This window comes from Podarcis bocagei (genome assembly GCF_964188305.1).
Source record: "Podarcis bocagei genome assembly, chromosome: 13".
Lineage (NCBI taxonomy): Eukaryota > Metazoa > Chordata > Lepidosauria > Squamata > Lacertidae > Podarcis > Podarcis bocagei.
The window spans coordinates 3,671,676-3,787,381 of NC_138138.1; the positions used below are offsets into that span (position 1 = coordinate 3,671,676).

At 42.4% G+C, this 115,706-nt stretch overlaps 1 protein-coding gene and 1 long non-coding RNA gene across 12 annotated transcripts; one reads left to right on the forward strand and one right to left on the reverse strand.

Moving 5' to 3' along the window:
* Positions 1-4,120: 4,120 nt before the first annotated feature.
* Positions 4,121-10,915, forward strand: LOC308572502. Its single transcript, XR_014001777.1, has 2 exons — positions 4,121-5,838; positions 7,900-10,915. It is a non-coding gene; the product is annotated as an uncharacterized lncRNA (long non-coding RNA).
* PTPN3 (protein tyrosine phosphatase non-receptor type 3) lies at positions 9,825-105,597 on the reverse strand. 11 transcript variants are annotated; one of them, XM_081168498.1, is made up of 27 exons: positions 105,417-105,597; positions 56,539-56,687; positions 52,944-53,051; positions 52,815-52,857; positions 50,260-50,338; positions 48,712-48,756; positions 47,403-47,455; positions 43,482-43,602; positions 42,422-42,509; positions 41,407-41,495; positions 37,168-37,231; positions 34,116-34,285; positions 31,571-31,705; positions 30,716-30,892; positions 26,779-26,805; positions 26,006-26,180; positions 25,398-25,475; positions 23,619-23,675; positions 22,994-23,150; positions 21,807-21,970; positions 20,730-20,820; positions 17,716-17,777; positions 17,231-17,377; positions 16,631-16,759; positions 14,524-14,669; positions 12,279-12,414; positions 9,825-11,642 (listed from the first exon to the last, which is right to left on the reverse strand). In XM_081168498.1, the coding sequence occupies exons 1-27, from the start codon at positions 105,463-105,465 to the stop codon at positions 11,565-11,567; spliced, it is 2,817 nt and encodes a 938-aa protein (XP_081024624.1). In that variant the 5' UTR covers positions 105,466-105,597; the 3' UTR covers positions 9,825-11,564. The 11 variants fall into 11 exon arrangements, with proteins under 11 accessions (XP_081024624.1, XP_081024623.1, XP_081024620.1 ...); XM_081168497.1 differs by having other exon boundaries at positions 26,779-26,802; positions 56,533-56,687; positions 105,417-105,596; XM_081168494.1 differs by having other exon boundaries at positions 56,533-56,687; positions 105,417-105,595.
* Positions 105,598-115,706: the final 10,109 nt, after the last annotated feature.

Below are 115,706 nucleotides of genomic sequence, written 5' to 3' on the forward strand. Positions count from 1 at the left end.
AGGGTAAAGAACAGCTTCTATCCTGGGCTGTTAGGCTGCTGAATGAAAAGATAACAACAGGGCAACTGACTTTCGGGTTTGGTGGATGTGCGTCAGTAAACAAGGGGAATTAAGACGAAGAGAGCTGAGTGGGGGGTGCTCGTGTAATCTCACTGTATACAAGTTGTACAAGTGACAATAAAGTATTTCAATTTCAATAAGCCTTAGGTTGCCGACCCCTGATTTAGTCAATGAAGAGGTTAAAACCATAGAGTAAGCTGTTCTATGCCATTATTCCCCACCTTGTGAGGAAATGGGTCACCAGTTTTTGTTATATATCTCTCTCCATGTGGATTTCAGTACGTAAGGCGGTATGAGCTGGTCTCTCCAGATACATGGCTTTAACTAACCTCTTTTGTTTCAGAACAGAACTGAGTCTGAAACTAGTCCCCCCCCCCCCTATACCAGTAGTTTAGAAACTTTTACCATTTGTCACTGAGCAACATTTGGACTGCTTGTTCATTTTTTCTGAATACTGTATGGAAAAGCACATGAATCTGACCTTTTAAGAGTTTTGTAGGTAAACCATATTATGACCTACCAAGCATGTGGTCTATCTCTGTGCTAGGGAAGTGGGATAGTTTGGAAAGAATTTTTAAAAGAGGACATTTGGGGACTCACTGGAAGGTCACATGTTAAAGGTTTTACAGCCTATATTTCAATACTTTCCTTTGCTGCATGTTTTGCAACGTTACCAAAGTGTGCTTGGCTCAAACTTGGGGCTTTGCTTCCAGGATTCCAACAGAGCAAACATATGGTGGGAAGAGCACTAATAAATCCTAGCAAATGCATATTCATACCAACTTCCAGGGGTGAAACTAGGCTTTATTTCACCCAGGTCAAAGACCCAGTTTGGCACCCCCTCCATGTGCATTTGCATACATACACACAAGCTGGGAGCCTCAATGGCGCCCCTCTAGAGGCTTCACCCAGGGAAAAAGTCCAACTACCCCTCCCCCACATAGCTACAGTTCTGCCGACTTCTCTTACATCACAAGAGGCATGCTTCCCTCAACATCCCTCTTCTACCCTGCACCCCAGAACTCACTCTCTAAGTTGGTCTTTAACAACTCTCCATTTTTCCTTTTCTTGTCCATGATGTTTCAAGTATCTACGCAATTCAACTTAATTTGCTTTAAGACTTTCATTGTGTGAGCCTTATTCTCACTGTGCTTCAAGGCTTCTTGAACCTAGGCTACCATTTCTGAGGGCATCACTACTTTACAACTTTAGACTGGTTTGAGACCAGATTAGTTCCTAGTTTTTACCCCCAAATAAGGGACGCGGGTGGCATTGTGGTCTAAACCACTGAGCCTTGAGCTTGCCAATCAAAAGGTTGGCGGTTCGAATCCCCGTGACGGGGTGAGCTCCCGTTGCTCGGTCCCAGCTCCTGCCAACCTAACAGTTCAAAAGCACGTCAAAGTGCAAGTAGATTGATAGGTACCTCTCCAGCGGGAAGGTAAACAGTGTTTCCGTGCGCTGCTCTGGTGTCAATGTTCCGTTGCCCCAGAAGCGGCTTAGTCATGCTGGCCACGTGACCTGGAAAAACTCTGCGGAGCAGACAAATGCTGGCTCTCTTAGCCTGTAAAGCAAGATGAGCACCACAACCCCAGAGTTGTTTGCGACTGGACTTAACTGTCAGGGGTCCCTTTACTTTTACCTACCCCCAAATAAATGTCCAAAGTGTAACTTAGTGAAGGTACTGAGGATTCATTGTCATGGGGGCACAGTTTTTATATTACAAACAAATTTAAAGACTAATATATATTTGTCAACCATGGTTTAACAGGATAAACATGTTTACACCTGTATAAGAGGCATGCTTTCATCATGTCACCCCAAATCAAGTCATGGAAAATATAGATTGTGAAGATATTGAATTTACACTGTTATAGATTTCCAACTCCATCACAGAACTATAGTTTGGTGGCAGAAATGATCAATGATGTAAAGCAGGGCACAAGCTGCAGCTGAGTTAAATTTCAACCACAAACCTTTACAAATGAACGGCTTTCTCCAGGATCTGAAATTTGGTGCTTGTGACCTTTTGCATCATTTCAAATTTACAATGCATTTATCAGTGGGTTGCTTGTGTATTCATGATTCAGTATTCAGCTTATGTAACCTATTTATATAACATGGTAGGATTTGCTAGGTGAATGGAATTTTAACTGAAGCTGTGGTGTGAATTAAGTATATGTAAGGTACTAAAATTAAATCTAAGATCCCAGTTCAGATACTTGCTTGGGCCAATAGGAAAAGATAAAGGCAAGAATTTGGCCATGCTTGGAACATGGCATCTCTTTTTTAAAAACCCCCCACACAATAACATCGACAACAAAGGAAGACACTCATATAAATCAGGTACATGAATGTGTATAGAAAACTTAGGGAAACTCGGACTCTTAAAAGACTTCTATGATACTGTTTGTTTGTGTGATGCACCTGGATCTATAGACGATGTTCAGGGTAAACCAAGACAAGTGAAGCAGAATCACATTTCATAAAATTCACTGAAAACGTTCCACTATTTATCAACCAAAGGCCATCTGGGTATGTTTTTTAGAACTCTCCCAAAAGGTCTGTAGAGGGAGAGAACTCCACATTATGAGCACTGCGAGCCCCACCTGTCCACCCTCGCTGCTGGAATCTGGCATACAGACGTCAGCAGGAAAACATTGCAGTCCCTGGCGACGCTATGCTGCTGAACTCAAAGTCAACGGATGACAAAGGGACATCACAAGAAGACTCCGTCATGGAAATGGTGGACTAGACAGTTTAAGCAAAACTGATTCTATTCACTTCAATCTAAAAGGCTTCTCTCCTATTGTAGGTGAGAAATTAGTGTAGTTAGAAAAATAGTACTCACCTATAGCTGCAGTTGAGGTTTGGACATACTATTCTTATTAGGGATATGCTTGGTTAATCAAATTGCAAGTGTTTAACTGACGGCAAAGCTGCCCCTGTTTAATTGGACAGCTCTGCTTTTCAAAACCATCAGTAAAATACAAATGTTCAATTCAGAGTGCCTCTAGACAGTCACTATTTTGCAGGTGTTCATGTGCACACTGTAAATTTAGGTTGTGGAATTTTAAAAAGCTGACTGTTGCCCTACTACAACAAATCTCACTTTAAAAAAGAATCAGTCTTTTTGCAGTTTAAAAGGGATAGGGAAATGCATTGAAAAATAGGGTATGAATGAATGAATGATAAATGGGAAGACACAAACACCCCATAAACAAATTAGGATTGAAGCACAACTGTTGAAGGTGTCTGCCAAAGGGCCCTACATATAAGATTGTGCTCCATAGTCAGTTTAGAAGTATGCCGTCTTATTTTCTGGTTGCTGTTGTTTGATATTGTTTAGTTTTCTTTGTTGAACAGGGCTGAAGCTAAATCCTAACTTTCAAACAAACAAAAAAAGATGCATTGCAGAGCAGGAAACTTATTCAGACATGCTTATACTTAGGTCCTTAGAACAGTGTGTTTTTCTTCCTTGGTGTTGACTTCAATGCTCATTTCTGCCAATCCATACTCCATAAGAACTCCACATTGACTGCAGATGTGTGTCTGTATTATTTCCCCTGCTTTCAGAGATACATTGGATAGGTGACTGTACAGTTTCATTAAAAAAGGTTATAGCCTTACCTTTTCAAGGAAGATACATTATGTTGGCTCATTGAAAGGAGTGGGCATTTTCTACCAACCAGCTAGTTAAGGGGCTACAATAGCAGAGGCTGGGATTTAAGGGCCATCAGCCTCAGACAGGCTTCCCAGGGCTTGTCTACACTTTGCCTTTCCCGCACCTAAGAAGCATGGTTCTGAGTGGCCTTCCGCTTCTCCTGTGCTTTCTAGGCAGGGGTCTGAGCAGTTTTCCATTTGCACCCCCCACTTTCCCCAGAAAACCCACTCTTTACAACTGAATCAGAACGGAAAACCTTGGACTCAGCTACATTAGTCAAAAAACCAGTGTTTTAATGCATTATAAACATGCAACATATGACGCTGTAGAGCACAAAACTTTTCTATGTGATTTTAAATAGTTTTTTTTTTATTTTGTTAAAACAATTTCATGCCTCCAGGCATTCACACAGGACCTTCACCACCTTCACTGGTTCTGATCTGGAGAGGCAGAGCTGGGCATCATCCGCATACTGATGAACACCCAGCCCAAACCCCCTGACAATCTCTCCCAGAAGAGGGAGATGTTCATGTAGATGTTAAAAAGCATGGGGGAGAGGATGGAACCCTGAGGCACCCCACAAGTGAGAGCCCAGGGGTCTGAACACTCATCCCCCAACACCACTTTCTGAACACGGCCCAGAAGGAAGGAGCGGAACGACTGTATAACAGTGCCCCCAGCTCCTCTACAGTCCAGAAGGGTGTTATGGTCGATGGTGTCAAAAGCCGCTGAGAGATCCAGCAGAACTAGGAAACAGCTCTCACCTTTCTCCCTAGCCCACCGGAGATCATCAACCAGCGTGACCAAGGCACTTTCAGTCCCATGATGAGGCCTGAATCCTGATTGGAAGGGATCCAAATGGTCCGCATCCTCCAGGCATGCCTGGAGTTGTTTAGCAACCACCTGCTCAATCACCTTGCTCAAGAATGAAAGATTTGAGACTGGGCGATAGTTGGCCAGATCTGAAGATGTTTTTTTAAGAAGCGGTTTAATAACCGCCTCTTTCAGCGGGTCTGGGAAGGCTCCCTCACAGAGAAGCATTCACCACCCCACAAAGCCCATCGCCCAGCCCTTCCCAGCTAGCTTTTGTAAGCCAGGATGGGCAAGGATCAAGGAGAGAGGTGGCTGGTTTCACTTGTCCAAGCAGCCTGTCCACATCCTCGGAGGTAACAGATTGGAATTGACTTGTTGCAATTCAGGGCTCAGGATTCTATTGCACATGTGTGAACAATGCATTTTTAAAAAAGGTGCCACCACCCATTTCACCTAAAAGCAAAAACAGAGGCAGGGGTTGTCAGGGAGAAAAGCCATTTTAATGTATTCTACTGGAGGGAATTTCTGCATTTTTATGCTTTTTCTTTTTTGCTTTTGACCCTGCCCATCAATGGAATGTGGCCCTCCAGAGGTTTACCATATCTGAATCTGTTCCTGGGGCCAAAAAAGGTTCCCCAGGAACTAATTACAAACAAGCAAACCTGTTTCTTTCCCTCTAACTCTTTCTCTGCACATCCAAGGATACTACGCAAGAATGCTTACTTGCAGACCAAGGCTATATCTGAAAACAGAATAGATGAGCAGGAGTGTGGACTGAGTGAGCAGACGTTTCCAGAAGCAGGGGCTGATCCTAGGCAAAATAATATTTCTCTCCATGAAATTGAAAGCAAATGTCTATGATGCTTGATTGAAGGTGATAAATGCTGACAATATATGGCGTGCTTAAGTTTGATATTAGAAATTAGTTATTCCCCTAGGTTGGTGGTGGTAGTGGTAATACACCTATACTGCAACTGAAAACGTAAAATGGATTATTTTATTTTAAATAATGGATTTTTCATTATACCACTGCTACTTAGCGTTTTCAAGCCTCATTTCCCAATGCAGTTGAGAGTGCATTGTGTGATGGATCCCTTTTCATTAGAGATGCTAATTATCAAGTTTCTATGTTGACACTTCTGACATATCGGAGATAAGCACTCAGCATATTTGTTATGCAAGGAGATTTTGTACTATATCTATGCCTCTCATCACCACATGGCAATGGAAGCATTTAATTATGTCTCTGAAACGCAGGGAAGGGGAGGGGGAGAGGATTTGGTCATTGGGGATGTTTCCTGCAGGTTGATGGTAGCAAAATTATTTCCAAAGTGGACTGCAGGTTGAAGATTGGAACCCGAGATCCTTCTTTGAGGACTGCAGTTTCATAACATGACGGAAGCCAGCCGTCACAAATGGTGCACAGCATAGAAAACACACAGAGACACATGTTCCGAAGCACATTTAGCAATAATGTGGGACTCCAGGCATTGAAATTAGTCCTGTCATACTGTTTCAAAAACGTTTAGTTGAACAATCACCCATGCTTTAATCAATTGATGAAAATGAAAAGCTTGAGAAAGATGTCATTTGAGCTACTGAGGGAAGCATACAAACTTATAATTTAAAAACGAATGCTATTGCTCCTTTTAGAAGGAAACTCGGTTAGCAATATTTTCATTCTCTGTTCCCCATGGAATAGGCACACTGGCTCAGAAAGTAAACAAGCTCCCCTCTTACTAGCAGCCCCATCAATTAAAACTTTTCCTTTGTCATCATGATCCCTAAAACTTGAACCCAACACTGCCCAAAGGAAGACCCAGATGAGGAACAGATACAGGTTTCTCCTCTCAGGAGATGCCTTCAGCACCTCCTCCCAGGCTGTAGACAAAAGCAGGGAAGTGGACTGGCTGTGTGAACCAAGCATGACAATCCAGCAATCTTGAGTAAATTTCCACTGATTTCTAATCTGAGTAACCAGCAAACGTCACACTGATCAGGCTGTTGAACCTTTGCTAGAACAAAAGTTGCAATAGTTGTTCCTATCTGTACTCAAATTAGAGACCAAAAGCAGTACCGTATTTTTTGCTCTATAAGACTCACTTTTTCCCTCCCAAAAAGTAAGGGGAAATGTGTGTGTGTCTTATGGAGTGAATACAGGCTGCACAGCTATCCCAGAAACCAGAACAGCAAGAGGGATTGCTGTGCAGCGATCCCTCTCGCTGTTCTGGCTTCTGAGATTCATAATATTTTTTCTTATTTTCCTCCTCCAAAAACTAGGTGCCTCTTATGGTCTGGTGCGTCTTATAGAGCGGTACGGTATTTTGATGGTGCTACCTGAAAATTATCAAATTCATTGAAAACTTGTAAGCTGCTGTGCTTGAAATATTTCTGTGAAAAAGCTTATCCAATGGGAACACCCATCTTTTATCCTAGGATTCATTAAATGCATGATTTAGGATTTATAGAAGAAAATACTTTTATCCTAGGATAAAGATGGGTATGGGTTAGGGTTATAGGGTTAGTGTTGGAGTTGGTTAGGGATTGGGCTAGGGTTAGGGTGAGGTTTAGGGTTAGAAGTAGGGGTTAGGGTTGAGGTTAATGTTAGGTTTAGGGCTGGGGTTAAGATTAGGTTTACAGTAAATGTTTGGGTTATAGGATTAGGGTTATGGTGAGGGTGAGGTTTAGGATTAGGGTAAAGGTTAGGGTTATGTTAGGGTTAGGGCTGGGGTTCAGATTATGTTTAGGTTTAGAGTTGGATTAGGGTTAGGGCTAGTGTTGGAGTTGGGGTTAGGGATGCAGTTAAAGTTAGGGTTAAGGTTGGGGTCAATGTTAGTGTTAGGGCTGGGGTTAAATTTAGGGTTAGGGTTGGATTAGGGTTATAAGATTAGGGTTTAGGGTTTGGGTTAATGTTAGGGTTAGGGTTGGAGTTAGGGTTAGGGTTAGGGTTAGAGCTGGAGTTAGGGTAAAGGCTAGGGTTAGGGTTAGGATACAGTTAAGGTTAGGGTTAGGGTTAGGGTTAAGGGTTAGGTTAATGTTAGGGTTAGGTTTATGTCAGGGTTAGGGCTGGAGTTAAGATTAGGGTTAGGGCTAGGGTTGGAGTTGGGGTTAGGGATGCAGTTAAAGTTAGGGTTAAGGTTGGGGTCAATGTTAGTGTTAGGGCTGGGGTTAAGTTTAGGGTTAGGGCTGGATTAGGGTTATAAGATTAGGGTTTAGGGTTTGGGTTAATGTTAGGGTTGGAGTTAGGGTTAGAGCTGGAGTTAGGGTAAAGGTTAGGGTTAGGATACAGTTAAGGTTAGGGTTAGGGTTAAGGGTTAGGTTAATCTTAGGGTTAGGGCTGGAGTTAAGATTAGGGTTAGGGCTAGGATTGGAGTTAGGGATAGGGTTATGGTCAATGTTAGCACAGGAAGCAAAGATTTCCAATAAAGAAGTGCAAACACATGTAATAATCAGTAATACACTGCTGTAATCCAGTTTTCCATAAGTTCACCATAGAGATAAATAGCCAAACATGTGTAATGCTGTATGAGCTTTTGCAAATATGTAGGAGGAGGAAGGTTGCTTGCATTCATTCTGACCTGGATCTCACATTAAATACAGGGTCGCTTCTGGTTGATGCCACAGCTCATCTTGGCAAGTTTTTGACGTATAGTTTTCAGTTTGAATAGCCTGAGGACAGAGTATCCTTGGGGATATAAACAAGTGTGCTTGACCCATACTTATACTAGCTGATTGAAGCTGATTTTTAACTTGGCCTTGTAAGTCCTCATAGTTTCTTAGATTGGATTTTCTTTAAATAAAAACTAACAAAAGAACCTGCCATGTGGCTTGCCTGGGTAGAAGAGGTAATTAGTTCCTTGTTGCTGGAAGGTTTAATTCTGTCTGTATTGCAGGTGATTGTGACAAGGTCCTTGTTAAAGAAACCCCCCTTAGATGCTGCCAATTTCACCAATTAGTAAGCAGTTTAAAACATACAAATCTTGGATAAACTATTGCAACATATGGTGACCTTGCAAGTCCACAGTTGTTATTTGGCTCCCAGTTTATTTCCAGGCTCTGTGCAAGTTGCTGGTTCTTCAATTTAAAGCCCTAAATGGATTGGGACCTGTGTATCTAAATAGCTGTCTTCTTTCCACAGGCAAAGGATTGGGCCTATTCATTAAAGGTAAAGGGACCCCTGACCATTAGGTTCAGTCGTAACCGACTCTGGGGTTGCAGCGCTCATCTTGGTTTATTGGCCAAGGGAGCCGGCGTTTGTCCGCAGACAGCTTCTGGGTCATGTGGCCAGCATAACTAAGCTTCTTCTGGCGAACCAGAGCAGCACACAGAAACGCCGTTTACCTTCCCACTGGAGTGGTACCTATTTATCTACTTGCACTTTGACGTGCTTTCGAACTGCTAGGTTTGCAGGAGCAGGGACCGAGCAACGGGAGCTCACCCCGTCATGGGGATTCAAACCGCTGACCTTCTGATCGGCAAATCCTAGGCTCTGTGGTTTAACCAACAGCGCCACCCGTGTCCCTTGGGCCTACTCATTAGGAGTGTCCAAATTATGGCATTTGCTGACCTGGGAGAGATTTGTCTAGCTACCTCTTTGAGCATGCTCAGAGGGCAGATGGTCATTTGCTCGGGATTCCAATTGTTGTGATTTGCTGTTTAATTTTCATGCTGTTGTCTCACAATTGCTTTTCAATACGGCTTTATGACACTTGGCTATAAACTGCTCTGAGGACCTAATTCAAGTGCAAGACACACAACAGAAATATTTTTATGAATGAGCAAGCAGGGGGTTTGCAGTACCCTAAGGTATAACTCGCCAATAAAAAAATGTACCTTGAAAACAAGGAATACTCCAGATGGAGAAGTCAAAGCTTTCTGGCTTCTAGAATATTTGTATGATTTTCTATGCTATTAACTGATCATTCATATTCAATTTGAAATGACCATGTGAGATAATCAGAATGAATTTAAACTTGTTAGTCAACTCATTTTGGGTATGAATCTGCATGTATGATGAAGATGATCACCTCAGAAGCTGAGAACCCAATGAGGGTCACCGTATCACATTCACTGTGAAACCTTTTGATTCCAGACTGAAAAAAGGGGAGAAGAAAAAGAACCTCTTGGGAAAACTACAACAATACATTTGTAATTCAATTCTGGACTGCTACATTTGTAATTAAAGAGAAAAAAATAGGTTTTAATATAAACATATACACAATGTTTCTCAAATTTCTAGATGATTTTTCTCAGAACCAGCCTTTATATACATAATTTTAGTCCATGATGATATATTCCATATGTTCTTTTAATTTAATTTATACACTTATTGACAAAGACAAATTCTTAAATACCATACAGTGATGGTTTATTCCAATTCTCTCCCTTGAAATGAAACTGAGACCAGTGTACCTTAAAGCAAATTACCAAAATACAACTCATTCATACTTTACATACATTGTGATACATCCAGGTTTTTTCAACATTTCACTCACAATACATAACAAAATCAATTCATATAATACCTTTGTAGAGCAATTGCTGCTCCTAAGCCACTCACGCCATTGCTGATTCTCATGCTGTCATCATACAAATGTTCGTATCCACACACAGAAACCTCAAATGCTATATGTGTAATAAATTAATTAAGGCTGCAGCCCTAAACACACTCACTAGGGAGTAAGTGCCTTTGAAGACAGCGGAACTTCTGAGCTAGCATGCACAGGGTTGCATTATAAGCTTCTTACACTTTTCAAGCCATGGCTCTTCTTTGTGGACAAGTCTATAGATTTTTCAGCATTCTAGATAAATAGATTTTGTTTGTTTTTTGTAGTATTCTTGCTGCTGCATGGCAGCCTGTTTTTCCTTGTATATCCACACGTAGGCCAAATTTCATAGATACTTCAAAATGCAAGTGATCCCGCAACTGAGGAGGGGTACTTATAGATCCATCCACAAGATCTGACCAAGCCATATGATATATGCATCCATGTGTTACTTGAGGGCTGAACACAATGGGATGGCTTAGCAATAGCAATGATGTTGCTAAAGCAATGGAAGACTGGGCCCATGATTAGGGTAGAACAAAGTTTCCTCTGATGGACAATGAACCAAGTGTATTAGCATCTGAAGATCTATGCCCTTTACCTTTTAGCAGCAACAGTCTATTTGTGTCAGCAGTAGATAGTCTTCCAGCACCTGATTAACATGTTTACACAAACAGTAAAAGATACTTTGCTATCTGTATCTGAAGAACAACAGATTTTGAAACAGAGGAGCAGATCAAACAAACTGAATTTAAAAAGCACCACCCATTTCAGAACAAACATGTGGAAGAAATAACAAGATAAAGAGCAATACAGACACAAGGAGCACATAAAAACAGCCAGTGGAAGACAAATTGTATCCTCTTTCACATACAGTTGCCTCACTGCCTTTTCTGCATAGCACACGATCTCTGCCTGCTTTAAATATGCTTATCAGTGATGCAGATAGATTTACAGAGGTTACAGTGCCATTGCTCCAGCCCTTGGTATTTCATTTCATAAATATGCCTGAGCAAAGTAATATTGCCAACGTTAACTGGTATTGGGATGATTCAGTCCAATTTTGTGGGAGTTGTGGAATACTCAACTCTTAGGCGATGAAGGCACTTGGCTCTTCAAATAATTGGGTTGCTTTTCCATTGATATTGCTAGTTGGCCTTTTTCAGTTCACAATGGAGAGCACTGGAATCTTCTAATGAAAAATGTTTTAAGGCAATAAAAGGTGCATACAGCGAGTACATCAAGATTTTCTTTTCTTGTTTTCTGTGTGCGTACATTCCACATCACATGCCTTTACAAACTTACCTGATTCATATGTAGATTACATGGTTCAGTAATTTCCTACAGAATTTTAAAGTGCCACGGTACAAACTTGCTTTCTCTTCCCCAAAGCCTTGGCGAGCTCTGCCATAATCTATCACCACAAACCACTTGGGCTTGACATGTGTCTTTAGAAAGATGAACTCCATTTCTTCACATTTATGCTAACTGGAATCCAGTGGGTGTACTAGTCCTTCTTTATAAACATGAAGAATAGCTTCACAGACAAATTTGTACTGACTCTGCATAACACACACACAATAAAAAAAGGAAAAGGTTAAAAATAACCTAAGTTAGATTTCATTTATATAATATCAGTACAATGGTCAGCTACAATGCCATCATTTTCATACACTGAAGTTAACACCAGCATTGCCTTTAAGACCAAGATGGATGGCATGTGCAGGGGGCAGGGAGAGATCAGCATTAGGTTCTTCAGGTGATTTAAATCCATCTCTGAAGAGCTGAGATAGGCAGCAGAGACAGGAAACGGAGATAAACCAGCAGAATAGAGAAGGAGGCACAAGTCAAAATGTGTTTATCTAAGCCAAATGAAATCTATAGTGCACAGGAAACCACTGTTTCAATTCAGGCCTCAGTGAATACAACAGGATTTCTTGAATAGTTCTAATTCATGCTGGAATCTCCCTCTGAAAGTATTTTGTTGAAGCATGGCAACTTTAAAGGCAATTAAGTGTTCTTCAGTAGAGACAGAATCACTATGTGCAAGGGATGCTTAAGCAATGAACTTCCTGCATCAGCTTGAGGGCAGGACTAGATGACCACTGAGGACCCTTCAAACATTACTATTATATGATTTCAATATATTGAAACTGGGTCAAACACATTGAAAATAGGCTCCTGTACTTTTTACTTACTGATGTTTGCACCATCATAGCACGATGGTCTCGCATCTTTCGTACAATATCCAGTGGATAAACAGGTTGGCTTTTTTCAATTAAGCACAGAGCTGTTTCCATAGCAACCAATACTCCAGTCCGGCCTATTCCAGCACTGCAAGAGGTAAGAAACAAGACTGCATTTTTTTAAAGCAACTACAACCAAAGCATATGTGTTGTCCTGAATTCATATTAAAATTATGGCTTTTTAAAAAATACTGAAAATCTCTTGAAAATATTAGGAATGCTGAATACAACAAAACACTTAAAAATCACTTCAGCAACATGTTCTTTGCAAATTTGTAAGAAAAACATTTCACAGAAAAATGGAGAAAACAAGTAAGTTTTAGTAATCAATGGTTAAATATGTAATTTAATCTAATTTAAGCTAGGAGTTTTGCTCCCCCCTCCCTGAAGTAACAGGATATCACAAAGAAAAATTCAATGGTCATAGCTGCCCTATTGGGAGAGGGGGCAAAAGGAGTTATCTCCTCACAGTTAAGAGACTGAGAGCAGGCCAGAAGATGATACGCTCCTCCCTTACCCAAGGCAAACTTCCTCCACCCACCATAACAGTGGCTAAAGGATACACTGGCATCAAAATCAATGATAGCTAAAAATAATCAGGTACACTGCTTAACCAGAAGTTCCAGCCAGCTTCAAATCCTGGTTTCAAATAATTATAAACAGCAAACTTAGACAACCATGATTAAAATCATATTGGCACATATATTTAAGCATGGTTTAGAAAAGCAAGAATATGCTCTATGCAACCATAGAAGAGACTGTGCATCTTGCAAATGAGATGCCTGTGAGTGCACAATAAGGAATTGTGTGCTGCCACACCGAAGAGCAGCCCTGCTGGATCAGAGCAAGGGTCAATACAGTCCAGCATACTGTTTCTCACAGAGGCCCACCAGATACCTCTGAGAAGCCCACATGAGGGACATCAAGGCAATAACGCACTTGGTATTCAGTGGCCTCTGAAACTGGAGGTTCCATAGAATCAGAGTTGCCCAGAACCATGGAGGTAATCGAGTCCAGCCTCCTGCAATGGAGAGTGACAGATGGCAGTCCAACCTCTGCTAAAACATCTCAAAGAGGTGGCAAAGCAAAGGCCACCTCTTAGGCAAGCAGACTGTTCTACTGTTAGATAGCTCTTATAGTTAGTAAGTTTCTCCTAACATTCAGCCAAATATGCTTCCCAGCACTTTCCATTCACAGGTTCTAGGCCTGTCTTGTGGAACAGTTTGTGCCATCTTCTGCATAACAACCCCTCAGATATCATGTCCCTCCTCCATCTTCTCTTATCCAGGCTAAACATATCCAGCTCTTTCAACTATTAATTATAGGACTTAGTTTTCAGACTTCTTGCCATCTCCATCACCTTCCTCCAGGCACACTATTGTTTGTTGATGCCCATCTTAAAATGTGGTGCCCCAAATTGGTCACAGTACTCCAGATGTGGTCTAAACAGCACAGAATAGAGTGGAACTGTCACTTTTCCTTCTGGGTTGCCACCACTTTTAACTTCATAATATAGCTACATTACTGGTACGTATCTTCTGTGAATTTTTCTACTCTACTCTTAAAGCTAGTTAAGCTAGTGACCATCACCACATCTTATGGCACAGAATTCTATGAATCAACTAATTGCCAGGTGAAGAAGTACCTCCTTTTGTCTGTCCTGAATATTCTGCCAATCTGTTTCATTGCATGACCCCAAGTTGTAATATGAGAGAGGAATAAATTAATAAGTCTTTGAATGACTACTAGACATGGTGATTACATGGAATCTTCAGGTTTAGAGATAATATGCCATTGAGTGCCAGCTACTGAGTTGTGTCTTCATGCCTTGTTTGTGGGCCACCACTAGTAAACAGATGCTGAACTAGAAGGACCCTTTATCTGATCCAGTAGGATTCCTATAAGTTCTATTTTTAAAAAAGGAAACAATAACAATAAACCCCACCCCACATAAAATCACGCAACCAAGTTGCATTTACAACCAGTCACATTTAAGCTATGTTTTCTGTCTTTTGGGAAAGTCCACTGAAAGGAATAAACACTTCAAATACATTTGAACAGTCCCTAAGCAGCCTGAAGCAGCAAGAGCAGTTTTGATTCAATATCAGCTATAACACATTCAATATTCATAAAGCAGACTCAAGAACTATCACAAACTATTATGCCAAATGGTTATATGCACAATTATTTACTGCACCTGCAGTGAACAAGAACTGGCGCATTTCCCACTCTCTTTGATCTCATGTAGGTCACAAATTCCAAAAAGTCTGTGGAATCGTCAGGGACACCATGATCAGGCCAAGCCACATACTGGAGATGAGTGACTGTGTGTTCTTCCTCTGTCTGAAATAAATTAACATTTTCACTATAAAGGACTACAGACATTACTGTAAAAACAGCCTTAACTGAAAATTATGTAATGGGAAAATATCAAACAAACCATTTGCATTTAGATAGCTCAACAATAAATATTGTTGATTTGTGGTCAAAACCAGTACATCATTTATTTATTTATTAGCTGAATCTCTTTCCCCACCCCCTTATCTCCGGAATGGTATTTTCTGTTGTCTCTCTCAGTAGACCCTGACAATGTACAGTAAACCTACTAGAAATTAGTTACATTCTCATCTGAATGTTTTCTGTACTCCATAGACCAATCAAATATGTGAAACTGTGCTATAGCTATTTCTCATAAAAGCTCAATTATACATTCAACATAGCAAACTGTTTGTATTTCCATTTTTATGAAGGCAAAATACTGTCACATACAGAGAATCCTAACTCACAGCCACCTGTAACACACGGGGTTCCCTGGGGACTCCCTCTCAAGGCACTTTGTCGCTTTATGGCTGGGATGCCACCTGGTGGGAAGAAAGCTGCTTCAGCTAAATAACAGCTTAGGTGTTGGAAAGAGCTTGGAGGTCAGCAGTTTGAAGCAGACTGCAGCAGAAGGGAAACATTAAACCCACCTCTCTATGCACCTAACCTCTCTGCAGCCATTTTTAAAAAACATGTGAGTTCAACACAGTAACACATATAATGTAATCTATAGTTTGGTCCAAAGCGGGTGCTTCCATTTTGCAAAAAACTCTGCCAGCTCTGTCACAGTATACCAGACACAAAATGTAGGCGGGGTCTGTTTAATGAACAAGAGATGCAAAAACAAGCAATCAGCTCCAAACCAAATTTGCCATATACCAGTTATGCTGCCATAGCCAAGTCTACATGTGGCTATATTTTGCCAAAGTCTGCATGAATACTCAAAGCTCAAGAAGTCAGTGGCCCTAGCCAAAGTGAAACAAACAACAGCTGGATAGGTAAAGCTGCATCAAACAATATGGACAGGGACAAGAAAGGGTCCCAGTGGTTTCCATGCAGCTTCCTATGCTTTGTTCTTCTGCATTTACTGTTCATTCATCATAGGATGCTGTATTTGAAGTGTAATAAGAAGAGCCCGGCTAGATCAGGCCAAGAACCCATCTACTCCAACATGCTGTTCTCACAACTGTCATCCACATACAGTATTCCAAATATGGTTGCACCATAGATTTGCATAGTAATATTATTCTATTGGCAGTTTTTTGTTATTTTCCAAATTACCCCTAAAACAGAATTGATGTTTTTCACAGCCTCTTCACACTTGGGTCATTTGAGCTATCCACCACAACTGCAAGGCTTCATTCCTTCTCAGTCATCACTAGGATCTGTTTGTGATAGTTGTGAAACTAGGATTTTTGGTCCAATGCTTATCACTTTGCAATTGTTTACATTACACTGCATTACCATTCAGGTGTGTAGGATTCTCTCTCCTCATTCTGTGCAGCAAAATAAGGAACTGAGTGCTGTACCACTGTACTGCACATAGATTTAGTATTCATTTAGCAATCACTTATTCATATAGAAATGGGAGTTCTAAGTTTTGGCATGTACATGCAAACTTGTATATGTATTCTCACGCATGTAAGCATGCACATGCATTGGTGACGAAGAAAGCATCCAAGCTCTATATTGAATCTCATACCACATACAGCTAAGAGCTGTTTGAATGGGCCCTTACTAATGAATAAAGACAAAATAAGTAACAGTACAAGCACTTATACCTGAGTTGCTTCTTAATAATAATAATAATAATAAACAACAACCAGAAGGTTAGCTTTGTAGGTACATATTCCAGTAAGGCTGACCAATGGACCAAGCGCAGCAGCATTTAGATCAGACGAAAAGCACAACATGTACATAACCATGTGTGAAGTTTTAATATGTATTTTTTCTTGTAGCAAACTGAAAAAGTAAAAATCACTTACTTCAATATTTGTAATAACCATTTCTCTAAACACGTAAGCAATGGTACAATCTTCAGATCGACACTTGACACGAAAGTTGCCATAATCAAGAACGTCTGGAGGATCAGGCCAATAAGGATGACATTTGGTCTAACACAAAAGAAAAACTCATCCTGTCACATTTATATCTTCTATGGAAACACATCTTAGAGGGTTGCTCAAGCAATGCTAATAATCAACATAGAACATACCATGTACTACTTGACATGACAAAAGACCCAGGGGTCCAGGCCAAAGAGTTAGCAGAAGCAATCCCCAAAATGTCTCCAGCCGCCGCCACAGCAGCTGGAGTTAGTTTATGTTCTAGCAGGCCAGAGTATATAAAGCTTTCATCTTTAGCCTTTCAGTTGCTGGAAACAAAATAGCTCTATGGTTCCTGAACCTTGATATGCTAAAAAATTTCACAAGCCACAACTTATTGTCCACCTGCTAAGTTACACTGAAGAAAAAGGAAAGAGGGCCTAGTTCCAATGTGCCAAGCAGACCACCAAACCACATCTCAATTCACATACAAACCTCCACCCCCAGGAATGGCTTGATAATCAGGAAAACTGTACCTACCCGCCCTCGTTCTGTGAGGGTTGTTAGCATGATAATCAGTGATAATCTGTGATCCCAAACTGCTTGCCAGAAATGAACACAGGTGTGTGGAAGAGGCCCTTGAGTGGCTATGTATTTGTTCACAATGCCTGCAGGAGGAATTTCCAGCTACGAGAAGAAAGAAAGCTGTAAATAAGGTTGATTCTTACTAGTAAGAATCTGAAGTAATAGCAAAGGCAAGTGGATAATAAATAACAACAACAACAACTATTAATATTTCTAGTCATCCTCAAATACAACATCAACCCGCACGATTAGGTCACTAAATCAAAATTGAACAAGAAATTGTACAAGAAATTGATAATTCTGATAATTTTGATACTTTTAGTTCTGTAGACCCATTGAAATTAATGGACCTAAGTTAGTCCTGTCCATTAATTTTAATAGGTCCACTAGTATGGAAACAACTCGTTGTAATTATTTCAAGACCTATCTGTGTTACTTACGTTAACATAATTTGCATTTATGTAATCATCATTTCCTTGTAATATTACTCGAGTGATATCATCTAGCAAGAGGAAAAAAAGTAATTAGGTTATATAAATTAGTATCACTTTTCACAGAGATGGGGAATCAATTAGCTGCACAATATGGTCTGCAAACACAGTATTTTGAAAACTTAAGTAAATGAACTATGACCAAATAGGACACGAAAGAATAGAATGTGCCAGATTCAAATGAATCCTGAATCGAATCTTGAGCAGAAGTGGTTGCTTCAGAAAGATCTTGGGCTTTCAAACCAAAGTGGGGTCACTCCAAAGGTTCCCAGATAAAAACAGGAATCTCTGAAGTGAGAAAACAGTGCAGGCAGTGGGTCTGCCAAAAGCGAAAAATTATCCTCAAGTGAATGCCATATAAGCAAATGTCAAAATGGGGGGGGGGGCTCCTTTTTTTGCTGAGTGTTTTATAGCTTCTAATCAGAGGGAATGATTTTATCAGGAATCTCAAATCACAGTGTTCCGAAGCAGTGATGCTAAAGTAATAGATCACCTTCTGCTCTGTTCTGTGCTAGTTCTGCTGCTGCTGCTTACTTGAAACAGTCCTGTCAAGTCAGTTTACACTTCATTTCTGTGACTTTTAGTGCTAACTCAGCAGAGCCAAGTCTGAAGGTGAGTCCCCCACCCCTTCATCTTAACGCCTTAGCTCCTGCATTTATACTTCTGACAGGTTTCTTAGGAGCACTTCTATGATTTTTACAATGTTCATAAAATGGATGGCAACAGAATATGGGAGATTAACTCCACCAAAACTACAAACGTTTGGCAGTGTTCATCCCCTCAAACATACAAATTTCATTCAATTCAGTCAAAAATTTAAAAAACTTATATGCTGTTAAAAATAATAATCAAAGTTTAAAGTGCCCAGCACAACCCCTCCTGAACCTATCCTACTGGAATTTAGCAGAATAAAAGAGGGTCTGCCCGAGGGCCTATTATGCCTCCAAATTCCATCTAATTCTGTCAAAAATGGGGAGAAAGAAGTGAATGGGAAGACATGAAGTTTCGTTCCCCCAAGCCTCTAAATTTGTCTGAGCCAAATCAGGTTGTTTTCTGAAGCAATACTACAAAACACAGCACTGTCTAGGGGAGGCTTTCTCAACATCAAGTTCCTAGATGTTGTTGAGACAACCACTCCCTGATCCTTGACTGCTGTCCCTCCTGGCAAATGATGAGAGTTGTAGCCTAACAACATCTGGTCCAGGTCAAAGGGGAACAGGGAGGAAACAACACTTTCCTCCTTTTGAAACCCTTCTGATTTCCATCCCCTGCTGTGCTATATGGTTCTAAAAAGCCCTGGTTCAAGATAGGCTTACCACACAAACATTATTATGGTCCAAAGACCCGCAAAAACAATTTCAAGAGCAATTTCAAAAGCAAAGTACAGCAAACATATGGAAAAGACATTACTAGACAGTCACTGTGTTTTATCCAAGACATGTTGATTTCTAATTCTAACTACCTGTGAGAGAAATTTTGCCATGACTAAAATTCCTTATCATCAAAGAGATACTTGAGATAAAAGATATCAGAGTTTCCTGGTAAATTTACCAATAAGGGCTTAATTAATTGGTTCTTGGCTTGCTTATACAGCCCACATATAGTAAGATACGTTTCATGCAACCAACAGCCTGAGAACATAAACAGAGTTTTCTGGTAAGTTATAGTGGTTAGCTTAGGACTTCAGATGACTCAAACTACAGTCCTCTCTTGTTAAACTTTGAGTGGAGCACAGGAGCAGTTTGAAGCAGATGGGATATGGTCAACAAGCACTCAGGTGACATCAATCTCTCTTTCTCCACATACCTATAGCACAGATTCAGGGACTATTATGGTACTGTGCATGACCTGATGATTAACTGTTTACTGGAGCTTTGTAGTGTTATGCACTGTGCCTCAGTGGCTTTCCCTTACTCCTGATTCTCCTGCCTTCTTCCCATATGCTCTCAAAACACTCATTGCGTGCAAATGAAAAGAGGCCAACTAAAAGATCAGGCCAACATGCTGCCGGCTGTTCTTTTACGAGCAGCAGGGATTGGTCATCCATTTGCACTAGCGGTCTCCTCTTGCACCTTGTTGTTTCTTTGTTGGTAGGGAGTGGTTGGCAGGTGGGGACAATGAATCCTGCTGGGATGCTACTGGGCAGGGCTAGCCTGTCAACTAAATTAATTAAGGGATGGATTGGTCACATGGGTTGTCAAAAGGAGTGGTGGGTCAAAGAGGGATGGTTATCTTAGGTGTGCCTATTAGAATACTAGGGGTGGGCTCACCCCTTTCAAGACCAGGTTTGTACTCTGGGTTTGAACCACGGTCCTCTAGCATGCAAGACTTAAGTTGTTTTATGAGACCAGGGTTTCACCTTCAGTCCCTGTGCTCCTAACATTGATTGCTATGAGGGAAAGGCCAATGCCCCACAATATGTCAAGACACCTGTCTGCTGCTGTGGTTGAGCAGTTTGGGAACTGCTCTGTATAGGCTGCAAGTTTTCTAGATGTCCAGAGATCAGTGGGGGTTTCCAGCCTTCTGTCTGGTGGGGCTCAGACTCCAATTTCTGCTTTCAAACCCCATATCCTATGGGCTGGAGGGTACTGGTGTCAGTGTATGCATGTGACTGCTTTTGTTGCAGTTTCTGTATGGTAAAAGGGCATTTCTCTCTGTGAATGGGTCTTGAACCACTGTTCCACGAGCCTTGTGTATACTCTGTGCAAGCTCCCTGTGTAGGGAGATATTTGATCTACTAGTGGAGCTGTCATGGATCTTTAGATATGGCATGAGGTAAGTTCAGGATTAGTTGCCCCATTTATGTACAACAAATGTACTTTTACTTACCCTGAATATGTAGAAATCACCTTATTTCGGGGCAGTCCTGACTCACTTTTAGGCTGATAGGCATGGAATTACTGTTAAATATTACAAGTTAAATATTAAAGGAAATAAAAGGCAAAATATAATTTAATACTCACATGGCAGAACATCTTTGTACCGATTTTTGTCCATGTTTTGAGGTAGCTTTGCACAAGTAATAGCTAATCCTGGCTTTTTTCTATAAAGTTGCTGAAAGAAAATAAAAGCTCTTCACTGAATAATTAAATAAGGATCAAGTTGAATCTAGGCAGTGCAGGACCTCCATACACACTGCCGAGACTTGCTTGAATTATAACAAATATAAAATAATTCCCCACAAATGAACAACTGGCAGTTCCCAATCCCTGTGGCAGCTTGACTGGCACTGGAATGTGCGGTGGTCTTGTATTTGCTCCATATCTCTGGCCAGATCATATGACAAGTGAGTTGGGGGCTTATTTTATTTTGAGGCCTTGTTGCAAAGTGTTAACAAGTTAATGACAATACAGGATCAGGCATTTGCAGAAGAGAGTTACAGGGCAGGAAGGCATTCTTAATTCTTGGCTTGCCTATCAAGTCAGAGGAAAGCTGACTAAATACCCCTCAAATTTTGATGCTAGTTCTTAACAGGATTACAGATTAACAAAAATTGTAAGAAGATAAACTTACTCTTTTGACAGCTGCGTGTCATTTAAATACACTGTTAAATAAAATCTAATTAGGGCATTATGATATCAACATTGCACTTCTAAAACTGCCAATTAAAAGACTGCATTTAGGTTTTAATTTTGTGGTGAAACACAAGGGTTGTGTAGGCCTATCCAAGCAGCAATTATTAAAACATTACATTTTCCTGCTTTTATATTTTTAGAAACTTGCACTTCAGTATAGTTAAAACATGGTCACTGTGAGAATAGAATGCTGGACTAAGTGGGCCTTTGGCCTGATCCAGCCGGGCTCTTTTATGTTTTTAAAGTCATGACTTACAATGCTGCTTTGGCCAGCACCTGAATGAACCCTTAGCTTCTGGAACACCAAGTGCTCCATTTCTGGGCCAATGCTGTCAACAAGTCAACGGTCACAAAGAAGAGAAAGTTAGAAGGAGGAGAGTAGCCAAGGGAATAGTGGCTTTATTTGCATCTGTTTAGGAAGGGACACATTCAAACCAAGGGTCTGACACTGTGATGGTTGCTTACTTCAAACTGAATTAGGACAGTTCCACTTTCCAGTCCTTTCTTTAGTTGCTCCATTGATTCTTCTAAAGTCTCACCATACTCAGAACAGTTGGGAATAATTGTTTCCAGAAAACCAGATCCATCAGCTTCATCTTCCAACTTGTTCTCAACAAATGGTCTAAGAACTAAAAAGACACAGGCAAATCCAGATCTTTGACATTCTTCAAACAGTAATGTCTAGGTATTTTAAAGAAAATGTATATGAAAAAGGACAGATTTGTAAAAGCTGCTTTGCTAATTGTTGCTCTTTAACAGTTCCAAAGAAGAAGAAGAAGAGGAGTTTGGATTTGATATCCCGTCTTTCACTCCCCTTCAGGAGTCTCAAAGCGGCTAACATTCTCCTTTCCCTTCCTCCCCCACAACAAACACTCTGTGAGGTGAGTGGGGCTGAGAGACTTCACAGAAGTGTGACTGGCCCAAGGTCACCCAGCAGCTGCATGTGGAGGAGCGGAGACTCGAACCCGGTTCCCCAGATTACAAGACTACCGCTCTTAACCACTACACCACACTGGCAAATATCCTAAGGCAGGTGAATATTAGCAGGGAGGGGGATGCAATTCAATCTCTTTCTGTGTCTCAGCAACTATTTTTTTCTTTGGCAAATTGCTGAAATACTGCTCTCATGAGGGGGAAAACAATTTTAACTCCAGTGGCTTATCTCAAAACCTTGATTTGAAACCATGCTGAGATGAGTTTGCAAAGATTGGGTCTACAGGCAAGGCCAATTTGGATATCACAACAAACCATGATTACAGAAAAATCTTGATATAATGGCATGATGGGGGGTATCTTGGAATCTCAAGTCTCTGGTGCCTGGATCCAGACCAGTAGAGTTCTGAAATTCAAAGATGGAAGGGAGGGATCAAAACACTTCCTTCCCTTCCATGCCAGAAGGAGTGTCGAGCTCAAAATACTAATTGCCCTAGGAGTGGAGAGCTGAAGGGAGGCTATACCCCCCCCCCGAAGACCAGCTTTAGTTAACTGTGAGATTCCAATGTTTCAAGTGACTCTTTGTAGAAATTTAAAGAAGAACTCAAAATAAAATAGCTTCTAGTGTAGAGACAATAATCCTGATCAGTTATGCTCCAAGCAGCAGGATCCCACCACAATCCCACTCTTCAATAGCAATACATCACATAAATACTTACCTTTCCGCCTGATCAGAAGTACAAGCTCACGTGTATGTGACTCTCTGCTGGCTTTTATAAACATCACTACTTGGTCATGTGTGTGCTCAGATATGTCCCGGCCATTGATTAATACTATCTGATCACCTTCAAGCAATTTTGGAATGCATTTATCAGACTGCCATAAGACAAAAGAAAATGAAGTCACCATTTTCAAACCTTTCAGTCTAAGAAACAAATTGGATATTAACTTCAGTGTGAAGGATTTGACTGAATCTCTAATTAGCAATGCTATTCTTTATCTTGATGAAGTATTATCTGCATTAGGAAACCATGGAAAATTTATTTGTTCAATATATTTGGAAAATTTTTCCATCAGCAATGTCTGACACTATTCAGTTCAGATTGAGAATGAAGCTGTTCAAATAATCCAGGGGCCCACATCCTGATTTTATGCATTTCTATTGAGATAATGTCCAAGTTTTCTTCCCACTCTCTTATTCTGCTAACAATGAGCAGCAGCAGCAGTTATAGTCAAAGTAGTAGTAGATTTCTATACTCTGCCTTTTTCCCTGATAGGGACTCAAGGAGGCTTATAGATAAAATACAATACAAAAATGAAGGAAGTTCAAAAGTTTATACTTACAGGGGAACCTGGAATGATTCTGGACACAACTAGAGGTATCTTCTGATCAATGCCCCCCTAAAACATGGTGCCAAAGTATTTTTATTTATTATATTTATATCCAGCTACTCCTCTCAGAGCACCCCAGGATGGCAAGCAACAGTGACAAAACAATACAATCTTTAAAACATTTAAAATACATCTGAATAGTTAAAGTATTAATATACTTAGGCTGAAATCCTATGCTCTGGGGAAAACTTCTATTAAACACAATGGGGTTTTCTATTGATTGGACATGTAATAAGCCGGCATTGTAACTGTGCAATACATGATTTATCTAGAACAGTTTTCAAACTGTGATGGGGCATTCCAGAAGTTTATGTGTCAGATAAGCTTAACTTAAAACAAAGCTTGTCCAATATAGCAATATATTACGATATCTGAAACACAGAACTTTATAGGGTGGGCATGAAGGTCTGGCATGTGGATGGCCAAAGGAGCAGCCATGGAGATCTGCAGGAGGGGGGGTTGGAGATGGGGCTTGGGAGAGAAGGAGCAGGTAGTCTTGGATGTTGTGCAGGTGGGTGGTGGAGGAGATGGGGCATACGGAAGAAGCAGCAGGCATTCTTGGATGTTGCATCAGCCTAGAGAGAAAGGGAACTCCGCAGCTATCACAAGATGCTGAGATCAAAACTGTTCTGTCTTCAGCTGAGACAAACCACTGTGAAGCAGCCAGAACAGGGAGAGGGAACACCGCTGTTATCGCAAGGCTGGACACAGTTATTGCAAGGTGCTGGGGCTGAATCTGTTCTGTCCTCAGCTGAGACTTATTGCAAGGTGCCGAGGCTGAAACTGTTCTGCCTTTGGCTGAGACAAACCACCCACAGGGACAGGACTGCTCAAATTGCTCACAACTATACTGCCCTCTTGTGTTTTGAATGATATATTGTCAGGTCAAATTTAATGAACCAGTTATCGTGATGCATTGAACGATATAGCGATAAATTGCACATAGCTGTAAGATTTAATATTTAAAACAGCATTCTGGGTGGGTTGGGGGTTTCAGCATGGTTACCTGTTAAAAACACATAATGAAAATCCTCCAATAGGTTTACTAGAAAATGCTTAGTAATGAACTAGGTCTCATGACCAAATGTTTACATTTGATCTAATTTCTTTACAATCTGTGCAAAGATAGTTTTACTCCAGGAAATTTACTAGCATAACTTGGGCAGATGACAAATGATACGAACATAACGTTATTCCAAATCACTGTGTAGGGGCAAATGTACTGTTAAAACAATGCAAAATCTTTGACTAAAAGAGAATCAATATCTTAATCAGGGTCAATAATGACTTACACTCAAAGCAAAACTTGAGGCAAATTTCAGAGTTTCTGTTCTAAACAAAACATGCATAGAATTTTACCCAAAAGGTGAGAATAGATAGATTTGTCGGGATTTGCTCACTCCCAATATCCACTTGTAATTTGAAGACCCTTGCATTCCCATTTATATCTAGTGCACAAAGCTCTTTCATAATTAGCATCCACATGACAACACTAATAACTAGCTGAGGGCAATAAAATTTGGTTTATTCAGGGAGAAGATAGGAAGGAAGAACTATCAATACTCCATTAAACCAATCAGTATTTTGACAGCACAGCAGCATAATACTTTATCACATACTGGGGAAAGCATATTTAAAAAGATACAAGCAACATTTCCCAATGGTTCCCCTGCAATGCTCACTCCCAAGTTATATTTAATTATCAATATTGCTTTACTAGTGCCTTCTTACCTTCAGGTTAAATCCAAATTTTCCATCTTCATCTGGCAAAATGCGTATCAAAAGCAAGTCTCCATCAATAACTTCATTCTGGAAGACAAGGAAAAGAGGCTTTTTATCTGTGAAACATGTTAAGTACTACCTTAGTTGGATGACTTGGATAATCTTCAATTTACCTATCATGAGAAATTTTTCCAAACTGGGCATCCCCTCCACATAGATTTGTCCATTTCAAAGGAGCTATCTAGCCAAAGGCTAAAACTCTATGATAAGGCTAATTTCGCCCCTCTCTCTTAAAAAAATAATAATCCACAAGCAAACAAGGCAATTGACAAGTCAACACAAATGTACAAACGGAGTATAAATACAACCATCAGTGTAATGGAACATACAATTCACATCCAGAAACCCTCCAACTTCTCAATACATATTTACAAATTTATTTTTAAAAGCTTAGTGTACAGATACACACCTCTTCTACAAAATGACCAGGATGGGAGACTGGAATTGATGTATGAAATAAATGTCTGCTTCTCAACTGAAAAGGTATCCTGTTCTGTCTCACCTACACTGCTGTTTAAGCTTATCAGGAAGTGCCAGTTTCATCTTGTTTATCATACCTTATCAAAGTAGTACTGATTGGAGTCATCCATTAAAAGTCCTTTTGAAACATTTTCATTTGTTTCTAAAGACTGTTTATCTTTTCCATTCAAAGGATAAGACCCTGAAAGGTTGCCAACTCCATTGAGAGTCTGGGACAAAACATTCTGTGTTGAATTATTTTCCAATATGTTCCTTCATTAAAAAAACAAAACAAGTTAAACATTAGTAGCCAGACCTCACTATTTAGTGTAAGCCAACAATTTTTATGCAAAATGATTTCTTCTTCTGAATATAAGGATTTCTTTTTGACAAGTCAGTTGTGGATTTTTTTCAGGATTTCAAATTTTTCATTTACTTTAACTCACTATATTCCAGCCCCACACTTTAAGATACAAGAAGAACATAATAAATATTCACATTTTCACTAGCAATATCAGCTCAAGGCTCAGAAAGTTTTTCTGGTGCAGCAAAAATTAATATGTTAATAAAATATTTTATACACACACGTGCTCACATGTAACACTAAGTCAGACTTAAACTATGGTTTACCAGGGAGCAGCTGAAATTGCACCCACCCCCTCCTCCCTTTCCTGTCTTGGAGGTGTGAGCATCAAACAGCAATAGCAAGCCAATAATAAACCATGGCTTATTTTGAGAGAAACAAATCAGCAACACTAGTTTATGAATGAATAAGTAATACATGTTATTATGTTTTCTGGGATTTAACTTGATTAGAATATCTTAAAATTTCAGCTACAAGAGGAATTTGTGACACTGTTGGAAAACTCACTTTGGTGATTCCTGTTCTGATGATCTGCTGAAGAAAACACACACAAGCAAAGGATATTTAAACAAAATGTTTTATAACAAAGATTTTAAGCAGTAGAGAAATGGTGTATTCAAAAACTAAGTATCAAAAGCTCATCAGTTTGATTTTATGCAGAAAGCAAAACTTGACAAGACTCTTTCTTCTATGAGACTAAAAATTATTCAGGCATTCACATGCAAATTCAAAACACGTATACAGTGGTACCTCGGGTTAAGTACTTAATTCGTTCCAGAGGTCTGTACTTAACCTGAAACTGTTCTTAACCTGAAGCACCACTTTAGCTAATGGGGCCTCCTGCTGCTGCCGCGCCGCTGGAGCACGATTTCTGTTCTTATCCTCAAGCAAAGTTCTTAACCTGAAGCACTATTTCTGGGTTAGCGGAGTCTGTAATCTGAAGCGTATGTAACCCGAGGTACCACTGTAGAACAAACTGCACTGGTACTCTACAAAATCATTTAAGCGACACTCATTTGTCTCTCTAGAGTCACTGTTTCAAAATCTAGGCGAATTACATGTTCCATTTTAAAAATTGTAACTGTTCCAGAAAACATATACAGTACATACTTAAAAGGATGCAAGGAAAATACAGTGGTACCCCGCAAGACGAACGCCTCGCGAGACGAAAAACTCGCAAAACGAAAGGTTTTTTCGTTTTCGAGTTGCCTCGCAAGACGAATTTCCCTATGGGCTTGCTTCGCAAAACGAAGCTTGCCCCGGGGACAGCGGGTCTTCTCTTTTGAAGCAAGGGGCGGCGGGGAGAAGCGATCTTCTCCCCGCAGCCCCAGGTCCGGGGACAGCGGGAAGCGCTTCCCGCTGCCCCCGGACCTCTTTTGAAGCAAGGGGCTGCGGGGAGATCGCTTCTCCCCACCGCCCCATGCTTCAAAAGAGGTCCGGGGGCAGCGGCAAGCACTTCCCGCTGCCCCCGGACCTCTTTTGAAGCAAGGGGCTGCGGGGAGATCGCTTCTCCCGGTGCTCCGAAGCGGGGCGGGGGAGTGGGAACACCTTCCCCCACCGCCGCGCTTCGGAACGGTGCTCCGAAGCGGGGCGGGGGGGTGGGAACACCTTCCCCCACCGCCCGGCTTCGGAACGGTGCTCCGAAGCGGGGCGGGGGGGTGAGAACACCTTCCCCCACCGCCCCGCTTCGGAACGGTGCTCCGAAGCGGGGCGGGGGAACACCTTCCCCCACCGCCCAGCTTCGGAACGGTGCTCCGAAGCGGGGCGGGGGGGTGGGAACACCTTCCCCCACCGCCCGGCTTCGGAACGGTGCTCCGAAGCGGGGCGGGGGGGTGGGAACACCTTCCCCCACCGCCCAGCTTCGGAACGGTGCTCCGAAGCGGGGCAAGGGGGTGGGAGCACCTTCCCCCACCGCCCGGCTTCGGAACGGTGCTCCGAAGCGGGGCGGGGGGTGGGAACACCTTCCCCCACCGCCCGGCTTCGGAACGGTGCTCCGAAGCGGGGCGGGGGGCGGGAACACCTTCTGAAGGCTGGCGGGGGGCAAAAGTCTTTGTCCCCCCTGCCTGCCTTCCCAGGGGCTTTTAAATCGCCCCGGACAGCGGAGAAGTCCTCCGCTGTCCCGGGGCGATTTTAAAATGCCGCCCGCCAGCATTTTAAGATTGCCCGGACAGCGGAGAAGTCCTCCGCTGTCCCGGGGTTTTTTAAAATGCTGGGGGTGGGAAGAAAAGTCCTTATCCCCCCCCCCCAGCCTTCAGAAGAGGTCCGGGGACAGACTGTCCCCGGACCTGGTCTGAAGGCGGTTTCCCTAGGAACGCATTAATTGATTTTCAATGCATTCCTATGGGAAACCGTGCATCGCAAGACGAAAAACTCGCAAGACGAAGAGACTTGCGGAACGAATTAATTTCGTCTTGCGAGGCACCACTGTAACTAATTTATCAAAATTCACTCATACAGTGTTCTTATGCCCTTGAACAAATGAAGAAAATATTCTGTTCACTCACACTGCCATCTGGGTCTATTAGTTTCATGAACCCCAAAGGCTGATTTGGATGTGAACAACAGATAGAAAAAGCAGAAATGGGAATGACATATGCCTTCTGTTTCCCGTGCTTGTTTATATAATAGGGGTATGAACTGGGCCCAAGATTTCCATCATTCCCTGAGTTCCAACCCCAACCACCATTTGATAGATGTTCCATGCAATATTTGGATCCTATGAATCCTCAAATATCTTTATACAAAAATTTATTTTAAGTATAAGATTTAACTTTCTATGGTACAGATTTTGCATTTTTAAACTAAGAACATGCAGCTTATATGCTACTTAAGTCATTGAGCATTTCACTGCATGCATAGCATATATGTGAATGCAAAAAAGCAAAGAAACCAACAGTACAGTAGGGTGGAACTGCTTTGTGGTGTTTCCGGTGCTATTTAGATGGTAATTTCCAGAGCGCGATGCTTGGGGAGTGCTCTTTGGTCCCATGGAATCTTCAGTGTGTGTTTCCTCAGAGTTCGATTTTAACCCCTGTGCTGTTTAACATCTACAGTGGTACCTCTGGATATGCACACCTGTGGTTGCGTATCCTTCAGGATGCGAACGCGGCAAACCCAGAAGTATTTTTGCAGGTTTCACCGAGCGTGCATGTGCAAAAGTGCCCTACTGCACCACGCGCATGCACAGAAGAGGCACCTCCAGTTGTGAATTCCTCAGGATCCGACTGGAGCTCTGGAACGGATCCCGTGCGCAACCGGAAGTACCACTGTACATGAAATCGCTGAGTGGGGTTATCCGGAGGTTTGGAGTACGTTGTCACACTGATGACACATAGCTCTAAGTCTCCTTTACATCTGCAGGTGAGGCAGTGGATGTGCTGGACCACTGTCTTGCTTGGATGAGTAAGGGACTGGATGGGAGCCAACAAACTGTAGCTCACTCCACGTAAGACTGTTAGTGGATGGTTCCCGAGAGCAGATGAAGGGGAGGCTGCTTGCTCTTGAAGGAGCTACACTCCCTCTGAAGGAGCAGGTACTTCTTGGGGCTACCTCTGGATCTTTTGCTGTCTCTTGAGGCTCAGGTGGCCTCAGTGCCTTCCATCAACTTCGACTGGTGGCCCAGCTGCACCCTTAACTGGACAAGAATAGCCTCTGTTTATGCTGTGGTATCCTCCAGGTTTGATTACTGCAAAGTGTTACACATAAGGAAGCCAATGGAGATGGTTCAGAAACTTCAGCTGGTGCAGAAATCAGAGACCAGGTTGCTCACTGTGGCAATGTGGTTTGAGCATATTACACCAATTCTGGACTGACTGCACTGATTGCCAATCAGTTTCCATGCCCAATTCAAAGCACTAGGTTTGACCTATAAAGCCTTAAATGGCTCAGGACAACAATATCTCAAGGACCGCCTCTCCCCATATGAATCAACCCAGACCCTGTTATCATCTGAGGCCCTTTCTTTGAGTGTCTCCTCAATGAGATGCCTGGCAACATGAAACCTTTTCTGCGGTGGCTCCACTTGTGGAATGCTCTCTGTAGGGAGGCTCGCCTGGCGTCAATGTTCCCCTTCAACCAGGCCTTCGGCTGATTGACATCCTATCCTTTTAAATGTGTTTGTGAGGATATTGGTTTATTTTGTGCTTGTTCCTGGTTTTTTGTGTGTATTTTTTTAATCTTCTATTTTTATGCTGTGAACCATCCTGAGTCCTTCAGATGAAGGGCAGTATACAGATTTAATAAATAAAAACAAATGCATTAGTGATGTCTCCAATTAGGAATTTGGTACTTCTGACTAAATACTCAGGGTTATGGTATCAGTCTTCGTTACTAGCATTATTCTTTTCTACTGAAATATTTAATATGAAATACCTTCTTAATTTTGTTGTTTACCAATTATCAGGGCAGAGTAGCACTGAAATCACTGTTTGTAGAGGTTATTTACCTTCTCCATGGGCTGCGACTCTGGGACAACTCTGAATCACTATCCTTGGAAGCTGGGGAAACTTTATAGGTGTAAAACACATCTTCTGTTTCAGTTATATAGGAAATCTCGTTTGCAAGGTTATCTACAGATGAGTGTCGTGGTTTACGAATCTCATGACGTAATCTAGGACTTCGCCTTAAAAGAGGTAGGATTCAGAAGTTAGTTGTGATAGGATCTTTCTTAAACTTTTTTAAAATATGAGAAGCTTAATATATTATAACACACACTCAGAGGTTACAATTATTTTATCACTTGTTTAATATTTTTAAATTCAAAGCCCATTTATTCCAAGTAGACATGAGCTATAACATGCAGAACGGACCACAGACAAAACCTATATAGAAGAAAGGTGTTTACTCATTAATAAATGCTATTGTGTTCAATGAGGCTTACACTCAGATTAGCATAAACAGAATTGCAATCTAAGCACTATTTTCTACTTTTAAGTAGAAAAACAGAATGTGAAATTCTGTTTAACTTCAAGCAAGTATCACAACTACTTAGGATAGGCTCCTCCTTCTAGAGTCAGGAAGTCAGTCTTTATAGTTTAGAATTGTGGGAGAAAGAACCCCTCCACTACTTCCTCACATATTGACGCTGTTGAATCAAAAGCCATATCCGACAACCAAGCACTGAGTATTGGAAATAATTGCAGTAACATTTTGAAATACACCAGTAGCTATTTTGAATCTTTATTATTCATCTTTAAGAGAGATCTTAATCACATCAAAAATAAATTTTGACATAAATAAAACTTTGCCTTGTGCTCATGTCCCTTCCCATTTTATGGAAGATAAAAAAGATAATTCTTACCAGTTTGGGGTAACTGGAGGAGACCGAGAAGGAAGACTTTTGGTCTCTAAGTGTTCAGCTGACAAAGATCTCCTCATAGCTGCATTCCAAATCATACCACCTATTACTTTTTTGCAGTAATGATTGTTAGAAGATCTGAAATAAAACAACATACTTTGGACAAAGTACTTTGTGCATAATAAATCTTTATTTTAGGTGCAGAAAGAGGAAATTCTTACTGGAAATTCATGTTCTCTAAACTCCCAGAGGACATTTTAATTCTTCAGGAAGCTCTCTGCCCTTAGCTCACTGAGCAGAGCCAATGACTTGTATTGCCTCCTCCACAGAGAAGGATGCCTCTGCCCTCCCAGATCAGACTGGAAAAACAGAAAGATCCCTTCCACTTAAAACTATATCTCTATAAAAAATTAATGAAATCATTAGAAATCAGCACTGCCACAGAAACATCCAGCAGCAGAACTTTGATGATGCTTTGTGGAAGCAAGCAGAGCTGTATTTAACCAAACAATTAAGCAGATTGCCTCTAGCTCAGGGTCGGCAACCTAAGGCCCATGGGCCAGAAGCGGCCCACAGAGGCCGTTTAACCAGCCCACAAGCCGCACCCGAACCAAGCCGCCTGCTTGGCGAGTCCCCATGCACTGCGCTAAACAGTCACAGCGTGGTGCAGCAACTCTCTTCCACGGCTCAGAAAATCGCTTCTGCGCATGTCTGCAGATGCCGGAAATTGCATCTGCGGTGCTGGAAATCGCTTCTGTGCAGGTGCGATTTCTGGCACCATGGACATGCGCAGACACGATTTCCGGTGTTACACTGTGCCGGTCTGGCCCACGGAGGATCTCCGTAGGAGTGATCCGGCCCATGCCTGGTAAGCCTTGCCGATGTCCCAACTGGCCTTTCAAATCCTGATGAAGGACTCAGGAAAATGTACTTTGTTAAGAGGTGCCCTGCAGAAACACCCCTTTAGTTCTTTTGGATATTGACAGACTTTGTACTTTTCCTTCCAGCTTGTTCTCCATGAGCAGCAGCATGCAACATGTCTTGGATAGATTGACTGGAAACAGCCTGGATGTAAAGTAACCTGTCAATGTCTGCCAACTCTCCCTTCAAAAGCTAATCCTCCTCCGTGATCAGACTCCAGAGAAGTTTGTGACCTGGCTTGTGGTAGCTGGGAAACAATATTATTTATACTAAAGACAATTCTCACCAGCACCAGAACTAGGAATCGCTACTGTAGTGGCCAAACTGAGGTTTATAACAAGGAAAACTACCAACTCCGCAGCTTCTGGGAAACCGAGTAAAGAGAGAAAAGAAGAAAAATCTAGTTCACACTCTGAAGAGCAACGCATTAAACAGAAGTTCTTTAGAATGCTGCTGCTGTGGAAGTCAAAAAGTTGCCAGAGAGAAAGTGGGAGCTAGACCCCTTTACTGCATGCACTCAGAAGGAGGACAGGCTTCCCTTAAAAATGCTAATCTTTCTGTCAAAAGTTCTGATTGCAGCTCTACAAGAGAACAGAACCTGTAATGTGGAACTGCACAGAGAACATGAAGAACATCAAGTTTCATTAAACTAGTTGTCGGACACATGCCAAATATAGTCCAGGCTAGCCCTTGCTGTGTTCCACACTGGCAACAGATAGGTAGCCGCAGTGGCGTAGCGTGGGGGGTGCCGGGGGGCAGGCCGCACCGGGCGCAACATCGGGGGGGGGCGCTCGCTGCCTCTGGAGTCGCTGAAGAGCCTCGGGCGCAGGCTGTAGCAGAGCCGCATGTCTCGCGGAACCGACGAGCTGTGCGCGCGTCCGGGCTGAAGGCGCCCGGCAGGCAGCGGCTCTAAGCGCTCGCCACGGAGGACGCGCCAGGCAGCCCCTTCTCACAGCCCCGCCTCCGCCGCTGCTGCTGCAGCTGCTGGGCCGTTGCATTTTCCTCGCCTCTCTGCCCCCCTCCTCCCCCGGGCAAGTGGCGTCGTTTGGGCGGCAGCGCCAGCGGCAACTTGCAGGTTAGGGGTTAGGGGGGCGCAAATTACATGCCTTGCCCCGGGTTAGGGGGCGCAAATTACTTGCGTTGCCCCGGGTGCTGACAACTCACGCTACGCCGCTGGGTAGCCGTGTTGGTCTGCCATAGTCAAAATAAAAAAAAATTCCTTCCTGTAGCACCTTAAAGACCAACTAAGTTAGTTCTTGGTATAAGCTTTCGTGTGCATGCACACTTCTTCATGCACACGAAGTGTGCATGCACACGAAAGCTTATACCAAGAACTAACGTAGTTGGTCTTTAAGGTGCTACAGGAAGGAATTTTTTTTTAAATCCACACTGGCAGTTATTTTAAAGTTCATTTCTTTGTTTCCTTAGAATTGACCCATTCCAATTTTAACAGACTCCCCTGGCTTCCCTGTGGGACAATTTCCAGGTTTCTAGTGATGTGTTGGGAAGTCAACCAGAAATTTACAAAATCAGCCTTAAATTATTCACAAAACTGTTTAAGTATTATATATGTAAACGGGTTTCAGAATTACATTCAGAAGTTTTCTGTTTAGGAGCTCATACTCACTTGGTTGGTGTTCTAGAACTCGTGGTCCAATAATGGGAAAGTAACTTCTCATGGGGTAGCATCTTCTTTGCCTGGAAAAATGTGTGAAGCTCCACACAAGATTTCCACAGGTTTTTGCATGCTCGGTAGTTTAGCATATTGAAGGCAACTATGTGTTCCCTGGATTCATTCTGTAACAATAAAATATGTATCAGAATTATTCTAATCAATAATTAGAATATGTATAAAGTATTGCGGTAAGAGGTTACCACAGGACAGACCACAGAAGTTAGGCTATCCCTGCCCAGATAGGGGCACAGCTGGGCCACCAGCTGAAGCTGACAGAAGTCACCTGTGCCACTGAGGCCACCTGAGCTTCAGAAATACCCCCAAGCTACATACCCACTCCTTCAAAGGGAGTATACCTCCATCAAGAGCAGACACCCTCCCAGCCACTCAGTCTAGAGAAGCAAACACTATCTTATCTGGACTGAGCTTCAGTTTGTTGGCTCTCATCCCTTGGCCTTGTGAGCTTACTGGAGCAGCTGGTTAGCCTCTGATGAAGTTACACAAAGTTTGGGCGTTCCTGGGGACTACTGTCTTACAAGAATTTTATATACAAGGCAAGACCAATTTGTAAATGTTAACACTGAAACGGAAATATATGATGTATTTTCAGCTTTGACTTAAAGTAGAATTTACAGATGCAAATACAGATGTATGGTTACATGTTCCCAGTGCTTAGCTGTACTGGGTAATAGCTGCTTTCCACATGTACAGACTGTAGTTCCAAATAAGCTGTACTACAAGTGTTGCAATTCTAACTTTTGCTGCAAGATGGCCTCATAATACTGTTTGCTTGCAACAGAAAAACAATTCTGCCAACATATATCTGTGGTAACAGTGTCAATATTGTCAGATTTGTACAAGCTTTTGTATATACATATACAAAATGTATATATTTCAATAGGTTCCAAATATTCTCCCAGCTCTCCCCTTCCCCTTTCCATGGATTGCCCTGAGTGCTTTATAATGATTTGAGGTAGAGGGCCAGAAAAATTGGACAGAGGAAAATGGTAGCAAACTCTTCTGAACAATTATAGCTTGGTCTGCCAAAGGAAGTACTGAAATAAAATGAACGTGGACAGACTGAATAAAACTGCAGAAATTATAAGTTTATTTTTTTGTAAATAAAGGAAGAGTTATTGAACCCATCAGCCAATGAGACAGCAAACAATGCTTAAGGTTAACATTCTTCACTATGAAGAAATCTGATCCATCCGCCACTTTGTAGGACATGCCATATTGGCTTTAATTTAAAGCTGCTTTTGTAACGCTTTTCTACAAAGCAGAAATCTGCAGCATGATCTCCAGTAGACACCAGACACTTACTTGTAAAAGAAAATATGTATTTGGCTACAAATCTCTAGGGACATCAGCAGAGAATTTGTATGGATCAGATTTAGAAATAACCCGCATGAAAAATTTCTGAAGTGTTTACTGCTATATTCCACATGCTTACACTCTAAGGGCGTCTCCAGATATTCTTTTCATTGCACATCCTTAATGATGTGTGCTCCTGATGCTATGGGGGCAGCTATACGTAATTCCACTTTATATAAATATGTGTTGGGGGCAGTGTTTCATACTGCTTCATTTCCAATCAATGCATATCCTGCAACAGCCTGCTGAAATAGCATAACTTTTCATGCCACAAATATATGGGGGAGTGAGGGGTCCTGGCCGGCTTTTGTTATGCTATAGGCCCCTATGGCTCTTCAGAACAGCAATACTGCAGTAGCATTAGGGAAGCATTGGACAACCACCATTAAAGCAGAACAAATCAGCTATCAATGAACTATTATTATGTCAATAATGTTAACACTGTCTGGCCACCAAGCTTAGGGAGTCAGGAAACTTATTTGGCTTAAGTCGGTACAAAAATGGTCAAAGGCCTGGAAACGATGCCTTATGAGGAACGGTTAAGGGAGCTGGGCATGTTTAGCCTGGAGAAGAGGAGATAGCCATGTTCCAATATATAAAAGGATGTCACATAGAGGAGGGAGAAAGGTTGTTTTCTGCTGCTCCAGAGAAGCGGACACGGAGCAATGGATCCAAACTACAAGAAAGAAGATTCCACCTAAACATTAGGAAGAACTTCCTGACAGTAAGAGCTGTTTGACAGTGGAATTTGCTGCCAAGGAGTGTGGTGGAGTCTCCTTCTTTGGAGGTCTGTAAGCAGAGGCTTGACAACCATATGTCAGGAGTGCTCTGATGGTGTTTCCTGCTTGGCAGGGGGTTGGACTCGATGGCCCTTGTGGTCTCTTCCAACTCTATGATTCTATGATTCTATGAAAAATCAAACCAGAGCCTTCCAACCAAATTCTGCAAGTCCACTCTGCCCTCTAGGCTTCAGGCAATTACACTATACAGAAGCAGTTAACCATGAAGTCCAAAACACTGCAATTAGCGACCCAGGATTTCCAGAAAAGAGCACACCAAATTTAAGTGAGGTATTTTATTTACAGTGCATAAAAATACAAGTCAGAATAAAACAACAAACCTAGCTGATCTAGCCTGCAAGGTACATGGCCCCACACAACAGGAACAAGCAGCACAGTGTGAAGCATAGAATAAAGGAATAACCCAAGAAACTGGCCCAACAACTGACCCAGAGATTCCCAGCTAATTAGAAGCTCTGATAGCTAGAACCTTGAATTCATGTGTTCCCACAGAGGCACAGTTGCTGTTAATTAAGCAGACCACCATGCTGACTTGATCAAATTAATGATCAGATCTTATTACATCTTTTCTTTGAATGAAAAAACAGGTGCAGGGCATAGGGTAGGAAGAAAATCTCTGATCAAGTATTCCGTCCAAACATCAATCACCTCTACAGCAATTAGCTTCACATATCATCAATGTATTATGAAATATACACTATAAAAAGGATCTCTGTACACCTTGTTTTCCAACTCATAGACATGGCCTTTAATTCATTGCTTCATCTTGTGGCAAGATTGGAGGTTAATTGTAAAAAAGTCTAGGGGTGGGGTGGCTGGGAGATACTCACATGTTTCTGTCGCTGCTGGATAAAGAACTTCTTTCGTTTAAACGAAATTTTTATTATGTTCACCCTGAAAAGGAAAAAGTTATACTATATCATACTCTAAAAACACAACACAATCAAAACAAACATTGATAGAAAATACAGGTACAATAACGCACATCAGACTCAATGCTTGGATTGTAAATTAAGTTAACTTAGAAGGTTCACATAAGGGAAGTTTCCTTTCTCCCCTTCCCTCTCAAGCCTTTCTGGAGAATCGAGAGGCCCTCCTGAACCATGTGGGATGTTGCTGGGGAAGGGGAAATTACCTCCACCCCAGTCAGCAGCCCCACACCTTGTCACACTATTCAGAAGGGCTCCATTATATCTGAAACAGGAACTAAAATCTAAGTAACTACCGTATTTTTTGCCCTATAGGACGCACTTTTTCCCCTCCAAAAATGAAGGGGAAATGTGTGTGCGTCCTATGGGGCGAATGCAGGCTTTCGCTGAAGCCTGGAGGGCGAGAGGGCTTGCGGAGAGCTGCCTCTATCCCGAAGCCTGGGGCGCGCTGAGCAGTCACACCCCGGGCTTTGGGTAGCTCTGTGCAAGCCGCGGGAGCCCTCCCACAGCTTGCGGAGAGCTGCCTCTATCCCGAAGCCGGGGGCACGCTGAGCAGTCGCGCCCCGGGCTTCAGGTAGCTCTCTGCAAGCCGTGGGAGGGCTCCCACGGCTTGCAGAGAGCAGCCTGTTCTGGGGGCTTCCCCCGCCCCAACCCCGCGCCTGGGGGGGAGAAATAAGTTTTTTTCTTTATTTCCCCCCAAAAAAACTAGGTGTGCCCTATGGGGCGGTGCACCCTATGGGGCGAAAAATACGGTAGCTATAATTAACTAAAACATTCTCATTTCTCAGAAAATCATTATCACTACCATAAGCTTGAAGCAAAATTTGAAATGAAAGGGAGAGGCTACATTCAAAAGTGCTTTCCTGTGCAATCCACTCAACCAATATCCTTACAATTTGTAGGTAAGCAATAAAAATGTTAGTTACTTTCAAATTTTGCATGGAAATAAAATAGAGGTAATTACACACTAAAGGTATTGGGTGCAGTCCGCAATTTCACAACACAAACAATTGTTTCTAGGAAACAGGATTGGATCGGATTGCACAATTCCTGACAAGACTCCTACGGTCTGCTCTAACAAGCCTCATCCATCAAAACCAGCTGACAATACTGTCAAGCAAGCTTGGACTACATGCCCATCAAAAGACAGACCTGAGTCTAGGAACAACCATTCTTTGCATTCCTCAATCTAAAAGGTTGCTGTGCACATCCATGGGTTACAGGTGTGGCACATTCCATTATAATGGGCTGTCCACAGAAGTACTAACAAGCTTCCTATTGCAATCAGTATGAATGCCTGAGGAATTTGGTATTTGTGAATTCCAATGCAAACTGACCTGTTCTGCACGCTGTAGATGACATGCAGATTAAAACGTAATTATACTTTGGATTTTGCACTTCTCTGAATTTTGTGGCACAATTTTATTTTGTGATAATAACTTTTTTAAAATCACAGATTAATGGGAAAGAATTGGTTTATGAATGAACACAGAGAAAATTGACATGGAAAATAAACATGATTATGTACCCCACTGGGACGCGGATGGCGCTGTGGTCTAAACCACAGAGCCTAGGGCTTATAGAATCATAGAATCATAGATTGGAAGAGACCACAAGGGCCATCGAGTCCAACCCCCTGCCAAGCAGGAAACACCATCAGAGCACTCCTGACATATGGTTGTCAAGCCTCTGCTTAAAGACCTCCAAAGGAGGAGACTCCACCACACTCCTTGGCAGCAAATTCCACTGTCAAACAGCTCTTACTGTCAGGAAGTTCTTCCTAATGTTTAGGTGGAATCTTCTTTCTTGTAGTTTAGATCCATTGCTCCGTGTCCGCTTCTCTGGAGCAGCAGAAAACAACCTTGCTCCCTCCTCTATGTGACATCCTTTTATATATTTGAACATGGCTACCATATCACCCCTTAACCTCCTCTTCTCCAGGCTAAACATGCCCAGCTCCCTTAGCCGTTCCTCATAAGGCATCGTTTCCAGGCCTTTGACCATTTTGGTTGCCCTCCTCTGGACACGTTCCAGTTTGTCAGTGTCCTTCTTGAACTGTGGTGCCCAGAACTGGACACAGTACTCCAGGTGAGGTCTGACCAGAGCAGAATACAGTGGCACTATTACTTCCCTTGATCTAGATGCTATACTCCTATTGATGCAGCCCAGAATTGCATTGGCTTTTTTAGCTGCCGCGTCACACTGTTGGCTCATGTCAAGTTTGTGGTCAACCAAGACTCCTAGATCCTTTTCACATGTACTGCTCTCAAGCCAGGTGTCACCCATCTTGTATTTGTGACTCTCATGTGGCTTGCTGATCAGAAGGTCGGTGGTTTGATTCCCCGCGATGGGGTGAGTTCCCATTGCTCGGTCCCTGCTTCTGCCAACCTAGCAGTTTGAAAGCACGTCAAAGTGCAAGTAGTTTACCTTCCTGCTCCGGCAGGAAACAGCGTTTCCATGCGCTGCTCTGGTTTGCCAAAAGCAGCTTAGTTATGCTGGCCACATGACCCGGAAGCTGTACGCCAGCTCCCTCGGCCAATAAAGTGAGATGAGTGCCGCAACCCCCGAGTCGTCCGTGATTGGACCTAACGGTCAGGGGTCCCTTTACCCTTTATGTACCCCAGCAATCGTGATTTTTTCTGTTCTTGCAACTGGTAAGGCTTTTTATTTATTTTATTATTTGATTTCAAAATTAATAATTTCAGTCCAACGTAGGGCCTGTATGTTAGCCCGATTGAATATTTCCCCCTCAACTTTTATCAAGGGCAGATATTTAAACATTTTATTTACAGCTGATTTGATGTTTCGTTTTTTAATGTCCCTTAATCTGGTTTGAATATTGTGATATATATATTGCTCACTTGAATTATACAAGAGTTTCAAGTCAATAACATTAGATCTAACACAAGAACTATTTGCTCCAGAGGTATCAAAGTGGATGTATCTTCTCCAAATTGATTTGGGGTTTTGCAGAACACCTTCAAGGTTTAATGTGAGTCAGCAATTACTTGGGGTCTGGTTCAGAAATTATCTCCCTGCTGTCAAAATAAATGTATCTGGGGAAAAACGAAAGCAAGCCTTAAGTTCTAACACTGATTTTGTTTCTCAGAGTCACCAAGTTTCAATGTTCAAACAACACTGGATTCCCAGTTCAGTTGGTCACTGCTGTCTGTGGGGACAAGAACGATGGAGAAGCAGCTGAGATCAAAAACCCATCTCCTGATTTCTCTCTAGGTATAATAGGGGGAAATCTATAACCTGAACAAAAGTATTAAGTAATAATGATATTAAAGAGAATGCCTGAGCATTTGCAGAGCAGCTCAGCTCAGAAACAAACAATAGGAAGGGGCATAGCTCAGTGGCAAACAACAACCTTTGCATGCACAAGATCCTAAACACACGACAGTAGAATATCCAACTAAAAATTATTTCAGATAGTGAGGCTGATAAAGATGTCACAGTAGAAAATAAATGAGACTAGATAGACCAGTGATGTGACTCAGTAAGAAGCAACTTCACATGTAACCATGGATCAGTTCCACACACCAAGCATTAGAGGGCTGGATTTCTAAATAGACTTCAATCTCAACACCTTCCATCTTCAGTAGTGTTCTTTATGGGTATTGTCAGGGAACTGACATCGGAGCTAGAGGCGGAGGGAAGGCTCTCAAATGATGCTGGAGAAGGGCCCAGCAGGGAGAGAGGCAGCTCCGTAGATGGGGAAGCAAATCAGCGCAACACCAGGGATAGAGAGGGGCTGATGGGGGAATCGGTGAGAGGGCTCCAGGACTCTTCACCGGACACCAGCGGGGAGAGCACGGGTCCTCCGCTACCCATGCCCACCCTGCGCAGAAGACTTCCGCGCAGAGAGAGTAGGAGGAGACTGGGTGTCAAACAACTTTTATGTTGGAAAAGATTTAAGAAACGCCCACTGACAGATTCTGCTAGCGACTGAGGCAGCCACGAAGTGAAGGGCTGCCCAGACTGAAAGGTTTAGCAAGGCAACAAAGCCGGGAGAGGCGGCAACTTACGCATGAGCAACCCATACACATTACAGGTATTATTTAAAAATGAGAGATTTGTTATTTTCATGTTCAGTCTTAAAACTTTATACACCCACCCACACCCCAAGTATCTTACCAAGGATAGAAGCTTGTGCAAATGAGTTTCCTATATACAGCAATACCTCCTGAAGCAATTCCAATCATAAGATCAAGATTATGAAGATCCTAAAAGTAAGAACCACAGGAAAAACTGGTAAATTAAAGCACTAAGAATCCTATTCTACAAATGGATACATTGAAGTGTGACTCTGAATTTCTCTCTGTGTGATGGGGGATAAAGAACTGGATGTCTTACATAAAAAGGAGCTGACCAATTTCTGTATTTGGGAGAAACAACCCAGACTTGCTTAATTAAAACACACAAATACCAGATATGCCAGAGTTTTTGCATGCCGTTATTACTGTGAGTATAGTAGCTTAGATGTCAGTGGGTGCTGATTGTGATGCCATTTACTGGAGTTGAAATCCAAAGAAATGGATGACTATGTCTGCATATGGAAGGAAAGTTAAAGTTGGTGTTTCCTCAAACAGGAATTCTTCACCACATAGCAACCCCAAATTTAAAACTGAAAGGACTTTCAAAAACAGTTGGCAATATGGTGAGGACTGGGAGGGTGTGTTTCCCCAGAAACATGCATACATACACACACATCACAAAAATCCTGCTGAGCACCCAATTCCAAGGCAGCCCATACTATGCAAGTAAACATTTCAGTCTAAAACTGTAGCTTAACTGAAGCTTTCTATAGAAGCAACTGACTTATGCCACCGAGAATGCTTCTTACAATGTCAATTATAAATAAAAAAGGCAGAAGAATATATTAAAATCTCAGCTGAGAATTGGCAATATTGGAAGTTTTTCTCAAATCCATATTTTAACATGGTTAAAAGTAAAGGACAACAAGTCCTGCTTAAGAAACTAAGTTATAAAGGTGTATAAGAAATATAAGTTTTTTATGCTTAGCTGCTTTAGGTGCAAAAAAGAGCGTTTTCCTCTAACAGCTATTTTAATATTAAGGTATGTATGATTTTTTTAAAAAATAAGTTTAAGTACAAGTTGCTCTAAATATAAAAAAGAACTGTAAACATACTCTACCACTGTGTAATTCTACTCCATAGAATTCAAGTGTTCTTGCTATATTAATGTAGCAGGACTCTGCTTCTGACTGACTGAGGCCCCTAGGGGAAAAAACCAATAAGGTATTAAAGGCAACAAAATCCTAATTGGAAAGTAATTTATGTATAACAGAAACTTTAAGTACCATTATGAAAATAAATTCAAGGTACACATTCAAAGAAAAATATGAACTCTTTTTCCACCTTTCAATCATCGGGTAATCTCATGATGGATTCACCTACAGTCATTATGCAGAAATACATCTACAGTTTAAGTTTCTTTTACTGGGGGCAGATCGATGTACCTCCAAAAATCAAAGGATTTGTTTACCATATAATGAAACTGAGTGTTAGTATTGTCATACAATGAGATGTACTCCTATTTTGAAGCAGAAATAAGAGTAGTAAATTAGCAGCCAAAACTTTTAGGAAAACAACAAATTTCCAGAATTTTTGGTACCTATTCTCTCCGGTGTGTAAGTAGAACCAATGTCACTTAATAGTCATCAGTTCACCCAGCACATCTGGGTATCTCATGCATACAGGTTTGGGACTGCCAAATTTCTAAAAAATATAAAAATCCCCACATTTGGAACCATTTTTATTAATGTGTCTTACAGTCCAAGAACTAATATATCTTTGCCAATTACTGGGAGCCTACAGTATGAAGTCTGAATATACAATATGCTGTGAATTAATAATTTGAATCACATTTAAATTCTATACTTCATGCAAATTATCCATTTATGTATGTATCACAATACAGTGGTACCTCGGGTTAAGAACTTAATTCGTTCTGGAGGTCTGTTCTTAACCTGAAACTGTTCTTAATCTGAAACACCACTTTAGCTAATGGGGCCTACTGCTGCTGCTGCTGCTGCTGCTGCTGCTGCCGCTGCGCTGCACGATTTCTGTTCTCATCCTGAAGCAAAGTTCTTAACCCGAGGTAATATTTCTGGGTTAGTGGAGTCTGTAACCTGAAGCGTATGTAACCCAAGGTACCACTGTATATATTACTATTTCAGAAAACAATACCTGTGCTGTTCATGCAGCGATTCAACTTTGGTTGTGAAATCTTGATTTTGCTCTGGAATAAAGCAATACTCTGAAAGGTATCCTGGAAGATGGGTGGAACCATTGTAGTCTCCAAGCTGAGCTTTTTTGGGGTAGGTGGGTGTGTGGCGGGATGAGAAATAAAAGAACACACATGATAATTGTTTTCTTAATGCAAATGCAAAGGTGCTTAACAAAATCTTACTCTACACAAATGGCACAATGAATAATGTCACGTAACTCCTACAGAAGTTCCTAATATTGCTCCACTTTCTTACATTGAGATATGTAAGAAAAAACAGATAGGAATAGCATGCCAACGCAATACTTGGTTCAAGATGAGTAAGGGTCAGAGACAGGAAGTATACCTAAAATCAAAGGTAATGAACAGTCCTAAATATAAACAAAGAGCAGTGATTTTATGGATTGGCAGACACCCATTTCTAAGTAAGAGTCATAGATTTAACAGTTTAGGCCATTTATTATGTTACCTAGTTTAATAAAATGTTAATTTTCACTATTTCATAAAATCAGCCTTTTCAATGTATATTTTATATAAAAATGCTTGATACCTTTGATGATAAAGCAGCATGCAAATTATGTTAAACTGAATTTAAATTAACTGAATTTAAAAGTTGCATTTAAAATTGAACTCAAAAGAGCCCTATCATTAGGAATTAAAAACCTAGTTCAATCTGCTGGTGGTCCCAGATTTCCACAGAATATCCAGTTGTTTATAGTAATCCTCTATGTCACAGATCTGTAAAGTTACCACCATGAAACGATCAAACCAGTTGAGATCCCACTCATATTTAGAATTGGAGGTTCCTTCTGGCTTTAAAACCAGTAGAGAATTATTCTGCTTTGATTGTCAAATGCAGGAAGTATCATGTTTTAAGACAACTGGAACAAGCAGAGAGAAAATTATGGAGCCAAAACACGTGAAACTGAGAAGAGGACATTCTGTATTCCCCCTGCCCTTTGAAAAAAGAAGGTACAGTAAGCCCACAACATATTTGGGGGTTATGTTCCAGGGATGATGCCTGAAACCATAATCACATACAGTGGTACCTCGGGTTACATACACTTCAGGTTACATACGCTTCAGGTTACAGACTCTGCTAACCCAGAAATAGTGCTTCAAGTTAAGAACTTTGCTTCAGGATGAGAACAGAAATCGGGCGGTGGCGGCGTGGCGGCAGCAGGAGGCCCCATTAGCTAAAGTGGTACCTCAGGTTAAGAACAGTTTCAGGTTAAGAACGGACCTCCGGAACGAATTAAGTACTTAACCCGAGGTACCACTGTATTAGTTAAAACACATTCATAAATGAATGTATGTATGTTTCCTGAAAATCAATAAAAATTTAATTTGCAAAAAACAACAAAAAACACACACACATTGGCTCCATAGTCTTTTTTCCTGGACTTAGCTGCCCCCTTTTTAATTTTTTTAAAACTTCTCAAGAGCATAAAGTTGAATACACACAAGTTAAATCTGTGTAAGTTGAGGGCTTACTGTACTGTATTTCAAGTGTGGCCTTATATTTAAATATTAAATATTATACTCTTATATTTAAATATTCTCATATGAACTGAACTATGCTCTGAACTGGTTGTGAACCTTTAGAGGCCTCAACTGGAACCAAACTGGAATAACCTCAGTTGCAACTGAAACTAAACTGAACTATTTTCTGTTTTCCATCCTGTCAGTCATATTCCATCTTTCTGCACTCCCATCTCCACCCTGCAGAAGTTCTTAGAGGCAGCACAACACTGATAGAGGTGGCAACTACTATGATTTGTCAATCCAGACAACACAGAAATTGTCCTGAGCAGCAACTCCAACTGTTCCAAACAACTAAAGGTCCACAACATTATGTGAATAGGCATTCATAACCTCTCTGAAATAGGAACTGTTAACTCTTGATAAAGTCTCTACATAGCTAGCTTTCTGAATCAATGGCAACTACTGTAACTTTAAAAACGGAACCAAGGCTGTACAGTATAAACATTTACTTGGCTAATAATGTTCCTTGTATATACTGTTAGTGCAGAGACTGCTGAAATTTGATAGCAGGTCAAATGGATCATGCTAACAAGTTTAGACACAACGTTGAATAGTTAAACATTAACTTGAATAAAGTTTGCTTGACATTAACACTTTCCAAGCAAGGTAAATGGAAAATCTCCCACATACCATTTTTTAATTTTGGAGTCAACACTGGCACCAGCTGGTTAGCTCAGCTGGTTAGAGTGTGGTGCTGCAACACAAAGGTTGCAGGTTCGATCCCCATATGGGGCAGTTTCATATTCCTGCAATGCAGGGTCCCTTCCAGCCCTACAATTCTATGAATCTTGTGCAGAGGACTGCACTCTAGGTGACCTTGAGAAAAACCACTCTCTCTCTCTCTCTCTCTCAGCCTCTATGCTAAAACCATCAAACTTTTATTACTGATAAGCAAATTTGAATGACATTGACTATGCAGGTGGTGGGGCCTAATTAAACCCACCAGGCCTCTGAGATGGGACAGACAAGCCTTTTTGGACTAAGCATGCTCACCTTTCCCAATACTGACATTGTATATGACAACAGTTGCAGGAAAGTGTGCTCCCTATTCTTCCTTCACAGCCCAAAAATTGTGGTGGCGGCATTTTTTTTGGATATCTTATTAATAACACCTTTTTCTGTCACCCTGCACAATAAGTGAAGCAAGTGTTAGAAACAATTGAACCAAGGAACTTCCTTGGGTGAGCTACAAGGGACCTCATGCAGGCTGTATATTTTATCTATCTTATAGCAAGATGTTGGTGAAGAAATGATTCAAGAGAGGTTGCATTGCAAATCAGGCATAACTTTGTTTCCATAATTTTAAAGTTATATTACCAACATATAACCAGAGATGATAGGCACCAGGCATTTCCTGAATACAACAGGACGTGAAATCAACTATAGCCCATGTCCATTAAAGTTTCATGATATCTTTCTTCACAAGACACATGTTTAAAATCCTTCAAATGTGTTATATTAAGCTAAATACTGCTCAAAGAGCAGTCTTATGGCACCTCAGAGATGGAAAGAATTATTGTTGTGAAAACTCATGGACCAGAGACCCATTTCATGTGAATGTGAAAATCTAAAAACTGCAAACAATGAACCAAATAGGAATGAAATGTAAGATGTGCAGTTTCTGACAATTCTATGTAAGTTTAAAGATATACAAGATAAGCAGAATGACCATTCACAACAGTAGTAATAGGTGGTAACACAATTTCCCTATTTATGTAGAGGAAACCACTGGATTATATCCAACTACAACTTTGACTTACAGAAAGAAAGCCTATGTCCACAAAACAGGGCACCTGAGTATTACTGATCCCCCACTCCCAGTGCAAATTTCAATATCCTTCAAAAATCTGCTCCTGAGAGTTAAAGGACTCTACAAAGCTGAATGGACATGGCAGAAGGCTGTAGTAGAAGGAAAGACAAAAATTGGGTGTCCCACATTGCATAAACTGATCATTTTCCACTAATGCAAAGCTGCCATCACTGGATGCATCCCACTGTCTTGAATAAATAATTTTAATTTTAATTATTGAAGAACTATAACTTTCAGATCAGCAGTAACATCTCCAAGGAAGCTGTATTTTTCCTTCACTCCCCCCTCTTCTTTTTTTGCTAGATATTTTCTCACTATCATTTGTATAAACACAATATTACTTAGATAGCAGAAATGCTTTACCACCAAACCTGATCTGTTCAGGGAGAACTCCATTCTCAGACAAGCTTTGTAATATTTTCCAAGAATAAGAGCTAAAGATTCCAAAGACTGGAGTACAGACCAATAGGGACCAAAGAAATAGTGAAATAGGACCAATATTTTACTAATATACATCACAACTTACACTGAACTGCATATGATGCAAGTACCACAACTGAATTAACAGGGCATAACAACCTGAAAGGAAAAATTGAAATATGTTGATAACATTCTGTCTGAACTATAGGTAAATGTCACAGCTCAAACATTATATGCCAATATATTTAGAATGCACTTACACATCCACCAAACATCACAAAATATCTATGGCAATTATTGTAATTTGTTATTAAAACTATGGTTTCTAACTTTAAAACTATTACCCCTTCATCAGATCAAGGTGTTTTCATATACAAAAGCAATTTTATTCATTTTGTTTTTCTCCCATATTTCATGCCTAAAGCACCTTTCAGGCAGCTGAGAGAGACAATACTGTGTGAATGCATCCTCAATCTTTACAGCATACCTACCTGGAACACCAGCACATTATAGTGACACATTTCACAACAACAACCTTAAAAATAGGTAATTATGTTTCACATTTGTTTTGGAAATCAAGAACAAATTTACACTTCTTAAAAACTGGGTAAAGCTATCCAACATATTGAAAATGAAAATTATGAACAGTCAGATGTACCAGTGAAACAGATCTGCTATTGTTTTACTGTCAACATACTAGAAATATTGAATAAAAGTTAACTTATGTTGTAGCTTCATAGGTCCACAAAAGACAACTCTCCCACACGCTGTGCCTATCAAGCAAAGTTATTTTACATGAGTAACAGTGCCCTTTGAAGAATGCTTACTTAGGAGAAAATTTGCAATGGGTTAATGAACTTTATATAGTGCCCCCTTTAGCAACTCAGTTATAAGTCTTGTATTGTGAGGAGAATCAGAACTTACAGGGTTAAACAGTTCTGTGTGTCCTCCCTACCTACTGAGGTGTGGGCTTATTCACACAGGGGAATGTTTTTTGTTCTTTGTGTGTGAGTTACTTTCCTTTTCCGCTGACAAACTGGGAGGATGTCTGCTCAATCTCCCGGATGATTTATTTTTGCTATGCTGTACATAAATTACAGCTTCTTTAGATTAGGAAGAAGCTGGCGTGTGGACTGTTACTTATTGCACCTACACAAGGCACACACCGCTGCTGCAAAACTCTGCTTGGAGCCAAGGAGAAGTCCAAAGGCTCAGAGGCACAGGGAAGTGTGCTGGACGCAAATCTAACTCAATATGTATACCTTATGAAACTCAATTCCTACAGAAGCTTAAAGACACTAAATTTTTTGAAATTCTTCCTCTTAACACAATGGAGAAGGTTTTTTTTGTTTTCCTTTTAACCTGGAGTGTTTCAACAGCTAACCAGTCAAACTACTTTAATAAAGATTTCTTACCTTCCTTCCAAAATGTCAGCCTTCAATTGCAGAAAGAATAAATGTCTAAAAAACAAATTGAAAATAGTTCTTACATCTGACTAATCAAGCCTCTTGTGAATCTGTGTAATTTAAACATATATTTCCTAATTTACTTTGACACCCTATAAATATAGAGACAATTAAGATGATTATACACATAAATTAGTTCAACATCTGAGCATGTCCGTGAACTGTGACAATGCCTCCTGGTGGCATGGATTGTGGGTGGAAAGATAAGTGTATGTAGATACCTTGCTTTTTGTGTCTAGAATGTAGTCTACAGTACAAAAAACAGGAGTCAAATCTGTTGTTTACCCACTTTTGCCTCTGGCACTTCCCATCCTGGGCATATGGCCCTGGGAAGGTTGCCCATGACGAAATGTGGCCCTGAAACTAAAAAAAAGTTCCCTGATCTTAAAACACTAAAAATAACTAAGCTTATACTTCACAAATCCATAATTCTGTGTGGATCTATTTACCTCCAACAAATATTATTAATGCTCCACTAGAGCACATTCTCCTGAAGACAGGAGTGCCTGGCGTGCTCTGGTCCATGGGGTCACGAAGAGTCGGACATGACTAAACGACTAAACAACAGCAACAAAGAGCACATTTTATCATGCTAGAATGCTCACAATTTATATCCCCTATTGATAATAATAAACAATATATTCTTATACATTTTTGGAGCACTCTGCACTTCATGGTGCCATTGCAGTTAGATGGATACAGTGGTGCCCCGCAAGATGAATGCCTCGCAAGACGGAAAACCCGCTAGACGAAAGGGTTTTCCGTTTTGGAGGTGCTTCGCAAAACGAATTTCCCATGGGCTTGCTTCGCAAGACGAAAATGTCTTGCGAGTTCCTGCGGGTTTTTTTTCCTTCCCCCCCTTTTTCCCAAGCCGCTAAGCCGCTTATCAGCTGATCCTAAGCCGCTAAGCCGCTTAACAGCTGATCTGCTAAGCCGCTTATCAGCTGATCCGCTAAGCCGCTAATAGCGCTAATCCGCTAAGCCGCTAATGGGCTTGCTTCGCAAGACGAAAAAACCGCAAGACGAAGAGACTCGCGGAACGGATTCTTTTCGTCTTGTGAGGCACCACTGTATTGCTAAGGGGGCGTATTATTCCAGCATCCCTTAACTATCTAATCTTACAGGTTCTGCTAAAACCATTTTGTGGTTGGAGCGGAAGCAGCATTTTCCTACATTTGTGAGAAGGATTAATTATTACCTAAATTGAAAACCTAACTCCTGCAACATTTAAAACTAAGAAAAGGCATGCTGAATATAAACAGCTCTTGTCTAAGTTGACACCGGATGACCAATACACACAGCATTTTGCTATTGTCGTATTTATCTACTGGTGCATATTCTGAGGTTTTTTAACAACCAACTTTAAATTTACAATTATATCATACAGGTGTTTATGTGCCAACCATAGATAAAAGACTGTAAACCTGGTGTTTTACTGAAAATACTAGGATATGTGAGATGTCAGCAGTTCTTAAAACATAACCACAGAACTTTTACCTGGTTTGCTCCTGCTGCAGTGTGTTTGGATCAGGTATAAAAAACCTTACTCGAAAATGCAGGCTACAAGGGAAACCACCTAGAATATTTTACAAAATTAAAATCAGTGTACATGATTTCTTCATCTATATTTAGATTAATAAAAATATCATATACAATGCCATGAAATTACCTTCTAAAACAAACTTAAACAAAAAGTCAATATGTCATTTATGTAAAACCTCAGTTCACAGGAACACTTCAATAAAAATGTTAATGTAATTTGATTTTTAAAACCCCCCGAAGAATTAGCTCCAGATTTAGTCATACTTAAGAGCAGACTCACTGAAATCAATGGGATCTAAGATAGTCATAAGTGCCAATAGCTTCAATCTGCATACTCTAACTACACAAATAGTACATTTTCTGGATTAACTCAAATAATTGTTCTTTCTAGAATAGAGTATAAATTGATTTTGAAGTTTAAAGGTCAAGAAATAATAATATGGAATGTAATTAAGTGCAAGATGTACCGTATTTTTTGCACCATAACACTCACTTTTTTCCTCCTAGAAAGTAAGGGGAAATGTCTGTGCGTGTTATGGAGGGAATGCCTACGGGTGGCATGCCTACGGGTTTTCCTCCTCTAAAAACTACGTGCGTGTTATGGACGGGTGCGTGTTATAGAGCGAAAAATACGGTAATTACAAAAGAAAATTTGGTATAAAAACGATGAGAATTTAAGTATATTGTATAAGATCATAAAAATAAAACAAAAATTAAGCAGAAGTAATAAATATTTAAAGAACCGGAAAGGGAAGCTGAGGGAAGTCATGGGGAATTTTTATTTTTTGTTTATATGACAAATGTCACATTGTGTTATTTGATTGAATAGTAAATTGTAAAATCCAATTAATTTTATAGCAAGGGCTCTGAGACGTATTTTGTTTTTATTAAATAACCAATAAAACTTATTTTTTTAAAATATATCAGATGACATTGTAACATAAGAGGGTACAATTTTAACTATTCTCACGAATGTGTGAGTTATTTCAGGCTCAAAGAGATCTTAAATCTGTACAATTATTATTATTATTTTGTAAAAAAAATTACTTCAAAATCAATTAATTTTATAACCACAAAAACACGCTCCTTATTTTTAAAAAATAACTACGTGGTTAGTCCATTCTACAACAAAATTATGATACACCTGTTAGTTGTGGTTTGCACACTATGGCTTATCAAACCTACAGGGAATAAAATGACAAAAATTCACTTTGAATGGTCGGTGACCCTTTTCTGTGGCACTTAATACAATTTTTATAACTTATTTTGAAAGAGACCACATTAGCTTTATTTTGATACAAAAATAAGCCCAATCAGTTGAAAAATAAGCGAAACAGGAGGGTTTTTTTTTCTAAACTCACACAGAAATTGCATTAGCCTAAATCGTGGGAAAACTGAAATTTTAAAAAAATTCTGCGCCCAATTTTGGACCAACAAATCTAAAAAAATTAATTTGAGGTTATCTCTTTTTTTTTTTTTTTTTTTTTTTTTTTTGAAGAAAATCTGAGAAGAGAGAGCACGGTCAAACATTTAAATCAGGTGCTTTGGCATGGAATGACCCATGAGTCAACAGTCTGAAGCAACAACAAAAAAAAGCTGCAGCAACAGAAGTATAGTATCCAGATCAAGGGAACCAATGTTGTTGTCATTTAGTCGTTTAGTCGTGTCCGACTCTTCGTGACCCATGGACCAGAGCACACCAGGCACTCCTGTCTTCCACTGCCTCTCACAGCAATAGTACCACTCTACTCTGCCTCAGACAGACCACATGTGGTATACAGTTCTGGGCACCACATTTTAAGAATATTGACAAGCTGGAGCATGTGCAAAAGAGGTCAACCAAAATGATCAAGGGTCTGGAGGCCAAGCCTTAAGACAAATGTTTGAGGGAGTTGGGTGTGTTTAGCCTGGAAAAGAGGAGACTGAGAGAAGAAATGATAGTCATCTTCTAATATCTTAAGAGCTGTCACATGGAACAAGCAGGCTTGTTTTCTCCTACTCCAGAAGTTGGGACACAAACCAATGGATTCATGTTACAAGGAAAGAGATTCTGACTAAACATCAGGAATATCTTTCTGACAGTAAGAGCTGTTAGACAGTGGAACGCACTCCCTTGTGAGGTTATGGGACTGCCTTCATTGGAGGTTTTTAAGCTAAGGCTGGGTGGCCACCTGTCATGGATGCTTTAGCAGGGGTTGAACTAGGTTGCTTCCAACTCTACAATTCTATATTTCTATTAACACTTTGAATAATGTGTACAGTTCTGGTCACCACACCTCAGCAAGGATAATACAGAACTGAAGTTCAGAAATACTAGACCAGAATTATTATGGGTCCGAAGCAGCTACCCTATGGAGGAAAGGGGCTTTATTTTAGAGAAAAGGCAAAGGGGGGGCATGAATTATGCAGCAAGTGGAAAAAGTGGACAGAGAGAATTTCTTCTTCTTCTCTCATTATACTAGAATCCCGAGTCATATGAGATTTTAAAGCAAGAAATTTTAAAGCATTACCTTTTAGCTGTTTCCGAACAAGTTTACCAGATTCAAGCCATCTCTGCAAATATTTTTAAAAAAACAAAGTTAGGAAGCTTTCTGACTGCATTTTTTTAAAAAATCTTGAATATGGATATGTTTCCTTACTGTTGAATCTGCTGAGTCCTCACAGTGCTGCAAACCAAAATATTCCTTCTCTGTCACACCCAAGTGATTAAAGGCCAAATCCAACAACACCTGACCAGTATCTTGTTTCTGCAGAATAAAAGTAAAAGTATTTAGAAAGCTAATCTTTGCCACACAGAGTGCTTTAAAAATGTAGTTTCACTAACATTTACATATAAAAGTGAAATTACTACTAGGAATAAATGGAAGAACTGCTATCATTATTAAATTGAATGTCAAGCTCTCTTCATAAACAGTTTATAACTCAGCCGCAAGCCAGAGCCTGCCCACTTTCTTACACCAGATTAACTAATTCTCAAACAATTTTTTTTTTACCTCTCCGGCAGTGTGCTTATGAATAATATTTTTTGCAGGACTGCCTGTATAGCTGAGCCTTCAAAATCCTGTTACATGAAAGGTTCTGGGCACCTGGGATGCCATATTTACTATGACAAGCTATGTAAATTTCCTTAGGACATCCCTAATTTCATTGGAGAAATCCTTTTAATATCCAGAATTTGAGAACTTCTTAAAACTTTAAAAGATTAATGTAAGCACCATCCACCCTCTCTCCCTTGATGGGTGCCATGTCCTCTCAAGAGTGTTTTCTTGTGTAAATACAGATAATGGGACTCCAATATTGGAGATTCATCAGAATAAAACAACAAGATGTCAGACTTACCGTATGTTTATGTTTGTGGAATAAACAAAACAACTATTTGTAGGCTACAGCTGCCTTCATGAGGTGCATTCAGCAGACTGACAAACTGGGCTTAAATGTGCAGTCTTAAAAATGCCATAATATTCCTCCTAATATTCCATAACATTTCTCCTAAATAACGGGGTTTGGGGGAAGAGGGGAGGTCACAAACCTCTCCAAAGGAGCCTTCCAGCGCCTGATTATGTGAACAAGAAACCTGCATAGAGCTAGACACAGTTCAAAAATGAATATGTACCTGTATTACATATAAAGAGAATTGTTTTGGGAAAAAATGCTGTATACAAACACACCTCCTGTAAGCAGACCTATACAATCATTAGTTAGCAACCATCTCCTACATGAATACTATGTCTAAAGAACGTGCTTCTTTAAAAAAATTAAAAATCAACAGGTCAGCATTCAAATAGCCTGAGAGCATATCCAGATATCTTTTTAAATTTTAAGAAGGGAAAGGAAATAATGCTCCAACCAAGTACCAACCAAATATTTTATATCAAAAGAAATAACTTTCCACACTGCTCTGCCTCCATTTCTGAAGCATTCTGGCGCTCAACAACTCATCTGATGTCCTAACAGTTCCACAGTAAGTGCTATCATGGGTCCCCTTGTGACTCAGGTCCTGTTGCTAAGGATATGCCGCCAACTGCATCAGCACAACAGTACTGGTCCTCTAGCAGGAGCGCACTTGCAAGCACAGTCTTCTCACTTGAGTCAAGTTTCTGTCCCACTCTTCAACAGTTGAGCAGGAAGGGCATGTCAAGTGTTGGGACATCTCAGCTACTGATTTGGCTATTAATTTTAGAGCTCTGCTTATAGACTTAAGAACTGTGTACTAATGCTGAGACCATGCACTGACTTTTTGAACAAAGCTTGCAGGTTTCCTTGAGCTGAGAGTCCGAGTTTTGTGACTGAGGCTTGGAGCTACGACAAGCGCTTTAACTATGCATTGACTTCAAAGTGATGGTAAGGGCAGGGTTAACTCCATATCTAAGTACGAAAGCAGTACCTGGAAGTTGGGTTTGAGCACCCATCCTTATCAAGGAGTCCGGATAGCTTAGTTGGCTGGGGCGTGGGGCTGATAAAAACCAAGGTTGCAGGTTTGATCCCCATATGGGACAACTGCATTTTCCTGCATCGCAGGGGGCTGGGCTCAGTGATCCTCAGGGTCCCTTCCAACTCTACAATTCTATGATTCTAAGGATATATTGGTTTCACATTCTGAGCTTTCTCTCTGATTAGCATATGAACCAGAAGAGACTTCTAAGGAACAGAATATGCCATGACAGGATGCTGAGCTCCTTACTATCCAACAATTTTCTCAATTTTAAACAAATCTGCACATTGCATTATAAAGTTGTCACTTGGCAGGTATCTTGGTCCACATTCAATACTGAGTGTGTTCAAAGTACTGTCTCAGCAGCAATAACCCCAGAAAAGTACCGTAACAGCAGCAATAACCCCAAGATTCTTAGCACATGGAAATATACCGGTAATTGCCCCAATGAATTTCAGACATGATTTGCTTTCAGGCTACATGAGACATGTTAATGAGAACAGAGGCTGGGAAGTGGACCTTCTAATTTTGAGGAAATAACAGCATCTCAAACAGTTCCTTTCTACAGAAGTGTCCATGGGGAAGAAATATCGGAACTGAACTATCAGACTAGCAGACATGTTGATATTCCTGGCCTACATACCATTTTCCAACCCAATTTTGGCACAAATAAGACAGAAGCTTCATTTCAAGTACCTGTCCAGGTTGTCCAGTATAATGCAATACTCTCAATGGTACAGTGGTGCCTCGCAAGACGAAAAGAATCCGTTCTGTGATTCTCTTCGTCTAGCGGTTTTTTCGTCTTGCGAAGCAAGTCCATTGATGGATTAGCGGATTAGCGCTATTAGCGGCTTTTAGCGGTTTATCGGATCAGCTCATAAGCAGCTTAGCGGCTTAGAAAAAGGGGGGGGGAGGAAAAAAACCCCACAGGAACTCGCAAGACATTTTCGTCTTGCGAAGCAAGCCCATAGGAGATTCGTTTTGCGAAGCACCTCCAAAACGGAAAACTCTTTCATCTAGCGAGTTCGTCTTACGAGGCATTCGTCTTGTGGGGCACCACTGTAAAAGCTATAGACATTGCATGATTCAATCACCAGACATTCCCCAAGAGCCAATTACACATGATGTGCTGAATGCACATAAATAAAAAACTGCAGACATTTGTCGCTGATAAACTGTCAACCTACATGCACCAAATCCAAAGAAAAAGTTAACAAAATATTTCTTCCATATATGCAGTGGTTAGCATTAAAAAAAAAAAATACCTCAGCTATCTGAACTGATTGTGACCTTTCATCCATAGACGCTGGCAGGTCTATTGAGGTCATTAACCTCTTGAAGCAAGAGATGTGGACTATGCCACTATCACTGTCAACAAGAAGAGGCTATTTCACAGCTAAGTTTGAAAGAAACCTGGATTCTAACATGTTCTGTAATGGATGGTATGGCAGTAATTGGAAACCCAAGGATGTAGTGACCTTTGAAGACTAAGCAGACTTGTTTAAAGTGAGTATCTTGTCCAGTTTCAATGAATGTTGCACCACAACAGATCTTGTATTTGACTGCTTCAAGAAACCATCTATTAAGGATGTTACCATGCCAAAATTGGAAAAGGAAGGAGTTTTAGCAGCAGTTTTTCAGAACCAATTTGCTTTTGTGAAGTTGATGTTGTGCAGTGAAGGATCAAATATCTGATATGCAACAGTTTCTCAAGTTTCCAAATTGGACCAGAAACCCCAAAACACAGGGGCCCCATGCTTTACAGATATCACACATTTCAAAATCCCAAGACTTACACTAACTTTGAAGCTTTGCATTGAGCCATCCAAAAAGCGGACACTGCAAATGATCTCAGATCGGGTGCGTTCCTTTGGTAGTTCAGATGCTCGAATGTTATTTATTCTCCCACCTAGTGCTCGTAACCGAGAGTTCATAACTGTTGCTGAACAACCTGCAAAGAAAGATGCCAAAGTATATTTTTACATGTAACAGACATATGTTTTTGGTTATATACAAGCTTTCCTTTAAACTGCTTTGAAGTTTTACAGTATATAAATATACAGTATATAAATTCTGCGCATGTAAGTAAATAAAACTCTTCCTCTAAATTCACCACACATGCCACATCAAGATGTACAATAGTGGGACAATAGTGTTGCAGTTAAAGAAACTCAAAAAAGAACGTCATAATATTGTTGGAGTTTCCAAACTGCTTAGGAAAACAAGAATACACACAGTGTAAGATGATTTTTTTATGTACAGTGGTACCTCGGGTTAAGAACCTAATTCGTTCTGGAGATCCGTTCTTAATCTCAAACTGTTCTTAACCTGAGGTACCACTTTAGCTAATGGGGACTCCCGCTGCCGCCGCGCAATTTCTGTTCTCATCCTGATGCAAAGTTCTTAACCCGAGGTACTATTTCTGGGTTAGCAGAGTTTGTAACCTGAAGCATCTGTAACCTGAAGCGTCTGTAACCCAAGGTACCACTGTACTGATTTGATCATTTAGATGGCTATTACATTTTTATAACTTAATTTAAGTTACCAGAATACCGTTTTGTTTTTGTAATTTTTTTGTAAAGCATTTGTAAAGTCATGGGGGGGAGCATTTTCAAAATACAAGAGCCCTTAATAAATACAACAATTATCGTTCACTAACTTAGCACGCTAACAGTCATTATAACTATAGGGACGGTGTTCCCGGGGCCATAGATTTTTTTCCTTAACAGCAAATAACAATCATCCACTTATAAGTAGAAACAAAAGGGTTCACTTTCGCTGCATGACCAGGAAAGGAACCAAACATGCTCCTTTCCCACTAACACTCCCCATACGGCTAGCCCTTGCAATTCTGACCTGGAAATAATAATATTTTTTCAGATATCAATAGATAATATTGTAGGTCCTGATCATTTGCAGATGGTGATTTGCATAAAAAGTCAGGTTTATCAACACAACTGAGGTGTATCTTTTTAGATTCTATATTGTCATTAAGCAATGCAAACTTTGTTTGAGGGCTGCCATTTTTCTGAGTGCACTAGAGCCAGAAGCACGACTGCTGATAACACTATGGCTAAGATGGGAGACTCTGTAGAGTGGTCCCCCAGCATCATCCAGCTCTCCACTTGTTGTAAACCATTTCCTCTTCCACTTCACGTGCATGTGGCAGCATTTCACTCCTGTCAAAGTGGAGGGGCTTCCGTTTGGGGTTTCAGCCACTCCATTATATTAGGGGGGGATTCCCCCCCCTCCAGCAGTCAGTTAGCATTCTATACCCAGTGAGAGTACATAGTTCTAACATACCTGGAATTAGGCAAATGTATATCCATTTCCCCCACCCAAATTTTTTTAAAAAATTAAAAATGGAAGGGAGAGCCCAAAACAGAAAAAGGAAAAAAACAGGGTGCATATTCAGAGGGCACAAAATTGGACAAAAATGGGAAATGGGGAGGGAGAACAAATGGAATGGCTGGCAACCTGAACAGAACTGCCACATTTTGCTATAAGGCCATGCTTGTAACCCTTAATCACATTTTTAAATCACATTGCACTTTCATACAATGACTGCCAATTCACTCATTTCCTTAACTGAAGCCTTGAGGAATTCTATTGCTTCCTTGAGAGAGTGTTGTCCCTTGAATAGCAAAGCCAAAGTATAAATAAATAAAATGATAAGACAGGTTCATATAATAGGACTGCAACATCTCTATTGCCAAGGTGTTTCACCACAGATCAGCTGTTTCGGTGAAAGTTCTTGCCCATGAATAGGGCAAGTAGAATGCATCCCGCATGAATGGAGCTTGTGTATAACTTCCACTATTTTTCATTAAAGCAATGATGCACCTCAGTACAGTCATTGTTACATGCAATTTGCCTAATAGAACAAGAAGATGGTCCAGGTTCCTGCAACACATTTTATGCTGCTTCCCTGAGATGTACAGACTTAACTCAGTATATATATTTTCTCCCAGGCACCACTACAGCCTGATTAATGCTCTCTACCTATAGTTAAACTTTAAACAGTGTTGACCATGCTGTGTTGACTATGCTGTTTATAGTTCATGTGTGAGTGGTGCTTTACACTCTGGTGCAAAGAAGGGCTTTATTTATTCATGAATTATATGCATGCAATGTAGGGATTTTTCAGACTTGTGAAACACTCTCTGCAGTACTATTTTCTTGATTGTCTGTAACTTCTACAGTTTCCACAGTTCTTGCAAAAGTCTCTGCAATGAGCCACATCTTAATATTAGCGCCCATTTTAGAAGAGGTAAAGGTAAAGAACCCATGGATGGTTAAGTCCAGTCAAAGGCGACTTCATCTTGCTTCAGGCCAAGGAAGCAGACGTTGGTCCAGAGACAGCTTTCTAGTCATGTGGGCAGCATGACTAAACCGCTTTGGCACAGCGGAACATCATGACAGACACCACAGTACACAGAAACGCCATTTACTTTCCCACTGCAGTGGTACCTATTTATCAACTTGCACTGGTATGCTTTTGAAATGCTAGGTTGGTAGAAGCTGGGAAAGAGCCACAGGAGCTCACCCTGTCACAGAGATTTGAACTGCCAAACTTCTGATCAGCAAGCCCAAGAGGCTCAGTGGTTTAGATCACAGTGCCACCCACGTCTCTTTACCATTTATCTTTACCATTTAAGTACTTTCTGCTTTCAAGGAAATTCTGACTCTTAACAACAGAGCTCCATCTTGGAATTCTGAGTTCTTTAGACTTTGAGATGGCATCTTGCCACATGAAATCTCATATTTATAGCATGGTTTTTGTGCTGATCACACTTCTGCCTGTCTGTCCAAATCATTGTTCCATTACCACCAAATAAAAGGGTTCACAGTACAGAACTTAAAACATGGGGAAGTGAGGGACAGATTGTTTCCTTCTGAACTGTTATCTAAAGAACTGGGAACAAAAATCTGTTATCCCCAATAATATTGTTCTAGTATCTTTAGATAATACTAAAGGAAATAATTTTAAGAACAAATGGAGAAGGAAGAAAAGACATTCAATTCCAAAGTCTTTTGGAAACCCCCCTCCCCCAGAACTAGTTAAAGAGTGTAACTATCAGATTCTACTCCCTTGATTCACGTGTCACAGTAAGGCAAACTATGACATACCAGGATTGCACAAATGTAAAGGCTCCCAAAGAGGAGAGTGCAGCTGCTGTGTCCCTCCCCAGTCTTTATTCTTGTACTGTGCTGTACTAAGCCAAGATTTGGCTTAGAATGTCAGCCAAAGCTAGGCTTGTGGTTAAAGCTCTCTCCTCAAAGATCACAAGCTGTAGCCAACCTTCATTGCAACCAATTTTGAATCCACTTTCCTCCATAGCCAATTTAAACACTCAAAAGTTCTTAAAGCTGCATTTCTGTCTCTCTCATACCCAATGGAAAGAAACTAAGAAATGCTTTAAATGGAACATTTTGAATCAGTCTTAAGGATCAGCCTATTAAAAGCAGGTGCTAAAGATACATACTACATGAAAAGTTACATTAATAAATCTGTGTCCAAAACCTCATGACCACAACAAATGCCCTACTATTATCCACCAATGAGTTCACTTCGTTGTTACAGGGGCTCCAGGCCAAGCTCACTTATGCACCTCTCTTTACATAGATGGTGGTGGCTTGGATATATAAGCATCCATAGTCAGAAAACTGAACATGTTATGCTTAAATGCTCCGTTGTGAATTAATTACCTTATAGCATGTTTTCACTATCATTCATTTTTATTTGCTTCAAAATAAAGTCTATGGGAAGCTTTTAACCTGGACACTAATGGGAATGATTAGAGACAGTCAAAAGCAATAAACTCTCAGTATTTTATTGTTTTCCTTATTGCAATGTGTGTGTGTTTTTACTGGCAACTAAAATATTTACTTCTCCATAATTAATTTTTGCATACTGAAGTGAGTGATTCCTGAAGAATGTGGGCACCGTGCCAAGTTGACAAGCTGTGTAAATTAATCTCACACAATGGCAAGGCACATGGATTATTCCTCATGGTCCAAGTGTTACGTTTCAAGAGGTAACTCTGCTGCACTGAACACTTAGTAGAACTGCTTGCTCATGGGAGGAGGGGGAAGGGAAGGTAAATTAGGAACAATATAATTTTCTGCACCTTCCATTATAGAGACCAAAACTACCGATACTCATTTTACAGCTACTGTTATTAACTGTGATTTCTTTAATCTCACTGAACTGGTAAACACTGACATCTTGTTCAAGAAGGATAGGTACTGCAGTGTGAAAATGCTACCTAGGATAGAAATGGGAATTTTTTTTTGTTTGGTTCACATCTAAATAAAAACCTAGGTAATATACACTTTCTGAAACAATATGTGAACCAAAACCTAGGTATCCTTCAAAATGGAAATCCTTTGAAGTCTCCCAACCCAAATGAAGGTGTACAAAGTATGTATATTAGGGAAACAAGTGCATAAAAATGACAGCCAGTGTGTGTAGTGGTTAGGGTGTGAGACTAAATCCCCACTCATGAAGCTCGCTGAGTAACCTTGGGCCAAACACTGCCTCTCATCCTAACCTCCCTCACAGGGTTGCTGTGCTAATTAATGAGGAGGGAGAGAACTATGTATACCACCTCCGGAAAAAGAGCAACCAGTCTCAGCAGTGGAGGCACATCACATAATCTGAATCTGTCAGACAGAGATGTTCTGCTTTGCTTTTTGATTGATGTGGTTAATTTTGGATGTTCTTGAGCAGGCACAGTGAGTGGCTGTGGCAGTAGTAGCAGTGCAGGTGGCCACAACAGTCCTAAGACTTTGGGGGCTGATAAGGGCAGCCCATACAGATCTGCAGCCAGCAGGAATTCACATGTCATTGCCTATTTTGTTCTCTTGGGCTCCAATGGTAGTAGAAGGTTCATTGAAGGTGACATCGGCACCCTGGAGTATGGGAGGTTCTGTTACCTGGACAGAAAGTAACAGTGGTGCATTATCTGCAAGCAACTCTGAGGGCCTTGCTCTGTCTTCTCTCTAGTATTTTCACCAGGTATGCTACTTGGGAGTTTTTAGAGCTGGTATGGGGTGAAGCACAACATTCTGGACAAATCTGGACAGACCACGGTTCCTTTGCAAGTAGAAAGACAGGCCTGGGTTCTGGGGACACTGAGGGTTAAAGGTCCTCCTAGTTACGGATTGTCATTTGCTTCAAGTGACCAAATCAGAGGGATTAAGTAGATGAATTCACTCTTACATATAGGGTGCTTACCACTAAACTGAGGAATGCTAAGCCGGGCAAAATTCATGCCAAGGAGGAACTAGGATAATTGTTATGATGTATTATTTGGGAGGGTGCAAGCACAGTTGTGGAGTGGGCCCCTTTGGTAAAGTATTTAGATGCTATTCACAGAGCTTACTATTCACATTAGCTTGACAAGGGGGCAGCATCCCATTTGCAGATCTTTGCTGAGGTCTGCAGGGATTGCCTTGACCTGAATGATTATCAAGAAGTATCTGGAGGAGAGTCCTTTATTAAGCACTCTGTGTGGTTTGCTCTTGAACAGTTTGAATTCACTGGAGTTTTCTGCAATATAGTGTCTGCACTGGGCTACTTCTTGGGAGCTTTGCCTCTCATTCTTTCTGAATTGGGGTTGCTGCTATGCTGCAAAGTTGGACATGCAGCAAGAGGATGCAATGACAGCTGGCATTCTGGGGCATATCAGATGTGCATGCACCCTGGTGACTCGACTAGCACTAAGGGCTACTCTAAGGGCCAAATGGAACTGTCCTTTTCCTGTAACTGGTAGACGATTGGTGAAGGAGCAGCCAGGTTATAATCCAATGGGTGATGTTATTTCGCACTAGGTAAGGGGGAGTTTGAATAGTTGCCTCACCTGACCTGACTGCATGGTCCAGGAGGCAGCAAGAGGCTGGCACTCCCTCCTCAACAGCTCAGTACAAAGTCCAAGGTAGTTTGGGGGCTCTCCTTCATCACCCTTTCTGGGTTGTGCAATTGATAGTACCATTGTGCTGGATTTGAACACTGGATTTGAGTGAAATTCAGAAATTGCTGAATTCCAAAAAAGTAGTGCCTGGTGAATTACCTGAGAAATGAAAAATATCTCTGTGGCACACTTTCTTAGAAATCTCAAGAACAATAGGCCTCAATAAACACAGCACAACACACCATTGCACACCCGCATGGCCCCACAGTATGGCAACATCTTCATGGCAGATTTAGAACAACGTTTCCTAAACTCCTACCCACTCAAACCTCTCTTGTACCTGTGACACATTGATGATATTTTTATTATCTGGACACATGGTCAACAGACCCTGGACACCTTCCACCAGGCATTCAATGACTTTCACCCCACCATCAACCTAACAATGAACCAATCTATGCAAGAAATACATTTTTAGACACTACTATAAAAATACAGGATGGGTGTATACACCTTATACCGTGAACCAACTGACTGACAAACATATCTACACGCTTCTAGCCACCATCCCAAACATACGAAACAATCCATTGTATATAGCCAGGCCCTACATTACAGCCGCATCTGTTCCAACTCTACAGACAGAGACTCTCACCTAAGAGATCTACAGCAAACCTTTTTAGAACTAAAATATCTGCCTGATGAAGTTAAACAACAGATCAACAGAGCCAGACTGATACCCAGAGAGAACTTGCTGCAAGACAGACCCAAAAAAGAAAGTAACAGAATACCACTATTAATCACATACAGCTCCCAAGTTAAAACAGTTTAATGCATCATCAGAGATCTACAACCTCTCCTAGACAATGAGAGTTCTGTTTCTCAAGCTCTGAGAGGAAAACCTTCCATTGCTTACAGACAGCCACTCAATCTTAAACAACTCCTCACCCACAATAATACAACAACCAGACTTAACATGGACACTGGTACCAGAGCCTGCAATAAAACCAGATGCCAACTTTGCTGCCACATACACCCGGACAACACCGTTACTGGCCCCAACAACATCAAACATACCATCTCAGGACTATTTAACTGCTCATCTTCTAACATTGTGTATGCCATCAAATCCCAACAGTGCCCTTCAGCCCTCTATATTGGACAAAGAGGCCAAACACTACGCCAAAGGATAAACGGACATAAATCTGATATCAGGAATCACAAGACAGAGAAACCAGTAGGAGAACACTTCAATCTCCCAGGACATTCTATACAAGATTTCAAAGTAGCTGTCTTATTACAGAAGAATTTTAGAAATAGACTGGAAAAAGAAGTTGCTGAATTGCAACTTATTACCAAACTTAAAACCATGGAGAGACCTGGTCTGAATAGAGACATTGGATTCTTATCTCATTATACATGATAAAGCTATTTTTAGCCATCTCACCCCTTGCTTTTTCCTATAAGACCAACTGCAGTCATTAACAGTTGTCAACAGGTTTACGACACCTATCAGCCAATCACCCTTTTCCACCACCCTTCTGAGTAATACCCCTCCCCACCCTCTCACTATATATAAGGGTCTGGTGACTTCTGTTTCAGTGTATCTGAAGAAGTGTGCATGCACACGAAAGCTCATACCAATAACAAACTTAGTTGGACTCTAAGGTGCTACTGGAAGGATTTTGTTTGTTTGTTTGTTAAGACATTTTCTGATAGCTAACTTCTGGTTTTGAAATGGCAGCCCCAGCAGGTGGTGAATGTTTACATATTTTACAAATAGATACTACAGTCTTCGCTTTTAACTTTCCAGATGAGAAGAAATGAAAAGTTGAGCAAATAGGAACAGATAATTTTGCAGGTATTAACAATACATGATAATTCAGTACATGTAATTCTGAAAGTACATATCTGCACAGTGGTACCTCCGGTTACAAACCGTCCTCCTTATGCATGCTTCAGGTAACGAGCTCCACTAACCCAGAAGTAGATGCCCCTAGTTGCAACCATTGCCCCGGGATGCAAGCGGAAGTCGCACACCGGTGGCACGGCGACAGAGAGAGACCCAACAGCGAAAGTGCACATCATGTTAAGAACAGTTTGGGGTTAAGTTTGGGGTACAAAACTTGATTTCAAGTAGTGAACAAAACCTAAATAAAATATTCAGACAATATCATTATGCCAGCAGTGTTAGAATGACTATAGATTCAGTAGCAAGGCAGGCTCTCTTATGAGCAGTTCCATGAGAGGGCTTACCCTTTTGTTAAAAACACTTGTAAACATAGCACTCTGGAACAAGCATTACTTCAACTAGGATATATGAGAATCAAAAAGCTAAGCGGCTAGACCTTCTTCATGCAGGCTGTTATTATCTGCTGTCAAGGTATACACTGGCTTTGATCATCCTAGAGCTGTTTTACGGTTGAACCTGTAATTCACATTTCACTCCTTCAAAATTCAATCCACCCACCCTTGTCTGGTAAACAGAAAGTCAATATAAAAACCACTGCATTCTAATGAACAAAGTGAATTGACTGTGCTTATTTTTAATTATATCATACAAAGATAAGTTTACCTCAGTCTTGCCAACACACCCACAAAAATTACATGGATGCTATGAGATGGCTCTACCCTTCTTGCCCATTGCATTTCAGTGCTGGGCAGAGAGGATGGTGCTTCCTTCCTCTCATGGCCCATTTGGTTACCATTTTGTGCACAGAAGAGGGATGGAGCATCACCTATTGCAACCAGGCAAGTGCTTAAATATGGCGTCTATTTATCTGTTCGCTCAAAAACTGTTGATAATGTACACAAGATAATATCACCAAGGCAACCATCTGTAAACAAACACTAAACCTCCATAAAAATGGCAAAAGTAGTTTCTTTCCCAAATAGGTTTTATCTTAAACAATAGCAAACACAGTAAATAAAAAGTTCACTTGTAACATATCAGTGGTTCAGTAACCAAATGGGTTATTACAAGGTGGCTTAAATCAGACTATGACTACCTAGAGTACACCAACACACCATCTAAGATTAGAAGAGAATGATAAAAAAAGAACTGTTGCAGCCCTGAAATCCATTTGGATGCAAGGCTGCCTGAGAAACAGATGTTCAGATCTTCAGCAAGAGGCTTTGCTTCATATCCTGCCACCATCAGAAGTGCAACATGAGACAAGGTCTTTGCAGTCGCAGTGCCCAAACCAATGGTGGACAGACTGCAGCCTATGGGCCTAATGTGGCCCACCAGTTCTCCTAATTTGGCCTGATCACCAATCTAATCCTTAGAATCATAGAATCATAGAGTTGGAAGAGACCACAAGGGCCATCGAGTCCAACCCCCTGCCAAGCAGGAAAATGTATGTGAAAAATATCACAGGAATGGAAGCAAAACATTATAGGAATATATCACCTGCTTATGGCCCCTAGCACCACAGCAGACTTGCCTATGTGTTATACATATACCTCATTATGCCTTTGCGCCATATTCAGTAAATGACACTACCCACAGCTTACATACACCCTTCTTGCCTCTGTCTCTCTCGCCTCCTATTTTATTATTCTCTCACCCCACCCATGATCTAAATTTAGACTGTATGGGCACAAACCTGTATTTTTGCTTACATGGGTGTTATGCCCCTAAAGGTATTGTATGAAAATTACAACCTGTAACACCCAGTTTCTAACTTTCTGTCACATATAGGTGTGATCAAACAGAAGCAGAATTCATTGTCAACTGGTGCAATCACCAGGGGCAGATTTAGCACCACTCCAAACAGCTTGTGCCCACACACTTTTTGCATATAAAAGTTAATGCTTATAGAAAATAGAATAAAGGACTGAATTTGGAGACAATGAGTGTCCCAGCCCTCAGTAAAATAAAACCTGGAGTGGTTATATGTTCAAACCAAGCACTCAATTGCATGCAGAAGTCTTGTGCTCTGTTGACTTGCTGCACTTTTAAATGTTCAAAAACTTTTAAATGTTCAAAATGCTGCACTTTTAAATGTTCAAAATGATAATGAAGTAAAACATATACACACACCGAACCACAGGCTTGAGGAATATATGAACATCAGGGCTACACTGCAACATTTTGTTATCGGGCTTGTTTATACAAACTCCTCTACAGGAAGAGGCGTGTCACTATTCATGTAGCCAAAACAGCACCACCCTTGCACATGAAGGAGTTATCAGCTACTTTGAAGGAATCCCAAGGTTTACAGAAGTACAGAAAATATTTAAGAAAAAACCCTCAAGAGTTTTATCCCCAGGGTGGATAAAAATTAATGTTTTTTTTTAAAAAATATGTTTGTTATTTAAATAGGCTTTTTTAAAAATTGGAATTTTAAAACAAAATGCTTTTGGAGGAAAAACCTTTCTAAAGATAGTTTTCTATTTAAGTTACATTATAGTCCAAAGGCTATTCATCAGGAAATAAGGATTTGTTTTACGTTTTTCATGTGTGCTAAAACTCAAAGTTGTTGGTTTTTTTTAAAGTCTAACCACACCAGTTAACAAACATGGATACATATGCTATAATGTTATTGCTTTAGTTCAATAAACTGTTTAAATTGTTATTAAAGAAATGATTATTTTTCTCCTTCCAATAAAGTACAGCAGAAAAGTTGTCCAAATATAAACAGTTAACTTATTAAACCTCACAATGATTTCATAATGATCTATGTATTTCTAATAGTATTACCAAATCAGTAATTTTTGATATAGAGTAACTGTAAAAACTACTCTGAAAATTTATTATTCCAAAAAGGAAACCTCCATCTAGTTGTAAATACATATTAAGATTATACCAGCAAGAATGAGTCTTTCTGTAAAAAAAATGATTTAAATCAAGTCTTACTGACTAGTGATTTAAATTGTGATTTAAACTGATTTGATTTAAATCAAATCCACCCTGGCTGAACCCCACAAACAGACCAAGAATGGCTATGGCCAGTGGTCATAGATCAGAGGGAGAAAAGCCAGAAGCCAGATGGGAAGGTGAATAGAATGGAGTATCACGGAGAATGACATTTTTAACTATGTGGAACAGTAAACAGAAGAACTCCACATAGCAACATTCTTTTGCAGGTTCTACTTATTGTTGTTGCTGTCAAATGTATGCTAGTCTAGTCAATACAGATGTGTCTACACATGTAGCAGAATGAAGTGACTGAATGGATAACACCATCCAGTTTGTAGGGAGCAGGTGGCACTGTGGTCTAACTCTAAACCACTGAGCGTCTTTGGCTTGCTGATCAGAAGGTCCGCGGTTCCGGGTATGAGCTCTCGTTGTTCTGTCCCAGCTTCTGCCAACCTAGCAGTTCAAAAGCACACCAATGCAAGTAGATAAATAGGTATCGCAGCGGCGAGAATGTAAACAGTGTTTCTGTGTGTTCTGGCTTCTGTCATGGTGTCCTGTTGCACCAGAAGCGATTTAGTCATGACTCAGAAAGCCGTCTGTGGACAAACACCTTCTCCCTTGGCCTGAAGCGAGATGAGCACCACACCCTATAGTTGCCTTTGACTGGACGTAACCGTACATGGAGGGACGCAGGTGGCGCTGCGGGTTAAACCATAGAGCCTAGGACTTGCCAATCAGAAGGTCGGCAACTTCCTGACAGTAAGAGCTGTTCGACAGTTTGAATCCCCATGACGGGGTGAGCTCCCGTTGCTCGGTCCCTGCTCCTGCCAACCTAGCAGTTCGAAAGCATGTCGAAGTGCAAGTAGATAAATAGGTACCGCTCCGGCGGGAAGGTGAACGGCGTTTCCGTGCGCTGCTCTGATTCTCCAGAAGCAACTAAGTCATGCTGGCCACATGATCTGGAAGCTGTACGCCATCTCACTCGGCCAATAAAGCGAGATGAGCACGGCAACCCCAGAGTCAGTCACGACAGAACCTAATGGTCAGGGGTCCCTTTACCTTTACCCGTACATGGGTCCTTTACCTTTTTTTACCTTACCATCCAGTCTGCAGGGTAAGGGGTACTCCATAGAAGAAACCTAACCAAATCTAGTGAGTTGGTTGGCCTTGGGTCTTTATCCCTGATGTTCTAGGTTTGCTTACTTGTAGTGGTTTTCTAACATGAGATTATTCAAAATGGCTTTCCCCACCTGCAGGATACACCTCAAAACTACTACCAACACAGAGCATGGCAGAGACACAAGCATTCCTCCTCTTCCAAGACTGGGTGAGTACACCCCGCACTAATGCTGCCATTAACTCATTCAGGCAGTACAGTGGTACCTCGGGTTACATACGCTTCAGGTTACAGACTCGCTAACCCAGAAATAGTGCTTCAGGTTAAGAACTTTGCTTCAGGATGAGAACAGAAATTGTGCTCCAGCGGCGCAACAGCAGCAGGAGGCCCCATTAGCTAAAGTGGTGCTTCAGGTTAAGAACAGTTTCAGGTTAAGAATGGACCTCCAGAACGAATTAAGTACTTAACCCAAGATACCACTGTACTACTGCCAGAGGTCTGAACTGGCAGGTAACTGTTGAGGGTCAGCAACTCAAGGGGTACCCAAGCACAAACCACAAGCAGTGGCCACTGAGGGCACAGTAGCCACCACTACCAACAGAAGAGTTGCTGGGAGTTGTTGTTGCCACCCCACTCCTTTTGTGATGTAATGTGATATCACCTGTGCCGGCAGCAGCACTCCTCACCACCACCACATAAAAGGCAGAGGAGTGGTGGTTAGAAGGAGCCCTGCCTGGGTGGCAGGCTGAACTGACGGCTTCTCTGGTGGGTGAGAAGTGGGCTGTGCTCCTTGCAGTGTCTATTGGTGCTGCTGCTCAGGAGACAAGACTCATAGCCGTTTTCTCTCTCTCCTAGTGCAGCAGGGAGGGTTAGGGTTAGGGTTAGCAGAGAGAGCAGGCGTAACACCACCATACCATCTTCATCCATTCCAAACCAGGACGAAAGCATATGAATCCCCACACTCCGTAAGACTGCGGGAGTGTGTGTCAAGGGGTGAGTGAATGTTGTGGCCCCCCAAGTCCACTCTTCAAACAGAAATTCACAGGTAAGTACCCATTTCCAGGGGATTTTTTGCCAGTGTGGACTGGAGGACATACAGTTGATAGAATGCAGCAAAGCAGTAGAGGACAGGGTGGGATCCTTCTGTATCAAAATCCAAATACAAATGACCCTGTCTTAGTACCTTCCTACCAAAAAACCCCAAACAGGGTCAGCTCAGGAGAAAAACAATAACCCTGCTTTATAGTGCTTCACACAAAAGTATGCGGAAACAAGGCCCGGCAGATATGTCAACAAGTGGAGGAACTAAGTCCCTGGTCGGGGAGCAGGGTTATAAATATATTATTGCCTACCCAGATGTTTGGAAAGTTTGTAGATTTAATTCTGTTATGTTTTAAATTATGGAGGTAAGAAAACATTTTAGTGATGATTTTATCATTTTTAAACTGATTAGTGCTTTTTCCCTACAATAAAGAGGTATATTATTTTTATTAATTAATTGAGTTTTAATTTGTTTTAGCCAGTCTGTTCTATAGTGGTTTTAACCTGTGTGTATTAAATTATGGAGATAATGTTTTCTTTAGCGATTCTTGTACAGTCATACCTCGAGTTACAGATGCTTCAGGTTGCGCGTTTTTGGGTTGCGCACTGCGCCAAACCCAGAAGTACCGGAATGGGTTACTTCTGGGTTTTGGCGCTCACACAGAAGCGCTAAATCACGCTTTGCGCATGCGCAGATGCTCCAAATCGCAACCTGTGCGTGTGCAGAAATGGCGCTGCAGGTTGCGAACGTGCCTCCCGCACGGATGACGTTCACAACCCGAGTGTCCACTGTATTGCTTTATCTTTTAGTTGTGAACTGCTTTGAGGGTGTTGTTTTTTCTACAATCAAGTGGTACATGAATTTCATAAAATAAAATTGTCATTAAAAAATAGCAGCAGCAGCTCCCTTCCAGCCACCTCCACACACACACACACACACACACACACACACACACATCCTGCTTGGCCGCAGCAGAGAAGTGGTCAACTGAATCCCGAATAAGACAGAGTACAAATAAGTATGTACTGTAATGTAATAATAATAAATTGCTCTAAAAAAAGGTGCTCTTTTCCAGGCATCTCACACACACACCCCACACACACCCCCACTTGGACAGGTTGGGAGGACATGTGGTCAGGTGGAAATGGCAGTGCATAAATTAATGATATAATAACAACTACAATAAAATTTAAAAGCAGCTGCTTGGACGTGGTGGGTAAGCGGTCAGGCGAGTCCTTGTCAGGGGGGAAAGGCGGGGAATAGATAAACGGACAGCCCTTTTAAAGCAGCGCTGCTGCCGCTGCCGCCTTCCAGCCGCCTCCTCCGCTGACATGGCGGGGCGGGGCAGCCCCGGTCCGCGGCCGTCGCTCTCCCGGAGGAGGCGCGAGGAGGGCGGCGGCGGCGTCTCCGCCCCTGAAGGTGGCCCGCGGCGGGGCGGCCCAACAAGGAAGCGACCTTCCCCCGACACGTCCTGCTGGGCTGCCGCCGCCGCCTCTTTCTCCCCCGCTTCTCCTGAGGGAACCTCGCCCCTCACACGCGCGGGGGCCGCGGCTGCTTCCCCTCAGGGCAGCGCTCCCTCACGCCCGCCTCCCCCTCGCGGCGGCGCCTACCTGCCGGCTCCGCCCTCGGCCCCGACCCAACCTTGTCGGCAGGTGCCGCCGGCGGGTGTGGGGGCCTCGCTCCGGCCGCCCGCCCGCCAAGACCAGGAAGCGCTCCTACCTGCCCGAGGAGGCGGAGGAGGCCGCTAGACCGCCCCTCTCCCGGCACCGCCCATCGCCGCTGGGCGCCGGCCCCCGAGCGGAGCCGAGGGAGCTGCGCTTCGTCGGGGAAACCTCCGGAGCTGCTCGGCTCTCATCGGAAGCTCTCGGCTCCTTCCGGGGGCTGAGATGGCAGCGAGCGCCGTCCACGGGCCGAGAGCTGTTTCGCGCCTGCGCAGTGGAGCTGCCGGATCTCCCCCCCCCCGCAGGACTAGGCCCCGCCCAGGCCCGCATCCTGCTCTCCCAGGGGCCAACTAGATGCCTGTCAGAAACCTGCAAGGACAACCTGAGCACAGGAGCAGCCTGAGCCCGCTCCTCCTCCATGAATAGGTCCAGTCCTCTTTTAAAGGCCTCCATCACTGCCTCCTGCGGGAGGGAGTTCCATCGTTTATTTATGCACTGTGAGAAGCCCTTTTATAATACAGTGGTACCTCTGGATGCAAACGGGATCCGTTCTGGAGCCCCGTTCGCATCCTGAGCAGAACGCAACCCGTGTGTGTGGGTTGTGATTCACCGCTTCTGCGCATGCCATCATTTTGAGCACATGCGTGAGCAGCGAAACCCAGAAGTAACCTGTTCCGTTACTTCCAGGTCGCCGCAGGACGCAACCTGAAAAGATTTAACCCAAAGCTACTTTAACCCAAGGTATGACTGTAATAATAATAATAATAATAATAATAATAATAATAATAATAATAATAATAATAAAATTTATTTATACCCCACCCTCCCCAGCCAAGACCAGGCTCAGGGCGGGTAACACCAGATAATAATAATAATAATAATAATAATAATAATAATAATAATAATAATAATAATAATAATAATTTATTATTTATACCCTGCCCATCTGGCTGGGCCTCCCCAGCCACTCTGGGCAGCTTCCATATAAAACAATTGATTAAGATACAACTTAAAAACAAGATTAAAATACAACATTAAAATGCAGCCTCATTTCAATAGAAACTCAAATCAGAATCTTTTTGGGGATGAAAACGTCAAATCTTCACCAAGGCCACCTGTCCAGACTGGTCCTACGTGGGCCAGAAAAAGCCAGGGAAGTCCCCAAATAGGAAAAAGGGGGAGGGGATCAAATAATTCCAAGCCAAAGGCCAGACAGAACAACTCCCAAATCTTATCACATTCTGCTTCATCGGATGCCCACGAGGTCTAATGTTATTGAAAGATTATTGAAGGGGGGCGACCTTTGTCTATCTACTTTCTCCGGGCCATGCATAATTATATAAACTTCAATCATGTTTCCTCTTCCTTGCCTGTTCTCCAAACCAAAAAAAACCCCAAACACTGCAACTTTTTTTCATCAGGGAGTCACTCTATCTCCTTTTCTGAACTTTTTCCAAATCCATAATATCCTTTTTGAGGTGAGGTAAAGTGTACCTCCATGCATTAACCTAAGCTTTGGAAGCTCCTATAAGGGCATGTGTGGCTTGACATCTGGTTCATTTCTGGCAATTCACCCACCTTCCATGTTACAGTATAACCCCAATCCTAATGCCTGTTTACTCTGAGAGCCAGTGTGGTAGAATGATCAGAGTACAGGATTAGCACCTGGGAGAGTAGGGTTCGAATCCCTGCTCAGCCATGAAGCCTTGGGCCAGTCACAATCTCTCAGCCCCAACCTACTTAATTAAGCATAGAATTGTAGAGTTCGAAGGGACCTTGAGAGTTTTCTAGTCCAACCCCCTGCAATGCAGAAATCTCAACTGAAGTATCAAGGGCAGGTGGCTATCCAACCTCTTGCTTAAAAACCCTCAGTGAAGGAGGGTCCTCCACATTCTGAGGGAGACCGTTCCACTGTCTAATGGCTCTTGCCATCAGAAAGATGTTTAGCCCGTTGTTGGTGGTGTAAAGATAAAAGGGGAGGGGGAACAATTTACACCACCTTGAGCTCTTTGGAGGGAAAAGGTGGAATTAATGTAATAAATAATAAAACTAAAGCCCACTTAGTTCAAAGAAGTTTACTCCATTATGTGGTCATACTACCTAGCCTATGGAATGGGCTCCATCAGGAGGTTGTGGACTCTGCTTCCTTGGAGGTGTTTAAGCAGAGGTGGGTGTCATGGATGCTTTAGCTGAGATTTCTGCATTGCAGGGGGTTGGACTAGATGGCCCTCAAAGTTCCTTCCAACTCTACAGTTCGATGATTCTGTGATTCCAATGCACTATTTGCTCAGGAACAAGCTCCACTGATTATAATAGGGCTTTCTTGAGAATTTAGGAACAGCCCTGCTAGATCAGCCCACAGGCCCTGCTGTCACAGCAGCAGACTAAATGCCTTTGGGAAGACCACAAACAAGACTCGAGTTTACTTATTGGTAAACTAGCATGGGATAAGGCTGTAGATATCACAGAAGGCAACTCAGCTAAAAGTCGGTTGCATCACGGTTGACAGAACAGCTGTCAAGCTTCACGTGGCACAGGAAAGAGAGGTGCCACCTTAGATCAAAAAAAGCTTTAAGTCCTGATATGCCTCATCTGGACAGGCATAACCTGGCCACTACAACCCATGCATTGGCAACCTTGCAGCTGGACTACTGCGATGTGCTTTCCATGTGGGGCTGCCCCTGGGTCCAGACCCTCCAAGTGTCCCTATTTTCCAGGGACGTCCCTGGTTTAGAGAAGCTGTTCTGGTTTCTGATTTGATCCTGGAACGTTCCACTTTTCCTTAGGATGCCCCTATTTTCACTGGAGAAATGTTGGAGGGTGTGGAGTTATCCAACCCTCCGAGCTGTCTGAAGGCAAACCTGTATAGGGAAGTTTTTTTAATGTTAAATGTTTTACTATGTTTTTATATATGTTGGAAGCCACCCAGAGTTGCTGGGGCGACCCAGTAAGTTGTGTGGAGTATAAATAGTAAAATTATCGTTTCTCCCTATTTTCATCGGAGAAATATTGGAGGATATGTGTGGTGCAGAATGCCAACAGCATGTTAACACCTTTGCTACAATATCTTCACAGGGTTAGATTCAAGGCCCTTGTGTTCATATATAAAGAGCTGAGCAACCTGAGTCCAAACACCTTAGGGATGGCCTGAGCTTTAATCTCTCAGTTTGATCACACTGAGATCACCTACAAGAATATTGCTAGCTGTCCTTCATGTTACAGGCCTGACTGGCTTCCACCCTTCCAGCAGAATGTCAGCAAGCACCCTCACTTTTTATTTTCAGGCATCTCTTAAAAGACCCTTTTTATGTACATAGGCACATGTAACTGTTAAAAATGGAGCAGCCACTCATTTTAAGGATCATTTTTTACTGTTTTTATGGTATTTTATATTTTATTGTATACAGTGTTGTATGTCACTGGATTATATTGTATGAACTGGCAATATATAAAAATACTTTTATATATTAAGAAGAAGAAGTGTGCAAGGCAACTTCCAAGAGATTAAATCAATGCAAGAAAAATATGCAAAGCAATTAAGAACAACTGAAATCAGTGGAGCAGCATCTAGATTATAAACAGTATTATGATATTCCATTAAGACCTTGAGCAGCAAAGCAACTTGTACCTAAGGTGTATTAAAAGAGGTGGTTTCCAGGTAAACATGTTTGGGGAGGGTGTTCCAAAGTCAGGGCATGATGACAGAAAGGACTTTTCCCTGGTAGCCACCCAACCAACCTGGGATACTCAAAGTAAGGCCTCAGCTGACCATCTTAGTACCTTCGGCAGGCTTGTGTGACCTACATAAGGTAATAATGTTTCCCCCTAATATTGTTTAGCTCATAGAACAAAGTCCTCTTGGCTTCTGTATGCCAGACCCTCTACTGCAAAGTATATGAACGTAGCACACAGGAGATGAAGTGCCTTTGGCAAGTGTTCAAGGGGGGGGGAGCAGCACTCAAGCAGCGATATTTTGTGTGAGAAAAGGGATGTTACAAGAATGCTTTTATCTGCAAAATGTTGGAAAGCTATATATGCATGGGGGAAAACAGTGGACTCCACCAGTTGTGCAATCTGTGCACTGCACTCAAAGCAAGCAATTTGTCATGATGCTTTTTAAAAGGGGAAGGGGGGGTGAACAGAGCCATTTTAATTTGAAGGTCACAATTAATGTAAAGAATAAAATCTGTGCTCCGTTCATTTAAGTGGCTCTTCCTGGAATATCCTAGCCTTATGGTGTGTTCTCATTTAGTGTACAGCAGTTATGCCCTAGTGGCACCTCTCCAGTTATAAAATATCTACAGAAGAAGATAAATAAATAATTAGATCAGGAGTCGGGATCAGAAAAGCAGCAACTGAATTAGACTAATTGATTTTCAGATTGACGTGTTTCCAAAATGTGTACCAAGGCACAAGAATATATTTCTATATTTGAGTCTTAGAATAAGATTTGCCATGTATATTGCTACCCTGTTCCATCTCACGCTGCTAAGATTGATAGGTGCCACAACAGCTTAATGGGTAAAATTAGAAGTGTCTTTTGTAAGCTGCCACACCTTTCTGACCTAGAAGCCCTGCTCCCCAATTTCATATGTGCAAGAACTGCAGGTGGTTATGCAATGGTGCAGGAAAGCTACTTTGTGCATGCTCAGACTATTTCCTACCTATCTTGCATTTCAGAAAACCAATAGTGAATCCTTGGTACAGGAAATGTACAAGATTCCTCACTATAACCCAGCAGTGGTGATCTTCTAGTTGTTGCCACCATCCTGGACCACTGACCATGTTGGCTGGAGATGATGGGAGTTGGGGTTCAGTTCAAAAATATATGGAGGGTCACAGGTTCTCCACTCCTGCTATAACCAGAGGGCCCTAAACATTTTGAGGCCTGTGGTCCCCTCTTTTCTTCCCAACCCTATACTGCATAGAACACCAATGTCTCACAACAAATGTAACCAAAGAACCTGAAGAGACAATGCATGTGCTTTTCAAAACGAGGGGAAATTATTTTAAAGAAGAAAAGGCGTGTGCGGCAGCCCCCAGTATTTAAAGAGCCCCCACCCCTATTACATCATTAGAAATTAGGACCAGAACATAAACCTATGAAACTAGAAAAGAGCAAAAAATATCAATGTTTGGTCCTGATACGAGGTACTGCACCCTCACTAAAGGAGACTGTATGGATGATTCACTAAATGATTGTAGGGTGACGTGTGTACCTGAGCTTATGGCCTCAAATTCTCTTTATCTTATATGCTGCTTTATTGCACAAATGATGACTAGACTACTGATCCTAAACTGAATAGTTAATTGCCCAACCACCCCCTCCAGAAGCCACTGCTCTCAACTGATTCTCAGCTGCCTCGTATTCAAACTCCCTTTCAAATCCTCATCCAATCATCACTCACCACCAGAATTCCACAATCTCTCTTTCCCCCTCCCTCCCTCCTTAACATTCCCATAATAATTCTGATACAATTACCTTAATACAGTGGTACCTCTGGATGCGAACGGGATCCGTTCCAGAGCCCCGTTCGCATCCTGAAGCGAACGCAACCCGCGTCTGTGCGTGCGCGGTTCGCGATTCGCCACTTCTGCACATGCATGTGATGTCATTTTGAGTGTGTGTGCAAGTGGCGAAACCCGGAAGTAACGCAGTGCCGTGGAGCGCAACCTGAAAACGCTCACCCTGAAGCAACTTCAACCTGAGGTATGACTGTAACCCTATTACATTCAATATTTTATACATTCTGCTCCCTATTACCATACTGTTAGAAGCACTTGAGCTTCCCATTCTTGGCTCCTAGCAAATGGGGGTGAGCAAACTGCAGGTTCTCCATCCCTTTTCTAAAAACCAGAATTCTTCCCCCAAATGATCCCTGGAATTGAAGTGTTAGGGGATCTGGGGATAGTAGGTCTGTGAGAGGGAAGCCACAATGGCACGAATCATTTGGGGGAAGTCATGTTTTGGAAGGGACCCTGAGGGTCATCTAGTCCAACCCCCTGCAATGAAAGAATCTCAACTAGATGATTCAGGGCCGATGGCCATCCAAGGGCTGCTCAAAAGCCTCCAAGGAAGGAGAGTCACTGCTTCAGGCCCTAAGGCCTCTGGAGCAGGAGAAAACAAGCTTGCTCCATCCTCCATGTGACACGCCTTTAGACTTTAGTTATTGAAAGGGCTGCATGGCGTGGATCTCACATCAGTGTTATGAGAGTGTCAGCAACACATTTCTCTCTCCCCTTTCTCCACACCATGCAGAATTGAAATGGTACCCAGAAGGCTGGAGTTTGGCGCCCAGCCAGGGCTGGCTGTGGGCAGGATCCTTGCATTGCCAGGAGTTTGATTAGATGACCCTTGGGATCCCTTCCATGGTATGATTATATCAAGCAGCTATAGGAACAAAAAGATGCTTCTGAAATATTTGGGAATCGTAGAACGACTCTTCCCCACCAGTGGCTTCCAGCAAGAGCTTGCATCTTCCTTAGGAGATAGGCAGGCCAGAACAAGGGGGGAAAGGCTCAGAGTTCAGGTAGGTGGAAATGCCAATTGAGTGCCCTATACTATAGGAATGCTTCCTTCCCGTGTCCCCACCCTCATGCGCCAGACTGGTGCTAGCATGGCTGAGAGCCAGCTGCTTGCTGATTGCTCTGTTTTCTTTGCAAGGAGGGATCCTTTCCCCAGCATATACTTTGTTCTGGCCAAATCCTGGAGAGACGTGACAACCCTCAGGTACTGGGGCAGAGGGAAGGAAGGGGTCCTTGTGAAACACGTTTGGGGAGTCTGTGGCTTCCAGCAAGTGCTTTTCAGAAGCATTGCTCTCTCCAACAGGTGAGGCTGAGCATAACCATCATGGCTAGTTGCCTTTGATAGGCCTCTCCTCCATACAATTGTTTCGCCCTCTTTGAAAGCCATCCCATCCAAGATGCTCTTGTGGTGCATCTGATTCTCCTGTGCTTCCTTGCTCCTTCAAGGAGATGACTATTGTGAGATCCTTTGGTTAACATCTCTCTGGGCTGGGAAGGATTAAAGAATCAGAGGACTGTTGAAGCACAACTGATCAAAGGCAGGCAAATCTGTTAGCATCTTGATAAAGATGCTCAAATAACAAAGGATGCTATTATACCCTGCAAGCCTCAGAAAAAGCTCCCAAGCTGATGGAGAAGAGAGCAGTGAAGTGGTCAGTGGGGCTCCAGGTTGTCGTTTCTGGATCCCACCACAGCCCTTCCAAGTTGCCAAAGAAATCAATGTTACAACAGTTTTTCCTTGCACCTCCTCCCCATGATCCCTCGTGGAGCCTTCTCAGACATACGCTGTGTCTGAACCAGCAGAGCCCACCAAACCAAGTAATCAAGGACCCAGTCAGGAAGTGTGTGCAGTCATACCAGAAATAAGCAAAATAACTAAACAGGTACTAGAAGTCACCCCAGAACTGGCCCTACTGAACACCTTCCAAGATAACAATGCCCACTCACACTAGAAAGAGCTCATAACCCACGGACAGCATACGATTCAATATGGCTAACTTAACCCGACAACCCCCCTCACCCACGAACAAACAAATCCCACTGCAGCCGGCCAAAGACAATCAACCACACCCTAGGCCACCCCAACCTCTCTCACCACCAAGGAAACATAACAAGTGAATAGAAAGAGAACTTCCCCAAGTGACTCTGAAAGAAACCCCCCAAGCATACACTAAATAAAAGAACTTAAGCTTTGCACCCCAGGCCCTCTCTCCTGTCCTACCCCCACCCCCCACGGACACACATGGTATGTCTAAAAGCTGTCATGGACACGGGTTTCCAGTTCCAGTCTGCCCGATGGCGGAGGAGAGAGGCACAGACAGAGAAAAGGGGAGTGGAAGGGGTTAAAGCATTCCCTAGAAACCTCCTGGGGTACAGCAGCTGAATAGGCTGACCCCCCCTCCTGTCCAGTTCAACACAGGGGCAGACAGAACCCTCCCAGATCGCCATCGGAAGCAGAGGTTCTCCTAATAATTGGGTTTTAATTGGCATTAAGTGAAGGCGCACGGCTTGTCATTGGAGTAGATGTGAACACTAAAACTCTGGACTGTCCAGATGCATGGAACTGAGGTTTGAAATTGGGAGAAGATTTTATTCTGTGTTGGAGGTGGGTGTAGGAGAGGGAAGCCTTCTGCTATTTTTTTTACGAAAGTTCCTACTTTTATGATTTGGCAACCCTCTCCAAACACAAATTTAAATATATACAAGTGAAGATGGTTTGACGTACTGTGTAACTTTGAGATTTAAAAGAAGATTTAAAGCTGTGTGTGGTTTGAAGGATGTGAAAGGGGGAGTCTTGTTTTGATGGATGTTGCTGGGAAACTTGAGCTTAACCCCCCCCCCCCAAAAAAAGAAAGAGATTATGGAGGGTGGCTTGGTTGAATCTTAAAGAGAAGGTGGTGCCTGAAGTTGTTTTTGAAGAGAAATACCCCTCCCTCCCCCCTCCCTTTCCAGATGGAGGGAAAAGGTGAATCTCTGGAAACTGTTGATTCAGATGACCAGCAGAAAAGAGAGGATTGTTGTTTATCTGGAATTGCCTGAGTATTATGGGATGGAGCTGAGCCCAGGAAGGAGGAGTTGGCCTTGGGATTATAGCTCCACCCTGACCCAGGCCTACATCCCAGCCAGAACAGTGAGAGAAGAAGGCAGCCCAAGGGGGGGGGGCACAGGCATATAAGGCCAATTAGATCAACAACTAGATTTATTAGACGGGACACAAACAGACTGAAAAGAAAAAGAGTTATTGCTCCTCAGTTGAAGTTTTATGTAAGGTTAAATAATAACACAAATAGAAATCATTAAGAGTGCAGCTGTTGATTAAGTGATTCTTTTGTAAAATAAGAATATGAAATGCAGTAATATTAGAACATAATGGATGCATCAAGAATGGCATATGGGAAACTGCTTGAACAAAACTGAATTAATTTGGAATTAATTGGTATTTTTATAATTGGGTCAAAATTGGAAAATCAATAACAATAATTGGTAATTAAAATAAAAGCTGACATAGACACAAGCACCAAATGATCTCCTTGACCCCTGATGCTTGACCCTCTAGGCTTATTAAGCTTGCCAAGGGGTGTGATCCAGGGTTTGGTCAAAGCATCACTGTGTGTCAAGGTGCTGTCCAGGAAAGCAGAGAGACAGAGAAAACACAGGCTTTTTAGTCCTTTTTACTATTATTCCAGATGCCCAAGGCAAGGCAACCAAGTACTTTTCAGTATCTCACCCCCCCCCTCCGAACTTCCCTATTCATCAGTTTCCTCCCCTCTCCAACGGTTGCTGTTAAGGGCCACCTGCCTTCAAGTCCTCTGCTCTGCTATTCTCAGTAAACACCTGGTTTGGAGGGAGGGAATGGGTTCTGGGAGTCTCTCCAGTGACAGCGTGTCAGTCAGCTGCTGCTCGGGCTCTGCCTGCTCAATGCTACCTGGATCCTCATCTCCCATTATTTCCCAACTTCTTCCCTCTTGTTCTTCCTCTAGGGCAGGCATCCCCAACCTGCGGCCCTCCAGATGTTTTGGCCTACAACTCCCCTGATCCCTAGCTAACAGGACCAGTGGTCAGGGATGATGGGAATTGTAGTCCAGAACATCTGGAGGGCCGAAGGTTGGGGATGCCTTCTCTAGGGTGTGCCCTGTGTCGAGCCAGTCCTATACTATCTGCCCCTTCCTCCTCTCTGGAAGGCTCCAAGGGAGGTGGTCTCTACCACTCCTCTTCATCTGCCCAGTCTCTGACACTGTGGGAGGGAGTGGTCCAAGTTGTCGTGAAAGAAGTGGTGATCCATCCACTCCTGGAAAAGCCCAGCCTGGACCCACTGGTTTATGACAACTGCCACTTGGTTGAAAATACCCTCCTTTTAGGGAAGTTGACCAAGAGGGTTGTGGCAGAACAATTTGAAGGACTCATGGATGACATAGATTATATTGACCCATTTCAATCTGGGTTCAGGCCTGATTATGGGACTAAATTGGCCTTGGCATCTTCACTCCAATTAATGAGGGATGCAATTGGGAGGCTTTCCTTTGAGAGCCCTACTGAAATGAAAAGGAGCCATGAAAGAGCGCAAACATATTTCAGATCATAGTTCTGCATTAAAATGTATGACACTGGAATCCAAAAAATATCTGTCTTCAGTGGTTATTTCTACCGAGATTTTGTTTTTGTAATTGTACAGACACGACTGGTTGTCAATAGGTTTCTTTTTGCTATTAATATGCATTGCAAAGCACGTTGCTACAGCTTTTCTGAAATTCAAGGATACAGGATGCTTTCATGAATATTTATGGTCACACTTCTGCTTCCTATGGTATAATTTAAGAGCCCCAGTAATGATTCAGTCTAACAATTTCATGAAGAAAGCTGCTTCTCTTCCCGTAGAGGTTGAATTAATTGTATTAGATGTGCACAAGAGCATTCCCTGTGGTCACCAGAGTTTTAAGCCTCAGCTTCTGGCTTTTCTTGGCAACATCACATACACAAAATGAGAAAGGTCAGCTGAAATTTCCAACATGACAATATGCTATTCAGCCACTGTTTGCCTAGAAGGGCCATGCCTTTAACCCCACCTCATGGCTGTATGGATCCTTCCAGCTTCCCACTTGTACAGAGCAAAAATCTATAGCAGGGAGCCTCCTGCAGGCTCTCTGTGTGATTTTGACTGAGCATAAATCTGCTGCAAGTTTGCTAAGGAGCACAAGAGTAACACCAACTGACAAAGTGCCATGACCCCACAGAGCACCAAAGTACAGAACAAGTTACGCAGCTGTACAAAGAGAAGGTAAGCGATACATATTTATTAATTAATGCATCTGCTGAAACTAAAACAAAGGCATTGTAAAAGCATTGTGTGCCAGGAGCTAAATCCTGGGAGCATAAATTTGTGCATCCTTGTTGTTGTTGTTTAGTCGTTTAGTCGTGTCCGACTCTTCGTGACCCCCTGGACCAGAGCACGCCAGGCACTCCTGTCTTCCACTGCTTCCCGCAGTTTGGTCAAACTCATGCTGGTAGCTTTGAGAACACTGTCCAACCATCTCGTCCCCTTCTCCTTGTGCCCTCCATCTTTCCCAGCATCAGGGTTTTTTCCAGGGAGTCTTCTCTTCTCAAGAGGTGGCCAAAGTATTGGAGCCTCTGCTTCACGATCTGTCCTTCCAGTGAGCACTCAGGGCTGATTTCCTTAAGAATGGATAGGTTTGATCTTCTTGCAGTCCATGGGACTTTAAAGAGTCTCCTCCAGCACCATAATTCAAAAGCATCAATTCTTCTGCGATCAGCCTTCTTTATGGTCCAGCTCTCACTTCCATACATCACTACTGGGAAAACCATGGCTTTAACTATATGGACCTTTGTTGGTAAGGTGATGTCTCTCCTTTTAAGATGTTGTCTATTTTTTTTTTTTTTTTAATAAAAATTTTTTATTGCTTTTTTCCAGGGTAAAAGAAAGGTATGTCATCCATAGCACATCAAAAGCAGTTTTACAGAAAAGAAAAGAAGTTATAAAAGAAGAAAAGGAAAAGATTCACTTTTTCACATCCATTTTCATGATCGATCAGACTTCCCCACGTCCCCCATCCCCTGTTTTCTTTACAAAAAAGAAATAAACAGCAAATTAATACCTTATTTCATATGTTTTTGTGTTTTCATTTAGTTATATGGTCCGTATTTTATACATTTCAAGATCTTAACTTAATTTTCAACGTTTACCAAATTCAATACTGAAGCATGTTTTTTCAGAACATTTAGCAAATTCTCAACATTCATATAGCTTATAATATTTTTGTAAATAGTCCTTAAATTTTTTCCAGTCCTCTTCCACGGCGTCTTCTCCCATGTCTCGGATTCTGCCTGTCATTTCAGCTAATTCCATATAGTCCATCAGCTGCGAATGCCATTCTTCCAGCGTGGGTAACTCCTGTGCCTTCCAGTGTTTAGCAATAAGAATTCTTGCTGCTGTGGTTGCATATAGAAAGAAAGTTCTATCTTTTTTTAACACTCTCTGGCCCACAATGCCCAGGAGGAAGGCCTCTGGTTTCTTATGAAAGGTGTATTTAAACACCTTTTTCAACTCGTTATAGATCATTTCCCAGAAGGCCTTCACCCTCGGGCATGCCCACCAGAGGTGAAAAAAGGTTCCCTCAGCTTCCTTACATTTCCAACATTTATTATCAGACAAATGATATATCTTTGCAAGTTTGACTGGGGTCATGTACCACCTGTATACCATTTTCATAATGTTTTCCTTTAAGGCAGTACATGCCGTAAATTTCATACCGGTGGTCCATAACCTTTCCCAGTCTTCAGACATAATGTTGTGCCCAATGTCTTGTGCCCATTTAATCATAGCTGATTTAACTATCTCATCTTGGGTGTTCCACTTAAGCAGCAAGTTATACATTCTTGAAAGCACTTTCGTCTTAGGTTCAAGTAATTCTGTCTCTAATTTTCCTTTTAAGATGTTGTCTAGATTTGCCATCGCCTTTCTCCCAAGGAGCAGGCGTCTTTTAATTTCGTTACTGCTGTCACCATCTGCAGTGATCATGCAGCCCAAGAAAATAAAATCTCTCACTGCCTCCATTTCTTCCCCTTCTATTTGCCAGGAGGTGATGGGACCAGTGGCCATGATCTTCGTTTTTTTGATGTTGAGTGCTCTCCTCTTTCACCCTCATTAAAAGGTTCTTTAATTCCTCCTCACCTTCTGCCATCAAGGTTGTGTCATCTGCATATCTGAGGTTGTTGATATTTCTTCTGGCGATCCAGCCCAGCCTTTCGCATGATGAATTCTGCATATAAGTTAAATAAGCAGGGGGACAATATACAGCCTTGCCGTACTCCTTTCCCAATTTTGAACCAATCAGTTGTTCCATATCCAGTTCTAACTGTAGCTTCTTGTCCCACAGATGAGGTGATCAGGCACTCCAATTTCATTAAGAACTTGCCATAGTTTGCTGTGGTCGACACAGTCAAAGGCTTTTGCATAGTCAATGAAGCAGAAGTAGATGTCTTTCTGGAACTCTCTAGCTTTCTTCATAATCCAGCGCATGTTTGCAATTTGGTCTCTGGTTCCTCTGCCTCTTCTAAATCCAGCTTGCACTTCTGGGAGTTCTCGGTCCACATACTGCTTGAGCCTGCCTTGTAGAATTTTAAGCATAAAATTGTCCAGAGTGGCAGCAGCAAAGGAGCATCCCTTTGTCTTTCCATAGCCTCTACATGGCCGCTGCTGCCAGCCTCCTCCCTTGCGCAGCTGGTAGGGGCTGCTGGAGAGTGGGTGAGGAAGAGAGGCTGCAGCCGCTGGCTCTGAGGGGCTGGCAAAGGACAGGGCTCTGTATCACCTGAGCAATACCAGTAAGTGGTGTCTCCTGATCTTGAAGTAATTGTGGCTTTAAATCCTTGTATAGCTGTATAATGAGAACCTGGCACCAGCTTTGGTATATATATCTAACTTGGTACCAGCCAATGGTCTAGCCAGCTGGCCTGATAAGAAAGGAAGTTGACTGGAAAAGAACAGGGTGGCCAGCAAGGGAACTGTACTTGGCTCAGCCTGAAGGACAGATGACATCATGAACTCTCTCTCAACCTTCCTCTGTGCCAACCACAGAGAAAAAGCCCACACGTGCACCCACTCCCAGACCACATCAAAGGATGGAATGGAATTATATCATGAGAACACCTGCTGATCTAGGCATTGGCTACAGCCTTAAAAGAGTATAAAATGACTATGTTTGGTGCGGACCAATGGGATCTCATACTGGAACCATAACAAAGAAGGTGCCAGTACTCTAGACCTGATTAGGAAACCATCTCATAGGATTGCTGGCTTGCCGCTTCAGAGATCCCCAGCAGCAGTGGGATGTGTCAATCCTTATCAGGGAGCTGAGTCAGCCAGCTGTTCATTAGAAGCCGAAGGGGCAAACTACTGAGTTTCGTTCCGCAAATTCTAACTACTTTGCTTATCTTAACAGTTATTCTGCTGATTGCATGTTACTTAGTGTTAAGTCTTCACTTACTGTAGGTCTTTGCTTATTGTGGAGCTTTATATTTCATACTAGTGATTAGATCCTATTTTGTAGTATTATTCTGCCTTATTGCTAACATTTGTCCATCGACAAAGTATTTCTTCTTCACCTAACAGTCTGCTAAGTCCCCCATCCGCTGGGATCCAAAAGAACCTCTTTTCTGCTCCGTACTCTAACCATTAGACAGGATATCATTGCAGCAGGAAGGAAGGGGGCAGGAAGGAAGGGGGAGCAGGGCTGAGTGGAGTGCAAGGAATATTGACTTTTTTAAAAAATGCTTTGTGCGTTCATGTCTAATCTAGCCCCTTTCTAAAATTTACTTATTCCTTTGTGATTTTATTTCTGTAAATGTACCAAAGGGAGAAAAAAAAGTGATTAAAGAGTTTTCTCAGGATGTGTGTTTGCTGTGTCCCATTGCTGAAGTGGTGATGGCATTCACCCTTCTACTGATAGGAAATGCTTGGGGGGGTGTCAAAAATGGGGGGGTTAAGGAGGGTCAGTTGGGGAGAGTGAGAAATGTCTCTATTTTCACCTGAGGAATGTTGGAGGGTATGGAAACGCGGCACAAAAGGAAGTGTGGGTGATCAAGGTGTCTCCCCTGCCAAGTAAGTAAGGAAAAGAAATACGTGACTTTAGAACTTATTTGATACCTACCAAAGGAGTGGAGGGAAGTCCGAGGCTTGGTTGAGCCTAAAGTAATTATGTAATATATATATGATTTGTGGAATGGGTATGACATATGTAACTTATATAATCTATATGGAATATGTTTATATGTATAATGAAAAACCAATAAAAATTATCTGCAAAAAAAAAAGGAAGTGTGGGTGAGCCCTTGGTTTTGACTAAGCGCACCATTTAAAGAAAAGTGCAAGTGTAGGCCTTATTCCTGGTTGAAAATTCACTGTTTAGTTCAATTTAAAGCTACTGTAGTTAAAAGCTACCACAAATTTCAAAACTAGAGTGCACATTCAGGCAGATATTATAGGGAACCAGACCCTTGCTTTCCCAGAGGGCTGCAACTGCCCACATCCGTACCTTAACCCTTCATCTCACTCTCCTCTCTGACAAAATTTACCATTCCCAGGGGACTCAATTTACCTAAATTGCCCTGTAAAATTTCTACTGACTGGAATCTGGTAGATCCCAGCAAGCTGGGTCATATTGAAGCAGGACAAATCTGCTATTCTCACTTGTACCATTAACTACTCGTGAGTAAGGTTGAAGAAAGGGTACAAAAGCTTATTTACTGCAATAAAGTGTTTCAGCAGAATTGCTCCACAAAGGCTGAACCCCTTCCAAACGCGTTCTTTATAGGTTTCTCACACAAAGCATTACAATTTCCTCCAATCACGTTCACAGAAACCCTTCCGATACCTCATTCAAAGAAGCAAAACAAGCTGTTGCTGGCTGGAGTTCGCTTAGATACATTTCATTTTAGTGTGCCTGCGCTTCTAGCATAAGCAAACTTGCCTACAGATCGGTTGTATCGCTGACATAGCTTTAATTCTGATACAGCCAACATCCACTGTCCCTGCGTGGCCTTCGCACAGACACATTTTGTTGCAAGAGCTATTGAGCTTTGTACTGAGTGCTGTGAACCTGAGTGTATAGCTGCTTGTGTTCTTGCGATAAGAGTTTTAGCTTCTCTCTGCCCCATGAGGGGCGGCTGCTTACAAAGGAAAAGGCACTCTCAGCAGTTTCTTAAAGTGATAGGCTACTATAAGTTCCTTTTTAACAGTCACACTCAGGACCACATTATCATATTTGGGGGGGGCCTTGGGGTCCCCCCACAATATCCCATTGAGGTTTTTTAAATAAGCCCCCCCCCCACTGGTAGCAGCTGGGGGAAGCTAGACAAGGAAAACTGAACCAATTTGAAAGGGAAACCACAGTGCTATCAAATTCAACATCTGAACCAAGAAAGTTCAACACATTGAACTTCAAAAGATAAAGCATCTCCAAAATGTTGAGATTAGTAAAAAGGAAGCTGAAATTTAAAGTAATGAGGGTCAAATGTCTCCAAAGATACAAATAATAAGAAGCTCATCAGATCAGGAACAGGATCATAAAGTCGAAGAGGATTCCGGTGTGGTTTAACACTCAGAATTGAGATAGCTCTTAAAGGCAAGAAGACTTCCTTTAGAAAATGGAAGCCTTGTCCAAATGAAGAGAATGACAAACTGTGGCAAAAAAGGAAGCAGGCAATAAAGGATGCAACCCGCCCCCCCTCAACTTTGAGGAGCATGTGCACTAAAACTTTTATGTGCAACAATACAAAATAATTTAAAGACATTAGTAGCAGCAGGAGACCATCTTGGGAAGCATGACAAAACGGTCAAGGGTGTTATGAAGGGTGGAAAAGGGGACTGCAGAGATGCTGTATGAATTTTTAGCCTCTGACTCTATGCCTGAACTTATTTTCTCAGGAAGAGAGTCTGAAGAACAGAGGCATTTAACAGACCCTCCAAGTGCCCCTATTTTCCAGGGATAGTCCTGGTTTTACAGAAGCCATCCTGGTTTCTGATTTGATTCCAGAATGTCCTGAGAAAAGTTGGAGGGTCTAGAGCTATGTGACCCCCAAGCCAAGGAGAGAAGTGGAGACCTCTCCCCCCTTCCGAGTTTTTTTTTTTTTCTGTCTGTTGTTGTGGCTGGTTGGGAGTGCTCTTTGCCAAGATTTCTAGAGGGTTGGACATGGGTTAGAACTGTTTTTGAAAGTTGGAATCACTTTGTGATATAGAATACTCAATATAATCAGAATATCCCTGTTGAAATACTGGCTTTTTGACCAAAGGTATGGGATTTATATGGCCAGCAATTAATGGGCAATTGGTGCTGTTCTAATATCATACTACAGTAATGCTAGCTAATGATAATTTGAAATGTAGTAAAGCAATGCATTGTGATAAAGGTAAAGGGACCCCTGACCATTAGGTCCAGTCATGACCAACTCTGGGGTTACGGCGCTCATTTCACTTTATTGGCCAAGGGAGCCGGCGTACAGCTTCCAGGTCATGTGGCCAGCATGACTAAGCTGCTTCTGGCAAACCAGAGCAGCGCACGGAAACGCCGTTTACCTTCCCGCCAGAGCGGTACCTATTTATCTACTTGACTTTGACATGCTTTCGAACTGCTAGGTTGGCAGGAGCAGGGACTGAGCAATGGGAGCTCACCCCGTCACAGGGATTCAAACCGCCGACCTTCTGATCGGCAAGTCCTAGGCTCTGTGGTTTAGCCTACAGCACCACCCGCATCCCTTTTATGCATTATGATAGGGATTCACAAATAAAATGGATAATATTTGGGGGGGGGTCTTCAAAAGCCAGATGAATGTGTTTCCTGGGTCAAATTCAGTTGCCAAAGGGCCATTGCAGATTTAGATTCGTTGTCTGCAGGATTCAGGGTTGCCTACTGACAAGTCATTGCTATTTGTAAAGTCTGAGTAAAAGCCACTACCAGCAGTTGTGTTTCACCCACAGTACACTGCAGAGCCTGCCTAAGCATTCGCTGTGACCTCAGCTCTCCATTTCACATCTTGCTGTAGTTCAGACCACATAAGGTCTCCATGCCAATCAAGCCACAGAAGGTGCAGAATTGGCATTTATTCCTTTCTCAACTTTCTCTCTCCTAACATGCCCTTCTGGCTCACACTCTTCCTAAAGACTTGAGGAAGAGGTTATCACCCCTCTTTTATTGTCCATTCTGGGTCACCCAGCCACTGCCACACTGCCCTTTCTCTTGGCAGATCAAGATGAGCCGGAGACAGCAAAGGTTGCAAGGTTTTTAGCTGGGGCAATTAGAGTAAGATCCACTATTTGACTATTGATTCAAAACCCTAAAATGTATTTTATATAATTGACTTTTTATTTCTATTCTTTGCATATTGTATTGTTGTTTTATTGCTATGGCTGATGGCTGACGCAAATAAAGATTCATTCTCTCCTAACAGGAAGCTGCCTTGTACAGAGGGACTCCATTGGTCCCTTCTAGCTCCGTACTGCCTACTCAGACTGGTAGTGGCTCTCTAGAGTTTCAGACAGGGGCATAGCTGTCAATGTTTCCCTTTTTTTAAGGGAAATTCCCTTATTCCGAATAGGATTCCTCTCAAGAAAAGGGAAAGGTTGACAGCTATGGACAGGGGTCTTCCCAGTCCTGTAAAAACAGGCGGCACAGCTCTGTGTGTAGACTCTGCACCAGGCAGCAAGGCATTTGAAGAGAAACAGTCACTGCAGAAGTTCAAGCAAGTTATATGCTGCAGCTGCCCCTATTTCCTGGTACCTATCTCTAGTAAATAACTGTCCTTCTTTTTACCTTTGGGTGTGCCTTATTAAAATTTAGCTAACAAAGTTTGCAAGAGTTATCTTCAGCGTTCAGCTTCCTACCTGGGTTCTCTAAAAGATGATTGTGCAAGCATATACATGTCTACTCAGAGCAGAGGTAAGTCCCATTAAGTTCTGTAGATTTCCTCCCAGTTAAGTGTGTACGTGTAGTGTTGTGGTCGCAGTCTGAATGGCAGCTGAGTGTGTTGTGGCATATAAATGCATGTGTGTGGACTCTTGAAGCAGCATGGCACAGCCTGCCACTTCATATGTTGTGGCTGGTGAAGTATTTGCATACTGTCTATTGTTTACTGCATACTGCATACCTATTGTGTTTTTCTACTATATCTTTAGCAACAGTTGCCATTGTATTTTGCTTTTAAAACAGTAAATAACAGGCTATTGCAGTATAAATAAATTAAGCATGCAATAGGCAAAGTAGAGCCTTCTGCAACATGTCACTGTGGGAAGGAGAAGTTCCAGAATGAAACAGGTTTGAAAGTGGTTAAGAAGGTGAAATACCTAGGGGTTCATTTGACATCTAAGAATTTGAATTTGTATAAAGACAACTATGAGAAATGTTGGTCAGAAGTTAAAAAAGATCTAGAAATATGGTCAAATTTGAAACTGTCAATGTTAGGCCGAATTGCAGTTATTAAGATGAATGTATTGCCTAGAATGTTATTTTTGTTTCAAACATTGCAAATTCTTGACAAGATGGACTGTTTCAAGAGGTGGCAGAAGGACATTTCGAAATTTGTCTGGCAGGGCAAAAAGCCCAGAATAAAATTTAAAATATTAACGGATGCAAAGGAAAGAGGGGGATTTGCCCTGCCGGACTTAAAACTGTACTATGAATCAGCAGCGTTTTGCTGGTTGAAAGAGTGGATGCTCCTCGAGAATACAGATATCTTGGATTTAGAAGGTTTTAACAATGCATTTGGTTGGCATGCATATCTATGGTATGACAAAGTTAAGGTGCATAGGGCCTTCAAAAATCATATTGTTAGAAAAGCACTATATAATGTCTGGATAAGATACAAAGATCTGTTGGAAAACAAAACCCCTAGATGGTTGTCACCTTTGGAGGCTAAAGCGTTGAAAAAACTCAATATGGAAGCCGAATGGCCAAAGTATTGGGAAATTTTGGAACAAGAGGGAGATAAGTTGAAGTTACAGAGTCACGAGAAATTGAAAACCAAAGTACGAGACTGGCTCCATTATTATCAAATAATGGAGGTTTATAAACAAGACAGGAAAATTGGCTTCCAGGTGGAGAAATCAAAATTAGAAACTGAACTGTTAGAACCCAATACTAAGAATTCGTCAAGAATGTATAATTTGCTGCTGAAATGGAATACATAAGATGAAACAGTTAAATCAGCTATGATTAAGTGGGCACAGGACATTGGTCATAACATTATGTTTGCTGACTGGGAATGGTTGTGGAACACCGGGATAAAATTTACGGCATGTAATGCCCTAAAGGAAAATATTATGAAAATGATCTATAGGTGGTACATGACCCCAGTCAAGCTAGCAAAAATCTACCATTTGCCTGATAATAAGTGTTGGAAATGTAAAGAAACTGAAGGTACTTTTTATCACCTTTGGTGGACGTGCCCAAAGATTAAGGCTTTCTGGGAGATGATATATAATGAAATGAAAAAGGTACTTAAATGTACTTTCCCTAAGAAACCAGAGGCCTTTCTCTTGGGCATTGTCGGCCAATTGGTCTTAAAGAAAGACAGAACTTTCTTTATGTATGCTACAACAGCAGCAAGAATACTCATCGCAAAGTATTGGAAGACACAAGACCTACCCACCCTGGAAGAATGGCAGATGAAAGTGATGGACTACATGATACTAGCCGAGATGCCTGGCAGAATCCGTGATCAGGGGAAAGAGACGGCGGAAGAAGATTGGAAGAAATTTAAAATTTATCTTAAGAACTATTATAAAATTGATGAATGCTAAAATGTCGAGGTTTTGAGAAAGAAAAGGAGATTACAGCGACAAAAGATTAAGTTAAAGAAAAGAATAAGAAGAAATATATTTGATAAAATTATTTAGGATTTGCTGAAATAATTTTGGAAATTGGGATGTAGAAAGGGGAGGTTTGGGGGAGTCCGAGAAGTGAGGGATATGAAAAAAAAAGGCTATGAAATTATACATGTTTGTTTGTATTTTTATTTGTTTGTATTGTTTATAAAAATTTTGTAAAACCAATAAAAAAATTATAAAAAAACCATGTCATTGTGGGAAGAGGGCAGCAATCCTGCGTATAAGTTTGCCCCTATTTTCATGGGTCAGATGTGGAGAGTCCTTTGTGCTGCTTTATTTCCCATGTAGTCTAGGGCTCAGTCTCTGATAGCAAATGATAATCATGCTTGCCTTCCTGCTTGCCTTCTGTAACTAGGAAATTGCCCAAAGTCAATTCTGTAGTTAACAATTTGCCAAAATGCCACACCCCCTATTCTGCAAACACGGGTTTCATTTTCTGCTGGACTCTTTACCAAAGATTTACTTCCTTGCAAACACAGGGCTCTGTAGCTCAGCATGGAAATTGATAAAACCACTCACCAAGGGCCTGACTCACCAGAGGTGGCATTAGCTGAAAATGCCTCCATTTAAAAGGAGAACACTGCCAACTCCAGTAATCTGTCAAGTCAGCAACTTCACAGCTTCAGAAGAGAGGCCTAAATCATCTTAATTGCAGCTATGGCCCATGTATAGCTCCAGCATTAACTACCCTCTGCATCCAATAATCAAGTGTGCCATTTCAGAACTGAGTGTGCATAAAATTTAGCAAGGTGCACTGGTTCACTCTTACAACCCATTCTGTTTAAATTGCAAGAATGTGGTGTATTTGAAGAGCATTTGTTGGGATTCTTTAATACCAAAAGGGCTATAGCAAGCAGGCACCCCGTGCTCTGCCCCCTAAACTAGGGTTCTCACAGTACTCCTGCCAAGGTATCAGAATTCTTTATTAAAATAAATAGAAACCTTCCAAGTAGCGTACTTGGATGGTCAATGAGTTTCAGGTTCCAGCCCCCAAGTCCCTTTAAGGAGTGGAGAAACGTCATTCATGCGATGCCAGCATGAGAAACTCTTTCCCACTTAATTTCCTTAAGAGCTTCCTGTATTTCCCCTTTTGTAGGTTCTCTGGGCCTGCAAAGAACAAAGCTGCTGGGTCCACTGGAGATACATTGCATCATCAGCATTTCATCATTTCCAGTAAGGGTAAAGAGTCTGAAAACATAGCTAGCCAATTTAAGTGCTACCATCAACCATCATATGTTAGGTGCAGAGAAATATTTTCTATTCAACCAGCACTTGATGTCCAGCATCTAGCTGATTCATTTCTAATAGCAAAGTGGCCACATCTACCATGGCTACAAACAGCAAGGAGTGAATCCATTTCTGCCTGCACTGATTTACAAGCCTGACTGAAGCAAGAAAGAGGCATTTCCTTCCCATCAAGGGACTCTGGGACTCTGGCGATTTGCAACAGACAGTTTTAGGCAGTTGCCTGAGTTCTACAATCCATAGTCTACATAAATGGATTTTATATGCCTGTCTAAAGATCAGCAGTGTTCATACTCCCCACCCCGCAGACTGGTTAGACTGGAGCAAAAACATATGTTCCAGTCTAGGTATACAAGTGTGTCAAAAGGAATAGCCACACCATCAGCTTTTCAAGGAATATGTACCCTGACAAATGACAGATGCAGAGGCAGTAATGCTTCTGAGTATCAGTTGCTGGAAACCACAGAAAAGAGACCTGCTTTCAGGCTTCCCTTAGAAATCTGGTTGGCTACTGACCCCGAAGGACCAGACAAAACTATTTATGTATGTGACCACAGCTGTGCTTAGCCCAGAAATGGAAAGATGGTACAACTCCGACCAAAGAAGAGTGGCAGACAAAACTGATGAACTATGCCAAAATGGCAAAACTTACAGGAAGAATTACAAACCAGGAAGAGGAGGTCTTTAATAAAGAATGGGGAAAGTTTATAATTTATTTGAAAAGCTATTGTAAACAACTACATACATTGGTAGGATTGACAGAAAACTTGTAGTAAAAATTTGAACTATGGATTGACAAAGGATTTATAAAAATAGAGTTATGATAGAGAGGCCGAGGGGGAAATCATTCCATTAAGATCTACGGTGGTGGGGAGGGAAGTCAGAAGGGATTATACGTTTATGTATTTAATTCATTTGTTTATGTAAAATAGAAAATGCAAAAATATATATTTATTTTTAAAAGAAATTGGTTGGCTACTGTGAGAATAGGATGCTGGCCTAGATAGCTGGTGTGAAGCTGCTAATGTTTAAATCAACTGCAGACTCAGAAATTACACATAGATTGGTTGGTTTGCATTCGCCTGTCTCGGGAGACAATGGAGGAGTGTGCCTTTGTGGGTGAAGTTCAATGGTTGGAAGATTGCCTGCTGTGGAGATCTTTGGAGATCTCTCCAAAGTGGCTCATTTCACTTTGAGTAAACACCAGTCCGTCTCCAGTCTAATCAAACCCCACTGCACTTCTATTTATGTAGATGCCCTTCCCTTCCTTTGTTAGTGAAGCCGTTGCTTGAAAGACCAAGCCTTTAAGAATAATCCCAACTAGATTTGGTTGGGAAGAATCAAAGAGGTTAACTGTGCCTGCATTTCTCCATCACGGCCTTTCTCCTGGATGTTCCTAGGTAATAAACTGCTATGGCTATGATGTCCTAGCCATCACAAATCATAGTGAACAACACCCTGTGAGCCCAGTGCACTGGTGCAAAAATTGGTCTCCTGGTTCATAGTAGAGTAGACCCCCTGAAGAAGACTCCCTACCTACCCACTTGGAAGAAGTAACATTCACCCTTCACACTCTAATTCTGTTTCCTTCCTGGCCACTCTAATTCTCCAAGACTTTTGATGTGTTGGCTACAAACAAGGTGCTATTTATATTTTCTCAGCTTTTCACTAATCTTATATGTCTTCCTATCTTCTAATATGCTCCTATCTCTTTATTAGTCACCCCCTCGCTTCTGCCTTCTCATATCACACCTATCTCCATCTTGCTTGCTCTTCCCCATCTCCTCTCCCCTCTAAAGATATAACCGAATAATAGTTAATTCAATCTGAGTGCTGCCTGCTCTATTTTTGTTTTTAAAAAACACAAAACCCTGCATATACAAGTGCTTTGAACTTTGTCTTGTCTTGTTGCTCATTCCCTTTTCTGGAAATACTAGTTTTGTGCATGCTGACTCTAGGTTAAAAATTCCCTCATGCGTTCCATCAGTGTATGCATGTAATTTTATATATATATATATATATACACACACACACACACACACACACACACACACACACACACACACACACGGCTATATGGTAACAGATGTAAGCAGTAAATAGTTGCCACCAGCCAACATGGCTGTAGTTTAGTCTGTGAAAGTAAACAAAAAGCTATGGTTCAGTTAAAGGCAAAAGATTTATATGATCTGAAGAGAAACCAGAGTTAGATCAAAAAGTAACTGATTGGTTACAATATCATCAACTTAACAAAACTTTAAAAATGGATAAAAGGAATGATTTATGATTTCTCAAATCAAATCTCACAGTTTGAAAGAGACCTACTAGAAAATACCGTTAAAGTATTTCCCCACACGTACAAATTGTTATAAGAATGGGAGAAAGAAGAAGAACAGGTAAAATCTGTGATGATACACTGGGCAAGAGATTTAGGATATAACTTACTATGCAAAGAACTGTGAGAATGCAAAAAAATGTAAATTATTTACTTGCTGCCTCCTCCCAAATGCGGGGTGTGGACCTTATGGGCCTAATTTGGCCCCAACCACACACCTGCTTCATATCTGATGTCATATGTGTGAGCTCCCAACTGCTCCCTTGCAAGCAGGACTCACTGATGCCATCTGCAGAGGGGAAATGTACATTTGCAGGTGTGGTTTGAATCTAAACAGGACTTTATAGCACAACCAAGATGAAAGAAAATGCCTTTAAATAGTTACTATCTCAAGCAAAACACACAGTGGTACCTCGGGTTAAGAGCTTAATTCATTCTTAACCTGGAACTGTTCTTAACCTGAAGCACCACTTTAGCTAATGGGGCCTCCCACTGCTGCCGCACCACCAGAGCACGATTTCTGTTCTCATCCTGAAGCAAAATTCTTAACCTGAGGTACTATTTCTGGGTTAGCAGAGTCTGTAACCTGAAGCGTCTGTAACCCGAGGTACCACTGTAGTAGAAAATGATTACTTTAACACAGGCTTTTAAACCCATTTGAACCATTTTGGATTCATAGAATCCTAGAACTGTAGAATTGGAAGGGACCCCGAGGGTCATCCAGTCCAACCCCCTGCAATGTAGGAACCTCAACTAAAGCAGCCATGACAGATGGCCATCCAACCTCCAAGGAAGGAGCGTCTGCAACCTCTCAAGGGAGTCTGTTCCATTGTCAAAGGGCTCTTACTCACAGTCCAAAAGTTCTTCCTGATGTTTAGTCAGAATCTCCTTTCTTATAACTTGAAGCCATTGGTCCTGGTTCTGCCCTCTGAAGCAGGAGAAATCAAGGTTGCTCTGTCTTCCATGTGACAGCCCTTGAGATATTTGAATTTGAATTTATCAGCTCAGTCAACAAGAGCTTTTTCCCATTCAGAGACCAAAATGTCATACTTCAAGATATGCATGTGCATTTCATCAAAGTGATATGAATAAATATGAATAAAACGTCTTGCTAATAAAAAGAAGCAATGAAATTATTAGTCTGAAAGAGCCATTTGACTATCTGTGGCTGTAATACAGTACATTGATTTTAAGAATATTTCTCTATAGCAAAAATATTCTACAGTAAAATATGTAGAAAATGTTGCTATCACAACGAAGCTTATGCCCAGTGTTTCTAAATCCTGTCCAGACCCTACAGTATTGAAGGAACAAACCTATGTGTGCCTTGGCTTAATGTTAATTGCAAAATGCATTTAACAGATCGGCAGCCAGAACAGCCCATTGGAGGACTCAACTGGTGGCCTGGCTGAAATTCCAGTTTGCTCTTGGGATGAGCTGGGAGGTTAAAATAATAGCAGGATCCTAACCATGTGTACTCAGAAGGAAGTCCCATTGAATTCAATGGGGCTTACTTCAAGGTAAGTGTGGACTGGATTACAGCCTAAATCATTCTCTGATAGATTGTAGATGGTTGTAGAATTATATCTGATTGCAGGAAGTCTGGGATCAGATCAAATGAGGGTTAAGGGACCTTCTTAAAAGTCAGGCATGCCAACCAACAGTTGTTGTTAGGAGAATTACAGGTAAGTGAGCCAAAATGGCTTAAAAAACCCTAAATAGCTGGAGACACCTGTGGAGGCATTTTGGTGGAAATGACTCCTCTCCACCAGCTGAAGGTGGGTGCATATGAATATATAATAGAATTGGGGTTTTTTTGGAAGAGGCAGACCAAGAATGAGTGCTAGTTTTGAGACCTGGGAAACAATGTGAAGGCTCTGGCCTGCCTCTCTGACGCAGGACAGTGGATTTGCTCAAGCTGCTTCCCTCTGCCCTTGCTCAACTTGCATATTTGCAATTTTTTAAAAATGTCATTCCATCAGGCTGCAGCCAAAGGAGTGAAAGAAAGTTGGTTCTGCTGAGATACCAGGTGCTTCAGCTCTCTCTCTTCCTCAGCAGCAGTCATTTCATCAGAAGCTCACCTGACGGTCACTCATCTTTTAGGTGCCAGGCTGGTGATGGATCTGGAAACCAAATCCTCTGAGGATTGAAAGAGCTGGGTGTGCTTAGTCTGAAGAGACAGGTGTGCATTCTTCTTCCAATATCTGACGGGCTGTCAGGATGAAGATAGAGCCAACTTGCTCTCTGTTGTTCCAGAGGGCAGGACTTTAACTAGAGGGTGGAAACTTCAAAGAAGCAAAGTCTAGCTAAACATTAGAATAAACCTTCAAAGGTATCAAATAAATGGTTTGGGAATGTGGTGGGCTCTCTGTTTAAGCAGAAACTAATTCCACTACAGTGCATGCACTTATTTCTAAATTCCTACAGATGCTGAAAAAACATTTTAAGACCACATGAATGAGAAAACAAGACTTAACAGCATTGGATCTGACCCAAGTCCACCTAGTCCAGCATTTTGCCCAGGAGTGTGCTGTCATCCCTGTCCCACTCACGTTCCCAGCCCTTTTTGTCTGCTCCTCTGGCATATCTTCACAGCAGGGCTGGCCCACCCTGAGGCAAACTAAGACAGCTGCCTCAGGCAGCCAAATCTCGCAGGGTTGCTGTGCAGCACAAGCCCTGCTCCCCCTGCTGTTGCCACTGGAGAAGTGGCGGTGGCTTCCATTGAGATCTTGCAAGAGTGCCATGAGATCTCGCTGGACAGCAGCATGATCCCAGTGAGCGAGGCTTTGGTGGGCGGGCGGCGGCACCGTCCCGTTTTGCTTCAGGCAGTGAAACAGAATGTTATAAGAATTTTAAGGTCTTATATATATATATATAATAGTTGTTCATAAATGTACCAAGCAAACACATACAAATATGTAAACCACATGTCTGAAACCCACAGAAAAGTCCTGAAGCCATTTTCTCTCCCAAAATGACCTCAAATATTTCTCTGCAAGGTCGAAGGAAAATGGGAAATCTCCCCATTGTCTCTTTCACAAATTCTGTCTTAAGGGCACATTTAAGATATGAATAGGATGTGAGCCTGTGACCTGTGACCTGGATTCAGGAATTGAGTAGTTATCATAACAAGAGTGGCCAGGATGCCCAGGTAATCTAACCAAGTAACCTAGCAGACAGGAGAAAAAACAACTCACTCAGATTTCTGTTGTAGTCCGCCCCTTCTCTGATGTATTAAAGGGGTCGTCTTGGGCTACACCCCTTCTGTGATGTAGGTATGATGTATCTAGGGGGTGGTCTTGGACTCCAGGGCGGGCAATTTAAAATAAGGGCTTGTGCACATGGCTCGGGGTCCCTCCCCCCCTCCTGTGTGTGGGGGGGAGCACCCTGTTGCAACAGCTTTAATAAAGATCAGGCTTACTAGCTGCTTTGCTTCTCAATATTCTCTGGTTGGTCTCTGTTATTTTGTCCTACCAACAGAGAACCTACAAAAGGACTCTATATGGGCTCTTGGATACCCCATAAGGGAAAAGGAGCAGTTTTCTTTCTTATAACAAGAACATGCTTCACAGCCATGAGGGCTCTGCCACCTGAAGGTTCTGCTGGCATGTGAGGGGAATTGCTCTGGCATCTATATCATGCAGGGGCAATAACTCAAGCTCAAGCTCCACCAGCCTCTAGATCCTAGAGCCCCTCAGCCAGAAGACCTGAAGTATGGGAGTGTGTCCTAATTTTTCCCTAATTGAGATTACTGGGGCTGAAGTTACAGGCTTGATTTTGCAACCTTCACTGCTACAGACAAGCTCAGGGTGATCCATCTGCTGCCTCTCTTGCTCATGGCAATGGTTAGCCCACAGAAAGTTGCTTTGCTTTCAATATTAGTGCAGGCAAAGGGATGAGTCACTGCCTAGGAAAGAACAGTACTAGGCGTCACATCAGCCTATAAAGCCTCTAGTCCTCCTTATGTGGCTGTAAAAAAGACAGCGAGTCAGGCTTACTAGAAATAGAACCTATTAATATTGGAAGCACATTCATTTCCCCCACAATATTTCTTGCTGGCTTCCTTGTGCTCAAACAAGGCTTCAGAAATGGTCCAGTTAATGGATTTTATCAACTACTAAACAGTTAGGTAACAAATGAAAGGATTTCAATGTTGCTTAATCAAAGTGCTACTGCAACCTATATGCAGAATAAGGCAAGCAGTGAAAATGCAATTTAATAGACAATATTTAATAAAGGCCTTTTGTTTATGCATAATAGTTCCTGTGCCTCTAGCATCACAGTCAATTTAAAATGACAATAAATAGACCATGCTAAAGTGCCCAAAGGTGGAGCTGTGCATGCTGAGACTGCTTCTGCCCTCAGTGATCCAAATGAGTGACTCACTCCCTCTGAATGCTGCTTACCCAGAGGTGCCAAGATCAATATCTGAAGTGACTGAATATGGCTCTACTGAACTTGGCAGGAGCTGATACACTCCTGTTTTTCCTGCAAACTCCACAAGCACGTAAATGTCATTATCCAAAAATTATCTGTTGCTGGCTTCCAGTCTGATCTTAGTGTCAAGCATTCACCTGCCTATGGCAGGTGCATGAGTCTTTGTGTTGGTGAAATGCCACACACAGAGAGAAGGGGAGGGAGGGAGGGAACTGGAGACGGCAGGTTTCTGTGCATACTATCACTCTTCCAGAATAATGAGGTTGTGACAGGAAGAATTGAAACAACAAAGTTATTAATGAATTCAAGTCCCAGATACGTGTTTGTGAGCAAGGCAGGGGCTGGGTGGAATATAAGATCTGCACAAGCTGTAACCACAGGCATCCTTGACAAGATTTAGTCTCCTGCATGCTATCTCAAGACATGCTTATCTCCTAAGGAAGGCTGTTGTGCAAACTGAGCAGGAGGGAGGTGCGAAAAGGAAGACCAGAAGACCCTGTTTTGCAGCCTTGCTGTTGTGAAGTGGGAAATTCTTTCTCTTGCCATGTGTATCTCTTCTATCTAGAAGCAGAAGTGTGTCTCAGCGGTTGGAGCGTATTGCAGTGTTGTAATAAATGTAGACTGCTGTGATGGGACAGTAGACTGTGCCCAAGGTGTGGAGGGGTAGGGAGTCAAGTGCTGTTGCAGAACACACAGAGGTGTATGCGCCAGCCCAGCATCTCTTCCCTTAGCCAGCTGCCCTCAAGTGCCCTGCTCCAGTGACAAGATTGGAGGGAGTGGCAGGCTTCTCCCAGGCATCTGGCAGGCCATGAGGAGAGCAGGTTGTCAGGCTCGATGGGCTACTGGCCTGATGCAGCAAGCTCTTCTTAGGCACAGCTCTCAGTTCAGTGAGCTTTTGTACATAGAAGGAGAGAGGAGGACACTGTCTTCTTGTTCTTTGCTGCCTCAGGCAGCAAAATGTATTAGACTAGGCTGACTGTGGGCTGAGAAATCCATTCCTAACTTCTTCCCCACATTTAGATAAAGCCAAACAAACAAACAAACAAACAACAAAACACTTCCCACTCCTACCTGGAAATAAGAGCAGCTTAGGACAATACGGAGAGGGACGCAGGTGGCGCTGTGGGTAAAACCTCAGCGCCTAGGACTTGCCGATCGTATGGTCGGTGGTTCGAATCCCCGCGACGGGATGAGCTCCCGTCTTTCGGTCCCAGCTCCTGCCCACCTAGCAGTTCGAAAGCACCCCTAAGTGCAAGTAGATAAATAGGTACCGCTTTATAGCAGGAAGGTAAACGGCGTTTCCATGTGCTGCGCTGGTGCTGGCTCGCCAGAGCAGCTTCGTCACGCTGGCCACGTGACCCGGAAGTGTCTCCGGACAGCGCTGGCCCCCGGCCTCTTAAGTGAGATGGGTGCACAACCCTAGAGTCGGACACGACTGGCCCGTACGGGCAGGTGTACCTTTACCTTTAGGACAATATGAAGAAACAGGTGGGGATCTTTTTTTCAGCCTGGGACTACGTTCCCTTTTGGGCAACCTTTAGGGGTGGAGCAATGACTATAATTTTTACCTTTATACAACTGGCTGGTCTCTGTGCACACTCACAGTCCTCTCTATCCTCCATCCAGGCAAGCAAAGGAATAAGGATGAGAAATAAGGACACAGAACATCCAGGCAAAAACTGTGGGGATGTGCTGGAGGGCCAGGGAGGTGTGTGGCCTGGGGAGAGTTGAGGGGCCAGGTGTCTGGGCCCCAGGACCTGGGAATTCTCCAGCCTGGCTTAGGGCATCATCTGGTTCAAGTTCAACCCGATACCTGGTCTGTTGGTTTTCTAGTTGCAGGGAGGTTTTGTTTATGTTTTGTGTTTGAATAGAAGAAACTCACAGCTCACAGTGCAACATGCATATAGACCCAGCCTAACTCTTGGGGAAATGGGTGGGTCTTCAAAGTGCCTTGTGGGCTGGTTCATGCCCACCAAAAGGCCAAAATCTGATATGACCAGAACATTTCCTCCCAGAAGCCTTTTTATAGTTCTCTCATCTGAGGAAAACATTTGATCCCAGTAAAGCTGAACTACAGAAAAATGACTAATCTGGGAAATTTATGTACAGCGGAGCAATGCTTCCCAGGCTCTTTTGACCTTTGTGTTGGTTGAGATTGTCACCTGGAGAGGCTATGTGTGGGTGTGCTCTTCACTGCAAGGTGTGCAAACATGCAATGCTAAGGCACAACTTGCAACCTTGATACACGTGTTGTGGTTGTGTAAATACACTAGAAAATTCTGGGAAATTATCTATACATAACCTACATTTCCTAAAAGACCCGAGGCCTTCCTACTAGGGATAATAAGAAATGATTTACCAAAGAAGGCTCTCAACCTATATTTATATGTGACTGCTGCTGCTAGAGTTGTCTACGCAAAAAAATGGAAAGAAAATGAATAACCTATGAAAGATATCTGGCAGAATAAATTGATAGAATGTACAGAATTAGCATCTATGACCGCGAAAATAAGAAATAAAAATGAGACACAGTTTAAAAAAGAGTGGAAGTGCTTGGGAGAATATTTTAGAGGGTATAATATTCAATCAAATCTCCAGATAATCTCAAATAAAGAAAGACTTGAGACCAAAATGTGTGGAAGATCGGGATATGCAGCTGTTCAGGGTTTGCATAGAATGCCCTGGAGAGGTGGAATGGGAAGTACTTAGGAAATGGATAACTGATGGACAATGTATGATGTATGTACAGCAGTTGTAAAAATGCACAAATAAATAGGTGCAACTTGCTAAGCATTTCAGGAAACGCACCTCTTAAGGCGGGGCAGGGGAACTGTGGTCTTCCAGATGTTGTTGGACTCCAGTGCTCACCATCGCTGACCTCTGGCCATGCTGGCTGAGGCTGATCGGAGTTGAACAACATCTGGAGGAGCATAGCTCCATCCCTGCCTTAAGGAGCCTCCACCCTCTGAATTGGTGAGGCATCTGTGCAAGGCTTCATTGTGATGACCAGGACTTCAGGTAGCTTAAAAAGAAGAAGTTTGGACAAATTCATGGAGGGCAGAAAAAAAACCAGCAGCTCGTAGCCATGAGACACCTTAGGAGAGCCTCCGTGTCCAGAGGCAGCAGGTGCTTCTAAACAGCAGCTGCTGGGGACAAGATGGTGCTTGTGAGCACCCACTGCTTCTGCCTGGCTGCTGTTGGGGACACTTCTCTGCTCTGATCCTGCCAGGCAAACGTCATGCTCAGTGTTTTCAGTCACTGCTGTGTATGCCTGTGATACAACAGCACAGAAGTTCATTTCAGCTCCTATTTCATTTACATACTAATAATTTTCTGCTTTTATTGTCTCTGTCATTGTCAATGCTGAGTGAAGAAGTGGAACAGAAATTGAAACAAAATGAAAGAATATGGCAGTTTCTACTGCATTAACTGGTATGTTATTTTAAATTCTAGATTATTACACAGCTAAGCATATTTACTGTTCTCATCATATGATCGAAAGTGGAATGTTGCCTCCTCCAGGAATGGGGTTCTCATACAATCCCACAAGTGGAAGGGCCTTTCCTCTTCTGTGAGGAAGAAGAGGCCAGTCAGGGTTTTCTTACACACTTGGCTATGCAATGTGTAGCCGAGCTTTTAGACAAGCCAGCCTTGCTGGCTGTGGCTGATGAGAATTGTATGTGGCCACCGAGACCATATTACACGGTCCTGAAAGACCTACATTGGCTCCCAATACGTTTCCAAGCACAATTCAAAGTCTTGGTGCTGACCTTGAAAGCCCTAAATGTACTGGTGGAGGAAGAGGAGTGCCCAGAGAGTGCACCACCCCTGGCAGTGCAATCCCGGTGGGGTGCCATCGTAGCTGGGTGCCCCCGCACACGCTGGGTGCCACACCCCCACCTGCTCTCCGCTCCCCGGTGCCGGAGAATGAAGCTCCGCCACTGCCTAAATGGCCTTGGCCCAGTATACCTGAAGGAGCATCTCCACCCCCATCGTTCTGCCCGGACATTGAGGTCCAGCTCCAAGGGCCTTCTGGCAGTTCCTTCCCTGCGAGAAGTGAGGTTACAGGGAACCAGGCAGAGGGCCTTCTCGGTAGTGGTGCCTGTCCTGTCAAATGCCCTCCCATCAGATGTCAAGGAAATAAACAACTATTTGACTTTTAGAAGGCATCTGAAGGCAACCCTGTTTAGGGAAGCTTTTAATATTTGATACCGTATTTTTCGCCCCATAAGACGCACCGGCCCATAAGACGCACCTAGTTTTTTTTGGGGGGGGGGGAATAAAGGAATTTTTTTTTATTTCCCCCCCAGGTGCGCTGCGCTAATCCCGAAGCTTGGGGCGTGCGGAGCTCAGCACGCCCCAAGCTTCTGGGTGCCGGCAAGGTCTCCGCTAGCCATGGGAGAGCCGGGTGCCTCTCCCAGGGCTAGCGGACAGCTGCGCTAATCCTGAAGCTTGGGGCGTGCGGAGCTCAGCGCGCCCCAAGCTTCTGGGTGCTGGCAAGCAGTCTGCTAGCCCCGGAAGAGCCGCGCGGCTCTCCCAGGGCTAGCGGACAGCTGCGCTAATCCCGAGGCTTGGGGCGTGCGGAGCTCAGCGCGCCCCAAGCTTCTGGGTGCAGGCAAGCTCTCCGCTAGCCCTGGGAGAGCTGGGTCTCCCACAGCTAGTGGATAGCTTCCTGAAGCCTGGAGAGCGAGAGGGGTCGGTGCGTACCGACCCCCCTCGCTCTCCAGGCTTCAGCGAAAGCCTGCATTCGCCCCATAAGACGCACACACATTTCCCCTTCATTTTTGGAGGGGGAAAAGTGCGTCTTATAGGGCGAAAAATACGGTAGATTATTGTATTTTAATATTTTGCTGTAAGCCGCTCAGAGTGGCTGGGGAAATAATAATGTGGGGTAATGATGATGATGATGATGATGATGATGATGATGATGATGTAGTACAAGGAATATGGAGAGCACCAGGTTGGGGAAGGGTGCGTTAGACTCATGCGTAAAAAGGCCTACTATTGATGCTCTCTCTGGAAGCTCAGGGCCAATATATAGATTGCAAGGTGTTTTAAGTACACATCTTAAAATGTGCCAAAAAGTGTGTTTACAAACATATGTAAAGGACAGATCAAAGAGTTCAGGATGCAGGTCACAATCAAGTATTTAACTTAGCAGAAAGGTAGGCTGTAAATATTTAAAGTATATAATAAAATAACGTGTGGAAAGGTTTTCTGTAACTTCTCTCTCTCTCTCTCTCTCTCTCTCTCTCTCTCTCTCTCTCTCTCTCTCACACACACACACACACACACACACACACACACACAGTGCTCTGAATCTCAGCTATTACTGAAAAAAGAACCTACTTCTGTAGCAAACAACCTAGTGTATCAAAAGGCACTTCCAAACATCTTTCCCCTCCATTTCAATGTGCCAGAAACTAATTTTCCTTATCTGCCCCTGCTCCAGCAACTGGGTTTTTTTATAACAACTTTTCCCCATGATTCGCATCAGTGCCTTTCACCTTTTCATTTCAAATGCAATAATCCCATTAGATGCCCAGAAGCTTGTCATTAATGCTGACTTCCCGGCTTCCCACTTCCTGGACTTCCCCATCTTCTGAATGAGGCTGTTGCCCTCCTGACTTTTCTAAAGACAACTTACATTTCTCTTGAGTCGAGGCACATTCTAGCCACAGATCTTGTTCCACCATCGTTTCCCCTGCTGCTTCTTCCTGTTCTCCCTTCCAAGACAGTTCCGTACGTGGAAGAACCCAGAGTCTCACAAAGCACGAATCTGCCTTGTCCTAGTTACAATAGCGACAAGTTCATATTGTTTCCGCTCCAAACAAACCTGTAAAACAGGCCCAGGAGCTCCTGCGCAGCTTCATGTGTCAGAAGAGGCTTTAATTGATTCATGGCCATGACATCCACCCTTCGCACAGCCTTGGGAAGACGGGTGCAGATAATGCCTCCCTCAGCATTGGCTTCTTTTAGAGGCTTTCCCTGGTGGGATTTCTGGACCTTTATCAACTTCACCGCAGGCAGAAATGGAGGAGGCAAAGCTTTCCTCACCACAGCAGATCCAGATGTCTATGTGGTGCAATGGTTAGAATTGTGGTTCTCAAACTTTTTTCTCTGGGCTACACTTTTGGGGGGGGATTACTTGCACCACACAGAACTTTTTATTGATAACAAATACATTGGAAAACAAAAGGAAAGAACTCCTAGCAGTGCTTGATTTATAACATAACAGAACTACTTTAAAATATGATCACAGGACAAACCAGAAAGTATAAAACAATGCAGCTCAGCATCATCAATAAATTCTTCAGTTATTTTGCCCAATTTTTTCTGTTGAGTAGTCAATTCAGCCACTTGGTAAGATACAATCTGCATCTTATCTGAGATTTCTACACATTTTTTGAAATATGATTGTTGGCATTTCTGCTGTACCAAAAGCCTTTTAAAATACTGAACATTCTTGTTTGCCAGATGTCCATGTTTTGACAACAGGTGTCTTTTCATATTGTTTTGGGGCCATATTGGAATTAGAAAGGTTCTCACCGCAGATCAAGCCCATAGGCTGAGGAACATTTTCATTTCCTGTCCATGTGAAACTGAGACTCGTATAGCTATCCACCTATAAACAAACTTTCTCTTTTGGAGGTTTCATTGGGCCTGCTATTGGTATTGAATTAAATGAGTCTTCTCCAGCACTCTGAACAGTGATTTTAGATCACAGCTACGATTGTCCTCAATATCCCTTGCTGCCCTAAGGTCTCATTTTGAAAATGTATCTATCCATATTCTGCAAATTTTAAAAAAAATTGATACTATACTGTACTGCACCAGGTAAAAGTAAAGGACCCCTGGACGGTTAAATCCAGTCAGGCGACTATGAGGTTGTGGCACTCATCTCGCTTCAGCCAAGGAAGCAGGCGTTTGTCCACAGACAGCTTTCTAGATCATGTGGCCAGCAGGATTAAACCACTTCTGTTTCAACGCCACAGCTCACAAAAACACTGTTTCCCTTCCCGCCGGAGTGGTACCTATTTATCTACTTGCACTTTTTGGTGTGCTTTCGAACTGCTAGGTTGGCAGGAGCAGGGACCGAGCAACGGGAGCTCACCCCGTCGCAGGGATTCAAACCGCCGACCTTCTGATTGGCAAGCCCAAGGTTCAGTGGTTTAGACCACAGCGCCACCTGCTCCCCTTATACAATATGATACTACACTGAAGTGTTTAATTGTTTCTTTGATTGTCCTTGAATCTTCCTGCCTCACTTGCCATCCTCTCCTGCCCTACAGTGTGGACCATCAGCCCCCTTGAGAAACAGTGGGTTGGGGACTTCCGGGTTAGCGCGAAAAGGTTAATGGCAGATTCCCTCCGAGCTCCGGAGGGAATCGGCTCCGTGGAAGACGGGTCCTGCCGCGGCGGCGACGCGGGGATCCTCAGAAACCACAGGCGCTGAAGCCTGTGGACTTGGTGACTCGGCGGGCACCATTTGCGCCCCCTCCGACTTGCAAAGAAGCCTTTTTAAAGGCTTCGGAGCGGGGGACGGAGAGTGGCGTGGTGCTGAGAGTAGACCGCTTCTTCTACGGAGTGAAGCCGCAAGCCATGGCTGGAGAGCGCTGACTTCTTTCCTTGAACATTTGGACTGCAAAAGTAACAACCCGTGAGTAGTACGGAAATTGGACTTAAAAATCCCCCTTTTTTTAAATTCGGCACGATCGGGGGAGGTGTTAAAAGGAAGTCCGCCCCCCCGTCCTGTAGACAGTTTAAAGCAAGAGTTGGATAACTAAGGTCGAGAGACCACTTTTCTCTTTGCGAGACAAAAGTTATTAATTTCACGATTTGGCATTATAAGTATTTTGCTGGAGGATAAGAATCGATTTTTAGGAGCTGATGTGCAACCCCCCGGGATCCGGGAGCAATCCGCGAGAGAGCCTGCTGAGGAGACATAAAGAGTTTGACAGCTGTCAAACGAGCTGTCAAAGTTAGAAAAAATTGCCTTTTGTTATTTCTGCTGGTTATTTTTGATACATTTGACCTCAAGTCATTGAAAATAAAGAAGAAACAAAAACAAAGTAATTTGACTGTTGGAGAAAGGATACTAAGTAACTAGAATCCCTCTAGAGGGGGTTCTGAGACATTACAATGGCTGCAGATGGAAAAATACAGGCTGAGTTGGATAGGATGTTTTTTTCTCTTGGGAAAGTTACAAGATCAGAGTGAAGCTTTGGCTACAGATGTTATGACCTTGAATTCTAAAGCAAATAAACTTGTTGATTGTGCCAAGGACTTGACTCAAGAAAATTCTGCAGCTGAACAAGAAGAGATATGTGTTGATTCAGAGGAGTGGGAAGGAGGAGCTGAAATGCCGCAGGTGAAAAAGGACAACAAGAGGCCTGTAAAAATGGATTACAAGGAAAACAAGACCTGGAGGATGAGAATTTGGTTTGAATTTGAGAATGAAGATTGGAGAGATCTCCCTATGGGGAGATCGGAAGACCTATGGATTACAAATTTGATTAAGACGAAAGTTGGAGCTTTTGGGACATTTGGGACATTTGGACTTAAAAGGAATAAGAAACATGATTTGGGCTCCACTTTTGAGTATGGAGGTCTGGTTGGAAGAAATATAGACCCTATTGGGACAGAGCTTCTCCGAGACTCGATGTCCAACATAAAGGATTACCAACAAAACCAGCAGAGAGGGACTGAGAGAGATTTGAGGGCCTCAGACGTGAGGGATCCAGGCTGAGAACTGATAGACTGATGGATATTCTTTGGGGATCGAAACCGGGAAAGGGGGGGGGCGAGAGTTTTGGAATCCAAAGGGTGTATAATTATATGTTGTTTTCTGTTATTTTGTTTTGTAATTAATATAAAAATTGGGAAATTTGTGGAAGGGAACTTGGGTCGACCTTAGAAAAGGACATAAATGATGAGTATTGTGGTTTGATCGAGGTCCATAAGTTAAATTTGGTTAATTAAGACGAATTAAGTAAAATATTAATAAGGTAAAAGTTGGAGATAAGAACTTGCTGAGTTAACTATTGGAATTGGGATGCAAGAAGGGGAGGTGTGGGGAAGTCAGGGAAAGTGGTTAAGAAATTAAGGATTTGAAATTATATATGTTTGTTTTTGTGTTTGTATGTCTGTATTGTGTATTGTGTGTGTTTATATAAATTGTGAAAACCCAATAAAAAATTTATATATAAAAAAAGAGAAACAGTGGGTTGGATGGTAGGGCTAGGAGTGGGCAGACAAAGGCTCAAATCCTCATTCAGTCACGAAGCCCACTCAGGTCTTGGAGCCAGTTAGTCAGTCTCTCTCTCTCTCTCTCAGCCTTGTTTACTTCACAGGGATGTTAGGTGGGGAAAAGAGACCCCTGGATGCCACCAGGAGTTCCTTGAAATAAGAGTGGTGTAAATAATAGTAACAGCAGTACGGAGAATTGAGGTACGGACTGCAGTGGAGGGGTGTGTCCTTCCGCTGCGCACACTAAGCCTCCCACAAAGCCAAGTCTAGCTTTTCAGCATGCCACCCTGGATGGGTGCACACGTGTGTGCAGAGCATGGCAACAATGGGCTATCAAAATTGCCAGGGTGCTCTTCTCTAGGAAATCTTGAAATTTGGTGCCCACATGGAGTCCAAGGCAGCCATATTACTAGAAGAGTCTAAAAGCAGGACGTCTATTTATATGCATTTATAGTCTGCTCTTCACCACATAGGCAGGTTACACACAGTTTAAAACAACAAGCAAATCACATAGTGTGTAGCAACACCAAACTATCCATTAAACTGTGTCAAACAGCAGGCAAAACCAACAGGCAACCCTGCAGAGGGAGTGGTGCACTGGACACACCTTCCACCCCAAGCCATGTGCAAAAAGGTGTGCCTTGGCTCACCAACAAAATGTGTACAGTGGTGGGGGTCAGACATGCCTCAAGGGGAGGGGGCTGTCCCACAGCCTGGCAATTTTGTAGCCTCTCTCCTCAAATGGGGACCCCCAGGTGGTTAAAGCAAGAAAAGAAGAAGGTGTGGTACCTTTGTGTCCCAAGACACCTCAATTCCTGGAAACATCTGAAAAGGGAGTTTCTAAATCTCTCCCTCAAGCCAAGAGACTTGAGGTGTGCCCTTAAATACTTACGGTAAGCCCAGTGCTATTTTTCTAGAAGGCAATGGTACCTGCCTGAGAGGTGCCAGAACTGAGGTCTGGTGAGTTCTGCCTGGAAATAAACCCTGCTTAAGCCACTCCACTTTCAAAATCAGGTGCCCCCACAGCAAATGCAGAAAGGTGTTTTTTTCAAGGAACATTTTCCTTCTTAACAAAAATGCCAGTTAAAATCTCTCCCAACAGTGTCACTGGGCACCTCAAAGCCACTGTATTTCCCAGGACCTTCTTAAGAGATTTCTAAAGTGAGTAGAGTAGCTTGCCTTGGTTTAAAGATTAAAAGGGGCACGGGGGGAGGGGGGGAGAAAGACCACCACCCAGTTACCTCATCAAAGTGTAAGCTTTCCCACCACCCAAAGGTGCTTGCCCAAAGGTGGGTGGTCAGTGGACTAGGGGACTATTCCCTAGAGACTATTCCCCTTAATGTTCTCCTGGTGTCTCCTTCCCAAAGCCCAGGAAGCTTTTGCAAGCCTTAGGGAGGGAGGAGCAATCAGTGGCGTAACTAGCTGCTCGGGTGCCTGGCGAGTGTGTCCTACAGCCGGGGGTGGGGTGGCTATGGGAGAGGTGGAGTGACTCAAGCTTGCAGACCTGAGCAGACTTTCCTCAGCAGTGCAAACTGTGCAACAGAAGAGGCCTGAGGCTGTAGACAGATACTAAACTACACATTTATTATACATAAATCAAGACAAAGAAAACATGGTATCTCTCCTTGCTGTCTTCTCGGAGAGAGACTGAAAACAAAAGCAATACAGTGAAGGCAATTCTCCTTTTATACTCCAGAATTCCTCAAAGGTGATAGACCAGAGACTCCAAGAGAATACTGTCAAGTTACTTCAGTATCCTATGATGCAACTCTTCCGGTCCTGAAATTCTGAATTCCTTTAGTGTAGATAGGGAGTGCCTGACCAACACCTTATTAATCCTTAAAGACAACCCTGACTCTTCACAACTTAAACCACATATGTGTGGTTGCATACAGTTCCCACTCTGAGAGAGGGTAGAGGCAACATCACAGTTAATCATCATCATCATAGTTTTATAATTTATACCCCACCCATCTGGCTGGGTTTCCCCAGTTGAGCAGTTCCCAGTTCCACCTTTCTGTGTTAGTATTAGAGAAATACCTGGCAATAACAAAGCGAAATTTGGGGGGGGGGGGAGAGAGAGAGAGAGAGAGAGAGAGAGAGAGATGGTCCTAGGGAAATTCCCTGGCAAGAGTAAACACTGTGCAGGATTCAGCTGGGATGCCTGTCAAAGGCTGTGTTTGTTTTTACTGTATTTTATTGGTATATGTAACATGCTAATCCTTTGCGACAAAACATATAAATAAATGTAATGGATGAGTATCTTTAATTAGCTGTAATTAACTAGCAGAATGACAAACAAGAGCTTAAAATGACATGGGAATGGAACCGGCAGTGTTCAGGGGCGGCCACAGGATTTGATTTGGATCCCCTTTTTGGTGCTTTGGAAAACAGCCTGCTTTGGTCCAAAGAGCTTTGGCGGGAGGCTGCGCGACTCAGAGCAGGCGCAAAGTCCGAGGCTGCATCCAGGGACATCAGGAAAACCTCATAATGGGAAATCACGTTGCCCAAAAAGCGCCGCCTGGTGTCACAATGTTATCACGCATTTGAAAGGCTGCTTTTTTAAAGAAACGAATGTCGTGAGTCCCAGGCCTGCTTCGTCAACACAAAGGGTTCCCCCTCAGGTCCGCTTGTTCCGCGATTTCTGGTCGCGAGTCCGAGAGGTTCTTTTTATGTTCCCATTGCTTTCCCCTGTGGAAACCCGCCGCTCCCCAGGGAATTGAGCCTTGTTCGGATTCAGCAGGAAACAGCGGAGGAGCCCCGGGGGCGAATCCTCCCGTCTTCCCTGCTCTTAGGAAACCAAACTCCTTTGGGCAGAGGTGGGTGAAGCTGGCATCCTAGTGCCCCCCCCCCCCACGGAGATTTGTTTCGTGGGGATTTGGTCTGAAAATGGCAGGCATGATAAGAGAAGAGCCCTGACTTGTCAAATTACAAAAGGACTGGGGGCTTTTGTGCTGGGCACCTTTAAAGTAGTCCAACCTCTCCAAAGGGGTGTTTGCTTGCTTGTTTTCCAGCGCCAGATGAGATTACAGTGGTACCTCGGGTCATAGAGGCTTCAGGTTACAGACTCCGTGAAATATACTCAGAGTCGCAAAGTGATTTCATGCTCTTTATTCAGCTCATAGTGGTGAGGAGGAATGAATGAAAGTCCCCTCAAAGTATCTGCTTTATATACATTATTTACACAATGGGCTGCACATGATTGGCTAATTCTGGAATTCTACTGTAAGCCAATCAGGTTGTGGATTCACTTATATCTGGAGCATGATTGGGTGGTTCCTGCCAACCAATCATACTGCTACATTGTTCTAGGACCAATCAGACTGCTGCATTTTGGATCCTATTGTTCTAGGACCAATCAGACTGCTGCAGTTTGGATCCTATTGTTCTAGGACCAATCAGACTGCTGCAGTTTGGATCCTATTGTTCTAGGACCAATCAGACTGCTGCAGTTTGGATCCTATTCAACTCAGTACATAACACTCCGCTAACCCAGAAATAGTACCTTGGGTTAAGAACTTTGCTTCAAGATAAGAACAGAAACCGTGCTCTGGCGGCGCGGCGGCAGCAGGAGGCCCCTTTGGCTAAAGTGGTACCTCAGGTTAAGAACAGTTTCAGGTTAAGAACGGACCTCCCGAACGAATTAAGTTCTTAACCCGAGGTACCACTGTACGTTTCTTTTTGAACACAGAGAGATAGATCAGAAAGAGGAAGTTTGCCATCTAGTGGCAAAATGAGGAAATTTTGTTTTTATTAAAGATTTTCTTGGGTTACAAAGTAAATACATGGTCTCCATTTTCCGATTATAAAGTCCCTTTATAAGCCAAGCAAATACTTAATAAAAAATAATAGAAAGTCCTTTATGCAGATAAATTATATTCAGTGTCAGACTTTAATGTTTTGTCTTCATTTAACTCTTGGAATAAAAATTCATAATCTAAAAAGAATCAGGATAATATCTTATTAAAACCACACTTATTTTAAAATGAACCAAATTGTCCCTAGGGGTGGAAGTGTCTCTAGGGGTGGACTAAAAAAATGTCCCTAAACCAAACCAAGAATGTGGTGTCAGAAGTCTGCTTCTCTGGATCAATCTTTGCTTGGAAAAAATGGAGCATTTTATTTTATTCCAATATATCAATAGTAGCTGGTACCAAAAAAATCTCAAAATCAAGAGCTTTACCAGATATATATCTAAATATATATCAGATATACCGGTATATCTACTGTATTGGCCTGAATATAAGCCGCACCCGAATATAAGCTGCAGCTTTAAAAAAAATGGGGGGGGGGATTTAAAAATACCCAAATATAAGCCGCTCCATTCCTCGCTACTCCTGGCTGCATACTGGGGGCAGTGGGGGGGGCATGCTGAGTTACCGGCATCCTGTTCCCTTCCTCGCTCTTTCCCTTCCCAGCCTTGGGGCAGAGGACGGGGGACGGTTTGCCCTGCACTCCTGGCTGCATACCGTAAGGTCGGGAATATAAGCCGCATTTGAACTTCTCACAGTCAGAATTTGGGGGGGAAGTGAGGCTTATATTCAGGTCAGTATGGTTCATCTTTTTTTACTGCAAAAGGACTGTGGGAATTTGTGTACCCCTGGGTCAGCTTTTGATGACCCCGCCCCACACTTTTGCATTACTGAAATATACTCAGAGTCGCAAAGTGATTTCATGCTCTTTATTCAGCTCATAGTGGGGAGGAGGAATGAATGAAAGTCCCCTCAAAGTATCTGCTTTATATACATTATTTACACGATGGGCTGCACATGATTGGCTAATTCTGGAATTCTACTGTAAGCCAATCAGGTTGTGGATTCACTTATATCTGCCAACCAATCATACTGCTGCATTGTTCTAGGACCAATCAGACTGCTGCATTCTGAATCCTATTGTTCTAGGACCAATCAGACTGCTGCAGTTTGGATACTATTCAACTCAGTACATAACAATTACATTGATTGGGACACAACCACCTTCTCCCTGTTCTCTGTTCTCAAAGCTCTGCAGATTCCTCCCCAAAGCAGCGCATCTGACAATTTCATTCAACTTCATATGAGGAAAGCATATAGACCCACTCAGGTTGTGACTGTAATTTTTCATGCTGTATTTCACATTGTTGTAACCTGGAAAGCATCTGGTGAATTGTAGAGTTGGGTTTTCGTGTTATTTTATTTCAGCCCAAACTGTGCAGGTGTCAGTGCCCTAGAAGCAATAAGCTGTAGGTCTACTTCTGTGTAAATTTTGCAACAGAAAGTGTATCGCAGTGTATTTTGCCCACAAAGGTCTGGGGGTTGGAGTTAAAACACAAAAAATGAAAACATTTCCTTCACAGAGGATCATATTTAAATATTTCAAAAGGTCAACCCCACACTCTTATCTCTCAGGCCATCCTCTGTGAAATATTTGTCTCTCTCACACCCAAGGCCTTCTTGGTGCAACCCAGATCATACCAATAGAAATGGTTGTTTCGTGCTTTGGATCTTTCCAGTGAGAAGCCACTTCTCAGAATATTGTAGGTTCCTGGAGCAGTGATTCTTTAAGCTTCAAATTGGGAAAGAGGTGAGAGAAAAGATGGTACGAGGCAGTAGCCTGGCAGAATCACAAAGATTCATGGAAATATCAGATGGGAGAGTCCAAAGGAGGGCAATATGGTGCACCTGGCCAAACCACTAAAGAAAGACTAGAGCAGGTCATTTGATAGCCTCATTATGATGTCATAGAAGGTGTCCCATGAAACACTAGCAGCTGGATCTAACCACTAGTACCAAAACAACACAATAACCAGATACTGGTGAGCTTGACATCAATACAGTGGTACCTCGGGTTACATACGCTTCAGGTTACAGACTCCGCTAACCCAGAAATAGTACCTCAGGTTAAGAACTTTGCTTCAGAATGAGAACAGAAATCGTGCTCCGGCGGCGCAGCGACAGCAGGAGGCCCCATTATCTAAAGTGGTGCTTCAGGTTGAGAACAGTTTCAGGTTAAGAACGGACCTCCAGAACGAATTAAGTATTTAACCCGAGGTACCACTGTACCAGGGACACGGGTGGCGCTGTGGGTAAAACCTCAGCGCCTAGGACTTGCCGATCGTCAGGTCAGCGGTTCGAATCCCCGCAGCGGGGTGCGCTCCCGTTGCTCGGTCCCAGCGCCTGCCAACCTAGCAGTTCGAAAGCATGTCAAAGTGCAAGTAGATAAATAGGGACCGCTTACCAGCGGGAAGGTAAACGGCGTTTTCGTGTGCTGCGCTAGCTCGCCAGATGCAGCTTGTCACGCTGGCCACGTGACCCAGAAGTGTCTCCGGACAGCGCTGGCCTCTGGCCTCTTAAGTGAGATGGGCGCACAACCCCAGAGTCGGACACGACTGGCCCGTACGGGCAGGGGTACCTTTACCTTTACCTTTTTACCACTGAACCAGGAAAGGCCATAGAACCGATTATTCAACAGCTGGTCTGTGAGCACTTAGAAAAATAAGTCTTGCCCAACAAACCTCATTTCATTTTTTGATGAAGTTACAAGCTTGGTGGATCAGGGGAATGTTGTGGACATAGCGTATACTGATTTCAGTAAGGCTTTTGAGAAAATCTCCCATGATATTCTTGCAAGGAAGCTGGTAAAATGAACAGTTAAGTGGATTTGACCGAACCCAAAGAGTACTCATTCATGGTTCCTTGTCATCTTGAGC

Coding starts and splice junctions, on each gene's coding strand:
- PTPN3 (XM_081168494.1), bottom strand. CDS start 105,465: ATGGTGGAACAAGATCTGTGGCTAGAATGTGCCTCGACTCAAGAGAAA. Junction 56,688..105,416: donor TGCCTCGACTCAAGAGAAAT/GTAAGTTGTCTT, acceptor CTTTCTTTGCAG/GTTGTTCAGCAACAGTTATG. Junction 23,676..25,397: donor AATTTGGATTTAACCTGAAG/GTAAGAAGGCAC, acceptor ACCATGTTTTAG/GGGGGCATTGATCAGAAGAT.